Below are 144,179 nucleotides of genomic sequence, written 5' to 3' on the forward strand. Positions count from 1 at the left end.
TGCTTGCCTCGAAGCAAGCATAGAAGGCATTTAGCTCGACTGGTAGGCTTGCGTCACTGGGCAGCTCGCGGCTTGGTTTCCCTTTGTAATCCATGATAGTTTGCAAGCCCTGCCACATCCGATGAGCATCAGAGCCGACGTAGTAGGATTCGATCTTAGTTCTGTAGTGACGCTTTGCCTGTTTGATGGCTCATCGGAGGTCGTAGCGGGATTTCTTATAAGCGTCCGGATTAGTTTCCCACTTCTTGAAAGCGGCAGTTCTAGCTCAGTGCGGATATTGCTTCTGGTTGGGAAATGCACGTACGTCACTGTGTGGACGAAGTTGTCGATGCACTTATTAATGAAGCCGGTGACTGATGTGGTAAACTCCTCAATGCCATCGGATTAATCCCAGAACATATTCCAGTCTGTGCTAGCGAAGTGCCAGCATCGGTTTGTCGTAGGAAAGGAAGGACTGTTTTAGTACTTCAATATGAGATACTGTTCCTGTTGGTTTCTTTCTTTCACCAATTCTAAGGCTTCATTACTGTGAAAGACAGGGAAACCTGACAATCGTGAGAAAGAATCCAGGGTGAGGTGATGCATATGTATGGGTGGGAGCTTTTCTTCACAGGCTTGCACCAAATAAAATAAAATAAAATAAATGACTGAAACGTCAGCCCCACATTGAGTAAGGGCAACAATGCAAGGCTACAGTGAAATGGCAAGAATAAGCATTTTCTGAGAGCACCATAAGTGTTCTGAAAACACAACGAAGGGGCTACTTGTGTGTCGTTTGGACATATATGGCATTGACCACAAGCCCCGAAAGAGTAAAACACACAAATATTTCAGGAACTTCGCAGGTCAGTTCAAATAAAGTATAGTGTTTATACTTTCAGTAGTACTCTATACATAAACATTATTTCTCTAAATAGGAATATGTGCCAGCGGATTACCATCATTACATCTGTTTTCTCTTACTGCGCAATTCTTTATTTTGTAAAATTATGCCTTGGAAAACATGAGCTCCTCACTAATCCTCTCACTTTCCACCTGGTGAATTTGACCCAAATTCACATTTCCCCTGTGCGGCCAAGAGACTGGCTTTTTATTGAAGCCACGTGTAACAGAGCCCACTGACCTGGCAATGTACTTTGGCTTGGGAGAGAAAAAGAGGGTAAATTCATCTTCATTCAGGACAATAACTTTGCTGTTGTGTTTTCTTTTTGCTACATTTTAGTCATTTAGCAGACGCTCTTATCCAGAGCGACTTACAGTTAGTGAGTGCATACCGTTTTCATAATGGCCCCCCGTGGGAAACAAACCCACAACCCTGGCGTTGCAAGCGCCATGCTCTACCAACTGAGCTACAGGGGTAGAGACTCATTGTTTAGGGTAATAATGTATGCTGTGTCTAAATGTACTAGTAAAGGAGTCTGTAGTTATGTTGTTTCATTTCATGTTTTAACCCCCAAAAATTATATAAATAGTGGAAAGTAATGGTCCATAAACTGATATGTACAGTATATTAATAATAGGCAGTGTGATACCATGGTCAAAGGGAAACATGCCTGGGAATTCTGGGAAACTTAAGAAAATTACCATCAATATGCTGAGCTCAATCCAGCTGATGGATATAATTTCCCCTCCAGTGCAACCATTGTTGTCCATAATGACAACAAGACATATACAGTTCACATTTGATGTTCCCACATAACAAGGTCATAAAACAACATGGAATTACAATTTCTTGCCTGTAATCCAAAACGACATGTTGTCATCAGAGGACTTGCTCTGGGGGTTATGCACTGCAGTGACTCTGTGGTCATGTTGATAGTGTATACATACACAGCTGGTAAATCTATATTAACAGGTAGACGAACAGTTCCTATTGGCCTGTGGATTGCTAGAGGGATGCTGTTTGGTTTGTGTTTAAGTTGGATGTATTTAGATGTGATGGCTTCTTGTGCTTGGCTGGCTTGCTTATGAAACAGAGGAAAGAACCTGCTGTAAGATCACTCCACAGCTAGCTTGAAATGTCGCTGATGGAGCTATCCAATTGGTACATTTTGTATAGCTAATTTGGTTTGCACGTTGTCAAGAAGGGCAGTCATGTGTGTTGCAAAGCAGAGGATCACTGGTTCGAGACAGGGAAAGTGGAGGAAGCGAAACTGTTAGCAGCACACTGACGTCGGTTACACTTGTGTTTTTCCATGAGTGGTGGCCCCATACAATCTTATTAAAGGTAGACTCCGTGATATGACGTACATGCAGAAAGTAAACAGCATAGTGGGTCCATTTCTGCAACAACTAAGAGCATTGAAGTGCGAGGCTCAACTTCGCTGTTTTGGTCCCCTGGTTCCACGCTGAAACAATGTGAAGCGAACCCATGCACATGCAACTCCTGTTTTGAGAATGAGTATGAACCTACTGAGTGCCATAATAATAGCCCACTTTGAAATTAATTACATATTTCACAGAGCCATATATGAAACACTGCGTTTAGATTAATCTTTTAAATCTGTAGGCTATTTGACTCTGCCTGTTATCACTATCAATATCCAGCTCCCAGCTCCTGCCTTTAGGGGCCCTATTCCTCCTATAGACAGATCCTATAGAGAACTGCCGAGAGCACCAGACACCAGTCCCTCCCTGCCTTTTGCATGATCCGCGCCAGGTTTTAGGGTGGCCCATTGAAAGCCAGCTGTTGCGGAGCGGGGAGCCTGACCAACGTTTCTCCTCGTCTTTTTTGCTTTAGGAGTCCGACTGGCGCTGGCTGAACAGTGTGTGATTGGAGCAGCGCAGAGATTGCCTGGAGCTCAAACCCGTCGCACAGACACAGGCCCCCGAACTATAGTCGCATTGTAGACTGTATCAGGGTTGTATTGGCGACTTTCAGAAAGGCTTGACATCGTCGTGGAATACGACTGCATGTTTTATTTTTAGGATTCTCATTCGCCTCGTTTAGGCTACTATAACATTGGAGCTGTGCAGTTTTTGAATTCATTGTGTCCACTCGAAGGGAAAATGTGGATGCGTGCGAGGGGGATATGGGAAAAAACTATTGATTAATAGTTCCGAACAGCACCTCGCTATGGAACAGTTCGTCCGGTCCTTGGGGACGCATGGACTTGGAGAGAGAGATACCAGCCACAAGAAACAACACGATCTGTCCCTCGTAAGTGGAGCATGCATCGGAACCATGGACGTCTTTGTGTTGCCCGCTGCGTATTCCGAGCTTGAGGGGGGCCTCTAGCCTGCTGAAGGGGTGACCACTCTCTCCGTGTTCCTTCTGTGCCAAACTGAAATATTCGTCAAACACCATTTAGGACTGTTCACCCCAAATGTAAGTATTCAAACATTGGCCTATCATGCCATCATACCGTCTGTACGCTTGTTAGGCGACTTGCGAGGAAGGTGTCTTGTGAGTTTTTAGAGGCTGAGTTGAGAAAATAGACACTTCATTCCTTACGATATCGGTGCGGTACAAGTCACTAACTGACATTTTACCGAATTTCACTCGATTAAAAAAAAACACTTACAGATTGCTTGGCATTGACATCGCTTGCAAATAAACCAGTCTCTGTGAAAAGAAGGTCTGTAAACTAATGCATTCTATAACATACCAGCCTAAAGATTGTACATTCTGAAAAAACGAAATAATTGCATTTTACCAGACATCAGTGGTTCTCACATTAAGCGACTCCGGGCCTTGGGTTATATTTTTTTAAAAAAAGTTGCATGAGGCTTTTCCAGATGTGGTTTCTTCGACGGCCATCGTTGCTCTGAATTCGGTGAATTGGGTTCAATTCAAACTATTGTGATTTTGAAAAAAAAATCTAGGCTAGTTATACAATGAGATGCAATTAGTGGATTGATAAGTGGTCTACTAACTTAAATATATTATGTGTTTTATTCTGTCTCTGAATGAGGCGTTCTTGTTGTCTCGGTTTTGATAATTAGAATAGATCTCACCTGTGATGCTGAGGTGTTGGGTGAGTCACTGTAAAAGAGAGTAGCATTGTCACCTTGGATTAGAAAGAAAATGTAAATTTATGTGCAGTAGGGTGGTTTGGCTATAATTCTTTTTCTAGGTAACACGCTTTCAATTACAGAAGTGCAGTGATACTGTCAAGTAAATGTAACATCGCCCATTACATTTACTCCTGAGGACACAACGACCTAAGTCAGGTGCTGTCTTCATCGACGTGCTGTAACATGAGATCATTTCACTGAACATGTATAATTCACAGATATCTAAGCCAGCCATGTGTGATGACACACACGCCAGTGCCTTATCTTATTGCCACTGAGAGCGCAGCATCTCAGTCTCATGTGCTGCCATGAATAGAGAGAGGCCTAGGCTACTGAAGGCCTCAAATACAGCATCCATTTAAGGGACAGTTCGAAATGTAGTTGGAGGGGGGGCTGGTCAAACTCAAGGTGTCATAAAAATAAATGCACCCCCCCTCCCCAACATTACAAATAATTTCACATGACCCTCCCCTTGTACTATAAAATAAATTGCACACCCTCCCCTCCTCATAGAATTAACTCAAAATAATGTTTACTACCACAAATAACAATAACTGTAGTGACCCTATGTTTATAAATATAAATATTGACTTTGCCACTTCAGCATGCTTTTGTGGCACATTCGATCCCACGCAGGGCTAGGGGCCAGAAGGTTGAAGGTTCGCGACCACCACGGATGAGCTCACTCTCCCTGCCTGTTTCATCACACTACGATCAGAGCCGGCTGCAGACAATTATCAGCTAGGGGGAATCAGATTTTCAACATTTTGATGCCATATTTATAATTATACAGAATATATGCAACTATTTTTCCACCAAAAGGTTTCTGTGCCAATGCACCACACTACCAATGTACAAAGCATACCAACTTTGGGCACTTCAATATAATGTTTTGCTTTTTCAACACCACAATAAATAGACTATTCCAATCACGACAAACAGAAAATACATATTTCCCTACCTTGTAGGCCTACCCAGTATCGAAGGCTTGGTTTTACAATCTCTGAATATCATTAAACTTTTGGGTGTTTTGTAACAGATGTCTCTTTCCATTCATCAAATGGCCGCTGCACAGTTTGGATTGATTGATAGATTTTATTTGTCCGTTTAAAAAAAAAACATAAGCACAGTATAAATATTTTAAGTGATCTGGATTGCACAATAAAGTCGGAGACTTATTTCCATTGTGGTCAATTTTTTAAAAACATAAATACATATACAATTACATATATACAGACTCATTACAGAAATGCAGACAAAAAAATGCTCAACCTCCAGATAATGAGTATGAGGGGGGATTTTAAGTACAATTCTCACAAGCTTGTTTTGGCTGGTCTGTAGCTTATTCTTTAGATGTTTGGGGCTGCTGGTGAACCATGATGTGCAGGCATAATCAAAGTGACACTGGACTAGCGCACTTGCCAGAGTCTTTAGGGTGTCTATAGCTAGGTTTCCATCCAATTGCAACAGATTTTCATGCGAATATTCTAAAATCTGCATAAAAACAATATATATGCACGAGAAAATAGCCGCTCGGATTGGAGAGGAGGCAGAGCGCACGTTAAGCTTTCTTGAATAACTGGGCCTGCCGGGAGCATATGTGGCCACAAAAGATAAACAGTGCATCATATAACATTATTACACCACTACATATCTACAATGCAAAATGTTTAATACCACCATACAATAATATCACAATGTGTGCGTATGCATGTGTCTGTACCTTTTGTGTGTGTCTCTTCACAGTCCCCGTTTTTCCATAAGGTGTATTTTTAGCTGTTTAAAAAAAAATCTGATTCTACTGCTTACATCAGTTACCTGCTTACATCAGTAGTACTGTGCGCCTCCCATAGTCTGTTCTGGACTTGGGGACTGTGAAGAGACCTCTGGTGGCATGTCTTGTGGGGTATTGATGGGTGTCCGAGTGTGCTAGTATTTTAAACAGACAGCTCGGTACATTCAGCTTGTCAACACCTCTTACAAAAACAAGTATAATGAAGTCAATCTCTCTTCCACCTTGAGCCATGAGAGATTGACATGCATGTCATTAACGTTAGCTCTCTGTGTACTTTTAAGGGCCAGCCGTGCTGCCCTGTTCTGAGCCAACTGCGATTTTCCCAAGTCCCTCTTTGTGACACCTGACCACACTACTGAACAGTAGTCCAGGTGCGACAAAACTAGGGCCTGTAGGACCTGCCTTGTTGATAGTGTTGTTAAGGCAGAGCTGCGCTTTATTATGGACAGACTTCTCCCCATCTTAGCTACTGTTGTATCAATATGTTTTGACCATGACAGTTTACTACAATCCAGGGTTACTCCAAGCAGTTTAGTCACCTCAACTTGCTCAATTTCCACATTATTCATTACGAGATGTAGTTGAGGTTTAGGGTTTAGTGAATGATTTGTCCCAAATACAATGCTTTTAGTTTTGGAAATATTTAGGACTAACTTATTGCTACCCATTCCAAAACTAACTGCAGCTCTTTGTTAAGTGTTTCAGTTGCTGTAGTAGCTGATGCGCGTAGTGTTGAGTCATCCGCATACATAGACCTCAAAGCCAGTGGCATGTTGTTAGTAAAGATGGAAAAAAGTGTTGTAGGATAATTGTATTGTCCCTAAACAAGATCAATAGGGGAGCTTTTTGAGCTGCATGTCCCATGTCTTCACTGTTCTTTCATGCGCAATGATGCACCTGCTCTCTCTGCTGCCTATCAGCTATTCCTATTTGTTCTTGTGGATTCATATTGAAAATTGATGCAGCTTTGAAAGCTTTTATGTTTGGTATGATTGCTAGTTAGCCTTTTGCAGATCTGGACAAATGATCCACATGCCACTATTGTCACTATGAATGGTGGATAGAGGGCAGGATAGACAGTTAGACTGGAAGACTATACTGACCTATGGTATAGTAAAAGTTAGCGCACGGAAAAGCGTAGTGCATAAGGGAAGTACCAAAACACCTTGATATAAGGGAGGCGCATGCAAGCAGATTAGGAAATTTGGCTAGGATGGAATAAATTATATAGTAAAAGAGCAAATGTAAACCAGGGAAAAAATGCACTACCCTCCCCTGTGCCCAATATAAAACCACAAACAACCGTCCCCAAAGAGAAAAAAATATGTGACAACCCTCCCCTATTTTGGACCCCCCCAGTAAATGTAGATATATCCCTAAGTCAGTCCTCACACAGACACAATGTGCTCATTACATATTAGCTCGTTGTTTAGAGCAGAACATGCTCTCGAGTACGAGAAGGGCCAAGAGATAAGTCCTCATTATCTTTCATGTAGGATTTGTCTTATGAGTCAACAAATGCCAAAACAAGCACCCTAACAAGTAGACCTATATTGTGCTCTATAGGAAGCAAATGGCATAGGATTCCAAGCAGAGCAGACATCTGGCAAAGAACTTGACCATTCATGATAATTTCAAGTTTATTAGTGATTAGTCTAGCTCCAGCTAGCCTGTACATAACAGAGGTGATGCAGTAGCTTACCTGTAGACACAACACTCAACTCACTACAGGGAGTAAAGGTTGTTTGTGTTGGCCCATTCCATTTTCTACACTGGTGATGTGTCCTATTTAACTATGTCAAATCAGAATGGGAAATGCACTTGAAAATGTAAACATTTTTAACAAGGTTATTGGATAAAATACTGGTATTGCCTATAAGTGATGGTACAATCGAAATCCTGTCTAATTTGTTTTCAATACCTGTCTAGAAACCGCAGGAGCATCATTTACTCATGTCAGAGTTGGGATGGGGAATTCACTGGGACAAATGGCTCTTTCCCCTACTCCTCCTCCCCCGCCCCAGACGCTATCTCTGTAGGTTGGTCCATTTGTCCAGGTCCGGGGTCTCCAGGGGAAGTGCCATCTCATCTCACATCAGCTCGGGTGCAAATGGCTTCAATTCATGCTAGTGTGATTTCTAGTGTTTTTTTGTAACCGCCGATTTACATATCAAAGTAGCTGCATTTCAATGGCAAGAACTTGAGCTACCAGCCCCCTTCCCCCAACCAGTTTTGTCCTGAGAGGGGATGGGTGGTGTTGGGCTATAGAGTAAGAATGGTGTTGTACATTGCAGACAACTGTACAGCATCAATATTCTGTATGTGCGTGTGTGTGTTCTTGTGTTGGATTGCAAATGCATATTTAGTTAGGATTGACACAGTTCGTAGGCCGCCATAATTCAAACCAAAATCACCAAAGTAAGTAGAGAGTATAGAAAACTACCCATTGCCGTGTTCACTTGGGGATTTTGGTGGGAGCTTATTTAAATATGTTGACTTGTTCTAGTTTTTTACATGTTTTAAAATTAATCACATAATTTATTTAAATTAATTTAAACGTTTACAACTCACTTTTAGTTTGCTATTGCCTCTCACAATAAAAGTATAAAGTAGGGCTATAAATGGGATAACCACCAGAACCCCCCCCCCATGTTATGTAATTTGTTTTGTAAAAATAAAAAAATACTACAATAATAATTCGAGCTAAAAGGTCAATAGTATTATATTTCAGGGCTGCTGTATAACGAAACACAGTTTTTGTTAATTACACGTTTTACTGTAAATCAATACAGATTTCTGGAGGACTCTTCAAGAGCTTTGTGTGAAACACTGTTTTGAGCAACCAATGGCCTCTGATGTTAAAGAGATGTTTATTTTCCATGCAATGCAGCTGTTGCTCTCCTGTGAAAGAATGCCTTGCTGAGTGTAGTCTTGCTGTGTTTATTTTTTTCCTTTAATGTCTTGTGAAACATTACCTAATAGGGATGTCGAACACAATAACATTTGGAAGAATCCACACACACCTCACAAATGGATGACAATTTATGACAGTCAAGAAAGAGGAAAAGCCTCTTCCCATCCCTCATTCTTTCCATTTTCTTTCTATTTCTTCTGGAATTTACATAGCTCAAACCCATTCTTTGAAGCTCAGGTTGCTATAACGCAGGGTTGGCCTATAGAGGAAGGTAGGTCCTAAAAATTGTCTAAGACTCCAGCCACCCAACACATAGACTGTTCTCTCTGCTACTGCATGGCAAGTGGTGCCGATTCACCAGGTCTGGAATCAACAGGACCCTGAACAGCTTCTACCCCCAAGCCATAAGACTGCTAAATAGATAGTTAGTTAAATAGTTAACCAAATAGCTACCCGGACTATGTGCATTGACCGTTTTCTTGCACTAACTTTGATGTCTCATCACATATGCTGCTGCTACTGTTTATTATTCATAGTTATACTGAACATAAATACACTGCTCAAAAAAATAAAGGGAACACTTAAACAACACAATGTAACTCCAAGTCAATCACACTTCTGTGAAATCAAACTGTCCACTTAGGAAGCAACACTGATTGACAATACATTTCACATGCTGTTGTGCAAATGGTATAGACAACAGGTGGAAATTATAGGCAATTAGCAAGACACCCCCAATAAAGGAGTGGTTCTGCAGGTGGTGACCACAGACCACTTCTCAGTTCCTATGCTTCCTGGCTGATGTTTTGGTCACTTTTGAATGCTGGCGGTGCTTTCACTCTAGTGGTAGCATGAGACAGAGTCTACAACCCACACAATTGGCTCAGGTAGTGCAGCTCATCCAGGATGGCACATCAATGCGAGCTGAGAAGGTTTGCTGTGTCTGTCAGCGTAGTGTCCAGAGCATGGAGGCGCTACCAGGAGACAGGCCAGTACATCAGGAGACGTGGAGGAGGGCAACAACCCAGCAGCAGGACCGCTACCTCTGCCTTTGTGCAAGGAGGAGCACTGCCAGAGCCCTGCAAAATGACCTCCAGCAGGCCACAAATGTGCATGTGTCTGCTCAAACGGTCAGAAACAGACTCCATGAGGGTGGTATGAGGGCCCGACGTCCACAGGTGGGGGTTGTGCTTACAGCCCAACACCGTGCAGGACGTTTGGCATTTGCCAGAGAACACCAAGATTGGCAAATTCGCCACTGGCGCCCTGTGCTCTTCACAGATGAAAGCAGGTTCACACTGAGCACATGTGACAGACGTGACAGAGTCTGGAGACGCCGTGGAGAACGTTCTGCTGCCTGCAACATCCTCCAGCATGACCGGTTTGGCGGCGGGTCAGTCATGGTGTGGGGTGGCATTTCTTTGGGGGGCCGCACAGCCCTCCATGTGCTCGCCAGAGGTAGCCTGACTGCCATTAGGTACCGAGATGAGATCCTCAGACCCCTTGTGAGACCATATGCTGGTGCGGTTGGCCCTGGGTTCCTCCTAATGCAAGACAATGCTAGACCTCATGTGGCTGGAGTGTGTCAGCAGTTCCTGCAAGAGGAAGGCATTGATGCTATGGACTGGCCCACCCGTTCCCCAGACCTGAATCCAATTGAGCACATCTGGGACATCATGTCTCGCTCCATCCACCAACGCCACGTTGCACCACAGACTGTCCAGGAGTTGGCGGATGCTTTAGTCCAGGTCTGGGAGGAGATCCCTCAGGAGACCATCCACCACCTCATCAGGAGCATGCCCAGGCGTTGTAGGGAGGTCATACAGGCATGTGGAGGCCACACACACTACTGAGCCTCATTTTGACTCATTTTAAGGACATTACATCAAAGTTGGATCAGCCTGTATTGTGGTTTTCCACTTTACTTTTGAGGGTGACTCCAAATCCAGACCTCCATGGGTTGATACATTTGATTTCCATTTATAATTTTTGTGTGATTTTGTTGTCAGCACATTCAACTATGTAAAGAAAAAAGTATTTAATAAGATTATTTCATTCATTCAGATCTAGGATGTGTTATTTTAGTGTTCCCTTTATTTTTTTGAGCAGTGTATAAACACAACATGCAACAATTTCAAATATTTTACTGAGTTACAGTTCATATAAGGAAATCAGTCAATTGAAAGAAATGTATTAGGCCCTAATCTATGGATTTCACATGACTGGGCAGGGGTGGGGGGCCCACCCACAAAAGGGCTTTATTACACATAGAAATACTCCTCAGCACCAAATACTCCTGAAGAAGCTGGATGTGGAGGTTCTGGGCTGGCGTCGTTACACGTGGACATTCCTGCATTCAGCATGCCACTTGCATGCTCCCTCAAAACTTCAGACATCTGTGGCATTGTGTTGTGTGGCAAAACTGCACATTTTAAAGTTGCCTTTTATTGTCCCCAGCACAAGGTGCACCTGTGTAATGATCATGCTGTTTAATCAGCTTCTTGATATGCCACACCTGTCAGGTGGATGGATTATCTTGGCAAAGGAGAAATGCTCACTAATAGGGATGTAAACAAATTTATTTGTGCACAAAATTTGAGAGAAATAATATTTTTGTGCGTATGGAACATTTCTGGGATTTTTTATTTCAGCTCATGAAACATGGGACCAACACTTTACATGTTGTGTTTATATTTTTGTTCAGTGTATATGTACATATCTACCTCAATTACCTCATACCCCTGCACATCAACTCGGTACTGGTAACCCTTGTTTAAAGCCAAGTTACTCTGTGTGTTTATTATTACTTTTATTATTTGGTGTTTTACTTTTTCTATTATTTCTCTTTCTCTCTCTCTGCATTGTTGGGAAGGGCCTGTAAGTAAGCATTTCACTGTTAGTCTACACCTGTTGTTTACGAAGCATGTGACAAATAAAATTAGATGTGATTTGATTTATAGGACCTCGGGTTATAGGGACAATCTGCAGTTGCTACATCCATTTTTGCACTTTATAATTTATTGATATGTACCCATTGATTCATGAATAATATAATGTATAAATGCCATATTAGCTTAGTTCAACTCTCGTACCCCATCATTACCCAAAATATAAGCTTGTTTTACTCCAATGTTTGTAAACAAGGTAAATGTAAAGTGCTTTTGAAAAGTATTCAGACCCCTTGACGTTTTCCACATTTTGTTAGGTTACAGCTTTATACTAAAAAGGATGACATTATTTTTCCCCCTCATCAGTCTACACACAATACCCCATAATGACAAAGCAAAAACAAGTTGTTAGAAATTTTTGCTAATTTATATATATATATATTTTTAGAAATATCACATTTACATAAGTATTCAGACCCTTTACTCAGTACAACCACAAAGGCCAGGGAGGTGTAGATGGGTAAACACTTTTAAAAAAAAATGCAGACATTAAATATCCCTTTGAGCATGGTGAAGTTATTAATTACACTTTGGATGGTGTATCAATACACCCAGTCACTACAAAGATGCAGGAGATGAAGGAACCGCTCAGGGATTTCACCATGAGGCCAATGGTGACTTTTAAACAGTTACAGAGTTTTATGGCTGTGATAGGAGAAAACTGAGGATGGATCAATAACATTGTACTTAATCCACAATACTAACCTAAATGATAGCGTGAAAAGATGGAAGCCTGTACAGAATCAAAATATGCATCCTTTTTGCAACAAGGCACTAATAATAACTTCATGTCCTTAGTACAAAGTGTTATGTTTGGGGCAAATCCAACACATCACTGAGTACCACTCTTCATATTTTGAAGCATTGTGGTGGCTGCATCATGTTATGGGTGTGCTTGTCATCGGCATGGACTAGGACGTTTTTTGGGATAAAAATAAATGGAATAAAGCTAATCACAGACAAAATCCTAGAGGAAAACCAGGTTGTCTGCTTTCCAACAGACACTGGGAGGCAAATTCACCTTTCAGCAGGATAATAACCTAAAACACAAGGCCAAATATACACTGGAGTTGCATACCAAGATGACATTGAATGTTCCTGAGTGGCCTAGTTTTGACTTGAATCAGCTTGAAAATGTATGGTTGTCTAGCAATGAACAACAATCAACTTGACAGAGCTTGAAGAATAAAAAAAAGTATCTTAGAGACTTACAGAGAGACTCGCAGCTTTTTACAGAAATGGGCGGGGATTACGCCTTGTTATTGTTTCAACTGCTGATTGCTGCTTTAATAGTGAAGCAGCCTGGCTGTCTGTTGCTCTGTGTGCCTGTTGGTGTGGCTGGTCACAGAGACCCTGGCTGAGTCCCAAATGGCATCATATTCCCTATATAGTGAACTACTTTGACCAGGGGCTATAGGGCTCTGGTCAAAAGTGAACTATATAGGGAATAGCAAGCCATTTGGGACGCAACTCCAGAGGCAGTGGATGTAAATGCCAGGGGTAGTGTATAAAGCTGTGCATCAGACGCTGGTCTGCTAAGGGGTCATTGGCCCTGATCATCCTGCCTCCCGGTCATAAAGTGAACGCAGCACTCCTTCGCCCACCATGGCCCTCCACAACGCAGAGAGCGAGAGAGAGAGAGAGATACTCACCTGCCATCTTCAATCACAAGGGGCCGGTTTGACAGCTGTCTTGTTATGTTTCTCTGACACACTCACTGTCAAAAGCTAGGAACAAACAGATGGAGACTGAGCGAATGGGAGGAAAAGAAGGAGAGAGGGATGTGAGGAAGAGGAGTGAGATGGGTTTGTTTGATCAGTATTTAGTCTTAATCGCAAATGCCCATCATAGCTTTTTCATCATCCGTCTTCCCCCTTTTTATATCCACTTATATAAATGGACTGAGACTGGAACAAATTGCATTGTGTTAGGTTAGCTGACCCATTCGATGAGTGTATTCCTTTGGTATTTCTACTGAGAACAGGGCATCGGAAAGGGTAAAAATCTCCCTCACCACCCTCTGTGCTTTAAATGACAGTTAACTTTCCCCCACTGCTTCTCAAATGGATGTTTAATGATCTGTTGAGGCCCTGGAGCTGAGCTATAGAGCAAAGCAACCCTGGATATGTTCTCACCAAACGGCTCCCTCCTTACTTACCCTCCCTAGTCCTTACAATATGGAACGCTTTTCCAACTGTTAAGAAAGCAAACCCCCTTGGTGTAGTTGTAGCCCACATCGTCCAGAGGGGCTGGTAGTTTTTTGAGTGATGGATGATCTCTGGGTCTTTTGGGTCCGTGTTTAACCCTTTGGAGTGTGTAAAGCTGGCCCAGTGGGAGACGTGTCGCTGGGGTGTGATGGATGGCCGGGGGTCCTTAGGCTCCACCTATCAAGAGATTAGCAATGACCTGTGAGTTGCCTGGACTGCCTTCAGAGATGCTCTGTGATTCTCTACCACCACTAGACTGGAGGGAATTAGAATAAGAGGACACTGCTCTGAGACTAGTCTCAGGGGAATAAACAGATGATGTGCTTTATTTGGTGGTCTGATATACCTTCAGGTCACAGGAAGTGTGGAGTTTATAGAGGTCAGGTGGTATACTTTTGTCTTGGTAGGGTGGATTAGGCTGAGGCAGATCTGAGGCCTGCTACGAATTAAGATTTTTGTTATCCATGATTTCTAGAAATGGCAAGTTTAGAATATACAGGTCCCACACTATTGGAGTCATGTTTCCCTTTTCTCTCATCACATCAAGGTTTGTTATTTTAATATTTGCATACAAGTAAAACAAAGAACTTGCTTATCTGAGATAGCCATTCACACTCCATCAAACAATGTTATTCTATTGAATACATCTCTGGGGCCTGTTCTCGTGATAGACACATTGAATTTGTCTGTAAAATTGTTTCAGAGGAGGATTTGAGCAAATATTTTTTTTACAACTGCCATGGGCTTTCTGGTCACTGACGACACACCACCATAATCCAAATTCAGCTATAATGATATTTTGAGTTGAGATTCTTTTTTTTTTAATGCTATTTTAATTGTTGTGCTTCACTCATACATTGCATAATATAAGCAGAGAGAAGAAAACAATTGTTTTATTCCCTGTAGGTTGAGTGGAGGCTTATTTACTTTGTGTGTGCATTGTCCAAGTCCCAAACATAAATGTCAAGATATTGCTGGCATTTGACGTGAGGAGTTTTTTCATCAGAAGACTGTTATTGGCAATTTCAAATATATTTTTTTGGGGTGGAAAACAATGCTTCCATAGACACAGCATCACTATCACCTGTGGTCTTCAGAAACCCCCCTGTCCTCCCCCCACCATATCTAATGTCCATTTTGCTGTCTGTTTGTGCCACACATGGAACCATGATGTACTTGATGGAACCATTATGTTTCCAATGTGAGGAAGCCATTGTAAAAGACCTTGAACGTTTGATTGGCAGCCCCCTGTCTGTCACCCAATCTGAGATACTATGAGAGAACCAAGGAATGATGGGGAAGGCAACAAATGGAACAAATGGAACCGATTATCCATCTGGCGAGTTCACACTTTCATTCAGCTCTGTCCATCTCCTGTCTTTCACACAGCTCTGTCCATCTTTCTGACTTTCACACGGCTCTGTCCATCTTGGTCCATGATAGTGGTTGTTAGCCTGTACTGCACTGAACTAGAATGGCCTGATAGACAGCACTCTCACTGGATATTTATTGGTTGAATGTTGTTCACTGCCCAGGTTTTCTGTGTTTGTGTTAATCCAAGGACACTCTTTTTCAGAGAGATTTTTGCAACCATTACCGCCAACAATCAGATGATATCATCGATCTTATTTTGCACTGATTATTTCCTGTGGGTTGTTGTGGCCTGACTGGCCTCATAACAAAGAACTCGCTGTTAATTCTATGTACTTGTCTCTGCATCTGCATGATGTTTGGAAAGAATAACATCCCAACCCAAATGGCATACTGAACAAACCGAACAAACCAAAGCAATTCTCCCATTCAGAGTCAGAGCCAAACTCCTTCATTCCCCCCTTTTCCCTTCCTTGAGTTGTGATGATTGGTTCCATTTCAAAAGCGTCCTGAAGACCGAGAGGCTGCAGGATGAGAGACAGAGCGAGAGAGAGATGAGAGAGAAAATGAAAGAGAGGTGGTAGAGAAAGAAAGAGAGAAAGAAAGAAAGAAAGAAAGAGCTAGAGAGAGCAGGGCTCTGTTGTTGATCAGCCAAGCAAATCAGATCTTGATGATATTTGGAGAGCAGAGTTGTGATTGCTGATTGCTCTGGCAGTTTTAATTAGAGAGTCATAAGCAGCCCGTCTTCTCCCTGCTGAACACAGTTAACTATCAAACATACTTAAAGGGAACAAATAATTACTTTGTTGATGGTTAGAGTAACAGAAAAAAGTGGAAATGGTTTTTGGCAATAGGCCTAATTAAATATTTAATTTCATGTGATTGTCAACAGGTTTTCATGTGATTGCAAACAGGATTTTGTAAAAGGTTTTGAGTAGATGATGTACTTGATGTACAGTGTATGCTATTTGCCTCATGGGCATGCTGCATATGATGTGCTGTATCTAACCCTACCCTACCCATCATCTTAATGAGGAAAATCATGTCATATCAAGAAGAAAAAAACGATGTGAAGAAACATGAAAAGATGTCTTTGAAGTTTAGCATACCATGCACCATGCCTATAGGAAACCTGAGCTGAATCGTAAACCCTTTCCAACCAATCCTTGCTTGCGGATAGTGCTATAGATTGAACAAGTCTTATTTTCAGCATGCAGGTTTGTGTCATGCGCTCCAGGACCTTTGTTAGGACATTTTAATTACAGCCGAGCCTGGGTGTAATTGATCTATGCTTAGAGGGATTTCTCTTTTCACTGAGAAAGGCCTAGTTGTTAATACAGGTCAGTGAATGCTTCCACCTCCACTTACATAGAGCCTATACTTCAACTGTTATGGTGCAAACAAAAAGAGACGCACCGCAATAGGCTGATCATTCATTCACTTCCAGTGCCTTTATTTAGTTTAATTTATTTACGCCTCAAATGGGTAGCTAGCTTAGCGGTTAAACCAGACTGAATGCTGCACAGCGTATAGCTGGCTAGCACATCAGAGTACATTCACTGTACCTTTGTTTAGCAAGGCAGATTCTGTACTTGAGGTGTAATGAGTAAATTGGCCTCAGAGGAGTAGGTAACCCATCAGAGTACCGTTCTTCTCCCAGTTCATCTTTAACTGCAGCAGTGTCACATCGTTAAGATGCAGTGTCCTCCTCTTACGTCCTTCTCTTACGGAGCACTTCTTCATGGTTTCCGTGTTGTCACCCACCATTTTAAATGTTTTATCAGGCTGTTAGATAATGCTTCCAGATGACGGTGAATTATTGATGGCCTTGTTCTTATGAGTGGGACAGGGCAGGCTTTTAACTCTCTGAGCTGTCTGCCTGCCGCTGTCGACATGCCGAGTGTCTTCAGAGGTAACTAAGGGACACTACACAAACACCCAAAGGAATGATGGAGGAGAAAAAAGAAAACCCAGTATTGAGCTAGGGCTAAGCTACAGAATAAGAGAAACTTTGCAGTGGAGGAAAAGCTTTGAATCCACTGCAGGTCTCTTGCTTTGTTTGAAGCATTGAGAAGGACTATAGCTGTTTGTTTGTTTCTTATTTCACGATTTTGTCTGTTGTCTGAATGGGAGACACAATCTTTTGGGGGGTCAGAAGATTTACATGTAAAAGAATGTGTGTGTGTGGGTGAGAACCTCAACCTACAGTAAAAAATATCCATAAGAAAAAGGGATGGTTTAAGTATGACCCAGCCCTCTCTTGTAGGAATCTCTGTAAAAGCGAGAAGGAAATTATTAGCCAACAGACAACAGGGTAAACAGGTCAAAGCAGTTTCTTATTTCCTCTAGGAAATGCATATGTTTTATAGAGGAGGGTTCAGGATTGGCAATGAAATACAGTAGTTCTAACCGTTCCCTCCCCCAGCTAACTAGCTAGCTCCAGTGTAACTTGTTGGTATTCAATAGATGTATTTGCAGGTACTTGGATTTACATACTCCTTTTGTCACACACTACATTCTACCTCACTGAGAGTGTAGATCAGGGATTTTTTTCTTGAGCGGAACATAATTACAAATATTTTGTAGACTGCAAATTGACCGCAAGAAGCCCAAACAGATATGTTTGACTAAAACATAATAATTTAAAACCTTGCTTATTACATTTGTATACGATCACGTGTCTCTCTAGTATGTGTGGGAACAGATTTCTTAAATTTAAATTACTTGGAGCTGATTTCCTGGTGTTTTTACAGTCTTTTATGTCCAACAATGACAATTCTAAATAAACAAAACATTATTTTCTTGGGCTCAGAAAACCGGGGGGGTTAAACCACCTGCGGGCCACCAGTTGGGGAACCCTGGTATAGATAGGTAGAGGCCCAGGTGTGTTGCTGCAGAGCATGTCTACAGCAGCGTGCAATACAGGGCCTTCAGAAAGTATTCACACCCCTTGACTTATTCCACATTTTGTTGTGTTACAGCCTAAATTGAAAATGGATGAAATATATATTTTTTCTCACCTTCTACACACAATACCCCATAATGACAAAGTGAAAGTGAAATATTTTTTATTCTGTACAGGCTTCTTTCTTTTCACTCTGTCATTTAGGTTAGTATTGTGGAGTAACTACAATGTTGTTGATCCATCCTCCTATCACAGCAATTAAACTCTGTAACTGTTTTAAAGTCACCATTGGCCTCATGGTGAAATCCCTGAGCGGTTTCATTCCTCTCTGGCAACTGAGTTAGGAAGGACGCCTGCATCTTTGTAGTGACTGGGTGTATTGATACACCATCCAAAGTGTAATTAAAAGCTTCACCATGCTCAAAGGGATATTCAATAGGTGCCCTTCTTTGCGATGCATTGAAAACCCTCCCTGGTCTTTGTGGTTGAATCTGTGTTTGAAATTCACTGCTCAACTGGGGTATTGTGTGTAGGCCAGTGACACAAAATCTCAATTTAATCCATATTAAATTCAGGCTGTAACACAATAAAATGTGGAAAAAGTAAAGGGGTGTGAATACTTTCTGATGGTACTGTATATTTAACCTTGGTAGGTGTGAAATTCCTACCATGTTACCTGTAGGGGAATCTATCTGTTCATGTCCTGCAGCCAATGTTCTCACCGTGTTTTCACATTTAGCAAATGATTGTGTGTGTGTGTGTGTGTGTGCATGTGCGTTAATGCCTGCATCCGTGCATATGTGGAGGAGTGAGCGAGAGAACGAGAACGTGGAGGAGGAGGAGGGTGTATTTTAGTGTGAAGATCTGAAGAACTGACTGATTGAAAAGAGGAGCTCTGTGTGACATGTCAGGGGTTGAGATGCTGCTCCTCTAACTGACCTTCACTGTTTAACTCACTGTGGGAAGGTCAGCCTATTAATTTCACTACCAAGCTGCAGTGTTACTGAGCCCGGAGGAGTGGGAGAGAGAAAGAGAAAGAGAGAGAGGAGTCTAGTATTGGTTAATGAAACTGACATTTTAAAGGCTTTTTCCCCTTTTGATTCTTTTGGTTCTGATTCTTCTGATTCTGATTCTTCATGGGACAGAGAGAGGGGTGTAGTATTGGTTAATGAAACCATAGAATTATGATGATCCAAAGGTCAACCATGGTTTGCCAGTGCTGTGATAAGATATTGTGTAAAACAATGAATGTGAAGAATTGATCTGCACTGTATGCGTGTTAGCTAGCTACCCAGACAGTTTTAGAAGAATGATTCCATACATTTTTCTAATTAAGTGCCAATATGCCAACATTCCATTCAAACAATGCAGTCAATCCACAGCCATACACTGGCTCACATCAGTTGATGATAGGACTTAGACAAGTCGTAAATGCAAATATTGTATCCTATAATAGCACTCACAGCTTTCCAAGAAAACAACATCTGAGACATTTATGGTCTGTTTAAATATATTTTAGAGGCTATTTTTTACAGAAAATTTGTATATAACCCGTATAAACTGTATTTATAATTCTATGATATTTTAGGTTGACTATAATTTTATTACACAATTTCTGATACATCACATGCCATACTTTTATTTTCCTTCATACGTAAAATCAGGAAATGCATCACCTATCCCTCTACTGCCATTCATTCCAATTAGACTAGTTTTGGATTTCTCCCTGGCCAAGATGGCTGCCATTTTCGGCCCATAATGGAACTTTGAGGGTTAATGACCCTTGGGCTCCCGAGTGGCGCAGTGGTCTAAGGCACTGCATCTCAGTGCTTAAGCCGTCACTATATTTATATTTAGTCATTTAACTACAGACCCCCTGGTTCGATTCCAGGCTGTATCACAACCGACCGTGATTGGGAGTTCCATAGGGCGGCGCACAATTGGCCCAGCGTCGTCCGGGTTTGGCCGGTGTAGGCCGTCATTGTAAATAAGAATTTGTTCTTAACTGACTTGCCTAGTTAAATAAAGGTAAAATAAAATACAAATGACATAGGCCCCTCTAGTAATTTAATAGAATCTCTATGAATGAAACTGACATTTAAAGGCTTTCCCCCTCTTCTTCTTTTTCTTCTTCAAATTCACAGATTACTCAGAATACATTTGGGCTCATTAAGCCACTGTAACCTTTTATAAATTGGTCTGGATGAGAAGCTAAAGGCTAAAAGTGAGGAGGAATATTTTTAACAGGACCTTTTAAATGTAACAAGTCGATGTAATGTCAAGACAGGTTCAGAACTTAGTAATTAGGCAATGATAATTCTGATGGGTAAATATTGTAGTAGTGATGGTGGAAATTATGATGATGAGGATAGTGTTGACTGACTTTTTACTTGTTAACCCTTCCCACACTTGTTTCTGCTCATTCAGTACAATACAATACAATACAATATAATATAATTCATACTCCTCTCTGCCTTTCTTACATAAATTTCCCACTCCTATTTCTGCCTATTCATTTCAATTTGTCCTCTTTCTGCTAACCACAATGACTGACTTTGCTGTTTTCTCTCTTCTAGTCGTTTTTCTAAAGGCTACCTCTCTCCTCCCTCTCAATTTTGCCATCCTTCTCTCAATTTCGCCATCCTTCTCACCAATATCTCTCTCTCTCGCTCTCTCTTTCTCTCTCTGTGCCCGTTGGCACTCTTTATCTATCATTTCAATCTGTTGGCAGAGAGCCTTGAAATGCACCAACCAACCTTTGTCGACCCTATGAAAACCATGCAGCTACCTGTTCCTGTTTCCCCCGCTCCCTCCTTCCTGCCCCTGTCCCAAAATATCTTATCAGCTCCACAGTGCTGAACCCTCCTCCCACCTGACTGTCATGCCTGACGAGCGCCTATCTCCATCACTGGCAGTCATGACAAGTGCTCTGTCTGCACCACTGACAGAGCCAAGGAAGTGACATAATTTCCCTTAGGAGAGGAGGAGGGGTGAGGGTAGCAGGGACTGTTATTGCGAAGTGTTCCTGAGTAGCATTGGGTGTTGGGGTGCATAGAGGACAAATAATTATCTGGGGGCCTTATTTTATCAGTCAGTTCCTGTAGATCCCAACTAGAACACACCCTAACCTAGTGTTGTCACGATACCAGAATTTTGACTTCTATACCGTTATTAGGTTTAGTATCATGATACCAAAATGATACCACGGCATAAAAGATGGCGTATTAGCCAAAGTCACAGAATGGCAGTTGATCCAGATAGATGTTTTGAGTTCAATATCATACATTTGCATTCATTAAGCAAATGAGTTCAATATCATACGTATGCATTCATTAAGCAAATTATGTCATGGCTTTAGAAGCTTATGATAGGCTAGTTGACATAATTTGAGTCAATTGGAGGTGTACCTGTGGATGTATTTCAAGGCCTACCTTCAAACTCAGTGCCTCTTTCCTTGACATCATGGCAAGTATAAACACCATGGGACCACGCAGCCGTCATACCGCTCAGGAAGGAGACTTTTTTTGTTGTTGTCATTTAGCAGACGAGCTACCTACAGAGCGACTTACAGGAGCAATTAGGGTTAAGTGCCTTGCTCAAGGGCATATCGACAGATTTTTCACCTAGTCGGCTTAGAACCAGCGACCTTTCTGTTACTGGCACAATGCTCTTAACCACTAAGCTACCTGCCGCCCCATCTCCTAGAGATGAACGTACTTTGGTGTGAAAAGTGCAAATCAATCCCAGAACAACAGCAAAGGACCTTGTGAAGATGCTGGAGGAAACGGGTACAAAAGTATCTATATCCACAGTAAAACGAGTCCTAAATCGACATAACCTGAAAGGCCACTCAGCAAGGAAGAAGCCACTGCTTCAAAACCGCCATAAAAAAGCCAGACTACGGTTTGCAACTGCACATGGGGACAAAGATCGTACTTATTCTGGGTAGCTTGTGGAAGGCTACCCGAAACGTTTGACCCAAGTTAAACAATTTAAAGGCAATGCTACCAAATACTAATTGAGTGTATGTAAACTTCTGACCCACTGGGAATGTGATGAAATAAATAAAATCTGAAATCATTCTCTCTACTATTATTCTGACATTTCACATTCTTATAATAAAGTGGTGATCCTAACTGACCTAAGACAGGGAATTTTTACTAGGAATAAATGTCAGGAATTGTGAAAAACTGAGTTTAAGGTGTATGTAAACTTCCGACTTCAACTGTACACTCACTTTGACTTAGTTGTCTAGCAATCTAACTACATAACATAATGGTAATTATTTATTTGAATGGTAAATCTCTTGATAAATTGGGTAAATCAAGATGTAGCCTATAGGCCTATTCAGAATACAGGTGAGTGCATATTCAATAGGTGTGTGTATGTGTTGAGTTATTGAGATTATTTTGGCTGATTTCATGGGGCTACAGATGAAAAACAATCTGTTTTCCTAACATTTGGGACCGATTCTGCGTTTGGTTAATGATGTTTGTCCCCCATGAGACACTGTAGCCGCGGAAGCCTATTTCACTTCCTCAAAACCCCCAGAATGAATCTAAGATAACTCAAGACATTTTGAAGTTTTTTGCCGAGAATGTTTTAGTTGCACAATTTTATATCGAACAAAGGTGTTTGGTGCAGTATTTCTCAAGTAAAATGTCTTTGTCACATGTTTTCTTATGTAAACAGTCGGAGTTGCTGGGACAGGTCTGTCTCACTGTCTATGCTATTGGATAGAGAGCAATCACCGCAGCTGTTCACCCCATGTTAGTGGGCAAATGGATATCGTCTAATCAAAACCCAACCCTAATTTTCCCTGGTGTGACGCACGGATGTTCCAAACTCAGTTTTAGACGAAACTGACTTTATGACCCAAATGATCCTATTTACACTTTGTAGTACATTTTGACACTAGAATACATGTTTTTGACTCATATCGATGCCCCATAGTCCATTTTCAAAGGGATTTGTGGCTTTTTAAAGGTAGTCGCTCTTTAACCCTCCTGTTATGTTGTGGGTCAATTTGACCCGTTTCCACTTTTGCGTTGTCTAAAATACTAGTTAACCACTCTTTTTCGCCATGAAATTACATGACTTTTCCTCATTTAGGGTCATGAACCTAACTGCAAAATGTGGACACACTGATGTGTTGTGGAATGTCTGTGTACATTTTGTATACAAACATGATGTTGTGGGTCATTTTGACCCGGAGGCTTTCATGTGTATATATATTTGCACAGGTGCAAAACAAAAAAGTGTCTTTGATGTATTTTGTTTTGACTGGTCCTGGTTGCACTTTTAGAATTGTGTTTGGGTTAAAAAGGGCTTTCCCAAGCTTCTCCTCAGTGTGAGAGCAGCAGGTCCCTGACACAGACACTCAAAAATGAGCTCCAAAAGAGTTTCAATCAATGAAGTCTTATCACAAATTCTGGACTGTGACAGTGAAAAAGAAGAAGAGGTTTCAGAGACAGAGGATATTTCAGAGATAGAGGACAATGCTGTTGATGATCCAGATTTTGTCTTCATTGAAGAGGATTCAGAGGAGGAGTCTGCCGTACCATCCCCTACATCAGATGAGAGACAGAGCATGCAACAAGCATCATCAAGAGAAGAGAAGACATGGAAGTCTAAAGATGGTCATATTGAATGGTCACCGTCACCACAACGAGGTCAAGGTAGACTCTCAGCTTCCAATGTAATAAAAATGGTTCCAGGACCTACACGATTTGCTGTCACTCGAGTCCATGACATACAATCAGCTTTTGAGCTCTTTTTACCCCAAGCAATAGAGAAGATTGTTCTGGACATGACCAACTTGGAGGGGGAGCCGTGTGTTTCAAGAGAACTGGAAGCCACTGGATCGGATTGACTTGCATGCATACATTGGATTGCTCATATTAGCTGGAGTCTACCGGTCAAACGGAGAAGCAACGGCCAGCCTGTGGAATGAAGAGAATGGAAGGCCAATATTTCGGGCAACAATGTCTCTACAAGAATTCCACATAATTTCTCGGGTGATTCGCTTTGATAACCGTGATACCAGACCGGGTCGACGTGAAAGAGACAAACTAGCTGCAATCAGAGATGTATGGGATAAATGGGTGGAAATTCTACCGTTACTGTACAATCCCAGTCCTCATGTTACAGTTGATGAACGCCTTGTTCCATTCAGAGGACGTTGTCCCTTCAGACAGTATATGCCAAACAAGCCTGCAAAATATGGCATCAAAATATGGGCAGCATGTGATGCCACATCAAGCTATGCATGGAATATGCAAGTTTACACTGGGAAGCCACCCGGCGGAGTGCCTGAGAAAAACCAGGGGATGCGGGTGGTGCTGGACATGAGTGAAGGGCTGCAAGGTCATAACATCACGTGTGACAACTTCTTCACATCCTACCGCCTTGGTGTTGAACTACAGAAGAGAAAGCTGACCATGGTTGGAACAATCAGAAAAAACAAACCTGAACTTCCCAGTGAGCTTCTGAAAATGCAGGGCAGAACTGTGCATTCCTCTAAATTTGCTTTCTCTGAAAATGCAACTGTTGTTTCATACTGCCCAAAGAAGAACAAGAATGTTCTTGTAATGAGCACAATGCACAAAGATGCATCGCTGAGTGCAAGAGAGGACATCAAGCCACAAATAATACTGGACTACAATTCCACCAAAGGAGGAGTTGACAATTTGGATAAAGTCACAGCAACATATAGTTGTCAGCGCATGACTGCCCGCTGGCCTTTGGTGATTTTCTACAACATTGTGGATGTGTCTGCTTACAATGCCTATGTCCTGTGGACTGAAATCAACCAGCAATGGAATGGTGGCAAATTGTACCGACGCCGGCTTTTCCTAGAGGAGCTCGGCAAAGCTCTCATCACTCCCAAGATCCAGAGGAGAGTCCGGCCTCCTCGGTCGACAGCAGCTGCATCTGCCGTCCAGAAAATTCAAGCTGGACCATCAACACATGCCTCCAATCAACCAGAAATGGATCCAGTGGATACAGGCAGTGGCAAGAAACGGAAAAGATGCCAGCTCTGCCCCCTCGACAAGACAGTAAAACAAGCACCACTTGTGTAGAATGCAATAATTACATCTGCAGAAAGCACACACACACATTGTGTTCAACATGTAGAGAGAAAGACTGAAGGGATAATATGGACCAATAGGGGGGAAAAAACCTACTTGGGGAAACTGAAAAATCTTGTTTGTGAGAAAGGAAATATGTTTAACAAATAGTTCTTAAATATTGTTTAAAAAAAATAAAAAGTATTGTATTTCTTCTTTCTGAAATGTCTGATAAGACAAAATAAAGTTGTTTCTGTTTTTACTTAATTCTTTGACTGTCTTGAGTGTGTTTAAACTGTGCGGGTCAATTTGACCCGTAACATAATGGATGTCATTTTTTTCCAGCAAAGCACAAGGGTTAAGACAGCAGTATACCACCCTGCATCCCACTGCAGGCTTGCCTCAGAAGCTAAGCAGGGTTGGTCCTGGTCGGTCCCTGGATGAGAGACCAGATGCTGCTCGAAGTGGTGTTGGAGAGCCAGTAGGAGGCACTCTTTCCTCTGGTCTAAAAAAATATATCCCGATTGGGGACATTGCCCTGTGTAGGGTGCCGTCTTTCGAATGGGATGTTAAACTGGTGTCTCTCTGTGGTCACTAAAGATCCCATGGCACTTATCATAAGAGTAGGGGTGTTAACCCTGGTGTCCTACGCTAAATTCCCAATCTGGCCCTCGTACCATCATGGCCACCTAATCATCCCCAGCTTCCAATTGTCTCATTCATCCCCCTTCTGCTCCCCTGTAACTATTCCCCAGGTCGTTGCTGTAAATGAGAATGTGTTCTCAGTCAACTTACCTGGTAAAAAATAAAAGACCCATGACTTCACTCACAGAGTCAGTTCGAGGCTCGACCAAAGATGATCTTGACTGGGAGAGATGTGAGGCGGGGGAGACGAAGTGAATGAATAAAGTTTTTGGTGATAATCAGCTTTGAAATCAGCAATATTTTGCATTATCACAAAAAAAAGTACTGGGTAGTAAATTGATGTTAACTTCAGCTGTAAGCTAGCAAGCAAAGTTAGCCTACAAAGCTGGAATATACCGATATCTTCTTGCATTGTAAAGTGTTCTAGCCTGTAATGGACTTTGTTTTGCAAACAGTAATTAACAGTTTCAACATTTCTACATGCTGTGTTGCATTATTCAAGTGTGTTAACTTCTGTGCAGCGTAAGTGGTGATGCAGCCCAGACTCCCAGTGAGACTTGATCCTCTCTCAATCAATAGACGACGTGAGACACATTTGAAGTACTGAAAGTAACAAAAATTCTAGTACCACACCATTTGTCATGTTCTTGTTTAGAAAAAGTACCAACGTTTTGGTATGTAGGCTGTTGTTGGGGGGTGGGGTGGACAGTTCCCCAAATTAGTTAGTCAGAGAGGGCTAAAGGACTGAAGAATTGTGCCTGTGAGGTCCAGACTGGAACACAGACAGAACACACAGGCCCACATCTTTATTTCAACTTGTAGCTTTAAGCTTACACCAGTCCAGGACTACTTACTTGCTCTAGCTGTGTCCCAGTCTCACTTGATATGTATATATGCACAACTTTATTTCTCTCCCCTTCCCTGGCACTAACAATTGAAAATAAATTAACATTCCTGCGGCTTTATTTTGTCCTTCTCTAAGCCTGTTGAGAATACTGGGGGGCGAACCCAGCAGGTCAAGCCATACTCACAAGCTGTCAATCCTTCCCAGTGACCCTCCCGCCCCTTTCTTTTTCCTCCCTTCCCATTATTCTCTCCCTCTCTCTCTCTCCCATCTATTCAGTTACTACCTTCTTAGAAAACCCTGGACTCCCACTCTCTCTCTCTCTCTAGTCTCCCCCTCCTCTCTCTCTCTCTCTCTCTCTCTCTCTCTCTGGTCTATTCTTTCGCCGGTCGCCTCCAGCTTGAGACAGCCACAAGCTTTGTCAAAGAAGCTTCACATTCATTCAGCCTGCTGCTGCCCCAAACAGCCTCGTATTTCATGCTAGGACATGTGGCCTGTCTCTTTCCATCCATTTATTCTAATTACATTTTAATTGCTTGCCTTCCCCTTTGAAATGCGTGCTTATTTTTTCTATCATTCCTCTGATAACATGAAGAATGAGTTTGCTCTGTGGTGTTTTTTTCTCGATCCTCCAGACTGATGATACATTTGTCTCCTCGCTTGTCTTGCTGTCTATGGGTGGGGAGAGAAAGAAAAACAGATGTTATAGATGTTTGCATGTAATTTTTCATCCCCTGTGATGGATTTTGGGTGTCTGGGATGATATACTGTTAATAGATAGAGAAAATACAGGAAGAGGGGAGATTCATTCCTATAGTTCCTTATGGGGGAACATTGAGCAAAAAGTACAGATGATGACTTAATGACTTTTAATGATTCTAGAAGACTTCAGGATTATTAAACTGTCAAGCCATAAATCGGTTAAGGTTAATGTAGCTGGTGACAGTAAGTCATAACTGGGTTTGGTATACAATTATTACTATAGCTGCTGCCACGGCGACGATGGTATTGGAACGAGATGTGATTATTCCTTCCTGGTAGAGTAACAAGTAACCTCAATAATTCCCTTGCTGCTTGGAGGAGCTGTGCTGTAGATAATTTGTCCACATAAACACACTATCTCCGAGGGGTTAACTACGCCTCACTTACCTCTTTAAGTCATTTTCTGCTTGAGGAGCCCACCCCCCTCCCCACACCACAATCTCCCCTTCCTCCATTTCCTTCCTTCCCCTATGTACAATTATGATACGTCTGTCAGCACTCGCGAAAAGCATCTTAATGTTAATCGGCTAATCCTTTTATCTCAAGTCTGACCAAATCCAGTCCAGAAACCCCGCCAAACAAAACGGCTGGTTGGGGAGGGGGGTATGAGCGGATGAGATGAGCGCGGCGGCCAGCTCCTCCGCTAGCTTAAGGGAGAAAGGGAACATGTTACTCAGCGGGGCGACGGTCCGGGTGGGTCTGAGTAGTACTGAGCAGGAGGAGAAAGGGGCCCCGGGGCAGGCTGTGCGGGAGGTGGGGAGGGAACCCCAGGCCCTGCAGGCCCCTCTCCCCCTAGTGTCTAGTTGGGATCAGCGGCTGAGCCAGCCCAGCAGGACAGAGGGGTTAGTGGGTAGGGGGTATTGGGGAGGGGGGTATTCTCTACCCCCTAAACCCCCTGTCTCTCCAGTCTCCACCGGTCAACCACCATGCATCCTCCATTACAGCCCCCCTTCCTTCTGCCCCCAGGACTCATATTTGGGGATGATAAATGTCTAAAGCGCAAGGGGAGGGCGGCAACGTCACGTGTGGCCTTGGGGGGATTTGAATGGAAAAAATAATGTCTGGTCTCCTGCCTAAAATGCATTTGCAGGGTGACCGGACAGCCCTCACACGTCATTCAGACACCAGAGTACCAGCGATTATTAGCAAGGCTCATGTTGTTTTGGGCCGCTCTGAGAAGGAGTAGCGTTTCCACCGCCGCTCCACTATGTTTTTATCTGATCTGGTGGCCTACTGTGGCTAGATAAGTAATTTCCGGACAAATAATCACATCTCACTCTCTCTAGCTCTCTCTCTCTGTGTCTGAAAGCACCACCTAACTTCTAACTGATAAATCATTATAGCCTCGTGTGTGTTAGCTTGGCGCCGCACAGCACAACATTTTGTGGCAAATTTGACCTCAAAGCAAGATAAATTACCCTTGGGCCTGTAGGCTATGTGCACTCTGTTTAGATAGCCTGTTCAAAACAGGACTCTCCAGCCACCCATAGAGCCATTTTAAAGAATGAATCCATAATAGAGATTTAAATTATGACTCTGTATGCTAATGCAGATAGAAGTTTCCAACACAATGTTTTGTGTGTGTGTGTGTGCTGCCATAAATATATCTTAGCGGCACTTTAGTGGAGCCCAGAGAGCGATCAGAACTAAGTGCTGCGCTGCTCAAATTTAGGTTCATTATAAAATAATCAGGGTAGTTGATGAGCGTCTCTGGAGAGGAGAACACAGAAACGCAAATTATCCTCTTTTGGTGTCCTCCACACATCAAAGTGTAAAATACTGTGTTCATGATGACATTATGTCTATATGGACACGGTCACATTCTGGAAGTTAAATATAGATAGCACATCATGAACTTGGTTAAGTCATGTGTACCGGATAGTAGTCTCCTTGGTGTTTTTGTGCAGGTCAAGGTGTATATTTGCTTGCGTGTGTGTGTTCTTGTGTACTAACATGTATATGTGACAAGTCCTCCATCCGGAGTATTTGACTTGTGTTCTAACAAGTCTCTCTCTCTGGTGTGTTGAGGGTGTCTTCTGGGAGTTGAACCTTAGCCGAGGCAGACAAAGCTAACTGGGCTGTTTGTGGTTCCCCTCAAGATAAGGAAGAAGCAGACAAAAGTACCTCACAAAGAAGCTGCGTCTCTAAAGGTGTCCTGTCTGAGTCTGTGTGAGTGCGTTGCCTGAGCAACAGGGTCCTCTCTTGTGGGGATAAGGCAGCAGAACTCTGGGGAGGAGATAGAGGGAGGCAGGAGGTGGTGCGTAGAGGGAGGCAGGAGGTGGTGAGTAGAGGGGGGCAGGAGGTGGTGAGTAGAGGGGGGCAGGAGGTGGTGAGTAGGGGGAGGCAGGAGGTGGTGAGTAGAGGGAGGCAGGAGGTGGTGAGTAGAGGGAGGCAGGAGGTGGTGAGTAGAGGGAGGCAGGAGGTGGTGAGTAGAGGGAGGCAGGAGGTGGTGCGTAGAGGGAGGCAGGAGGTGGTGCGTAGAGGGAGGCAGGAGGTGGTGCGTAGAGGGAGGCAGGAGGTGGTGCGTAGAGGGAGGCAGGAGGTGGTGCGTAGAGGGAGGCAGGAGGTGGTGCGTAGAGGGAGGCAGGAGGTGGTGCGTAGAGGGAGGCAGGAGGTGGTGAGTAGAGGGAGGCAGGAGGTGGTGAGTAGAGGGAGGCAGGAGGTGGTGCGTAGAGGGAGGTAGTGTGTGGAGGGATAAACAGGGTGAAGGTAGTCAGTGTAAACACTAATTCGCTACATGGAAAAGAAGAGCCTGTAGCCCAGGGATGAGTGCTCTGTCATCCTCGCTTCTACCCAAGAGTATTTCCTGTCAGAAGCGAAAAATAAACACTAACGGTAGACTTGATAGACTGAATAGCTCCAGTATTTTGTCAAACCTATCCATTTGCCTGTCTGCATGGACTGAGTACTGAATATCTCACTATCTGATTGGTTTGACTGATGTATGTTTGTGGACATTTTGGCAGATGCATATATCTGAAGTGACTTACAGTTGTCACACATTTTCAGTAACATTTGTCTCGCCATGAATATTCACCATTTGTACTGTTATGTTTAATATTTATGGTAATGCATCTCTCAAACCCATCTTGAAAGATGGCGGAAGTGATGACAGCCTTTGTGATGATGATGTCTCGATTTGCAGCAGTACCCGTTTTTTCCTCCTTCTCACCCCGTTATTCCTCTGTATTTTCAGATGAGAAGATGACTGGTGAGGCTTCTCCTAAAACCACAGATCGCTGACTACTCCAAGACTCCTCTACTTTTTCAATTCAATATCCTAAAACCACAGTTGTTAGCTAGCGGGCATCTGGAGACCTCTCCACACCCAGCAACAATGGCTCCTGCAGCGTGGAGGTGTTTAGTTCTCCATTCTCTACTGTTAACTCTAATTAATCTCCATTGTTCAGAAGGTAAGTCCTTACATGTCTCGATTTGAGTCAGGTACATGATGTGTGTGTTGGCGTGTGTGTGTGTGTGTGTGTGTGTGTGTGTGTGTGTGTGTGTGTGTGTGTGTGTGTGTGTGTGTGTGTGTGTGTGTGTGTGTGTGTGTGTGTGTGTGTGTGTGTGTATTCGCTGAATGCGATTGTGTTCCATGAAAGTATGTTTGCAGTCTTCTAATGGGAGTGAAGAGTTGTGTTGTTATATAGTGAATTCACTTCAATATATTTTATCATTGAAGGTTCACAATAGCACGAGGACTGAGTTGTAGACCTGAATATCTGAGTGCAGTGCACCCAGGCTTTTATGATTCAGAAAACTCTATGCGTTTTTATATGCAACTTGATTTGGATGATTCTGTTCAGTTCTTGCACCTGGAGCCTTCAAGCGAAGGAGATGGCATATTGCCTAACAGAAGAGTTTTGGAATGAACTACTAGGGTTTTTTGGTTGTGTTCTTTTAAGCTACCCAAAGGTATCTCGTGATTTTTTTTGTTGTTTCATTTCCATGCCTTACTTTAGATGAGTATGTTTGGCTGTAATTATAAGTTTGTCTAACTATTCTCTCTGATATGTACCCATCGGAGGCATTGATATCGGTTGGTTGGTATTTCTGCTTAATGACAATCATTACATGTCTATTCGGTTTTACTCTCATTGTACTCAAATCACATGCTAGCGTGCCAAACATTGATTACAGCCAAACGTCAAAGCATATCAACTCCGGAGGTTTCTTTTTAATTAAATATCTCTTTGTCATTTTTGTATTACACACTCTCATAGATTTCACTTGTGTTTTGGTTTTATAATTAAATCTGACTGCGACTGATTTGTTAACTAAAGAGAGATGGGTATGGAACAGTCGAAGCAGGCACAAACATTCAGAAGGAGAGACTCACTTTGTAGATTTAAAGCAATTGTAGACGATACTAAATAACTCAAGGTATTTTTCCCAGGAAAGAATAACGACCTCAGAAACGTTTGAAGAATGGGGCTCTGATTTGAGCTGCGAGATGGTCTGGGCTGAACGGTCCCGGTGATTTTCTTTTTGGGGGAGTTCCTGCTTTGGTATGCAGAAAGTCAAGGTTTTGGGTTTCACTTGTCGAAGCCGAGGGCTCTCAGGCCTATGAATGCATATTTGCCCATCCATCAAAGAAGGAATGTGTGTGGGTTTTCGCATTGAAAACAATGTCCGATCCATCCACACGCCACTCACCTTCACCCTGTGTGTGTGTGTGTGACGTTGTTTTAAGCATAAACCACATTTCCATGGATGTCCAACCCACGAAAAGGCCCCCTCTTAAAAACTACTTAGTATCATGATTTGACCATGTACACCCAAAAACATTCCTTGTGCTTTGAAAATCTTTATTGACATACTTGAGCAGATTTTCTTTTGGGGGGGGGGGTGTTTTTGTAACAAGAGGAATGGAGTCGGAACAAATACTCGTGACTGTCCCCTCATTCCATCGAGTTAATGAACGTTTATGAAAAATGCCATTTGGTGGGTTTTCTTATTAGCATAATAGGGACATCATTGGATGCACATCATTGGAAACCATGGTTCAACGCATGTGATTTTTATATTCAAATATATCTCTGTTTCGCTCTCTTTATTTATGCGCAATAATTTAAAAAAATTATAGTAATGACTTCCGTTCTGTATTTACCCTATTTTTTTCTGCTGCTTTTTCAAATAATTATCTAACTTGTCTGGCTATATATTGACTAAGTATATCATTCATGGAGCAGCAAACTGGGTCAGGGTGGGTATCATGTTACTCAAGGGTGGTTTTAGGCCGCCCAGCCTGTAGATTTGAAGATAGAAGTTGACAACCAGATTCAGAGCAAGCCAAGCAGCCAACCCTACAAAGGTAGGGCCAAGTTCCTCTCACAATGGCCGTTATTATGAACTTCAAAAGAAAAGAAGCCAAGATTTGGGTGGGATTATGTTCTGCGGTTTATTTTGTGTAGACATTGTGTAGACTTTGTTCTGTTGTTAATGCCAGGAGTAGAATAGGCCCCTCAACCGAAACATCCAAACATGTAGAAAACATGAAGAAGAAGATAAATTACTTCATCTTTATCTGTGTCATCTCTTTGTGTAGACGGGGATTAAGTATAAGTTAGGAAACGCTGTTTGTTTTCTTCCCAACAAGTGTTTGGATTGCAGGCGATATACAGTATTTCCGTTGTGGTTTCTACACCAGGTTATGTATATTTGCCAAACATATTAAACTGAGGTGTCAAAGTTTTGTCTATTCAAATACCAGCCTTTGCGAAAAGTGCCTAAGGGGGCTAAAGCAGACAGTTGTGTAATTATTTTTGAGTCTATTCACATGACCCTTGTACATAATGAGAATTATAGACTAACTTTTTCAGTCAGGGAAAATTGCCAAAATGTAGGCACTCTTATTCACTCTTAGTAGACACGAAGGGCTGCCATTTTTACTTAAAGTATTTGCACATCATTTGAAATGTCACATGCATTAGACTGCATTGCTTTCAATAGCAGATCTTGCCTAAAAGTTATTATATTATTCTATCAACTCCCATACTTGAGTGATTTTATTCTATCAAGATGGTTATAAGGGTCAACTATAAGTCCCAACTCATCAAAATGATTGGACTCAAGCCATAGGTAAGCCATGGCTGTGTATTGATGGAATGGTCTCCCATGTGCCACACTGGTATTTCCCACTTGTCAGAGTGGAATGAATGGAAAGAAAGCATCGAGCCTCGATTCTCCACACTGGCCTCCAGCCATAAATGTCCAGTCTGTCTCTGACTGATATGCTTGGTTTGGTGTTTTTATAATTCATATCTGAACGGTACGGGTCTATGGCAGGGCTATCATGAATTATCAGTCGAGCCCTGGGAGATTCACAGATGACTGGCGAGACTGCGTGTTGTGAACATGTACACAGAACGCCCTCTGATTTATCCCTTTCCCATGGCACGTTCTGGCCCAAATGGAAGTCTTCCGTGAAACAAGACGGATTTTATCGTTTGGACTGTCATCTAGCCGTGACCGACACATGGGGGTGTCGCTGAGAGACGGATCTTAACCATCACATTCACATTCTTAATATGTTTATTATACTGCAGTCATCATTATAATTCAGTCAATATTGGCTACAGCATATATAGCAATGCTTTCACAAATAATCCTTTCCCTCAAAATGCTTTCTCACTATGTTCATCTTTAAGATGAAATGTAGCTTTTTGAACGTAACCTTGCAGAATTTCCCATGAATAGGAGAAACCGGTAAACGTAGGTATAATTCGACTAAAACATGGAATTAAAATGAGAAAAAGCTACATCAAATAGCACATGATTCAGCATTTCATTCTGCAAAAACTAAACGCAATATCACCCTTGATGGGGTCACCCTAGATTTACACTACCAGTCAAAAGTTTGGAGACACCTACTAATTCAAGGGTTTTTCTTTATTTTTACATTGTAGAATGATAGTGAAGACATCAAAACTATGAAATAAAACATATGGAATCATGTAGTAACTAAAAAAGTGTTAAACACATCCAAATATATTTTATATTTGAGATTCTTCAAACTTCAAATAGCCACCCTTTGCCTTGACAGCTTTGCACACTCTTGGCATTCTCTCAACTTTCCTTCTTAATTCATTTGAGCCAATCAGTTGTGTTGTGACAAGGTAGGTGGGGATATACAGAAGATAGCCCTATTTGGTAAAATACCAAGTCCATATTATGGCAAGAACAGCTCAAATAAGCAAAGAGAAACGACAGACCATCATGACTTTAAGACATGAAGGTCAGTCAATATGGAAAATGTCAAGAACTTTGAAAGTTTCTTCAAGTGCAGTCGCAAAAACCATCAAGCGCTATAATGAAACTGGCTCTCATAAGGACCGCCACAGGAATGGAAGACCCAGAGTTACCTCTGCTGCAGAGGATAAGTTCATTAGAGTTACCAGCCTCAGAAATTGCAGCCCACATAAATGCTTCACAGAGTTCAAGTAACAGACACATCTCAACATGAACTGTTCAGAGGGGGCTGTGTGAATCAGGCCTTCATGGTCGAATTGCTGCATAGAAACCACTACTAAAGGACACCAATAAGAAGAAAATACTTGCTTGGGTCAAGAAACACGAGCAATGGACATTAGACCGGTGGAAATTTGTCCTTTGGTCTGGAGTCCAAATGTGAGATATTTGATTCCAACCGCCGTGTCTTTGTGAGACGCGTGTGGGTGAACGGATGATCTCCGCATATGTAGTTCCCACCGTAAAGCATGGAGATGTTATGGTGTGGGGGTGCTTTGCTGGTGACACTGTGACACTGTGATTTATTTAGAATTCAAGGCATACTTAACCAGCATGGCTACCACAGCATTCTGCAGCGATACGCCATCCCATCTGGTTTGGGCTTAGTGGGACTATCATTTGTTTTTCAACAGGACAATGACCCAACACACCTCCAGGCTGTGTAAGGGCTATTTGACCAAGAAGGAGAGTGATGGAGTGCTGCATCAGATGACTTGGCCTCCACAATCCCCCGACCTCAACCCAATTGAGATGGTTTGAGATGAGTCGGAAAGGCAGAGTGAAGGAAAAGCAGCCAAAAAGTGCTTAGCATATGTGGGAACACCTTCAAGACTGTTGGAAAAGCATTCCAGGTGAAGCTGGTTGAAAGAATGCCAAGAGTGTGCAAAGCTGTCATCAAGTCAAAGGGTGTTTATTTGAAGAATCTCAAATATAAAATATATTTACATTTGTTTAACACTTTTTTGGTTACTTCATGATTCCATATGTGTTATTTCATAGTTTTGATGTCTTCACTATTATTTTACAATGTAGAAAATAGTAAAAATAAAGAAAAACCCTTGAATGAGCAGGTGTGTCCACAATTTTGACTGGTACTGTAGATTAGCAGTGATTTCCTGAGTGGGTCTTGATAAACCAGAAGCAGCAACAAGAATGTTCCCGTCTGTCCGTAGGTGCAGCTAGGATTTAAGAGCGCAGGCCTTTGGGAGAGGCCTAGCTTGCTTTTATTGTGTATTTAGATGTGATTGTAAAACTCCTTGTTATATGGCCGATGATGAATAGACACTCAATCTAATAGGGTGGGAGCTAAGGCTCCTGACAGGTTGATTTCATTTGCTTAGCATGCCCCTAAATCTTGTTTGCTGGCAGCGACACAACCCAGCTCAATTCACACCCTCAAAGTCTCAGGTGGATACAAACTCCCTGCCTCACTTTTTCCACTCAGACGCGAGATCTACAGTTAAAGTAAATGGAAGTTCCTCAGACTCAAACAACCCAACTCAAATAATGGTGGTGACAAACTAATATTGTTCCCTGTGGCCCAATACAGTAGAGAGGAGTTTCAGTTTAATTGAACACCCCTGCCTGAGTGTAAATTCTTGGAGTCGGTTTTCACGAGTCACTTCTTCCCAAAGTAATGCATTTAATCAAACGATCATGCCTGCAACAACACGTAGGCTGTCTTTTATATATTCAGCATTAATCATGTATGAGACTTTAGAATAAGGAAGACGATTGAAGTTAATAGCAATATGTCCGATATTATTACGCAATTATTTCTTGTTCATATGGTAATATTTACATAGAGATGAATTCAAACCAAGAGTATGTCACATTGTTTCAACAATATACACAAAATAACAAATAAGAACAAAGGAGTATTATTACAGGTGAGACCAAAGACAAGAATAGCTATGATCAGTACAAACAATGCGATCTGTCCTATTGCGGCATGACTATTTCTATCTGTGCTATTGAATATTTTAACTCGGCATCGTCAGCCATTTTCTCCTTCATCGTGACATATACATTTTAATATGTCCTGGACAGAGGGTAGTGCGTACGGCCCAGTACATCACTGGGGCCAGGCTTCCTGCCATCCAGGACCTATATACTAGGCGGTGTCAGAGGAAGGCCCAAACAGTTGTCAGACTCCAGTCACGCAAGTCATAGACTGTTCTCTCTGTTACCGCACGGCAAGCGGGACCCCCCCTCCTCCTTTTGTTTTTACACTGCTGCTACTCGCTGTTTATTATCTATGCATAGTCACTTTACCCCTACCTACAGTTGAAGTCGGAAGTTTACATACACCTTAGCCAAATACATTTAAACTAAGTTTTTCACAATTCCTGACATTTAATCCTAGTAAAAATGTCCTTAGGTCAGTTAGGATCACCTCTTTATTTTAAGAATGTGAAATGTCAGAATAATAGTAGAGAGAAGGATTTATTTCAGCTTTTATTTCTTTCATCACATTCCCAGTGGGTCAGAAGTTTACATACACTCAATTAGTATTTGGTAGCATAGCCTTTAAATTGTTTAACTTGGGTCAAACGTTTCGGGTAGTCTTCCACAAGCTTCCCACAATAAGTTGGGTGCATTTTGGCCCATTCCTCCTGACAGAGCTGGTGTAACTGAGTCAGGTTTGTAGGCCTCCTTGCTTGCACACGGTTTTTCAGTTCTGCCCACACATTTTCTATAGGATTGAGGTCAGGGCTTTGTGATGGCCACTCCAATACCTTGACGTTGTTGTCCTTACGCCATTTTGCCACAACTTCGGAAGTATGCTTGGGGTCATTGTCCATTTGGAAGACCCATTTGCGACCAAGCTTTAACTTCCTGACTGATGTCTTGAGATGTTGCTTCAATATATCCACCTAATTTTCCTTCCTCATGATACCATCTATTTTGTGAAGTGCACCAGACCCTCCTGCAGCAAAGCACCCCCACAGCATGTTGCTGCCACCCCCGTGCTTCACGGTTGGGATGGTGTTCTTCGGCTTGCAAGCTTCCCCTTTTTCCTCCAAACAAAACGATGGTCATTATGGCCAAACAGTTCTGTTTTTGTTTCATCAGACCAGAGGACATTTCTCCAAAAAGTACGATCTTTGTCCCCATGTGCAGTTGCAAACCGTAGTCTGGCTTTCTTATGGCGGTTTTGGAGCAGTGGCTTCTTCCTTGCTTAGTGGCCTTTCAGGTTATGTCGATATAGGACTTGTTTTACTGTGGATATAGATACTTTTGTACCTGTTTCCTCCAGCATCTTCACAAGGTCCTTTGCTGTTGTTCTGGGATTGATTTGCACTTTTCGCACCAAAGTAAGTTCATCTCTAGGAGACAGAACGTGTCTCCTTCCTGAGCGGTATGGCGGCTGCGTGGTCCTATGGTGTTTATACTTGCATACTATTGTTTGTACAGATGAACGTGGTACCTTCAGGCGTTTGGAAATTGCTCTCAAGGATGAACCAGACTTGTGGAGGTCTACACATTTTTTTCTGAGGTCTTGGCTGATTGAAATACATCCACAGGTACACCTCCTATTGACTCAATTAGCCTATCATAAGGTTTTAAAGCCATTACATAATTTTCTGGAATTTTCCAAGCTGTTTAAAGGTACAGTCAACTTAGTGTATGTGAACTTCTGACCCACTGGAATTGTGATACAGTGAATTATAAGTGAAATAATCTGTCTGTAAACAATTGTTGGAAAAATTACTTGTGTCATGCACAAAGTAGATGTCCTAACCGACTTGCCAAAACTATAGTTTGTTAACAAGAAATTTGTGGAGTGGTTGAAAAACTTCTGACTTCAACTGTACATGTACAAATTACCTCGACTAACCTGTACTCCCGCTCATTGACTCGGTACCAGTACCCCCTGTATATAGCCTCGTTATTGTTATTTTATTGTGTTACATTTTATTTTATTTTTGACTTTAATTAATTTAGTAAATATTTTCTTAACTCTTTTTCTTGAACTGCGTTGTTGGTTAAGGGCTTGTAAGTAAGCATTTCACGGTAAGGTCTACACCTGTTGTATTTGGCGCATGTGACAAATCAAATTTGATTTGAGTTTAGTTCAGAAAACATCCTGTTTGTAAAAGAACATTCTCTTAAGGCACTTGTTCGAGGCAAGATCTTCTTTCTTCCTATATCAAAGGGAAAGTAGGCTATCATTAAATTGCATCCGTAGTGTGAAGAAAATTATCCCTATTTAGAGAAGAATTTGTCACTGACGTATACTTTTTACACTCAGCTGTCGATTTTGCAGGAGTTTATCTTTCAGTTTTTGGCAGCGTTGAATATGATATACACCCCAGATGTTAATTATTGTTTTTTAAACGATATCGGCGAAGGAAAAATAAAAAGGAGTGCAGTCATTCAAATTAATTATGATAGGGTGAGTGTGTGTGTGTGTGTGTGTGTGTGTGTGTGTGTGTGTGTGTGTGTGTGCGTGTTTGCTTGCATGCTTCTATGGGAAGTATTTCTATCAGTGGTGTATTTGTGTGATAACCTGTGCAGGATAGGTTAGTCTACATACTGATTACTGTTTGTGTGTATTTGTGTCTCAGTGGGCTGAGTTTATTTCCATTTATGTTTTATAAGCAGCAACACTTTTGCTTGTGTGCCTCTGTCTGTCTGCTAGGTCCGTCTACTCTAGATGGTGAATGAACACCACTCTGTAGCAGCACTGTAATAGTAAATCCCCCAAGGCTAGGGAGGCTGTGCCATGGAGCATGACCACATTTTCTGTCCAGGAATTAAATGTCACCTCGGGGTGGGTCACCTGCAAACAAAAGGGCTGCTGGGCGATTTGCAGGTATAAACAGCCCAAGATAAGAAACCCTTCTCCTGCTGTGCAGGAAATTGAATAAGTGTGGTTAGTGATGGAAAAAAGTCCCCCAAAACAGGGGACTGATAAACAGAGAGACCGAGAGAGAGGCACAAAGAGCGTTTTTGTTTGTCTGGTACGTTATCAGCATATTCCTCCGTTGAGTACGCAGGGCTGCCAGCCCGCAATGGCTCCTCATCGAAGAGAAGGAGGGGGTAGGGAACCAGGAAGCTGTCTGTCATCAAGGTCTCCCCATCTGGCCAATCTCTTATCAGTGGCCAGGCTGCTTGTTGCTAGTATTGACCGGTGGAGGAGTGGAGGGGGCAAGGTCATCACAGTCATCACACTCTAGTCAATCAGTGGTCGGTCAGACAGTGTTCTAGAGATAGTCAGCCTGTCGGGTTAGGCTACTGCATTGGAATGTGTCTGGATTCTGTTTGTCATTCACTTCCTTGACCAAGCTCTAAAAGGGTCACCTACAACGACCGTAAATGGGATCTTGATATGTGATTTCTATAACATGATTGTACTCTGTCAGGAGTTGAATGTAACATGATTGTACTGTATGTCAGGAGTTGAATTGAACCTTCACTGTAATGATATCGTAACACATTAGTATTTGTTATCATTAATATATTGCGTACGGCTTTCACGGCTGTGTTTTTGCGTGTGTGTGTATGTGCATGTGGCGTATTTGTGTGAGCGTGTGCTTGCGGCGTGTGTGTGAGTGTTCCCCTATCAACTGTGTCTTTTCCTTATCCAGCGAGAGACTCACAGAAGTGGGTTAGGTGCCTTGCTCAAGGGCACATCGACAGATTTTTCACCTAGTTGGCTCTGGGATTCGTACCAGCGACCTTTCGGTTACTGGCCCAGCGCTCTTAACCGCTTGTAGTCCCCTGGTGCTGGTTAGTCCCCAGTCAGCCCTACTGTTTCAGCCTCATTATTAAGAACCGATTTAATCCCTGTTCCAGTCACAGTTCCTCCTGACATACTCTGTCAATGTGCCGTACTGAGGGAGCCTCCTGGGCCGGGCTCAGAACACACGCACACGCACACGTACGCACACACACGCATGCATGGCCATGTGATGAGGAGGGGACCCCCCTTAGGGAAGCTCCTGACTGGTTCCGGGACTTGAAGCATAAAAGCCCAGCTGGGGTTTAAATGTGAGGGGTTAGGAACGGGGCTTTGGCTTTGAGGACGTTTAAGGATGCAGCACAATCATTCAGGAGAGTTGAAGAAACTACGCCCTTGCTATACACTGGGGAGATTTTCCTTCTATATTCTCCTCTTTCTGTGTGTTTCATCAACTCCTGTGGAACAAAAGTGCAATAATATGCTAGGCAATCTTGCAGCAGTGAACAAATTCTTGATTCTCTCCCATGTGTATATAGGCTTTTCATAAACTCTCAACGAAAGCATTTTGTGATTTTAATGTTTAACGCCTGTGACCATATTTGTGTCTTTGGACGCTGAGATGTGGAATTTTGCCCATTTGCAAAGGAAGCCATTTCTATTTACTTTACAAAAAAAAGTTGTTTGATTTGCCAAGCTCTAATAATCCAACAGGCGTTTGGTTTGAATAAAGATGGACAAAAATCGAAATTTTTCTATGACATGTTTTTAACATGGTGTCATCCCTGTCATGAAGAGCTAAATAAATGGTTAAACCTGCGTTGGCCTCAGAGGATTAAATGCATTAGCCATGTAATGATGTTGCTCCCCGTTCTTAAATGGCTTCCTTTTGATATGTGTCTTAAAGGTCAGAGGTCAGGACAGTTCAATTGACAGAGAAGATGACCTCAGTTCAAACGGCATGTTAGATAGTTAGGTATAAACATAGTAATATAATTTCACCCATCACAGACCCATTGGCTTGATTGGGAATACCCATTCTAGTCATTCTAGTTCTATGGTTATACTCTATCGCTTATGGGCTGTCCCTCAGAGCTTGATCGCCCAACTCACTACCATGGAAAATCGGATGTCATCTAGGGATGTCTTTAGCTTGAGTTGAGCCTGCTGCTGTCTTTGAAGAACCAAAACAGTCTTTCACCTAGATGCTACATTGAATTTATAAACAGGTTTTGCCATTGCTGACCTTGAAGACAACAACTAAAGGTTATGCACTAAAGGGCGCTTGGTGTAAAAATAAGGACAATGGGAACATCACTCCCCCTTGCGTCACTTTTGAAGTGGATTTGAGGTTTAGGTTGTGTTTTAAAGGAGGCTTGCACGTTAGCATGCCAGGAGCACCTGGGTTTATGAGCAGGAGAGAGAAAATAGGGGTGAGGGGAAAAGAGGAGAAATGGGGATGAGAAATGCCACCTGAGTGTCTGCCGTGACAGGGTCTCAGTCACACACATGTGTACGCACGCCCACACAATATCTCCAATATCTCCAAGCGCTTAAGAGATGCCTCCGGGGGGGCCTGACTCTATCATGCTTTAGTCCCAGTGATATGACAAATCCTTCCCCTTTAGTTCTCCAGAAGGAGACACGCATCAACATGCCATGCATGTAATGCTCTCCTGCTTTCCTGCAATGCCCACCCACTGTTTTTAGATGGAAAAAATACAGAAAACACAGTCTAGGAGATGAACGGCCACGGTCATGAATACCAAGAGTGATTTTTGGAACCTGAAGCACCACCATTGTATTTCAGCCATATTAAAGAGAGAAAAAATGTATTACTGAGAGCATGGCTTTCACCACAAATGGACTGAGTGACTTATCCGGTTCTATTTTAGAATGCTTATGGTATATCGGAACCTGGAGGTGTTTGATAGCGGTTGTTTGTCTCGGAAAGTAGCGTCTTTAGAAACGATTCCCAGCAAGCTAGAACAGAGACGGAAAGAGAGAGAGGGGGTGAGTGTCATGGGTGCCGTATGTCCTTGTCGATTGTATTATTGCAGTTTTGGTGGTTGTAATGAAATACGGGCCTGTTGTAGTGTGGTCAAGCCTGTACAGAGTATCGCCTGTGTTTTTCAAGCAGATGTTATTTTGCATCTCCCCAAATCTCCTTCCTCATCTCTCAACTCACTCCCATGTGTTTTAATGTGTGTCTTCACTTTGGATAGCATTTGTGAGATTGTATCACAGATAGCAAATGGCAGACACCAGCAGCTATGCTATTTATTGAATGCTACCAGACACCAGCAGCTATATAATTTATTGTATGCTACTGAGAGATATGAAAAGAGACTTGTATGAAATATTTATACAAAATATAATACTTTTCTGGCAGCTTAAGAATGCTGTGTGTACAATTTGAGACTAGTATTATTTAATAAAGAAGGGGTTAATTGCAAGTACCCTTTAGAAGCCACTGTGATTTTCTGCATAAAAGTAAATTATTTTCAAAATGAATCCAGCCTATTGTTTTTTAATTACTTCCTTGGCCTGCAATTAACAACTTCCATTGAACAGATTAGAAATACTGCAGAGAAGTACAAAGAGAGCAGAAAAAAAATTGAAAAACCTTGTTGCCACTTTGTTCTCAATTGTTAGGTATTCAAATATGCTTTAGATTTTTTTTCCCGTTTTCTTAATTCCCTTTGGAAAATCTTGACTTCATCTTTCGAAAACATACTGTATGCTCGCTTGCTCTATCCTCTCGCTCCGGATATTAGATTATGGAGGCATCCAGCGCAGTTGGGGAGGAATGCTTGACTATGGAAGATTTGCTCTTTCTTCCCGAGACGTAGGCTACCAGTAATATTGAAGAATAAAACGACAAAAAAAGACAAACAATATTGAAGGACTCACGCTGTGTCAACGGTGGGGCCACTCTTATTCTTATAAAGGGCTACACCCTCCTTTATCCTGTGGAGAAAGCGTCCCTGTCAAGCCTTGGCCCAGAACAATGGGGGCCAGCTTGCGGGAACAGGCCCATTTGCATGCAGCTGTTTGACGTTTCCACGACCACAAAGACCAATCAAAGAGGCCTTAATGGAGGATGACAAGCGTCAACCAACGCCTAGCTGTGCTCTCTGTCTGTCTGTCTGAAGGCTCTTGCGGCCCTCGCCACTCTGTCTGTATCCCCCCACCCCTCCAAAACTGGCCCACTTTTTGCCAGACTGATCAAACATTCCGGTACTCTTGCGGCTCCTCCGTCTGAGTCTGAAGTCCTCATGGAGAGCAGAGGAGGGGAGTTTTGGGGGTTAAAGGTTGTATAGGATAGGCCTCTTAAAGGACAAAACAATCCTGGGAAAATGAGGGGTTAGGATGAGGGACTAAACATAACTGCGACTGTGTGTCATGGTCTGGTGCTCTGGCCAAAGCCAATAGCTTTATATCAAACCTCAATTGTCTTTTCTTTTTTTCTCTCTCTTTTTTTTTCTCAGGGGTTTAAAAGCATCAGACGATGGCAGAGAGCCACCAGCTGGGCCTGTATTTTTCAGATGCACCCATCTGAGCTGCGGTGCCACTTCCAATTGCAAGGGTGTTGATAGAAAACAAAATATGTATTATGGAAAGGATTGTTGCCAGTGAATTATAGGCTGCGTACCGAAAAGAGAAGAGACTCCACACTTCCATAATACAACACATTGTGAGCCCGTATTGCCCCCCGTCTGCCTACTCTGTGCTCATTTGAGCTCAAATAGCAGGCTTACCGTTGGCTGGTCAGGGGGAGGAATCTGAAAAGCCTATTTTCTTTCCCCCAGTCAGTCACTGACCAGAATGCCTGATAAGGCGTCGCCGTGTCAACAGGGCCAGGAATAGGGGATCACAGCCAATTATGGCACAGAGAAGATGTGCACAGCGGTTTCCATGGCGATTCAATTGAGCATTCTAATTTAGTATATTATTTACTGACCTACTGGATGCAGCCGTAGGATTAGGACTGTGACGTTTATAGAATTTGTGGTAACGATAAATTGTCATGTAAATGACCACAGTTACAGTCATAATTGTATTTTTTTAAACTTTTTGAGCTTGTAATGTATCATAATGCATCTTTGAAAAATAGCTACGACCTACCTAATGAATACAACACAGCGTTGGTGTCATCCTCATCTAAAAAATGAATTGGTTTGGCTGCTTGGAACTTTTGGAAATTAAGCTTCTTCCGACCATGCTCGTAAAATGATTGCACTTTACCCTTTTCATGTAAAAATGAAAAATGGATATCGGGTAAACTATATCTACTTGAAAATAAAGTTGAATCCCTCCCCACTCTTAAAATCAACATATTAAGGTGATGATAAATATTTTTGGTTCACAGTTTTTGTTAATAGTTTGTGACCTTGGGACTAGCAGGTTCTATCTGACATTTTGGTCACATGTGTCACTAACATAGAGTTGCTCTTTAGGTGGTCCTTTACATGCGAGATATGTCAGATAAAAATAAATAAATAAAGTTAATTTACAAAAAAATGTAATAGTAATCTGAACGTTCTATCTGCACAAACACCTTTTAACTTGGTGCTATAAGGTTCTATCTGCAATCCAATCACACAATGATGGGTTGTCAATTAAACATAATTGGATGGAAGGTGATATACTTATTGAGTCAAGAGGAAGGCATCACAAAAACTGTTCTAAGATCTGGGACTTTTTGCAGATAGCACCTTGTAGTCCCAAGTCCTTGATTATTCATATCATATTATATCAAATTACTTACAATTATTACAATTACTAGATTTTAATAAATAAATGCAGGTGCCCTTAGAGAGGCATTGCTGTTTTTGACTAGTTCTATATCAATACGAAAACTCCATGGAAGGGTTATTTTACAAAAATTACAAACTTTTTATTGATGACTAGCAAGTAGTTTACATACTTTGGGTGTCAGAGACCAGAAAAATATATCTGTTTACTCATTCAGAGCTAAGTTTTAGCAATGTTGCTAGTTATCCATAGGATATAGTGTATTTGTCATTTGCGCTTTAACAAATGTGTGATGAGCATGAATTCATATATTTGATGATGTGATTAGAAAGAAGAAAGGGTATTCTCTTTATTTAATCATTACATTTCTGTACTTTTCTATTGAAATTTAAATAATTTTAACATTCTGTGCCAGACAGAACCTTATGGCTGAACCCAGATTGACATTTCAGAGCCACAAGGTCTGTGATTGCACCCCTTAAAAAACGGATTTACAAAGGTCTTAGGATTTTGGTACTCTGCTCTTTAGTTACATTTAAGGTGAGGACCTAAATGGGTTATCAGAAGAAGAATTCACTACAAAACAGTTCTGAGATGTGAAAACTTTAATGCTCAATATCTCAGAACTATGCTTTGGGCAGATAATTGTTGGTTACGCGATTATGCGTTTATTGTGCCAGCCGTACGTAGGATGATTTAATGTTAGTCTGAAAGAGCGATAAAGAGAGAGGTAGCCTTGCTCCATTCTTTTCATTTTTTTACACACACACACACACACACACACACACACACACACACACACACACACACACACACACACACACAGAATGTGCTATAGATTTTCCCTCCTGTTTTCTGAACTGTTCTGAACTGCAGCTGGCTGCCCGACATGCTTGTGTCCTGTGGCAGTTATTTTCCTACCACTGCAAAGTTGGAACAGAGAAGTCAAACAAAGTTACACGGAGCCATGAGATGAAAAGCTTTTCACACTTCCTCAAGACATTGACACTCATGCACACAAAAAAATGTTTCTCCACCCGCGCAAACTTCTCTGCCCCATTTAACTTTTTATAAAAGTCTCCAAGATTCACAGTGATATTCCAAAAAAAATCAAAGTGGATACATTGTAAAGTACCAGTGTTTTCCATTCTGTTCACTTCATTGGCTGCATTTACACAGGCAGCCCAATACTGATAAATTTTTTTCACTAATTGGTCTTTTGACAAATCAGATCAGCTCTGAAAAATATCTGATGTTAAAAGAGCTGATGTGATTGGTCAAAAGACCAATTAGTGGAAAAATTTTCAGAATTGGGCTACCTGTGTAAATGCAGCCAAAGAGTTAAGAATGCTTCTAACTAATGGTGATTGAAAGAACATAATGTGCAGTCTTCAAACAGAAATAAATTACTTTTTTATTCCATTATTTCCCCCCAAAGGAAACTATATTTTCTCAAAACATTACAACTTTGTTTTAAATAGATTTTTCATGAAATGTGTCCAATTACCGAGAGGTAAGAGAGTCATTAATGAGATCCATGCTATCTGAAGGGAGCGAAGAGACCAGGCAATTTGTCCTTGTGTGTGCCCAGTACAGTCAAGATACTCCCCCTTAATTGATATACTGTTGCCCTATGGCCAGATGGATCTATACTGTACTGGGGAAGAGGAGGCAGGCGAGCCCCAGGCTTAATCAATTGCTAGGCCTCAGTTGACAGCAGCTGTGTGTGATCAGACCATACAGTAAACTGTAGTTCCCTGATAGATGACCCATGGCTAACTGTTGGACAGAAGGGAAAGGAGGGAGGGGAAGTTACAGTGAGCTACAGTCCACTCTAAAGGAGGGTTTTTCCATTGAGAAACTTTAAAACCCCATGAAACGCATTCTTTCGGTCTGCTTTCTGTAGCCTCTGCCTGTGTGATAAAGCTGTCACTCCCTCCATGAGGAATGGCCATGAAACCCGTTCATTAGTTTTTGTGGTGAAGTTGAAACTGCACTGGGTAGTTACAGTAGTTATAGCAGTTAGTTGGACTACGGCACGTACATCTCAACTAAGCAGAATCCACAGACCAATTAGCATGCATGTTTATCAAGCTGTTAAGTATATTCATGAATGCACATATATTGTAATCTGAAGTGGTCTCATAGCATTATGTTGTAAAATGGTTAATGCATTAAAAAAGCATTTCCTATTGAGAGCTTGTTTGGTGCCTCATGCTTCTAGTCGATTCTCAGAAATTCTCATCTCTTGGCTTACAGGTGCTTTATATCCAAGTTTGTATGCAAACCTTTCTCGACACTCGTCAGTGTTTGTCTGCGACATTTGTGGAACCTACACAGAATTCCATTATAATAGAGCAAGGCATGGTACCACTACAGGCTAGAATGACAAGCAGTTAGACAGACGTGTGAGCCGAGGTCACGGTCTCAGGGTAGTAGGAGTTTCAAGCCAAAATCACTTCAACTTTGAGCCATTCATTCAAACAATTGCTAATTGCGTCATGCCCTAGCTGTCAAATTGTGTGTGGGTGCAATTAGCAGGCGGGTGCAAAGCAAACCTGGGGTGGTTAGTGTTATTACTTGACAATGCAGAGGAGCCAATAGGAGTGCTAAGAAGGTAACAGGCTGAAAAGAGAGACTAATTAGCAGAGTAGTGCAGTGGCAGAAAACACAAATGGCAGCTGAGCTGGCCCCTCAGAATGGCAGACTGTTGCCGCGGACAACAGTGGTTATTGACAGCTCATGCAGTGCTACTGCCTTGCACTTAGTCCTTTAACGGAACACTTCCGGCACTTGAGGCGTTTTCTTAGGGATTGGTCTCGAAATAAACTGCATACCTGTTACAGTTTCTTTGCTTCAACATTTGAATCCACGATGACTGGATTACATTGTTAATGTATTTCTTTCTTTTTTTCTTTCCTTCTATTTTCTTTCTTTCATTTTTATCTGTTTCTTCTTTCTTTCTCTCTCCTCTTTGCTTTCTTTTAATATCTATATCTGTATTTCCAATGTATTTATGGCTTGACGTTTTATTGCTTTTAGAGAAAAAAGAGAGTAAAAAAAACAACCTTTCCAATATAATTTGTTGATGGGAGGAACAAAAACTGATCGAAAGAGTTAATTTTCCCCAAAGCACAGCTATTTGGCTGGTGTTCACATCTGCTGAGCTCCACATATAGATTTCTCCTCTTCTGTGGACTCCAGACAGTCCCCTTTTCTATCATCGACACTGAAAATGGATTAAATTACATTCCATGCTGCTGCTGGGAGATTCAGGCTCTTTTCTGCCTCTTGCTCTACTGATAGAAAAGCAAAACAAGTAAAACAAAACACAAATGAGGGAGCTTGTACCCCATTGTCGAAACTAACCATTCAAACTTAATCAAACCATGGTCCTGAAGGAGGAATTGAGAGAGAGATTGTGTGTTCTATAGTATTGTGTTTACTTGTATTTGAATTTGTTTCTTGGGTTGTTACATGGACTTTTATACAATGACTCTACAACTTCGATGTCTTTGCCCTAAACAAAGAGACCATAGAGAAATTGGTAATTCAATTTAACTGTCTTTTTCCTCATCGTTGTTGTACTGTATGTTATTCGTCTTCTGTTTTTAAACCGTTGTAAACATTGGACGAGTGGTCTGCAGTTACTAATTAAATGGATTGTCTTTTGATGCTCTGCAGTCTGTACTACCTCCTAAGATATCAAATGACTCCATGTTATTGTGTACTTTTGGCTCCTCTTGGCTCCCCTTCCTATGAATGCAGGATGTTATTACAGTTTTGTACAGCACTTTACCTAATATCTCTCTTTTGTCCCCCCCCATATCTCTATCCCTCCCTCCCAGGGTTCAGTCGTGCAGCCCTGCCGTTTGGCCTGGTCAGAAGAGAGCTCTCCTGCGAGGGATATGCCATCGATCTCCGCTGCCCCGGTGCTGATGTCATCATGATCGAGACAGCGAACTACGGCCGCACCGACGACAAGATCTGCGATGCAGACCCGGTCCAGATGGAGAACGTCAACTGCTACCTCCCCGACGCCTACAAGATCATATCACAAAGGTAAGAGTCAACTGCTACCTCACCCAAGGCCTACAAGATTGTATCTCAAAGGTAATAGAGCAGAGAGGTCTCATTACACAAATATAACCTGGAGTTAGTTAGGGTTGTGTGGTATGTGATTATAGAGTCCAGTCTAGTGATTCTGGATCCACAACTTTTATATCAAAACAAGTGGTTTGGTTTGGGTGGTAACCCTAATATTACTAGACTGGCATTCGTGTTACCTTTTCAACTGACCAAAAACAGACAATTTACCCACACTTCCTTGTCTTTTTAATGATCAGATGTTTTTTGGGGTATTGTTGTGGAACTCTAGACAAGTAAAAACTGGACAGTGTGTCATTAGTAGCAACCCTAGACCATATGCTCTATGCATCCCTGCACCAGTACCACTCCAGCTGCACAATCAGCCAGCCAGCCAGCCAGCCTGTCCGGCTCAAAAGAGTCACATGAACCTCCTCCTTAATCCCTCTGTTTCCAACATTAGTTTTTTGCACTGCATTGACACAGCCCTGCACCCAGCCCTGTGCAATGCCTCTGCCCCCCTCATAATACCTTTTATATTAGTAACACTCTCCCAGGACATTTAGCTGCAGTACTGCCGCTAGGCTGCACGCATCACATTAAATCGGCTGCTATGCCGGCCCCAGCCCGGCAGTGTGTATTTAAAGGACCCCAGATTAACATTTCATAAGTCAGCAAGAACCCCGGCTCACCTACCAAAACACACCACTACCCTGCCCTGCCCTGTGTACTACTGAGTGTATGTAGTCATCCACCTCAAGAAGCTGCCTTATCCATCCGCATCCACTAAAATTCCCATGAGCTCTTGAATAGATAATAAAGACGTCCCATATTTAGCTTGTCACGCTACATTTACTGCAGTGTTTGTCTCAGCAGTTGCACACAGACCAGACAGAGACAGAGAATGCTCACCGTGTCCCTTGATTTGTCTGTTAGTGGTCACGTGCTGGTTTAGCCGACCTGGGTTCAAATACTATGTGAAATCTTTCAAATACTTTGAGCATTTTCTCTGGCCTGCTTTGAGTTCCAGGTGGGTGGTTTTGCAACAATTCTATTGGTTCTGTTTCATTAGACAAGCTCAATCAAGCCCAGATCAAGTGTTTGAAATGATATCAAATAGTATTTTATCCCATGTCTGCATTGTTGCCTAGGCTAGAACCCACTGAACTCCACTTCAAACTCATGTGGTAAGAAAGACTTTAGGAGAGTCAGTGGAGGTGTTAAAGAGCCCAGAGCCCGATCCTGCTCTACACCACTAAACCTACTGTAGCTTGTGTGCGTTATTCTAATGTAGTAGATCAGAGGAAATGAGACATGACAATAATTAGTATTGATATAATAACCTGGGGTGGTTCAGGCAGCAGCAGGCCTAAGCCAGCCTGATGATGCGGTAGTCTGAAGCCTGGTTATAATGGATGCTAAGAATATGGTCATTGGACTATATTATACTACATGACTACTACATACTACAGTATGAAAAATGTATGCACTCACTAACTGTAAGTCGCTCTGGATAAGAGTGTCTGCTAAATGACAAAAATGTAATGTAACGTAAACAATGGAGATAAATACACTGCATAAAATGAGAAAGATGGGGTGGTGGATTTGTCTGTGACCATGGATGTCACTATGGGTTTACATGTTTTCTTTGTATTTTTTTGTTTGTAATGTAGCAGACAATCTTATCCAGAGCGACTTACAGTAGTGAGTGCATACATTTTCGTACTGGTCCCCTGTGGGAATCGAACCCACAACCCTGGTGTTGCAAGCGCCATGCTCTACTGAGCCAAACGGGATAACTGAGCTACATGGGATTACTAAGTATTTAAATAATTTAAAAGATGCCATCAACCAATTGGTCATAAACAGAAAAACATACAAATATGATTAACACAAAATTATGATTGGTGAAATTATCACTGTTTCAGTGGACAGAAATTAGTGTTAACACATATGGAGGCAATGAGTCATTTTTCTATAAATGAACTTCTTTGGTTTCATAATTTCTGGTGTCATTGGAGTAAAAATCATAAGACTGTAGCTAGCTAACAGATTCATTGCAAGGATTTGGAACGAAGGGGAAGTTCTGGAGAGTTTTTCACCCCCTTTCCCCATGCAGCGCTAATCTCTCGCCTCAGAGTAGGACAGGGTCATTTTTCTTAATTATTATTTTCTGATGAAGGGAAGTGGATGAGTGTAGCTCACATAAGACACCACTGTCTGCCTCCCAGACAACCTCCTGTAAAGTAATTGTAATAGTAATAGTGGTGATGATGATGGTGATGATCTGCCGGCTAATATTGTACATTAGATGATGCAAGGGACAAGCAATGGGAAGAAATAGAAGAAAGAATATGATTAGCCTACCGACCATACATTAGTTGGAAGTAATTGTCCAATATTTAAATGCAGATCACAAACTTATAAGCAGGTTGTAATAGGCAGCAAGTGACTGGTTAATGAACACTGCATTTTACGCATGTGTGTCTTATCTGCACGTAATTGTATTACACATGGATTTCCTACAAGGTTACTGGTTCACGGCAAAGTTTTGTAGCAGGTCTGATAACAACCTAATTTGTACTTGGCTGTCACACTGAAAGCTGTCCTCGTCGGCTTTTGAGGGACAGCTAGGCTTACTGCTTCGGCTGTGATTCTGTGAGAGATCTGTCCAACTTGCAAGACTTTGCATTTGACCTTCTAAAATATTTGTCACTAAACCGGCCTGCAAATTGTTAAGTCGCTATTTTTTATTGATTTTTTAACTTGTCATGGATAACTGTTTGCTTCTGCTGCTGCTGCTGCTGCCTTCTCAATCCTTCAGTCTCAAGAGAGCTTGATTGAAGTGGGGACAATTTCATCCTATATTTATACAAAATCAGTTATTCTATTCCCCCCTCTTTCCCACTCCATCACGCTCTCTCACTCCGTTGCACTCGCAAAACACAAACACACACAATTGTAACAGTTTTAATTTGAGGATAGCACATTCAACTTCAGAGCCAAGGTCAACACAAGTTATGAGGCAAATAACTAACTCCCATAGCAAAGGCTTGGGAGTCTCCCATAGCAAATAATGGTGAGAATTCTGTGTTTCTGTTGACCCACTTGAAACAGCCAATTACCCCTTGCAACTGCCTGTTGTGTACATTTTAAATTGTTCTCTGTGTGGGTGAATGGTCTCAGTGGGTACATGGCTCTGATAAGGTGACATTCTCATCAACATCGCATAATATACTCCCGACCTGTCTTCAGGTCTTCACAAAGTTCTTCCACTCTTTATTTTATATCTGTGTGTGTGCACGTGCGTGTTTCTCTTTATATCTATTTACTGTTTCTCTCTTATTTATTTCCCCCAAATCATTCTTCTCTTCCTCCCTCAGCTTGTTAAGGTGGCGTCTACAGTACAGCATATTGAATCAAGGCCCTACTCTGATGAATATGATTTTCATATCCTTCACCACAGCAATGCTGCAAACTTGATTTGAATAAGTGTGTGGATGGAAGAGGGAAGTGGCTATGTATTATTCACGTGTTTCTCTCAGCCTAATACCACTCCTGGGATGTTAAAGTAGTTTGTGTCATTGCTGAATTGTTTGTGATCCATATTTCCCCAGGTGCAATAACCGTACCCAGTGTGTGGTTGTGACTGGCTCTGATGTGTTCCCTGACCCCTGCCCTGGTACCTACAAGTATCTAGAGGTTCAGTATGAGTGTGTCCCATATAGTAAGTATTCCCTCTTTAATTATGCAGTGCTACTATATGATGTTTATTCAAAGTATTGTTAGGTTTATTAGAACCATTGCTTATTTAGTGGGGTCCTGTTGGGGGGCTATGTGTTATGTTGTGTGTAAAGGTTGTTTGTAGCCTATTATTAAATAATATGAAGTTGATACCAAAACATATATCATATTTACTTATTTTTCTTTAAAAATCGGACTCTTGTAACAGGCTGTTTGCTGTTATGTAATTCACTGGAGATTTATTTTCTGAAATAATCTTTTTGCTTTACCTCTTCTTCATTTCTCATCTAACTTTCCTTTCTCTCTTGTATCTTTTCCAGATTAACCTCTATGCTTTCTCTCCTTCTAAGTTTCAGTCATTCTTGTTCCTCAGTTGTCTCACTAGGATCTTTCCGTCTTCCGTTTCTTGCTTCACTGCTTTAATGAAGGAACTCAATATTGGGTTGCTGATCATCAGCCATTGTTCACTTGCAATTGTATTTTTTGGCTCATTAGGGACGTTTTGCCTGTAACATTAGCAACAAGTAATGTTCTGTGTGTGTGGGCAAAGCAGACTTTGGAATTGAGTTTAGATTTGTGTCTATAAAGTTTTTGTGTTAATACTGCTCCATTCAATACTGCCAAAAATAACCCTTTTGCTGTTTCTCTAAGAATGTTATCTGATTTTAAACTGAATAGCGATTTCAGAAACGGTACAATGTTTCTTTATGTCAAACAATTCATTTGAAAAGTACTGTGGCCTGTTTGTTACTGATGCGGTCAGTGACTAGGCTAAAACATATTATTTTGATGGCAAGAAAAGCATGGAATCGTGATCGGTTAAACAGTGTTTGACTCCAGCCCTAACCTGCGTGCTTTTCATATTATAGGGCCTGATAAAGTTTATATTTTTTCAGTCTTTTTCTTGTTCCCCCAAAACAGGCATCTCATGGTCCTCTATCACTCATATCCTCTAACCTTCTCTACTCGTGTACCTGGTAGTTGACTCACGATAACCTTTCTCTCCCTCTTGCACTCTTTCTTTTTTGCTTTCTTTCTTTTCCAATGCCTAAAATAGAAGTGGAACAAAAAGGTAAATGAGTGGTCCAGTCCTACCCCCCCGTCCCCCCAGCCCCACCCGTCCCTCCAGCCCCCTGTTATGTGGTGTTCAATACAACCCTCCCTCTTGTCTCCTCTCTTCTGATTGCCTCTCTAGTCAAACACCCGCCCCAAACCCCGATAGGGTGTTGATTGCGAATCTGGGAGACAATTAGAATTTCAAAGCCAATTTTTTAGAGGGTTGGTTTCAAAGCCAAAGTCTAGAGGTTTGAAATATATTTCTGGTCCAGACATGAATACATACCATCTTATCAGAGCGATCATCACTGACTCATGAAGTGAATTACATTAGGGATGATACCCCTAGTTACCTACTTATATGAGGGAAATTATTCGTTTTTAAAATAAAGTTTAGTATTTTCTTCTGGCTTAGTCTTGTTCTGCTTGGCATATACCCTTTGTCCGCACCCATAGCACGTGATGGTCACCTGCCTTTCTCATCTAAAACCAATCCATGGGATTCCAATGGGACACTTGCCATTGGCTCCCTCACCCATCAAAGGTTTCTTTGTCTGTTATGACGTAGAGTTCCAGCCTCTACTGTTGTTGTCCTGTCTTCTCCCAAAGCTCCACCCTCATAATTTTATCCCAGCTTTGCTGCCACCTCCATCCAGAATATGTTGTTTGGTCTCTCCACAAGATGTGAAGTCTTATCCCTTATCATTTTGTCTTCTGTGTGCTTTTTCAGTAAGCATGTGCAGTTCCACCATTTACACAGTCAGTGTCACAGTGTTTGATGCCAGGTAGGAGTTGGAATTAAAACAAGTTCCAGTATACACTTCAGCCTTAGCTACCTCTCCCATCCCTTACATGTCTTGCATTTACAGGTTTTTTCCTCCTTTTGTTTAACTTTTAGGATTTTTTTTGTCACACACAGACAGACTCTATAACGAAGCAAGTCCTTTACTCACTTCTGCTCTTATTCTCTTGGCTTCACCTTTTATTTTTCCCTTTATTCACAAGCAATAGCACTCAGCGCTAGTTAAATGACATTGCCTCACATCTTTGTCCCACACTCTACTCAGACAGCAGCGAAAACGATACACTATTACACTACATACCTTGAAGAAATATTTGTGTTGATACTCTGCTTATTTTTTACTTAAACCCATCTTTCTGTCTCCCTCTCCCGCACTAGTTTTCATTTGTCCCGGGACCCTGATGGAGGTGGGGGAGCCCACGTTTGTGTTTGAGGCGGAGCAACAGGCGGGGTCGTGGTGTAAAGACCCCTTGCAGGCCGGAGACAAGGTGTTCTTCATGCCCTGGACACCGTACCGCACCGATACTCTCATTGAGTACACCTCCCTGGAGGACTTAAAAAATGGCCGCCAGACTACCACCTATAAACTCCCACATCGAGTCGACGGCACCGGCTTCGTGGCCTACGACGGAGCAATCTTCTTCAACAAGGAGCGCACGCGCAACATCGTGAAATTTGATCTCCGCACACGCATCAAGAGCGGTGAGGCCATCGTGGCCAACGCCAACTATCACGACACTTCGCCGTACCGCTGGGGCGGCAAGACGGACATAGACCTCGCTGTCGATGAGCGGGGATTGTGGGTAATCTACGCCACGGAGCAGAACAACGGGCGCATCGTGGTCTCACAGCTCAACCCGTACACTCTCCGCTTCGAGGCCACCTGGGAGACGGCGTACGACAAGAGATCGGCCTCCAATGCCTTCATGGTGTGCGGCGTGCTGCACGTGGTGCGGTCCACCTACGAGGAGAACGAGAGCGAGGCGGCCAAGAGCCACATCGACTACATCTACAACACCAAGCTGAGCCAGGGAAAGTACACAGACATCCTGTTCCCCAACCAGTACCAGTACATCGCTGCTGTGGATTACAACCCCAGAGATAACCAGCTGTACGTGTGGAATAACTTTTACATCCTGCGCTACGACCTGGAGTTTGACGCGGAGAAAGACCCTGCTGAAGGTATGCCTCAGTTACAGTATGGCCTCTTTCAGATGAATCCTGACTTGAGATCTGTATGTGTACATTGAATTTTCACACAAACCTCCCATTAATATCAATAGATGATTTCTGTAAAGTTACAAACACATATTTCAGGTTAGTATTCAGCCCTTTGTGTTGTGTTTGTGTCAGGGGCTGAACATATTCCTTTGTGGGGGGGGGGTAAGTCTCATGATGACAGATTTTTTTTTTGTTTTAACACAATACAGGTGTGATTCAGAGAATAGTGGGTTTTGTTAGTCTTGGGGAAAGGCCTCATTAGTAAACAGAAAATTACAGATTCACCTTGGAATGAGGTATAACTCCCTCAGGGGCCTTTGCCGTCTGGCACAAGGCATCAGCTGGAAAGCCTTGCTTCCTTTATTACCATAAGGCAAGCTCAAGCACTCCCTCTCCACTTGGACCCTATCAAATTCTCTAATCTCAGGTCTTATCCCAATCCATTATGAGCAGTGGCCTTGTGAACTTCCCTTTAATGCCCCGGAATGGGATTCTGAAATATTGCACACGGTATGACAGAAGGTTATCCTATCCCCACTTTCCTTTCCTTGCCTTTGGATCCGATTCAGATATCTGTTGCCATGGCTACCCTATCAACTGTTCGTTGACGGCCCCTCATTTACCCTAGATTGAGACAATCTCCATAATTTTGTGCCGTGGCGGTCGGTGTTAAAACCCAGAGTCAAAGTACCGTGTGGCGGTAACGGCGGTGAATCATGGCCAGATGACAAGGTTAGAAGAATGACTTGAGCGCTGTTGAAGATTTTTTTTTAAATAGAAAGATTTCAATTATGGTGGATGGACCTATCAGACGGTGTAGGGTTTTAAATTAATCTGTGAAGTGTCTGAGGAGAGACAGACGTGCGTGTCATCAGACAGGGCTCTTACATCACGTTGTATGATAATGGGCATAATTACCTGCATGTAGCCTCCTTATCCCTAAAAACTAGGCTAAGTCCCCACTAACGCACTGCACTTGACAAGGAACTATCAACTCTATACCATGCTGCCGTGACGTTGGGGTGCAGCCTCCTCCTTATCCCTGAGAGCTAGGCTAAGTCCCCGCTAACGCACTGTGTAAGTCACTGTGGGGGAACATGCTACCACGCTGACATTGGGGGTTCAAGTTAGAGTAAAACGATATTGAAAACGAAGTGATATTCAGTTAGTGAGGGTCCAGGCTAGCTTAACGTTAAGGTTGTGAAATCTGATCCCTGACCTGTGTCTCCAAGGGCAACATACCCATGGACACCATATGTTCCTGCATTCTGACCACTTGTCAACATGTCTGTTTGTTTTCCCTTGCTCCCTCTACATGTATATCTGCCCAGCAGACAGACAAGACAGACAGACAGAGGCCTTGAGCTCTTAAATAATAAATAAATTAGTCATTTAGCAGACGCTCTTATCCAGAGCGACTTACAGGAGCAATTAGGGTTAAGTGCCTTGCTCAAGGGCACATCAACAGATTTTTCACCTAGTCGGCTCTGGGATTAGAACCAGCGACCTTTCGGTTACTGGCACAACGCTCTTAACCACTAAGCTACCTGCCGCTCTTGACATGAAGGTCTCAGAGGTTGAGTCTCTCTGTGTGCCCAACCCAACCAAAGCACTCAATTAAGTAGACCATGTAGAATAGAATAGATAGACACTAGATACTAGAATTTGAATGAGTTTGTTCTCCATTGCCGAACGGGCATGTATGTACATGCAAACGGCCTGTTCTGGATGCTTTAGGGTAAGATGTATGTCAAATTTAATTAACAAGTGAGTTATCATAACTACCCTCAATGTCTTACAGCCACATGGAAAAGAGAGGAGAGGAGTTGGCATGGTAGTGCATTTCCAATCAAGGGGCTTTACAGTGTTCTGCTACTTCAGCTAATACTTTAGCAAACGCAAAGACCGGAGAGCCAGACACACAAACAAACTCACTGGCTCAGCTGCATGCGATAGACGTAATGATGAGAACAACCACACAGTTGTTGATTATTTTACCCTTTAGTTTAAGAACCCTTGTTCGAGCTATAGTTCTGCTACTGGATTTGAAACTGCGTACAGTTGCAATGTATTTGCATTCATAACTGGCCTCTGCATATCATTGTGTCATTTTATGAAAACATTTAACTGCTCATAGAGGGAGGCAAAAAGAGAAGCAAGGCTATGCCAGCTGCAAGATTCCACTGGTATTTTGTGAATGGCACAGGCAGGCACATGAAAGTAAATGGTTCATGTTTAGTGGAGAGGAATTAAACAACCTGTTCTGCAGGGTGATCTAATGGTGCTAAAAGAACGACTCTCACTCTCACTGATACCGAAAAACACTTTAGGTGCAGAGAGAGAACATTCATTGTGTCCATTTAAAGAAAAATCCACAAATTACTATAATTTACAGTGTTAAATAACACTATGTGAACAAGTGTTTCATTTTGTCGTTATAATAAGGTTGGTAGCAACATGTGGTTGTTATGGAAATCAGTTGCAGCTCAAGTCAACTACAAAACCCACAATGCAATGCTCTTTCTATTGGCTGGCCTGCTAGCTAGGGGATACCTTACACAACTGAATGCATTCAACCGAAATGTGTCCTCCACATTTAACCCAACCCCTCTAAATCGGAGAGGTGGGGGAGGCATGCCTTAATCGATGTCATTGGCGCCCGGGGAGCAGTTGTTGGGGGTTAACTGCCTTGCTCGAGGGCAGAACGGCAGATTGTTCCACCCTGGCTTGGGTATTCGAACCAGTGACCTTTCGGTTATTGGCCTATTGTGCTTAACCACTAGGCTACCTGCTGCCCTAGCAAAAGTAGCTTCACACAATAATACCAAAGTCAATATCAGCATGTGAAGTAGCTAGTTCGCTGTAAAATCGCCTAAACAAACTGCACTATCAATTTAGGAGTCTACAATCTCACCATATTCAACCTGCAGATCGATGTGCCTCGCTGAGTGAAGTCTGACATTCGCAACGGCCATGCAATACACCCTGGACTGAAGAGGGAGACTAATAGGAGAAATGTGGTGGACCCTCTGTTAAATTACACATTTCTCAAGGTAGGAATATCATAAAAATATGATCAATGGCTCATTCAAGAGAAGACAACCTCACACGTAATGACATCACCAGTATGATAGACGTTTTCGCGATTTAAAAGTCGTATTCCTATTAACTTCCAGTGTAGTAAGAGCAGCTTTATTGTAATGGTGCGTCAAACCAGCTGCATTTTTGCCTGTTTGAACGGCAATAGCTCAGATACACATGAAAACATGAAATGACCCTGGGAATTGACATAACATCACCCAGAGATGCACAAAACAAAATTACATTCACAATGGGTGTGTTTTTCCATATATAGACACACCCTATGTGTTTTAATAAAATCAACTATATGCATTGAGCTTGTTTGATGAAATAAGACACAAATGACTCAAGAGGGAGCCAGAAATCAAGATAACCAAAGGGAAAAAAACTTCACCTGACCCGACCATTCTCCTCCCGCTCCTGCAGATTCTGCCGTTACTCTCCTGAAGTTGCCGGTAATAGGCTACACAAGGAGTTGGCAACCTTTCTCATGTGGAATGCCAGTTTATCATTTTAGTCATTTAGCAGACGCTCTTATCCAGGGCGACTTACAGTTAGTGAGTGTACACATTATTTTTTTATTTTTTCATACTGTTCCCCCGTGGGAATCGAACCCACAACCCTGGCGTTGCAAACGCCATGCTCTACCAACTGAGCTACATCCCTGCCGGCCATTCCCTCCCCTACCCTGGACGACGCTGGGCCAATTGTGCGCCGCCTCATCTGCATGCCAGTTATGGTTTTCTTATGCACATTTCAGTGGAAAAGTTTCATTTCATTTATAAGAATGTTTTTGTATCTCAAAATCATTGTCATGTGGTTAATCAAAATATAGATCCAAATCTAAATGAAAATGATACAAACCTAAAAGTAACTTCTATTGCCATTGCCAACTATGTAAGAAATGGCCTACATAAAACCAACAAATAAAAACATTGCAGCCTGCAGGGCTAAATATCCTATAAATCACATTGGCTACGCATGGCCTGTCTCAAATAAAATCAAAATAAAATCAAATTGTATTTGTCACATGCGCCGAATACAACAGGTGTAGACCTTACAGTGAAATGCTAACTTACAAGCCCTTAACCAACAATGTAGTTTTAAGAAAAATAAGTGTTAAGTAAAAAACAGATAAGTAAAAATAGAAAAAGAAAAAAAGAAGTCAAATTGAAAAATAACAAATAATTAAAGAGCAGCAGTAAAATAACAATAGCGAGACAATATACAGGGGGTACCGGTACTGCAATGAACTTGAAACATTGTATCAACTATTAACTTGGCTTTGGCCTGAAGCTTGCTCTAGCAAACTTGCAACATTGTATAACATATTCTGGGCCCTCAGTTTACATCGCAAATTAAATCTGGACAGACACAGCTGTAGGTTATTTGCGCAAGGGATAAGTAGTAATCAGGTAGGCCTATTTTATGACGTTTCCACTGGATCAGAGCATGACATTTTTCCCTTTCACGCTGAGTGGTTATGGAAAGGGAGAGAGCTGGAAAGAGTTATAAAATACATTGAGGAACTATTGTCATTCTCAATGGATGTAATAACAAACTTTGTTTGCTTGCTGTTTGAGGTGAAAACTTTACTTTGAGAAGCTCCACAGCTCATTAGTGGTGGTGCGTTATTTAAATTTTTTATTCAACCCTTATTTAACTAGGCAAGTCAGTTAAGAACAAATTCTTATTTACAATGATGGCATACCCTGGCAAAACCCTCCCCAAACCCGGACGACATTGGGCCTATTGTGCACCGCCCTATGGGACTCCCAATCACGTCCGGTTGTGATACAGGCCGGGATCGAACCCGGGTCTGTAGTGACGCCTCTAGCATGGCGATGCAGTGCCTTAGACTGCTGCACCACTCGGTTCCCAACCGAGCTAATCAGAAATACTATCAGATCCCCAAATAAGCACATGTATATGCCTACATTTGTGCGCAGGACAGGTAGCCTATAGGCCTACTTCTATGTGTAATCAGGTGCCTGTACTTACAAAATTCATAAATTGAATGAAATTAACCAAAACTTTTTTCTCACAAGTGTAGCATAGGTTGTGCGCTCTGCAAACAATGTATCCACTCCGACAATGAGAACGGTAAAGACTGAATGAGAATTATAGGCTATTGAATGCATTAACAGAAATTACCTTAAGAAAACAAATAAATTATAGAAATTAACGGTAAATGTACTACTGGTGATATACACCATATATACAAAAGTATGTGGACACCCCTTCAAATTAGTGGATTTGGCTATTTCAGCCACACCCATTGCTGACAGGTTTATAAAATTGAGCACACCGCCATGCAATCTCCATAGACAAACATTGGCAGTAGAATGGCCTTACTGAAGAGCTCAGTGACTTTCAACGTGGCACTGTCGTAGGATGCCACCTTTCCAACAAGTCATTTCATCAAATTTCTGCCCTGCTAGAGCTGCCCCGGTCAACTGTAAGTGCTGTTATTGTGAAGTGGAAACGTCTAGGAGCAACAACGGCTCAGCCGCGAAGTGGTAGGCCACACAAGCTCACAGAACGGGACCGCGGAGTGCTGAAGCGCGTAAAAATCGGTTCTCGGTTGGCCGAGCAGCCACACACAAGCCTAAGATCACCATGCCAAGCGTAGGCTGGAGTAGTGTAAAGCTTGCCGTCATTGGACTCTGGAGCAGTGAAAACGCGTTCTCTGGAGTGATTAATCACGATTCACCATCAGGCAGTCCGACAGACGAGTCTGGTTTTGGCGGATGCCAGGAGAGTGGAGGCTGTTATAGCAGCAAAGGAGGGACCAACTCCATATTAATTCCCATGATTTTGGAATGAGATGTTCGACGAGCAGGTATCCCCATACTTTTGGTCATGTAGTGTATGTAATGGGGAACTGATAGACACTAACAATCAAACGCAAACAATTCACACAATTAAGTTATGAAACAATGAATTTGCACAAATTGGCAGGAGAGAGCGTATCCTGGAGAGAGATGTGCATTGTGCATCTTAGCCACACTCCCCTTCTTATTGGACTGTGCCATCCCCACGGCCTCCGCAATGGATTAGTTCATTGAGATGGGCGCGAATAAGACAGGTGTCTCGTGTGCCATAAAACATATATATAATATATATATATTTGCTACTGCTCGACTAAAAACCATCTTGGTCGACAGCCTATCGACCAAATAATTGACCAGTCGACTAAATAGGGTCAGCCCTAATTAAGATTCATGGGGCACCACAGTAAAAATGGTCAGTAACCGAATCACTACGATTCTCTGCTTTTTACAGAGATCTGTAGTCAGTACAACACCACCACTGTGTCTTCTCCTACTATACCAACAGCCTTTACATCCACCCTTTTGAAAAGCTCATCCTAGGGGAGCCAGGTAAAGCCGATTTATATGTCTATATTAAGGTGTTTTAGGGGATGAGAAAGAAACCAAAACAAATGGACCTGAATGTTTCCAAATGTATATTTTCTGTGTATATATAACTGTATTTGATACCTGTATAATTCCTCAGATATATTCAAAACTCCAAGGATTCATTTGAATTTACTACAGGAGTATGAGTTTCAAAACACATAAATGTTTTGGAGAGATTGAAACTCCTCTAATGCTTTCTGAACACACAGACACCAGTGATCAAGACTTTGATAGTCCACCTCCTAAGAAGACCCACTATTTAAGAGATCGTACTGCTCCGACGTGACAATAAAATGTGCCCCTAACTGCCACCCATTACAACATTTGTAGGGACACTTACAAGGTATTTTCTGAGATGTCTCAAGGACATCGACTCTGGTCTCTGTCTAATTAATTCAAAAGACTAATCAGGGGAGCCAATAATTGCCAGGAGCATTTCAAAGTAACGAGGGGAGAAGGGAGAAAATGTATTTGCCTTTGAGGTAGCATTGATCTGAGGAGTGAAAAAGAGGAGTGTTAAGTTAATGGCTTCACAGAGAGGAACAGGGCCAATGGAGAACTGTATGGTTTAGCCACATGAAGAGATCCAACAACACAAGGAGAAGGAAGGCACAGCTGAGTCGCCGACCGTGCCGCTGCATACATAGAATAGGCTAGTTAGTGAGATTCTAATGGACTAGATCTTCTTCTGCCTCACAAAGCTTGCTAATGTCATAAAGCGGCTTGCCTTGCCTTGCTCTATCGACGTTCTGCTCATTCAATTTGGCTGCTTATAAAACTCAGTTATGCATATTTATTTGTATGTTTTTTAAACTTTGCATCGATGTGTGGCATGATGAAGAAGCATTTGCTGGGCTCATTTAAAGAATTGTATCGTGACTGACACACAGTGAGGCTTTGGGGATTGGGCTTTATACTCTTTGAAGCAGAGAAACAAAGGGAATATTTACCCGGATCACGTGGGTTGGTCCTTGCCACTTAGAGGATCAGGAGGAATTAACACATCAGCAAGGAGAGTCATGCAGACCAGAGTCAAGGGTGTGTGTGTGTGTTCCTGTGTGTGTGTTTGGGTCAGAGGTCAAAGTGCCAGGCGGATGGTTGGAACAACTCCATTTGTTCCTCTTGTTGCCATGGCACAAGACTTCATGAGTCGGACTTCTTGATTGGTGGATTGGAATATGTGACTTGTTCAAGTGGACATTTAAAGAACTGGAAGAGAGGGTGTTGATAGCTGTACAGTATATTTTGTGCTAGCTACCTTTTCTCTCTCAAAGTGGCTCCATGGTCTGGTGTCCCTACCGTAAGTATGAGGTGGCCCCAGTCTTCAGTTTCAGCTCTCGTAAATCAGATCACATAGATCAAAATCTTGTCTGGCTGGCAGTGGCAGGGCTTTTTCTGTCTCTTGATCTTTAAGAACAACTGTCAATAATGCACACAGCAATGCCACAGCGATGCTTGATGTGGTAATCGCCCTAGTCCAGTAAATACAGGTAATAAGTACACATTAGGAAGAAAACAACCTACACTTTTTCAGTTATTTACTTCATCCACTGTGTGATGGCAGTGGTTTCTGCCTTTTTCTGCCAGAAAGACCCATGAGTTATTCCAAATTGTACTAAAGGCAAAGCCAGGAAACCCCTGTCTTCCCAGGGCAGTATGAAAGGGCTATTTGACCTGAGGGTTCGCTTAGACCCATTACCGGAGCTACTAGCTACACAGAACTGATGTTCACATCAGCGCGTCACATAGGCTCAAGCAGAGCAGGATGAGACTGCAAAAAACAAGCTAATGTAATATTCATGTCTTCTGGGTTTTGTTGTTTCTCTCTATCATTAGCTACTGGTCTGGCGTAGGGATCTTCAAAAAAGCAACACCAAAATTGTGGCTCACAAGTACTGCTGTTTACTCCCTTTAAGTGTGAGATATTCAGAGAGGGAGGGAGACTGTCTGACTGACTGGAAATGGCTAAGCTTAAAACACACGGATGGATGCACACACACACATTTACACTCACACACTCGCACACACACACACTCTCACATACACACACACATTCACACAGACACACACCCACACACACACTCACTCACCCTCACACCATTCGTTATTCATGGCATTGCAGTGTAGGCTGGTGGTGCGTTGGTGTGTCGTGTCCAACAGTTTGGTACAGGCTGTTTTGGCCTCTTATTGCAGTCCTCATAGGTGGCCAAATTCACACTTTGAAAAACACTGTGTGAATTAAGGGAATGTAACACCACCACGAAGTTTGGAGGATTCGGACATTTGGAAGTTCATTGAGACTTTGCTTAATTATTGAATCTATTATTACGGCGACGTAGTGGCACTTAGTATTTGACATTTTCATTCAGTTGGTCGACTATTTAATCAACCCTTTCATTTCAACAATCATTGATTTCAAAACAAACCTTGAATTGTCGTAAAGACTTAAATAGCTTCTTTCTGCAGAGAGAAGTCAGAAGACATCGGATTTTTCCAGATCACAGACACACTGATGGCCCATTATTATGTTGTTACCCTGTCAAACTTTCTTAAATAACCTTCACATCGTTTTCTCAATTCTTCAGAGATAACGGCAAACGTGTCTTCTCCAGAGCCATGAGGGGGGACTAGGCCTTAAACAGAAAGGGCTAGCTTAGACAAACAGCATACTGTAGCTATGTCTCTGATCATCTTATCATGGTTCATTTCATTATTATTTCATTTTTGGAAAGTAAGCAAAGTGCCCTGCAGTGATGTTAAAATATGGAACGCTAACTTTATCTTTGTTTATCATCTTGAATTAGTGGAGAGTATTGCTTTTCCTTAACCCTTTCCTCACTCCCTTGAAGTGTCCCATTACTTGCTGTCGATTGTGTATAGTTCATTCTATTTAGTTTTTACAATTTCCGACATACATTTTTTTGTGGACTGTGTTGCCTAACCTTTATTTGCTTTCTCAGTGGCCCCCATTCCACTGCTCTCGATTCCATTATATCTAGTTCATTCTATTCAGTTTTCAAAAGTTCAGAAATTCAGACACCGTGCATTTTTCCGAGTGCTACTCAACCTCTGAGCACCTCAGGTTATTTATAACAGACATCACTCAACATATGCCACCCAGAGTGTCCTACCCGTCTGCCTCCCCACCAAGAGGGACTTTAACTGGCTCTTGAGTGAAATGACAGCTAATTGAGGTGGCCCCTCTCTGGCCTGAGTGCTAGCAGAGGACACACAGCTTTCAACCACCATCTGTGAAATGACTCATCATAATCAAAAGAAAATTATAGAGTGCGGGAGGGCGGTGGATGCAGACATCAAGAGAAATGTAACGGGAAGATGGTAATCTTTGACAAGTGGTTTAGATTCTGTATATTTATCTGTTTATTTATTTATCTATCTGTCGCTTTAGAGAGGAAGCGGTCGGGAGGTCAAGCTCAGGCACTACTAAACTACAACTAGACCAGAATTCCAGTGCTCATCAATAGCTATGATAGTCTCCTTAGAATAGTGACTCTGTGGTATGAGTGTTTTTCTCAGTATGGTGTTTTGTAGATTCCCTTTAAGTCTTTATTCTCTCACAGCCTCTTGCCTGTTCATAGGGAGAGAGGGAGGGAGGGAGAGAGGGAGAACACCACCACACAACCTGCTGCAGCATGAATGTCAAATATTCATAAGAGACCTCCTCTCAACATCTGTTCACACAACAATAAACTGGACATATGTCAGACACTCATTTGCATCCACGCTCAGTGCACAGAAACATGTGAGCGAGTGAGGGAGTGGCTGACCGACAGATGGACGCACAATGAAGGAATGAGTACGGCCCAAATAAACACTGCTCCTGCCAGGGGAGAAAAGGTCATTTAATTATATGTCATAACACAACAACACTGCAACAAGGCTGGTTGATCCTGGCTGCCATTTTTAAATCCGAAATGTGTCGCTGTCTGGGACATTTTTTCCCCTCCCCTTTTTTTCTGAGAACCGCGGTGTCTGGCTAGATGTAATGCATTGTTGTTTATGCACTTTGAGGTCTTTTTTGAAAAGCCCGTCCTAAACACAGACAAACACAGACACAGACAGGGCTTTGTAATGAACTTCCAGATTTCACTGAAATGGAAACCCAAAACAAAGACGACCAGTCTCCTGATGGTCTGATTAGCTCCAGAGCTCAGACACTAAATGTGGGCATTCTCACCATTCAGGTCGGGAGGAAATGGAGATATGTGTCTGATGATGGGGTGTCAGATAGCATGATATTGCCTTTTCCCTGAAGCACCATCGGCCTCTGAAGACGGCACTGCAGGACTTTCACAGTAGCAGACCTCATTCTGGGAAGCCGCCTCTTATCAGTGCCAGCGATCGTGTGGCCATGGATATAATATAAGATCAGTAAGGCAAGAGGCAACCAGTGTAGTCATGCAAACAGTCACTGTCTCACATACGCGGGCTGCAAGCACACCAAGCATGCACAATAAACTGTTTTCTCTGTACTCTTTTATATCTATTTTCCTATTTGCCTCTTTCATTCAAGCATACATCTACTGTACATTCACATATCTGTGCTCAAACAAATGGGTAGACACTGTAAAAAAGGCCTAGAGACTACACCTTCTTGGTTAACACACACACCTACACAGATTTTCTTTATAGCTGTGCATTGAATACAGCAGCAGAGCATTATCGCTGAGGTATGGTTTTTGCCCAGAGCATTGCAGTTTAGTTTCCTCACGCCGGCTTTATCAAAGAGAGAGATGAAACGGACGAGAAAAAAGTAAAATGCAGGCAGGCTTTGTCTTCCCTGTTGACATTTAATCAGCCGCTCCCAGACAGAGCCAGGCGGATGCTGCTACACTACCTGACCTCTCGTTATTTTGGGGATTGGGTAAAGGTAAAAATAGCTGAGATAGTTTAGTGCAGGGTTTCCAAAACTCGGTCCTGGGGTACCCCCTGGGTGCACGTTTTGGTTTTTGACCTAGCGCTACACTGCTGATTCAAATAACCAAAGCTTGATGACAAGTTTATTTGAATCAGTTGTATAGTGCTAGGGAAAAAAACAAAACGTGCACCCAGGCGGGGCCCCAGGACCGAGTTTGGGAAACCTTGGTGTAGTGTTTGCAGGTTTCCTTCTCCTAACTTTGTGCTTTCTGTGCTGGAGCAGAAACAGAACTGAGAGAGGTGGAGTAATACCTGGGTGCTGCAGTAGACTTAGTCTCCAGGAATTGATGGGCGTCTCCAGTTGATGTGTAGAGTAGAGCAGCCATCCCTTCTAGCAGTGTGGAACTTAAACAGTGAAACTACCTTGAACTTTCCCTGCTGACTGATCTATCTGATGTATATCTGAAATGTATGAAGGGAGTTCAAGGTAAGCCTGGGTTTTATGAAAGCTATAACCACCATTCTTCTCTCTTCTCTTCCTCTCCTAGTGCCAACTACAGAAGATGTCTCCCTCTCATCAGCCCTGCCTGAAACCACCACTCTCATCACCACCACCACGTCCACAGTCAAAGGCTCAGTTAACACCACGATTCCAGCCGACCCCAGGGATGGGAGAGAGAGAGAGGCGGGTAACCCAGCGGATGACTCCCATGGAACGGCTGACCCCACCGCCCCAGAGATCCCCCCAACCCCCAGGCGCTTCTGTGAGGGAACAATGAAGAGAGGCATCTCCTGGCCCCAGACACACACTGGAGTCACCGTGGAGAGACCCTGCCCCAAAGGAACCAGAGGTACTATCAGGAACCAAGAGGGAGGGTGGGGATGGAGGGAAGGTGTGTGTGTGTGTGTGTGTGTGAGGTATGTGCGTGAGGGCATGTGTGTGTGTGAGTATTCCTCTGTGTATGAACGTGTTAGTGCTTATTAGTGTGTTTAGATATTGTCTTTCACCTATTTTACATTAGACAAGGTGCCAAGATGTGATATTCATTACCTACAATATGCTAGTGATGCCAAACAGACAATATAGGAAGATAAAATAAACAGTAAGAGAATGTACATTGTGGTGGCGTAAGGGGATGTACAGTGGGGAAAAAAAGTATTTAGTCAGCCACCAATTGTGCATGTTCTCCCACTTAAAAAGATGAGAGAGGCCTGTACTTTTCATCATAGGTACACGTCAACTATAACAGACAAATTGAGAAAAGAAATTCCAGAAAATCACATTGTAGGATTTTTAATGAATTGATTTGCAAATTATGGTGGAAAATAAGTATTTGGTCAATAACAAAAGTTTCTCAATACTTTGTCATATACCCTTTGTTGGCAATGACACAGGTCAAACGTTTTCTGTAAGTCTTCACAAGGTTTTCACACACTGTTGCTGGTATTTTGGCACATTCCTCCATGCAGATCTCCTCTAGAGCAGTGATGTTTTGGGGCTGTCGCTGGGCAACACGGACTTTCAGCTCCCTCCAAAGATTTTCTATGGGGTTGAGATCTGGAGACTGGCTAGGCCACTCCAGGACCTTGAAATGCTTCCGAAGCCTACCCCTCCGTTGCCGTGTGTGTTTGGGATCATTGTCATGCTGAAAGACCCAGCCACATTTCATCTTCAATGCCCTTGCTGATGGGAGGAGGTTTTCACTCAAAATCTCACGATACATGGCCCCATTCATTCTTTCCTTACACGGATCAGTTGACCTGGTCCCTTTGCAGAAAAACAGCCCCAAAGCATGATGTTTCCCACCCCCATGCTTCACAGTAGGTATGGTGTTCTTTGGATGCAACTCAGCATTCTTTGTCCTCCAAACACGACGAGTTGAGTTTTTACCAAAAAGTTATATTTTGGTTTCATCTGACCATATGACATTCTCCCAATCCTCTTCTGGATCATCCAAATGCACTCTAGCAAACTTCAGACGGGCCTGGCTTAAGCAGGGGGACACGTCTGGCACTGCAGGATTTGGAGTCCCTGGCCTTAGTGTGTTACTGATGGTAGGCTTTGTTACTTTGGTTCCAGCTCTCTGCAGGTCATTCACTAGGTCCCCCCGTGTGGTTCTGGGATTTTTGCTCACCGTTCTTGTGATCATTTTGACCCCACGGGTGAGATCTTGGGTGCCCCAAATCGAGGGAGATTATCAGTGGCCTTGTATGTCTTCTATTTCCTAATAATTGCTCCCACAGTTGATTTCTTCAAACCAAGCTGCTTACCTATTGCAGATTCAGTCTTCCCAGCCTGGTGCAGGTCTACAATTTTGTTTCTGGTGTCCTTTGACAGCTCTTTGGTCTTGGCCGTAGTGGAGTTTGGAGTATGACTGTTTGAGGTTGTGGACAGGTGTCTTTTATACTGATAACAAGTTCAAACAGGTGCCATTAATACAGGTAACGAGTGGAGGACAGAGGAGCCTCTTAAAGAAGAAGTTACAGGTCTGTGAGAGCCAGAAATCTTGCTTGTTTGTAGGTGACCAAATACTTATTTTCCACCATAATTTGCAAATGAATTCATAAAAAATCCTACAATGTCATTTTCTGGAATTTTTTTTCTCATTTTGTCTGTCATAGTTGACGTGTACATATGATGAAAATTACAGGCCTCTCTCATCTTTTTAAGTGGGAGAACTTGCACAGTTGGTGGCTGACTAAATACTTTTTTTCCCCACTGTATATTATCATTGTTATTTCAATAATATGGAAAGCAGACATGTAGGACATCAAGGGTTACAAATAGGTAGCTAACATTATGGCAACACTGTTAATTGACAAGAATTCAGTAAGATATACGGTACAGAGCAGTGGCGGTCAATGCAGTTTAAGATGAGGGAGGACGTTTTTAATTTTTTATGAGCAGTTCAATGTAACAGCGATAGGTTTAGGCTACTACGTGATACTGAATGTTCCCTATACCCATCACACTCTTGCCTGCATCTAGCTGATATAGGGTGTAATCAGTAGCCCAACAGTTGCAAATTAGTGTTTCTATTGGACAAATTCAGGTATGTTTATCCCCATTTTGTTTTTCAACAGAATTGGCAGAATGAATACATCCCTGATCACGCGTAAACACAGTTCACTTTCATAGCAGCCACGTTGTATTCCTTCTCGCACCTTTCCCCTTCGCTTGTGGACTTCAATGCACAACACATGATCAGCTGTATGTGACCAGGCGAAAAAACCTTTCCGAGCCATATCATAACCGCTTCACACAGCCTACATCGTTGTCACCATATTAGCTAAAGTAACGTCATAGTCAACATAGCTAATAGAACTAACGTGTTAGTAAACCCACTACAATTGTGCAGTAACGTTACAAGCAGTTTAGCATTTACACCGGCGGGCCCTGGTGGCAATAAATTAGTAAAACCAAAAGCTTACTTTGACTTGGAAGAGTTCCAGTTTTGTGTTGGATAGTCATAGCCAGCTAGCTAACATAGCATCCCTCTGTTTGAGCAGGGTGTTTGAGTAGGCTAAACTAGCTAGCTGCATTTGCTAGCTAAGTACAGTTGAAGTCGGAAGTTTACATACACTTAGGTTGGAGTCATTAAAACTCATTTTTCAACCACTCCACATATTTCTTGTTAACAAACTATAGTTTTGGCAAGTCGGTTAGGACATCTACTTTGTGCATGACACAAGTAATTTTTCCAACAATTGTTTACAGACAGATTATTTCACATATAATTCACTGTATCACAATTCCAGTGGGTCAGAAGTTGACTGTGCCTTTAAACAGCTTGGAAAATTCCAGAAAATGATGTCATGGCTTTAGAAGCTTCTGATAGGCTAATTGACATCATTTGAGTCAATTGGAGGTGCACCTGTATATTTCAAGGCCTACCTTCAAACTCAGTGCCTCTTTGCTTGACATCATGGGAAAATCAAAATAAATCAGCCAAGACCTCAGAATAAAAATTGTAGACCTCCACAAGTCTGGTTCATCCTTGGGACCAATTTCCAAACGCCTGAAGGTACCACGTTCATCTGTACAAACAATAGTACGCAAGTATAAACACCATGGGACCACGCAGCCGTCATACCACTCAGGAAGGAGACGCGTTCTGTCTCCTAGAGATTAACTTACTTTGGTGCGAAAAGTGCAAATCAATCCCAGAACAACAGCAAAGGACCTTGTGAAGATGCTGGAGGAAACAGGTACAAAAATATCTATATCCACAGTAAAACGAGTCCTATATCGACATAACCTGAAAGGCCACTCAGCAAGGAAGAAGTCACTGCTCCAAAACCGCCATAAAAAAGCCAGACTACGGTTTGCAACTGCACATGGGGACAAAGATCGTACTTTTTGGAGAAATGTCCTCTGGTCTGATAAAACAAAAATAGAACTGTTTGGCTATAATGACCATTGTTATGTTTGGAGAAAAAAGGGGGCGCTTGCAAGCCAAATAACACCATCCCAACCGTGAAGCACGGGCGTGGCAGCATCATGCTGTGGGGGTGCTTTGCTGCAGGAGGGACTGGTGCACTTCACAAAATAGATGGCATCATGAGGAAGGAAAATGATGTGGATATATTGAAGTAACATCTCAAGACATCACTCAGGAAGTTAAAGCTTGGTCGCAAATGGGTCTTCCAAATGGACAATGACCCCAAGCATACTTCCAAAGTTGTGGCAAAATGGCTTAAGGACCACAAAGGCGCAAGGTATTGGAGTGGCTTGTGGAAGGCTACCCGAAACGTTTGACCCACGTTAAACAATTTAAAGGCAATGCTACCAAATACTAATTGAGTGTATGTAAACTTCTGACCCACTAGGAATGTGATGAAAGAAATAAAAGCTGAAATAAATAATTCTCTCTACTATTATTCTGACATTTCACATTCTTAAAATAAAGTGGTGATCCTAAATAGGATTAAATGTCAGGAATTGTGAAAAACTGAGTTTAAATGCATTTGGCTAAGGTGTATGTAAACTTCCGACTTCAACTGTAAGTGAACTGAAAGTGAAAAAAATTACTCTCTCTCTTGCTTCTCCTTCATTTTGGAAGAAAGGAATTTGTTCAAAACTGTTCAAGTATTGTCTTTCTCTCTCTTTGACTCAACTACTCACCACATTTTATGCACTGCAGTGCTAGCTAGCTGTAGCTTATGCTTTCAGTACTAGATTCATTCTCTGATCCTTTGATTGGGTGGACAACATGTCAGTTCATGCTGCAAGAGCTCTGATAGGTTGGAGAACGTCTTCCGGAAGTTGTCATAATTACTGTGTATGTATATGGAAGGGGTTGAGAGCCATGAGCCTCCTAGGATTTGTATTGAAGTCAATGTACCCAGAGGAGGATGGAAGCTAGCTGTCCTCTGGCTACACCATGGTGCTACCCTATAGAGTGCTGTCGAAGCTACTGTAGACCTTCATTGCAGAATAGTGGGTTTTAATACATTATTTGGTGATGTGATTATATTTAGTATCGTTTTATCTAAAAAGTATAACTTTTTTAATGTTTTACTTTTTTTATTTTATAAAATTCACTGAGGAGGATGGTCCTCCCCTTCCTCCTCTGAGGAGCCTCCACTGGTACAGAGGAGCTAATGGCAACTATATTAATTGACAACCAGCAATTAGACCAGTGGTATTCAAACTTTTTCAATGGGGACCCCATTCTTTCCCAATAATTTCTTGCGACCACACCCAACTCCGAATCTAATGACACAACCTTAAAATCTGTGAATGTAGATTTTTACATCAACTAATAAACTTAAATTCTTTGCATTTTCATCTCTTATCAAAATGAAAAGAAAGCCATAAATACATTTACTCAATAAAAATGTGTTTTTTTGTTGTGTTTTTTATTTTGTTGGGGTGACCTCACTGCAGTTCCCCCGTCGCGACCCCGACTTTGAATACCACTGAATTAGACTATAAGAAGACAATGATTCCTACAGTATATAAAGCTGAACTGTATAAGAATATCTCACTGTTCAGTGTCCACTGTTAGACAATACAAAGCTGGCAACCTTCATGGTTCCTACTGGACAGCCACGTTTCGCATCATTGCTTTTTTTGACCATGGCTGACCTCAGTCGTTTGTTTTTCCTGAGAGACTTGTTGAGTGGAGGACAGGAGTGGTAGGAGGGTGAAGAGTTGGCCTAACCTCTGTTAAATACAAATGTATTTAACCTTTATTTAAACAGGCTATACTCATTGTGATGCAATATATTTTGCAAGAGAGACCTGTTCAAGATGGCAGTGGTCAGCAACATTACAAAAATGTACACAAATAAATGCACACATACAATACATACCATTTCACATGAAAAACAGACAATAGGGTTGTGTAACTGTTGTCTTTGTTGTGCGTTTCTCCAGGCATTGCCTCCTACCTCTGCACGGTGGCAGGGGGGACCTGGAACCCAAAGGGACCCGACCTCAGCAACTGTACTTCCCACTGGGTCTCTCAAGTGGCACAAAAGGTTGGTCAACAATGTCCCCCCATGGCTCTGGTGACAGCGAGGGAAGGAACAAAACAACACGTCAACTTTCCTCTACTGCTTTATCTGAAAGGGCACAGTGTATCTGTAATTTTAGGGCATCTTGTTGGTTGCAACACTAAATAAGGGGTTTGCCCATACATACATACATACTGTATTCCACTGAATTACTTATAGATGTAAACAAAATACACATTCAATGCACATTTGTTGACATTTTTCTTGCTCTCTGTGGCCTATAGCTAGCAGCATTAATATTGATTTGAGTTTAAATCAGTATGTGATACATTACCTGTACATTACCTGACACTGTGATGCCGATCTTTCAAAGACGTTGCACCAATGACCCTGAGCCTTTTCCTGCTGTGCTGTTTTCGTCCACATTAAATCAGTAGTATCCGTTGTTAGCACATCGTTAACATACCACATACCAGGTACCGTATTTAGTAGGAAACAAGTAATTAAAAGCTTGAACAGGACCTTTTAATATTGCCGTTTTTCCTCCAACTCCAGATCCGTAGTGGGGAGAATGCAGCTAACCTAGCCAATGAGCTGGCCCGCCACACGCAGGGTCCAGTGTTCGCCGGTGACATCAGCTCATCAGTGCGACTCATGGAGCAGCTGGTGGACATCCTGGACGCTCAGCTCCAGGAGCTACGGCCTAGCGAAAAGGACTCGGCCGGGCACAGCTTCAACAAGGTAATATAAAATAATATATGTCATTTAGCAGACGATTCGAGTGCATAAATCTGAGTATATGTGACCCCAGGTAGGCTAGTAGGAACGAGAGCCATACACTGTATAAACATACGTATATCTCTGGGTGGGTAGTATTTCCTGCACTCCCTGCCCCCCCCCTCTGCTCCACCTTTGACTCTACACAGGTTAAGCCACTCATTAGCCCTCCCCCTCCCCCACACTGTCTCCTTCCAGGTGAGATTAGGGAGGGGGGTGGAGAGGCTGGCCCAGCCTTAAGGGGGAGCTGTGGCTGCGGAGAGGGGGGGAGCTCATTCTTCCAGCCCCACCTAGTCTTAGTAATTAATGGGTTCTGAAACGCAGCCTTCTCACCTGACAGCTCTGACTTAAAGAGCTAACGGATATCAGCCCCCCGTTAGCCAACACAAAGAATAACTCTCCTCTCCACCACTAGCCAGGCAAGTAGGTGGTCCTCTGTAGCTCAATTGGTAGAGCATGGCGCTTACAACGCCAGGGTAGTCGGTTAGGACATCTACTTTGGGCATGACACAAGTAATTTTTCCAACAATTGTTTACAGACAGATTATTTCACTTATAATTCACTGTATCACAATTCCAGTGGGTCAGAGGTTTACATACACTAAGTTGACGGTGCCTTTAAACAGCTTGGTAAATTCCAGAAAATGATGTCATGGCTTTAGAAGCTTCTGATAGGCTAATTGACATCATTTGAGTCAATTGGAGGTGTACCTGTGTATTTCAAGGCCTACCTTCAAACTCAGTGCCACTTTGCTTGACATCATGGGAAAATCAAAAGAAATCAGGCAAGACTTCAGAATAAAAATTGTAGACCTCCACAAGTCTGGTTAATCCTTGGGAGCAATTTCCAAACGCCTGAAGGTACCACATTCATCTGTACAAACAATAGTACGCAAGTATAAACACCATGGGACCACGCAGCCAACATACCGCCCAGGAAGGAGACACGTTCTGTCTCCTAGAGATGAACTTACTTTGGTGCGAAAAGTGCAAATCAATCCCAGAACAACAGCAAAGGACCTTGTGAAGATGCTGTAGGAAACAGGTACAAAAGTATCTTTATCCACAGTAAAATCTATATCGACATAACCTGAAAGGCCGCTCAGCAACTGCTCCAAAACCGCCATAAACAAGCCTATGGTTTGCAACTGCACATGGGGACAAAGATTGTACTTTTTGGAGAAATGTCCTTTGGTTTGATGAAACAAAAATAGAACTGTTTGCCCATAATGACCATCGTTATGTTTGGAGAAAAAAGGGGAATGCTTGCAAGCCGAAGAACACCATCCCAACCGTGAAGCACGGGGGTGACAGCATCATGCTGTGGGGGTGCTTTGCTGCAGGAGGGACTGGTGCACTTAACAAAATAGATGGCATCATGAGGAAGGAAAATGATGTGGATATATTGAAGCAACATCTCAAGATATCAGTCAGGAAGTTAAAGGTTGGTCGCAAATGGGTCTTCCAAATGGACAATGACCCCAAGCATACTTCCAAAGTTGTGGCAAAATGGCTTAAGGACAACAAAGTCAAGGTATTGGAGTGGCCATCACAAAGCCCTGACCTCAATCCTATAGAAAATGTGTGGGCAGAACTGAAAAGGCTTGTGCGAGCAAGGAGGCCTACAAACCTGACTCAGTTACACCAGCTCTGTCAGGAGGAATGGGCCAAAATTCACCCAACTTATTGTGGGAAGCTTGTGGAAGGCTACCCGAAATGTTTGACCCAAGTTAAACAATTTAAAGGCAATGCTACCAAATACTAATTGAGTGTATGTAAACTTCTGACCCACTGGGAATGTGATGAATGATTTATTTCTGCTTTTATTTCTTTCTCTCTACTATTATTCTGACATTTCAAGTTCTTAAAATAAAGTGGTGATCCTAACTGACCTAAAACAATGGATTTTTACTAGGATTAAATGTCAGGAATTGTGAAAAACAGAGTTTAAATGTATTTGGCTAAGGTGTATGTAAACTTCCGACTTCAACTGTATCTCTGAGTGAAGGGCCCAAGGAGGAATGTTAAGGCCACAGTCATATGGATAAATTAATTACAGTATTACAGTACTATTCAGAACGTAAAAGTGAAAGGATTTGGACCAAAAGACACCTGGGTAGTGTTGTCTTTGTTACTTTTGGGTTAGCAAATCCTAGACTGAATCTTTCTGTCTATGTTCTGGCTGTACTCTCTTAAAACTGCACAGTGCTATACTCCTGCAGCCACAATTTAGCTAGCAGTGGGAATAATGAAGCAGTCTCTTTTGACTGAGACGGAGACCAACCAACAAAAGGCTCTACAATAAAACTCAGAGCCGGCATACTGTTATAACCACAGTGCCATAGATTCCAAATGACCATCTCCTGCTTGGTTTATTGTCTCAATGCTTTATAAAGCATCGTTAATGCAAAGAGTAGGAAGTTTACCTCAGCAATTCCCCATCTACAACGCTATGCTGTGCAGCTCTGTCTTGGCCAGCCAAGCCCTTGTAGTTATGTAAGCTAGATACAGCTTCCGAAACACATTTAGAATGTGCTGCATAATATACAGTGAGCTTCTTATTTCATAAGGTTTATATATTATAATTTCCATCCTTATTCAAGTTGGGTAAGTGGTGTATTTTAAGATATCTGTGTTTTCTAAAGACATAGACTAACCTCCTTTTTTTCTTGTTCTTTGTGTTAAAAAGCTTCAAAAGAGAGAGCGGACTTGCAGGGCATATATGAAGGTACTGTATATCTGCTGGTTCCACATAGACACCTTTCCCTCTTAAAGTATCCACAATATGCTCAGTAGCATGAAGCATTGGTGTCTGTCTGTGATTATCTGCTGGCTTGTCTGTATGCACAACGCGTCTGCCTGCCTGCCTGTCTGTATGTCTGTCTGTCTGTCAATATCTCTCCTTCTATCTCTTATCTCTCTCTCTATTCCCCTCTCTCCTGTCTGCTCTTTGTGCGTTGTATGAGTAATTGCCTTCCCACGGCCGTAATTGTAGCTCCCTGTCAGCCAGAAGTTTGATCAAAGTGGCAGTGTACTCAGTTTTTCACTTGCTTGTGTTTTACCATTTCCAGCCTCTCCTTGTTCCTCCTCTCGCTGACAAAAGTGCACAATTTTGTGTTTGTTTGATGGATTCATTTTCAGTCCCATTAATGTGTTTGTGTTCATATAGGATTAGTAGGTTCTTTTCATTCCTTTCTCTCTTAATGTCATTTTCCTTTCCTCTGAGTTTATAATCTGAGAGCAGGTCCTGTTGAAAGAAGCGGTTCTGGCGTAAACTCACAGTGGGCCTGCCTTGCACAAAACAAACCAGCCTTCTCAGACCTCTGTGTCTCTCTCTTCAGTCTCTGTATAACTGGTGGGAGCATTCTTCACCATGAGTTAGGGCTGTTTTTTACTGAGGTCTCATTTACTGTGAGAAATAGGGATACACTGTATTTCTCTGTCAACTTGATATAAGTCTGTCTTCTTTATGCATCACCATTCATCAATAGGCAATGTAAGTGAAGTCAGCAGCACCACCACCACCCAAGCATTTCCTGCTCGCTGTGGGGCATCTTGTGATTGGTGTGTGGTGGGACCTCCACCCAGGCGAGAATTATATTAATTAAAGAGGACTCAATCAGAACAGAGAGGTTTTTTCTTTCTTCTAACGCTGCCACAAATTAAAGACATTGATATTTTGTAAATCTTTTTTTTGTGTTCCTCATTCTTCATGCCTACAAGGAAGCGGGTACTCACCAGGAGGGAGGACCATTGAGTGTTTCTTTGTTTGTCTGGGGTGTAATGGTCCTAGCCCTGAAATCACTACTGTGACGCCTCCCCTCCTCCCCTCTCTTCCTATCCTATCCTCTCCGACACTGACTGGGCTGTACGCCTATCATAGCTCTAGGTAATAATGGTAGCCAGCCGTGTGGTTGGTTTACATGTTTTGGTGATTGGTTAATCATCAGTCTGGTTTGATGGCGAGGGACTACAGTGTTTAATCGTCCCACTGGTTAATCCAGACAACAGGGTAATTGTGCCTATGGTCAATTAGTGTGTGTGGATGATAATCACAGCTTTGCACTAATTGGTACATTGAGTGACTGTTGTTATTGGCTAATTACCACTATAGTGTAGCCTGGGCCTCTGCTGTGGTTAATGTCACCTGTGGTTAAATTGTCACTAGTTTATCGGGTCATGGGTTGATATGGATTTGTGGGGTAATTATGCTGATGGATATGTTTGGTAGCGCTGCTGTGTGGATATGGATATAAGCTACATGGGAGTCATGAGTGGGGCTAGCGTTAACACTGCTGTGTGGTTGTGGATATACAGTGCATTCGGAAAGTAGTCAACCTTTCCCCCCCTAATCAATCTAACCACAATACCCCATAATGACAGAGCAAAAACAGGTTTTTATAATTTTTTGTAAATGTATATAAAAAACAGAAATATCACATTTACATAAGTATTCAGACCTTTTACTCAGTACTTTGTTGAAGCAGCTTTGGTAGCGATTACGGTCTTGAGTCTTCTTGGGTATGACGCTACAAGCTTGGCACACCTGTATTTAGGGAGTTTCTCCCATTCTTCTCTGCAGATCCTTTCAAGCTCTGTCAGGTTGGATGGGGAGCGTCACTGCACAGTTATTTTCAGGTCTCTCCAGAGATGTTCGATCGGGTTCAAGTCCGGGCTCTGGCTGGGCCACTCAAGGACATTCAGACACTTGTCCCAAAGCCACTCCAGCGTTGTTTTGGCTGTGTGCTTAGGGTCGTTGTCCTGTTGGAAGGTGAACCTTTGCCCCAGTCTGAGGTCGAGAGCACTCTGGAGCAGGTTTTCATCAAGGATCTCTCTGTACTTTGCTCCGTTCATCTTTCCCTCAATTCTGACTAGTCTTCGAGTCCCTGCTTCTGAAAAACATCCCCACAGCATGATGCTGCCACCACCATGCTTCACCGTAGGGATGGTGCCAGGTTTCCTCCAGACGTGACGCTTGACATTCAGGCCAAAGAGTTAAATCTTGGTTTCATCAGACCAGAGAATCTTGTTTCTCATGGTCTGAGAGTCATTTAGGTGCCTTTTGGCAAACTCCAAGCGGGCTGTGATGTGCCTTTTACTGAGGAGTGGCTTCCGTCTGGTGGAGTGCTGCAGAGATGGTTGTCCTTCTGGAAGGTTCTCCCATCTCCACAGAGGATCAAGCAATTGAATTTACCACAGGTGGACTCCAATCAAGTTGAAGAACATCTCAAGGATGATCAATGGAAACAGGATGCACCTGAGCTAAATTTCGAGTCTCATAGCAAAGGGTCTGAATACTTACGTAAATAAGGTATTTCTGTTTTTTACCTTTAATAAATGTGCACATTTTTCTAGAAACCTATTTTCGCTTTGTCATTATGGGGTATTGTGTGTAGATTAATGAGAAAAAAATAATATTTAATCCATCTTAGAATAAGGCTGTAACGTAACAAAATGTGGGAAAAGGGAAGGGGTCTGTATACTTTCCGAATGCACTATAGATAAGCTACATGGGAGTCATCAATGGGGCTAGCGTTAGCGCTGCTGTGTGGCTATGGATATAGATAGAAATGCTAAGCTACATGGGAGTTGAACTCTCTTGCACAGGGTCACAGTGACCTCCATTTTGATCAACATTTGATACTTTTTCTTGAGCGTTTGGAATGTTTTGCTTACTTACTGCTTATCAGCCAAGCAGGAAATGAAAGGATTGTCATTGAAAACAAGCAGAATTATACCCTTCTTTACTTAGACTGCTACCCATGAAACAAATTGATTAATTTTCTTTATAACATTTTCCCCTCTAGGAAGGAAAAGCTGCACATTGCAAGGCCATTATGACCAGATTCTGTTATGGAATATATTTTTTGTTAGCGAAGAGGAAGATAATTGTTCTTTGGGAAAAATAAGATGTTAAAGAACAGGAACTGAGAGAGTAGTATTGTGGAAAAACTTCTCCATTCATTTGAAAAACATTTGGTTTGTGTTTGAACTTCCCCTCTGGCACAGTTTTGTTATTCAAAAGAAAAGAAATCGGTCTAAACCAGCGAAGTGGGGAGACAACTTCCTGTAGTTTATATTCTGTGACCACCATGCCATCTTTAAGTGATGTTTTAATTTGAATGTATCTTCATATCATCCTTTAATTCCTGTGACCTTATTTGTTGAATTTCTTGGTTGTTGCTTGTCCTTACTTGCCATCAGCATCATATGCCTTCCTTGCCCCTTTTCCACCTGTATGCTGCAGACATTAGTAGAAGTTATGAGGTATAAATAAAAAGCAACAAAGGTCTGACATTTTACTTGTGTCCACGGATACAGGCCATAGTGGATACGGTTGACAACCTCCTGAGGCCGGAAGCTCTGAAGTCCTGGGAAGACATGAATTCCACGGAGCAAACGCACGCAGCCACCATGTTACTGGATACCCTGGAGGAAGGAGCCTTCGTCCTTGCCGACAACCTGATTGAGCCCGCTGTAGTCAAAGTGCCTGCAGACAACATAAGTACGTATTTTTTTTTCTCTCTACCCACCCTGCCCATCACTCATAAAAATGAAAAACTAGACAGACACGTCTGCCAGTTACAATCCACAGTTTTAATGATTATTTTCATTTGGATTATCTCCCCCCTGTCTTGGAAGAAAATTACTTTAACCTCAGTACTAAAATTGGCTTTTTTTCTACAGTTTGTTATGTTCAAGGAAGTGGAAGTTAACATTCACAACCATTCTGTAGAAACATACTTCTGCTAGGCCCCAGGGCTTCTGTTCCATGGGCTTATTCATTCTAGACAAGAACCTGGACAGCTATTCCTCCAGGAGAGAGGCAAAGTGGTTTTTAGAAAGACCAAATTTAGTTGAAGTCACAGTAGGAGGTTTGATGTCTCGCTCAGCGCCAGGCAAGCTAATATGTTCTCACAGGCAGTTTATTAGCAATGTGATCTCATTCATTTAAGTCAGCTTTGTGCAGTGAACTGTCATTTTCCCTACACAAGCCTCTTTGTTGCCATGGTTATGAGTTCCCCACTGCCTTTTTCTTGCATAGTTAAGTAGGGGCATTGAATTTGTTCTGCAAGATGAACTGTCTGGTCTTCTCATGGAAGATCGAATAAATCAATTGAATCATTTCATACACTACATGACCAAAAGTATGTGGACATCTGCTCATCGAACATCTAATTCCAAAATCATGGACATTAATATGGAGTTGGTCCCCCCTTTGCTGCTATAACAGCCAATAGATGTTGGAACATTGCTGCGGGGACTTGCTTCCAATCAGCCACAAGAGCATTAGCGAGGTCGGGCACTGATGTTGGGCGATTAGGCCTGGCTCGCAGTCGGCATTTCCAATTAATCCCAAAGGTGTTCGATGGGGTTGAGGTCAGGGCTCTGTGCAGGCCAGTCAAGTTCTTCCACACCGATCTCGACAATCCATTTCTGTATGGACCTCGCTTTGTGCACGGGGGCATTGTCATGCTGAAACAGGAAAGGGCCTTTCCCAAACTGTTGCCACAAAGTAGGAAGCACGGAATCATCTAGAATGTCATTGTATACTGTAATGTTAAGATTTCCCTTCACTGGAACTAAGGGGCCTAGCCGTACCATGAAAAACAGCCCCAGACCATTATTCTTCCTCCACCAAACTTTACAGTTGGCACTATGCATTGGGGCAGGTAGCGTTCTCCTGGCATCCACCAAACCCAGATTTGTCCGTCGGACTGTCAAATGGTGAAGCGTGATTAATCACTCCAGAGAACGCGTTTCCACTGCTCCAGAGCCCAATGGCGGCGAGCTGTACACCACTCCAGACGACGCTTGGCATTGCGCATGGTGATCTTAGGCTTGTGTGCGGCAGCTCGGCCATAGAAACCGATTATATTAAGCTCCCGACAAACAGTTATTGTGCTGACGTTGCTTCCAGAGGGAGTTTGGAACTTGGTAGTGAGTGTTGCAACCGAGAACAGATGATTTTTACACGCTACAAGCTTCAGCACTCGCCGGTCCCGTTCTGTGAGCTTGTGTGGCCTACCGCTTCGCGGCTGAGCCATTGTTGCTCCTAGACGTTTCCACTTCACAAAAACAGCAATTACAGTTGACCAGGGCAGCTCTAGCAGGGCAGAAATTTTACAAACTGACTTGCTGGAAAGGTGGCATCCTATGACGTTGAAAGTCAATGAGATCTTCAGTAAGGCCATTCTACTGCCAATGTTTGTCTATGGAGATTGCATGGCTGTGTGCTCGATTTGATAAACCTGTCAGCAACGGGTGTGGCTGAAATAGCCGAATCCACTAATTTGAAGGGGTGTCCACATACTTTTGCATATATAGTATATTCTATACGGTAGCTATATCCTCTAACCCTGCCTTAACCCTTTGTCAGTAAATGGTCATTACAAGCAGATAAGAAAAACCAGATGCACTGCAGCCCGCTAATGCAAAATTAAATTGTTTGCCTATACACGCCATGTATAGTTAATCGTTGCAAACAAATCATATTAAATCAAATAAAATGTTATTTGTCACATGCGCCTAATACAACAGGTGTAGACCATACACAGTCGTGGTCAAAAGTTTTGAGAATGACACAAATACTAATTTTCACAAAGTCTGCTGCCTCAGTTTTGATGATGGCAATTTGCATATACTCCAGAATGTCATGAAGAGTGGTCAGATGAATTGCAATTAATTGTAAAGTCCCTCTTTGCCATGAAAATGAACTTAATCCCCAAAAAACATTTCCACTGCATTTCAGCCCTGCCACAAAAGGACCAGCTGCCATCATGTCAGTGATTCTCTCGTTAACACAGGTGAGAGTGTTGACGAGGACAAGGCTGGAGATCACTCTGTCATGCTGATTGAGTTAGAATAACAGACTGGAAGCTTTAAAAGGAGGGTGGTGCTTGAAATCATTGTTCTTCCTGTTAACCATGGTCACCTGCAAGGAAACACCTGCCATCATCATTGCTTTGCACAAAAAGGGCTTTCCAGGCAAGGATATTGCTGCTAGTAAGATTGCACCTAAATCAACCATTTATCGGATCATCAAGAACTTCAAGGAGAGAGGTTCAATTGTTGTGAAGAAGGCGTCAGGGCGCCCAAGAAAGTCCAGCAAGCGCCAGGACCGTCTCCTAAAGTTGATTGAGCTGCGGGATCGGGGCACCACCAGTGCAGAGCTTGCTCAGGAATGGCAGCAGGCAGGTGTGAGTGCATCTGCACGCACAGTGAGGCGTAGACTTTTGGAGGATGGCCTAGTGTCAAGTAGGGCAGCAAAGAAGCCACTTCTCTCCAAGAAAAACATCAGGGACAGACTGATATTCTGCAAAAGGTACAGGGATTGGTCTGCTGAGGACTGGGGTAAAGTCATTTTCTCTGATGAATCCCCTTTCCGATTGTTTGGAGCATCCGGAAAACCTACCATCAGTCCTGTGTCATGCCAACACTAAAGCATCCTGAGACCATTCATGTGTGGGGTTGCTTCTCAGCCAAGGGAGTGGGCTCACTCACAATTTTGCCTAAGAACACAGCCATGAATAAAGAATGGTACGAACACATCCTCCGAGAGCAACTTCTCCCAACCATCCAAGAACAGTTTGGTGACGACCAATGCCTTTTCCAGCATAATGGAGCACCTTGCCATAAGGCAAAAGTGATAACTAAGTGGCTCTGGGAACAAAACATTGACATTTTGGGTCCATGGCCAGGAAACTCCCCAGACCTTAATCCCATTGAGAACTTGTGGTCGATCCTCAAGAGGCGGGTGGACAAACAAAAACCCACAAATCCTGACAAACTCCAAGCATTGATTATGCAAGAATGCGCTGCCATGAGTCAGGATGTGGCCCAGAAGTTAATTGACAGCATGCCAGGGCGGATTGCAGAGGTCTTGAAAAAGAAGGGTCAACACTGGAAATATTGACTCTTTGCATAAACTTAATGTAATTGTCAATAAAAGCCTTTGACACTTATGGAATGCTTGTAATTATACTTCAGTATACCATAGTAACATCTGACAAAAATATCTAAACACACTGAAGCTACAAACTTTGTCAAGACCAATACTTGTGTCATTCTCAAAACCTTTGACCACGACTGTACAGTGAAATGCTTACTTACAAGCCCTTAACCAACAATGCAGTTTTAAGAAAGAATAGCTAAAAATAAATAAAAGTAACAAATAATTAAAGAGTAGCAGTAAAATAACAATAGCGAGACTGAATACAAGGGGTACCGGTACCGAGTCAATGTGCGGGGGCACCGGTTAGTCAAGGTAATTGAGGTAGTATGTGCAGTGAGGGAAAAAATATTTGATCCCCTGCTGATTTTGTACATTTGCCCACTGACAAAGACATGATCAGTCTATAATTTTAATGGTAGGTTTATTTGAACAGTGAGAGACAGAATAACAACAACAAAAATCCAGACAAATGCATGTCAAAAATGTTATAAATTGATTAGCATTTTAATGAGGGAAATAAGTATTTGACCCCTCTGCAAAACATGACTTAGTACTTGGTGGCAAAACCCTTGTTGGCAATCACAGAGGTCAGACGTTTCTTGTAGTTGGCCACCAGGTTTGCACACATCTCAGGAGGGATTTTGTTCCACTCCTCTTTGCAGATCTTCTCCAAGTCATTAAGGTTTCGAGGCTGACGTTTGGCAACTCGAACCTTCAGCTCCCTCCACAGATTTTCTATGGGATTAAAAGGTCTGGAGACTGGCTAGGCCACTCCAGGACCTTAATGTGCTTCTTCTTGAGCCACTCCTTTGTTGCCTTGGCTGTGTGTTTTGGGTCATTGTCATGCTGGAATACCCATCCACGACCCATTTTCAATGCCCTGGCTGAGGGAAGGAGGTTCTCACCCAAGATTTGACGGAACATGGCCCCGTCCATCGTCCCTTTGATGCGGTGAAGTTGTCCTGTCCCCTTAGCAGAAAAACACCCCCAAAGCATAATGTTTCCACCTTCATGTTTGATGGTGGGGATGGTGTTCTTGGGGTCATAGGCAGCATTCCTCCTCCTCCAAACACGACGAGTTGAGTTGATGCCAAAGAGCTCGATTTTGGTCTCATCTGACCACAACACTTTCACCCAGTTCTCCTCTGAATCATTCAGATGTTCATTGGCAAACTTCAGACGGCCCTGTATATGTGTATGTGCTTTCTTGAGCAGGGGGACCTTGCGGGCGCTGCAGGATTTCAGTCCTTCACGGCGTAGTGTGTTACCAATTGTTTTCTTGGTGACTATGGTCCCAGCTGCCTTGAGATCATTGACAAGATCCTCCCGTGTAGTTCTGGGCTGGTTCCTCACCGTTCTCATGATCATTGCAACTCCATGAGGTGAGATCTTGCATGGAGCCCCAGGCCGAGGGAGATTGACAGTTCTTTTGTGTTTCTTCCATTTGCGAATAATCGCACCAACTGTTGTCACATCTGCTTGGTGATGGTCTTGTAGCCCATTCCAGCCTTGTGTAGGTCTACAATCTTGTCCCTGACATCCTTGGCCATGGTGGAGAGTTTGGAATCTGATTATTGATAGCTTCTGTGGACAGGTGTCTTTTATACAGGTAACAAGCTGAGTTTACGAGCACTCCCTTTAAGAGTGTGCTCCTAATCTCAGCTCGTTACCTGTATAAAAGACACCTGGGAGCCAGAAATCTTTCTGATTGAGAGGGGGTAAAATACTTATTTCCCTCATTAAAATGCAAATAAATTTATAACATTTTTGACATGCGTTTTTCTGGATTTTATTGTTGTTATTCTGTCTCTCACTGTTCAAATAAACCTACCATTAAAATTATAGACTGATCATTTCTTTGTCAGTGGGTAAATGTAGAAAATCAGCAGGGGATCAAATACTTTTTTCCCTCACTGTACATGTAGGTAGAGTTATTAAATGCAATGCAAATAGTCTGGGTAGCCATTTGATTAGATGTTCAGGAGTCTTATGGCTTTGGGGTACAAGCTGTTTGAAGCCTCTTGGACCTAGACAAGGCGATCCCTTACCGCTTGCTGTGCGGTAGCAGAGAGAACAGTCTATGACTAGGGTGGGTGGAGTCTTTGACAGTTTGTAGGGCCTTCCTCTGACAGCGCCTGCTATAGACTGTCTCGTCATTGTCGGTGATCAGGCCTACCACTGTTGTGTCATTGGCAAACTTAATGATGGTGTTGGAGTCGTGCCTAACCATGCAGTCATGGGTGAACAGGGAGTACAGGAGAGGACTGAGCATGCACCCCTGAGGGGCCCCCGTGTTGAGACCTACCCTTACCATCTGGGGGCGGCCCGTCAGGAAGTCCAGGATCCAGTTGCAGAGGGAGGTGTTTAGTCCCAGGGTCCTTAGCTTAGTGATGAGCTTTGAGGGCACTATGGTGTTGAACGCTGAGCTGTAGTCAATGAATAGCATTCTCACATAGGTGTGAAAGGGCAGTGTGGAGCGCAATAGAGATTGCATCATCTGTGGATCTGTAGGGGCATCATGCAAATTGAGTGGGTCTAGAGTTTCTGGGATAATGATGTTGATGTGAGCCATGACCAGCCTTTCAAAGCACTTCATGGCTACAGATGTAAGTGCTATGGGTCGGTAGTCATTTAGGCAGGTTACCTTAGTGTTCTTGGGCAAAGGGACTATGGTGGTCTGCTTGAAACATGTTGGTATTATAGACTCAGACAGGGAGAGGTTGAAAATGTCAGTGAAGACACTTGCCAGTTGGTCAGCGCATGCTTGTAGGACACATCCTGGTAATCCGTCTGGCCTTGTGAATGTTGACCTGTTTAAAGGTCTTACTCACATCGGCTACGGAGAGCGTGATCACACAGTCGTCCGGAACAGCTGATGCTGTCATGCATGTTTTAGTGTTACTTGCCTCGAAGCGAGCATAGAAGTAATTTTGCTCGTCTGGTAGGCTTGTGTCACTGGGCAGCTCACGGCTGTGCTTCCCTTTGTAGTCTGTAATAGTTTGCAAGCCCTGCCACATCCGACGAGTGTCGGAGCCGGTGTAGTACGATTCGATCTTAGTCCTGTATTGACGCTTTGCCTGTTTGATGGTTCGTCGAAGGGCATAGCAGGATTTTTTATAAGCTTCTGAGTTAGAGTCCCGCTCCTTGAAAGCGGCAGCTCTACCCTATAGCTCAGTGCGGATGTTGCCTGTAATCCATGGCTTCTGGTTGGGGTATGTACGTGCGGCCACTGTGGGGACGATGTCATCGATGCACTTATTGATGAAGCCAGTGACTGATGTGGTGTACTCCTCAATGCCATCGGAAGAATCCCGGAACATTTTCCAGTCTGTGCTAGCAAAACAGTCCTGTAGCTTAGCATCTGCTTCATCTGACACTTTTTTATTGACCCAGTCACTGGTGCTTCCTGCTTTAGTTTGTGCTTGTAAGCAGGAATCGGCAGGATAGAATTTTGGTCAGATTTGCCAAATGGAGGGCGAGGGAGAGCTTTGTACGCGTCTCTGTGTGTTGAGTAAAGGTGGTCTATATATTTTTTTCCCTCTGGTTGCACATTTAACATGCTGGTAGAAATGAGGTAAAACGGATTTAAGTTTCCCTGCATTAAAGTCCCGGGCCACTAGGAGCGCCGCCTCTGGATGAGCGTTTTCCTGTTTGCTAATGGCTGTGTACAGCTCATTAAGTGCGGTCTTAGTGCCAGCATCGGTTTATGTTGGTAAATAGACAGCTACGAAGAATATAGATGAAATCTCTCTTGGTAGATAGTGTGGTCTACAGCTTATCATGAGATACTCTACCTCTGGCGAGCAAAACCTCGAGACTTCCTTAGATATCGTGCACCAGCTGTTGTTTACAAATATACATAGACCGCCACCCCTTGTCTTACCAGAGGCTGCTGTTCTATCCTGCCAATACAGTGTATAACCCACCAGTTGTATGTTTTTCATGTCGTCGTTCAGCTATGACTCTGTGAAACATTACAGTTTTTTATGTCCCGTTGGTAGGATATACGTGCTTGTAGTTCGTCCACTTTATTATCAAGTGCTAGCTGTGCCACTAGAGATCCTGGTTTGAATCCAGGCTCTGTCGTAGCCTGCCGCGACCGGGAGACCCATGGGGCGGCGCACAATTGGCCCAGCGTCGTCCAGGGTAGGGGAGGGAATGGCCGGCAGGGATGTAGCTCAGTTGGTAGAGCATGGCGTTTGCAACGGCAGGGTTGTGGGTTCGATTCCCACGGGGGGCCAGTATGAAAAATAAAAAAATTATGTATGCACTCACTAACTGTAAGTCGCTCTGGATAAGAGCGTCTGCTAAATGACTCAAATGTAAATGTAAATGATTATACATTGGCCAATAGTACCGATGGCAAAGGCAGATTAGCACTCGTCGCCGGCTCCTTACCAGGCACCCCGATCTCCTTCCGCGATATCTCCTTTTCTTTCTACTGCGAATGACAGGGATGAGGTCCCTGTCGGGTGTCTGGAGCAAATCCCTCATTAAAGAAAAATTATTCGTCCAGTTCAAGGTGAGTAATCGCTGTTCTGATGTCCAGAAGCTCTTTTCGGTCATAAGAGACGGTAGCAGCAATATTATGTACAAAATAAGTTACAAACAATGCGAAAAAACTAACAAAATAGCACGGTTGGTTAAGAGCCCATAAAACGGCAGCCATCCCCTCCGGCGCAATTGACACACTTTGTTTATGTGCTTTTAGCACACAGGGCCTCAACAACAGATTTCTACTAGTAGTAATATAGCTAGTAGAACTATCCCAATCTCCTCTGACAATGCTATGTGAGGACTGAGGCCCCAGCCAGGCTCAGGGACAGTCTTCTCTGCAGCTCGCCTGATGCGCAGGAGAAGAGAAGCCCAAAATGATCCTCACTAACATAGTTTCCTGATTCAGGCTGAAACACAAATGGCACCTTGAGGCGAACGTCAAGGGCAGGAGGAGAGAAAAGGGAGGGGTAAGGGGGTACGTTTAGGATAGAGGGATAGAGAGAAAGAAGGAAGGAAGCGAAGGAAAGGAGAAAAACGTCAGAGGGAGAACAATGCCTCATCTCTGTGTGTCAAAAGCGATCTGTGGTGAGGAAGTTGAGGCTGGTTCTGACAGGAGGGAGTGTGCTGATACGTGCGTCCTCCTGACCCCTCCGTAATTCCACACATCAAAGAGAGTGAGAGAGAGCCATCCCGCAGCTGGCACAGAGGAGAGGGAGAGGGATAGAGAGAGCGAGAGAGAGGGCAGGAGGTTTGCTGCAGGAATCTAGCAGGCTTTTCAGAGATTTGCTCGCTGGCGAGGCCAGAGTTATCTGAACCCACAGGGGGAAGAAAAGCCCAATGATATTTTTGATCTTATGAATATTTGACATTCATGCTTCAGCAGGTTGTGTGGTGGTGTGTTCTCTCTCTCTCCATGAGGAGCTCTGTAGGCCAGGGTTACAGGGAGCAGCTCAGTTATTTTCTATAGTAAATAGCGCTGGATGGGATATTGACAATGAGATTGGATTCTCTAGCTGGAACACTTGATCTGGTTCCTCCCTTCTTTCACCCTTCACCACCTTTATATCGGAGCTCTATTAAACACTGTGTGTTGCTATTGAAACGTGACCTATCAGTAATGTATACCACTACCATTCCCCTCTTTCCCCTCTCCTCCTCCCCCCTCTCTCTGTCTCCTTCTGCTCCTCCCCCTCTACCTCCCCCTCTCCTTATCCTCTTTTAGTGCTGGATGTGTATGTGCTCAGTACTGATGGCCAGGTGCAGGACTTCAGGTTCCCCCAGACCAGCAAGGGTGGAGCCTCCATTCAACTATCTGCAAACACAGTCAAAGTCAACAGTAAAAACGGTAAAAAAAAAAAATGAATGAATGAATGAATGTGATCATGCTGAAGGAGCATTGCCCTGCACTGAGTGTGGCTGATGGATAGAGATGAGTAGCAATTCTATACGTTCACAATGCCACCATAAATCTTATTCTAATGTGTTTTTTTCCCAGGTGTGGCCAAGCTGGTGTTTGTCCTCTATAAGCACCTGGGCCGGTTCCTCAGTACAGAGAACGCCACGCTCCGGGGAGGAGGAGGCGGCGGAGGACGTAACCTCTCAGACCTGACCGTCAACTCACACATCCTGGCCGCCTCCATCACCAAGGAGTCCAGCCGCGTGTTTGTGTCCGACCCCGTCATCTTCACCCTGGAGCACCTCGACGTGAGTCCCCATTCCCCTGAGAAAACCCGGGAGCTAAAGAACTCTAGAGTCAGGCCGCGGTGTGGTTCAGTGCAGGGGGAAATAGTGTGGAAGAGACATGGCAGTGTGGTCTTTAGTAGTTGGAGGATAAATGCCAATTTCATAGGATACAGCTGCACGGCTACCACGGCTGTAAAATATAAGTACATGTCAGATCTGGAACTCCCACGGTTATACACTTCTGTTAGTTTACATAGAAAAGCTACCATGTTTGTCATGTGATGATGTATGTCAATATACTGTAAATGTTTATAATTGCACTTGACACGACAGACAAGTTGGATCCATCCATAGGCCGAAGCAGGCTAACTTGAGTGCTTTCTTGTGTTTTCCAGTACTTAGCTTGTTGTTACTGTAGTCCCCTGTAGCTCAGTTGGCAGAGCATGGCGCTTGCAACGCCAGGGTTGTGGGTTCATTTCCCACGGGGGGCCAGTATGAAAATGTATGCACTAACTGTAAGTCGCTCTGGATAAGAGCGTCTGCTAAATGACTTAAATGTAAATGTAAATTTGCCATGGCAGGCTTGTCTGCCTGCTGTTATTGACCCTTGATGGAAAATGACATATACATACAGTATATATAGGTAGGAAGCATATGTACTCTAAAGTAATGTGTTAGTTGTTTTAAACAATGCTTATAATGTTGTTGTTTGTGGTATTTGAGGTTTCCTTGTTTTTTTTGCTTATTGAGAACTACTACAACCCTAACTCTTAGCTAGTTGTTTTAAACAATGTTCATGTTTTTGTTATTTTGTTACTTTTCTGCTTTGTAGAAGGAGCACTTCTACAACCCCAACTGCTCCTTCTGGAACTACTCTGAGAGGAGTATGATGGGCTACTGGTCCACTCAGGGCTGTAAGCTCCTGGACACCAACAAGAGCCACACCACCTGTTCCTGTAGTCACCTGACCAACTTCGCCATCCTCATGGCCCATCGAGGAAATGTGGTGAGTGGCCTTCAGTGGGTTTTTCTCATGTTGTGTGGTTGGACTCTACTGGAAGTATGTAATATGTATGTATGTTCCCGTCTAGGGAACATGGTGAGTGGGTGGTTCTCATTTAAACTCTGAATCCCAAATCAACCCCTAGCTAGCCCCTAACCCTCTAGACACTTGTGTAGATTGGAGATGATTGGATATGTTTAAGAAATATGGTAGATTTTCCCCAATTCTTGTCCTCTGTGGAATTGTAACAATGTTGCGGACACTCGTACTGACTGCCCCCATCCCCCCTCATTGTATGTACTTTATGTAGGTAAATATGGCTAGAGTAAGACTGACAACTCCGAGGCTGATTAGATTTGAGGTGGTGGGTTGGAGGGTTGAGGGGATGGGGGTTGAGGAGAGGAATGCTGTTAGTTAATGTATGTGGAGAGAAACGGAAGGAGGCTGTCACTTACTTTGCCGGGAGTAAAACATCAAGAGATTGCAGGTACAAGATAGTAAAAGTTAGCTCTACCATTATTGGAAATAAATTACATTTTACTTATGTTCCGTGACTAATAACCTTCACGCACACGCATATCCTACACGGGGAAATGTACACGGCAGCCCGGTGTCGCGCTTCTTCATTTTCCATTTCCACTTGATGACATGAAGTGGGTGAGATCCATTCGCAAGCAAAATGCAATTACAATCCAATTACATGATAAATATAATGTGCTGTGAGCATCTACCAGTAATAAACGTGGAACATAAGTTTGTGGTGTATATAATAACATGTCCCGACTCATGAAGTCTTCCCACGTCTTCCCCTCGCAAACCCCAAACCTTAAAACTCTTCACCACGAGGAGAAACCAGAGGTTTAAGCCATCCCTCAGTCACACCAACCCTACTACTCACCTCAACTACAACTCCTCCTGGCCTTCCCTTAATAAAATGTGTCATCTCACGGAACGGATTACCTCATGTTCAGACCACTATCCCTGAGTGATATTCTGTATGGTGAAGGCTTCTGTTTTTGCATATGGTCTTATAGCCTACATGTCCATATTGTAATGTGTTCATTTTCCTGGGTTGTGACACACACTATAATCAGCCCTTCACCCAGTGATCCCACACTATATGTTATAACATGTCGCGCCTTGGTGATACAGAGCTTTGTGACAGCTTACTAATGACTTTACATTGGCCCGGCACATGTACAAGGATCTAAAGACATGTCATCTGTTTCCTACAGTAGATGTTGAGTGAAATCCCTTAGTGAGTCAGGACATCATATTATGTCAAGGTTCATTGATGGGGACATGAAGTCTGTCATGTTTTATGTTTTCCGACAGGTTATTGGGTGTAAATCCTCCCTGCTGTATTGCTGTGTGTTTCTCATTGGTTCACTGATGTTGAGTTAAATCTCTGTATAAATCTCTGCTTATGTCATATCAGCTCCAGGTTATTGGGTTTACTTAAGATTATATAACGCATACTGATAATGTTGGGAACGGCATTTGTACAAAGTGGCCTGAGCCAGGAAGTTGTCGGTTGTACTGTACTAGATACTGTTGTCTCTGTCTTCCTACTCATTTTATTCCCTGACCATTTGAATAAAATAATAAGGTGATCACAACAAAAAAGCTGTTTGGGTCTAACCCCCTGTGTTTATGTCATGTTAGGTCCTAGATTCGGCAGGTTCTTGGTTCTAACCCCCTCTGTGTCTCTCTGTCCTGTCCACCAGGTGGAGGGGAGCGTCCATGAGCTGCTGCTGACGGTGATAACGCGGATGGGCATCGCTGTGTCTCTGGTGTGTCTGGCCATCAGCCTGTTCACCTTCTGCTTCTTCAGGGGCCTGCAGAGCGACCGCAACACCATCCACAAGAACCTCTGCCTCAACCTTTTTATCGCCGAGCTCGTTTTCCTCGTGGGCATCAACATGACTGAACCCAAGGTAAGGAGTATGGGCCCCCCTCGAGTATACACACGGATCAGAGTGGGCTTAGATGCACAATTATTTTGTTCCCATGGAATATGTTCCAGTTTTCTATTCCTACTCTTCCATTGACTTCCCCTGTGTTTCAATACAGTTTCAATGCCACTGTCCCTTTACCTCTGTATGTGTAACCTTTAAATGTGTCCCCCTCCCAGCTGGTGTGCTCCATCATCGCGGGCGTTCTTCATTTCTTCTTTCTGGCGGCGTTTGCCTGGATGTGCCTGGAGGGCGTACAGCTCTACCTCATGCTGGTTGAGGTGTTTGAAAGCGAGTTCTCCCGCAGGAAGTACTATTACGTCTCCGGATACCTCTTTCCCGCCGTGGTGGTGGGAATCTCTGTCGCCATCGACTACCGCAGCTACGGGACACAGAAGGCGTAAGTAACACTAGAGCTCATCTTTAGACAGGGCCTTTGTGATCTTGCTTGACTCAGAATGCAGTAGTTTATAATATGTTTACGCTAGGTCTGTCAAACGCTAAAAACATTTTATTGAGTTAATCGCAGGATTTGCTGCGATTAATCGTAAATTCTGAATTTGCTCGAATTACGCTGTAATTTAAGATTTTTTTTATACAAAAGCATTACAAGAATATTGACGTCTTGATTTTGTCCAATGTAATGGTAAGCAAAATCAAGTAAATTGATAAAGCACACTTTCTTTAATCTCAATGTCAACTTGTTTTGACATCGCATTGTTGTGTTTAGCTGTATAAATTATGTATTTTGGATGTTTTCAGTGTATTTTTAATGCTTTCAGACAACACGATTAATAAAATAAATAATTGTGCACTAAAATTACAAAAAGTTATCTTGAGTTAACTGATTTACTCTGACAGCCCTAGTTTACGCACATCCAGTAACCTTCAGGTGCAGGGTACGAAAAGTTACGTCAGAAAAATACCTTGGGATGGAAACGTTGCACAGTAAAACTGCGGGAGCATTCAACAGTATCTATCTTCCTTTCTTGGTGCAGAGAGCATCAGGTCTCCCAGAACAGCCAACTCCATATCAAGACTCCCTTTCTTCCCCACAGTGCTAATGAGAGCTACATCACAGACCCTAGTCTCCCTCTCCCTCTGCCTCCTGGCAAATGTATACCCTGTCAGAGAGGAAAGAGAAAAGCTGTGAGCAAAACCACTACATTAATGAATTCTCTGGCTGGCTGGTTTTGCTGGTCTGGTATTTTCTCTGAGCTTTACGTCTTCAAACTTTTTTATTCTTCAGTGGCCTTTATCCAAGAAACAAGCCTTATGATTTGTCATAAGCCTTCCTTTAAATTGGGTGTTTTAACATTTTGTGGCTGTAGTGCAACGGTCCCTGAATTTGAATGAACATATTCTCTGATAATACATACAGTAGCTTCAGCACAACAAATATTGTTGGAACTATTTGTGACCACGTTTTGACTGTTTAGTCTAAAGTATAGCCAGACTGCTCTCTCAATTGTAGACATTGGTACCCTCTAAAGTCGTGAATCCAATACCAGTGCTGTTGTATGGCTCGCAGCCAGAATGTGTTCAAGGTCAGGTTCTCTCTCTACTTTGGTCAAGAAGGTAAATAAATCACTATTCTATTGCTGTAGAAGCTATATAATCATGTCATCTATCTAGTCTAGAAGCCAGGCTGGTTAGTGATCAGTAGGGAACGATGTAACAACTGCTGCTGTGTTCTTAGAATATAATTGCAGAGATTTTACAGTCACAGTGGGAGAGCCAGAATAGCTCATTTGCTCTTGAGGGATGCCTATCACCTGATCACATGACATGTTCCATTGCAGCTGCTGGCTGAGGGTGGATAACCACTTCATTTGGAGCTTCATAGGACCTGTCACCTTCATTATCATGGTAAGCCACATTATTCTGTGCTGGAATGTAAATCAGGTATGTGTGTATAATACATACAGTATGCTTGTGTGTGCCTATGTCTGTGCCTCTGTGAAGAGGGAAAAAATACATGTATTTTTCTGTTATTTTGTCCTCGTCTGGTCACTTAGCTCTTGCTTTCGCTGATCAATTTGCATGAAAGGAAAGTGGTCCATTATAGCTGACCTGAGGACATCAGCAGTCATTCAGTTGTAAAATCCTATGAAATCAGTCTAGTCAAGTGAGCAGCAGTCAACAGCTTAGCTGTTTTTTTGGTGGAAAGATTTGCGCATTGTGGAAGCATTCCTCCCTTTCACACACTCAGTCGTCTGAGGAGGAGGAGGATAAGAGACAATCTCAGGCATGAAGGTCATTTGCTCAGTTAGACAAAGAGGGGGTTGAGGGAGATGGGGAGAGACGGATGAACATGGAAGTAATGAGTGGGTGGGCCAGACAGCCATTACCCACAACCCCCTGGCCCTGCCGAGGATCATGACGTATCTCCAGCCAATCCCATTGCACAGACATCTCCGTCTTCACCTCTTAATATTTCATGCAGGCTGCATGTAGTACACACACACACACACCCACACACACACACTCATACATAATAATAATTATTATTATTATAATTTGGTGGGTACTTATATTTGTCCTATTTCACAAATGTACAAGTGTGTATTATACGTATGTGTGATTTAGAAATGTTTTTTTGTTGCATATCCTAAGTCCCCCTGAGAGACGCACACACCACACACACACATGCACATACATTTGTATTATTCACACAGAAGACACGCGTGTAAATGTGTACACACTGTGTTTATACAGCACATACTGTGCATAGATACCCAAGAAAAAGGGCATTCTGGTTTCGTTGGTGTGTTTTGAGGAGATGAGAGGGTCCATAGAGAGTGGGGTGCGGGGGGAATCAAGGACATGTACAGTTCGGTGCCTGCCTCTATGCCTGTCTACCTGCCTGCCTGTCTCATCAGATCTGTGTCGACACTGGCGGCTGTGTTCAATGCATCTCCAACCACTCAACTCATGCAGACCTAAATCGGCCCTAGTGGCTAGGAGACAAAACTCCACATCACTCTAATCTCTGATCTAAAACCCCTTATTCGTCTTTTCTCCTCTCCCTCTCTCCAGCTCTGCCCTCTTTCTGTCTTTCTCCCCACGTTATTGGTTTATTCTTTTAAAGGGATGTACATAGCTACGGCTCTACTGGTCTGGTGTATTCATATTTTAGAATGAGATCATATACTGAACAGCATTCATAAAATTCAGCCCACAAATATATTGTATTTAATAATCTTGGGACAGTATCTCTACTTGATCAGTATTGCTTTGTGTTCTCGCAAACCCAGGCAGTTTTTGTCATTTATTTTCTTTCATAAAGATTGGTCAGGTTTCTGAATAAATAGGCTGGGGGGCAGATTATGGTGGAGAAGATTTTAATAACTTAAAATGCAAGATATGTTTTCTTTTATAGAAGTATTAAAAAATATATATAATATTTACTGAATATTTACTGAATAGTTGTTTTTGGTGAGGTTTTAATGTGGTAGTGACTGAGCCAAATTGAAGAATCCCCTCCTTCCCCCCTGTGCTTACAGAAAAACATCCTGAAGTCATGGAAACCTTTCTGAATGTATAGCTTAATATATGGAGCTGTTTTTCCTGGCTCTAGATGTTTGTTTCTAAAATATGGCGCTCTGCTGTGTCTTTTCCACTCACTCTGTTCTGTTCTGGCTGTATGAGATTTACATTCCCTTGCTCTCTCTCTCGATGAGGAATAACACTCTGCGTTTGGCACCAGCCTGCTTGGCTAAGTAAGGCCTGAGGTTGTGCGTTACATCAGCCATAGGAGTGGGAAGGGGCATCCAAGGCACTTTATCATAGCCTGTGTTAGTGGAGCTGGAGACCAAAGCTAAGCTAAGCTACAACCTCTCTATTCTCACTTTTGGGAGACCATTTGCACTGAAGCTTGAAAGTGTCATATCCCTCTTGGTAAGACATACTAATGTTGACGCTTGCGATTGTGCCAAAATCACTACAGGTTAAGCATTATTACCATGTATGATCTCAGAAAGTCACTAAAACATGCAGGTGACATGCTGCTAGTTACATTTAGGAGAGTTTGTCCTGTTTCTGTGTGCAAACCACCCTTTTTGTGGTTTAAGTTGCCACGAAATGTAGGCGACATGCATTGCTGCTCATACCATGAAATGAATGCCATGCTCCAGCGTGATGTGTTAACCTTGCTGTGCCTCTGTTTTGACAGCTCAATCTCATCATCCTGATTGTGACCATGTACAAGATGGTGAAGCACTCCACTTCCATGAAACCCGACTCGACCCGGCTGGGCGGTATCAGGTGAGAGGGGGCTGCTATTACTGGTTTTGTCAGCTCAGTTTTAAGTGAGAAAACAAAGCATTGTGTGCTGTCCTATTCCCTGCCACGGTCTTGCTTGTGCAATATTAAAGGGTGCATTTGGTGTATTTGACCTTAGAATTACATCTCAATAACCCATAACTGGAGTGGACAAATATATTTATTTCAAATTTTATTTCTATCCTCAGGTGTTGCCTTTTTGGTTGGTGTTTATGAGGGCAGTGTTTGCATTATACATGGGTTATTATGCCTCCTTTATTTATTCATAACTGCATCCCTGACCTCTTGTATTAGTTGCTCCTTTGTTGGCATCATTTCCAGGTTCCTCTGGAACCCTAGCTCAAAGATATTAGATTTAAGGGTGGGGTGGAGGAACAGGAGATGTGCACACATCTTTATTCAAACATCCAGTCAATCCAGCAAATTGGATAAAAGAAAAGTCCCTAGCCAGTTTCTGTCCTAAAATACTTGTCAAACAATAACTATAAGACAGAATGACATATGCCATTCCTGTTTTGTAATTGGTCTTTTTGTAATAAAATCTATGTTTTTCGGCTTTTAATACCAGCAAAATCATTTTAATGACTTCTGAACCGTGCTATCCTGGTTAAAAATGTAATTTAAAGAGAGCCTGCTTTCAAAGATAGCGGCCAATTCAAACAAATAATTTATTCAAAAGACCCAAAACTCATTAACCATAATTAATTGGAGTCCACCTCTAATCAACCACTTATTTACTCCTACAAAGTTAGATTTGGTAACTTTCCACAAGACTTTGAAATTATCAGTTAGTTGAGTTTTAACAAGCATAAAGAGCCAGCGTACCCACGCACAAAATATATCAAATAATGAACAATGTACACAATGACACAAAAGCACGACTAATCTGTAGCATCTCTCCCTCTTTAGGTTTGTATTCTCTTCTGTCCTTGGATTTCTCTGAAACTCAGACGTGGTACAATGGTGGCTGGTTTTCACTGGTCTCCTCTTTTCTCATCCAGGGTTGCTCACTCTTTTTTTCCGTCGCCATTGGAACTTACCATTGGTTATATGATTTCCTCTAGGCTTTCCTGAAAACTCCTGTGAGAAACCTGCTGTGTTTGCTGTTTCTGTTTAGCCAGCCAACCCTGAGGAAGACCAAGGAAACATAGTTAGTTAGACTCTGTCAGAGTTGGACTGTATATACTGTATAAACACGTCCAGAAGGAGAAATAGAGAGGGATGGTAACACAGCCTCCTTCTTTCCCCACATAACGAATCCGTAGGAACCGAACAGAGAGCAGTTACTTAGGTTATTATTAATGATTGTGAACAATATTGTGTGTGTGTTTCAGATCCTGGGTGCTTGGAGCATTTGCCCTGCTCTTTCTCCTGGGTCTGACCTGGTCGTTTGGCCTGTTCTTCCTCAACGAATCCTCCGTCGTCATGGCGTACCTCTTCACCATCTTCAACACTCTGCAAGGGATGTTCATCTTTATCTTCCACTGTCTCCTCCAGAAAAAGGTAAGGATTTAATACATACAGTGCCTTTGGGAAAGTATTCAGACCCCTTGACCTTTTCCACATTTTGTTACGTTACAGCCTTATTCTAAAATGTATTAAATTGTTTTTTCCCCTCATCAATCTACACACAATACCCCTTGATGACAAAGTGAAAACAGGTTTTTAGAAATTGTTGCTAATTTATTAAAAATAAAAAACGGAAATATCACATTTACATAAGTATTCAGACCATTTACTCAGTACTTTTTGAAGCACCTTTGGCAGGGATTACAGCATCGAGTCTTCTTGGGTATGACGCTACAAGCTTGGCACAACTGTATTTGGTGAGTTTCTCCCATTGTTCTCTGCAGATCCTCTCTATTTTCAGGTCTCTCCAGAGATGTTTGATCGGGTTCAAGTCCGGGCTCTGGCTTGGCCACTCAAGGACATTCAGAGACTTGTCCCGAAGCCACTCCTGCGTTGTCTTGGCTGTGTGCTTAGGGTTGTTGTCCTGTTGGAAGGTGAACCTTCGCCCCAGTCTGAGGTCCTGAGCGCTCAGGAGCAGGTTTTCATCAAGGATCTCTCTGTACTTTGCTCCGTTCATCTTTGCCTCGATCCTGACTAGTCTCCCAGTCCCTGCCACTGAAAACACCTCCACAGCATGATGCTGCCCCCACCATGCTTCACCGTAGGGATGGTGCCAGGTTTCCTCCAGACGTGACGCTTGGCAAATAGTTCAATCTCGGTTTCATCAGACCAGAGAATCTTGTTTCTCATGGTCTGAGAGGCTTTAGGTGCCTTTTGACAAACTCCAAGTGGGCTGTCATCTGCCTTTTACTGAGGAGTGGCTTCCGTCTGGCCGCTCTACCATAAAGGCCTGATTGGTGGAGTGCTGCAGAAATGGTTGTCCTTCTGGAAGGTTCTCCGATCTCCACAGAGGATTTCTAGAGCTCTGTCAGAGTGACCATCGGGTTCTTGGTCACCTCCCTGACCAAGGCCCTTCTCCCCCGATTGCTCAGTTTGGCCGGGTGGCCAGCTCTAGGAAGAGTCTTGGTGGTTTCAAACTTCTTCCATTTAAGAGGCCACTGTGTTCTTGGGGGACCTTCAGTGCTGCAGAAATGTTTTGGTACCCTTCCCCAGGTCTGTTCCTTGACACAATCCTGTCTCGGAGCTCTACGGACAATTCCTTCGACCTCATGGCTTGGTTTGTGCTCTGACATGCACTGTCGACTGTGGGACCTTAGATAGACAGGTGTGTGCCTTTCCAAATCACCCTCCACAGGTGGACTCCAATCAAGTTGTAGAAACATCTCAAGGATGATCAATGGAAACAGGATGCACCTGAGCTCAATTTCGAGTCTCATAGCAAAGGGTCAGAATACTTATGTAAATAAGGTATTTCAGTTTATTTTAATTTTTTATAAATAAACCTTTCACTTTGTCATTATGGGGTATTGTAATATTTAATCCATTTTAGAATAAGGCTGTAACGTAACAAAATGTGGAAAAAGTCAAGGGGTCTGAATACTTTCTGAAGGCACTGTATGACCTATATGAAGATAATAATAATATAATAATAATATGCCATTTAGCAGACGCTTTTATCCAAAGCGACTTACAGTCATGCGTGCATACATTTTTGTGTATGGGTGGTCCCTGGGATCGAACCCACTACCTTGGCGTTACAAGCGCCGTGCTCTACCAGCTGAGCTACAGAGGACCACATAATGCTACAACATTTTGTACATCAATGTTTGAATATAAGTTTTCCTCACCAGAGTTGGGAAATAACCTTCTTTTTAATGTCTAGTTTCCAAAAGAAGTAAGATAACAAAGTATCTATGTATACTTAAGTCCAATGGAAAATATATAGTTTTCAGTCCACTGTCTGCTGTCTCTTGACATTTAAGACTATCTCTGATATAAGCAACACCTCTGTGTCATATTTGTCCCCCTACAAAATCCCCCTCCTTATGGTATTTTAATGTGTCATCGTGGCAGACGTGATAGGCCTATCTCCAGAGACACGCCATTTGAACTGCTGCTGTCGGCTGGTGGCATTTGATACAGATATTTATTTTGTGGCTTTTTGTTACAGGATGATAGAAGAAGCTTCCTCTCTTTTTCTCTCTGGAGGAGCCTGTCACTGTTGCAGTGTCTCTGAGTTCACTGTGTCTCTGTTGCTCTGCCCTGATCTTGTGCCCGCTGCAGGTCCGTAAAGAGTACAGCAAATGTTTCCATCAGTCCCAGTGCTGCGGAGGTCTGCCTTCTGAAGGGTCCCACAGCTCGGCCAAGACAACCACATCCCGATCCACCGCACGCTACTCCTCCGCCACACAGGTACAGTACATACTAGGTACAGTACAGCAGCGGGAAGTTGGATTATATATACCTTTTTTTCTGTCTTTTCTTTCTTTGGAGAGGGAAAGGAGAGTTCTTTTACTATTTTTCTTTCTCCTGTTGCATGCTAGTACGTCGAGCATTGAGAGCAGTACTGTAGTATACTTCAGTATAGCTTTATAGTCCCAGGGGGAGATTGGATTGCGGCATAGAAAGGAAAGGCGAGTTGTGGTCTTTTTTTTCTGTTGCATGCTAACATAGAGGGAAGAGTGTTAGTGTTGAGTTGAAGGTGGACATTCCAATCTCCTTGTGTGAAATAGCCTTCTTTCTTTCCCCTGAGAGTGAAAGGGAGTGCCTACGCCTTGTTCTTCTGTTGCATGCTAGCATGTAGAGGGAACAGGGAATGACATCAGTGTTGAAGGTTATTCCAATACATTGTGGCTGCGTCTGAAATGGCACTCTATTCCATATATAGTGCACTACTTTTGTAAAAGATCAAGTGAATAGTGTGTGTCGTTTCGGATGCATCCATTTTGTTTCCTGCGTCAATCTTGGAGGTGGTTCTTGTAATCCATTGTTTTTGCTTGCTGCCTCCACAGAGTTATGCTCTTTTTCTTGTGTTCTTTTTCTGTTGCATGTAAAGGGAACTGACATCGGTGTTAAAAGTTATTGTAATACAATGTGTGTGTTGTTTACCTCCTCCACAGAGTCGTATCAGGAGGATGTGGAACGACACGGTGAGGAAGCAGTCCGAATCCTCCTTCATCTCCGGAGACATCAACAGCACCTCCACCCTGAACCAGGGTAAGACACTGTCCCCTCTGTCCACACTGTCTCTATTTACACATGCTGTATTCTCTCTGTTATGGGACCTTGAATAGACAAGTGCCTGAATAAATCTGGCAGATGCAGATTTAATTTTTATGTATTTAACTTTTATTTAACCAGTCAATGATGATGATCTACATTCAAAGAGGCAGCTTTTTGATAAAAGGATAGTTGTTTACTCAATATGGTCTAGTGCTTGTGTCTGTCCTGATTCAAATAAACCATGAAAAACAAATCAAATAAATACACGCATTTTTTTTTTTTTTTATGAGTCAAAGTTCACGTCAACGTGTCTTTTGATGGTCGATCTGCACAGCTGCTACTTGTTGGATGGGAGAAGTATTACATAGCCATTTAGTCTGGTTTCAAGTGTTAGTGATGAGAAGCTGGTGTCTCTGCATGTGTGTTCAACTCTGGGAGACCTTGACTGGCTGGCTACAGGAGCTGTGCTGTCTGTGCACTGACTCATCCTCACCCTGGCCTGATCCTGATGAGGAGAGAGAGAGAGACTGGGAATAAATAGAGAGATATGGAGAGAAAGCGAGAGAGAGGGAGAGAGACGGGGGAGTGCGAGAGAGACGGGGAATGCAAGAGAGACGGGGAGTGCGAGAGAGATGGGGAGTGAGAGAGAGAGAGACGAGAGAGATTTAACACTACTCAGCTCAGAGTTTTTTTCAACTTCTATTCTCCTTATCAGTGTCTGCCCTCAGCATTAAGATAACTCCTAATCGCTCCTGATAAGAGATGAGATATGAGAGATTCGTTTTCAATGACTGGACATTGCTATTTTATATTTTTATACAATGGGTGGGTCTAATCCTGAATGCTGATTGGTTAAAAATACATTCCAGCAGGTGTCTATACTTATGGAATACTTATGTATTATGTATACTACATAAAATGGGAGCACAGTGATGTCAATAGATACCGATGTGTAGTCCCCACATCATCAGTGTGATTGTATTGACTATATTCTGTCTGCTGACTGCAGAGTGGATACTTAAAAGTACTTGTTTTATATGGCTACTGTAATCATACTGAATATTTTGACCATGTATGGCTAATCATACTGAATAATTTGACTCACACTTTATAACCTACTGTTGTGTTTATTTATTAGTCAAATATTTGTTTAACAGAGAAAGTATTTGGCAATGTTGTGAGTATTGTACAGGAGTGCTTGGCACTATCTGGTGGCAAAGCAAGTGGCTTTGTTTACAACAGACGGCCGACGCACTTGTTGCGGACGATATTTATTGCTTGCTGTTCTGTGAAATTAAGTCTGGAGAATGCGGTGTGTAGACATTATTTAAACATCAACTACTCAACTAACCGGCACATCGTATTTACTGAAGAAGCACACTGCTGCAACTCCTATACACATGTCACTTTTTCCTCAGGTCTCTTTTGCTCTTTTCTCCTTCTTCCCTTCTTTACTCTCCTGCCTCATCTTTCTATAATAATAATATGATAATATATAATATAATAGTCTTTCTCTTTTCTCTCTCTCTCTCTCACTGTTTCTTGCAGGATTGACTGACAACTACCTCCTAAGTAACACTCTCCTGCCTTTCTTTCTTTCCTCCCTCACTCTTTCCTTCTCTCTCACAGGCATGACTGGCAACTACCTCCTAACTAACCCTCTGCTCCGAGCTCACGACCCTAACAACCCCTATAACAACCTGCTGGCTGAGACGGTGGTGTGCAACACCCCCTCCCCTCCAGCCTTTCACTCACCAGGTGCATGGTGACCTCTAACCTTTCTATGTAGATCTGTGTTTGTCTGTGTCTGAAATGGCACCATATTCCCTATGTAGTGCATTACCTTGACAAATTTGACTCGACTAGTGCACTATATAGGGAATAGGGTGCCATTTGGACACACGTTTGTTTTGTTTTAGTGTGTGTTTGAAGCTAATTGAGATAGCAGTACTTTGTGGGGTTGTGGCCCCTACACAGCATGAAGTGTTGAGAAGCCTTACTCTACGTTTTAGAGTTGTCCTTTCTCTCTCTCTCTCTCTCTCATTACCACTTCTCTTTATTTAATCTTTATTTAGCTAGTATGAAAGCTGTGCTTTCTAACACAGCATGAGATAAGGTTGTGAATGGTCAGTGCTATCTTATCTAGACTACTCCAACATTCATTCATAGGAAATCAAGATTAATTTATTCTGAGTTTATATATTATATCCTATTATTTACCATTCTCCTCCTTCACCCGTCAATGATACCTTTTAGAGCAGGTTCAATAGCATTTTTTTTTCTTCTTGACTACAAACCTGAATCCCCATTTTATTTGAATGCTGTCATTGTCTGTGTAGCGTGACCCAGATACCCTCTCTGTCAGACTAAAAGGAGAAAGCCAAGCAAAGGAACAAAAAAACACAGGAGCACATGACGCAATGCAGGCAGAATTATACCCCTCAGATATGCAGAGGCATTTGATGATGAAAGAGCAGAGGATGGAAGGAAAGGAAGCAGTGCCAGGATGAATGTGTGGAGGGAGGGAGGGGGGGGAAGAAGGATACAGGAGAACATACAGAAACTGCAGTCGCTCGCTCTGATTTGGCAGGTCTCCAAGTTTGCTCGCTTCACAATGAGAACACTGAGAACACTTTTAAGTCAAATTTTCTGCCTTTTGTTCTGGAAGAGGTTGGAAAGAGTTCGGAACCTAACATAAACCGATTGTCACAGAAATCAAAGACATTTCATGATATCATTCCGATTTAATTACAATCATGATACCAATGAAATACCAGCATGATCAAAACACCACAAATATAAGTACAATCTACAAATACCCCTGCTATATAGCAAGCAAACAATGCTTTCATCATAGGGTAGTTACAGTATAAGCTAACTTATTTTAGTTAAGTGGCGGTGATAAATGAAGGGACAGTCAAATTAACAGGTTATTGTAATGCATCACTGTCATCATCCCTTAACCTGCCGAGACACATCATCAGTCAGTCAGTCCTCCCTACAGGCAGATTAGTCATGTGGAAATACATGAGACACACACAGCCATGAGGGACATACTCCGCATACCTGCATCCTCAAACATTACAGATACTATCGTTAACGACTCACAGTTAAAGAACATGAAAGCACTCAAACATTATTAATAACTAATTGAAGAACATGAAAAGTTGAAGACAACCATGTCTCTGTCACTAACAAATAGTCATGGGTGATAACTCTACAATTAACTCAAAGAAAAGGCACCATGGGAAATATGCAAATGAGGCTTTACACAAGAGATCATCAACAAGATTCACCCGCAGGCTGATATTTTTCTTGAGCGAATGGTCAGGGGACCGGAACATAATTACAAGTAGTTTGTAGAATGCAAATTGACCGCAAGAAGCTCAAACATACACTACCGGTCAAAAGTTTTAGAACACCTACTCATTCAAAGGTTTTTCTTTATTTTTACTATTTTCTACATTTTAGAATGACAGTGAAGACATCAAAACTATGAAATAACACATATGGAATCATGTAGTAACCAAAAAAGTGTTAAACAAATCAAAATATATGTTATATTTGAGGTTCTTCAAATAGCCACCCATTGCCTTGATGACAGCTTTGCACACTCTTGGCATTCTCTCAACCAACTTCACCTGGAATACTTTTCCAACAGTCTTGAAGGAGTTCCCACATGCTGAGCACTTGTTGGCTGCTTTTCCTTCACTTTGCAGTCAGACCCATCCCAAACCATCTCAATTTGGTTGAGGTCTGGGGATTGTGGAGGCCAGGTCATCTGATGCAGCACTCCATCACTCTCCTTCTTGGTAAAATAGCCCTTATACAGCCTGGAGGTGTGTTGGGTGATTATCCTGTTGAAAAACAAATGATAGTCCCACTAAGCCCAAATCAGATGGGATGGTGTATTGCTGCAGAATGCTGTGGTAGCCATGCTGGTTAAGTGTGCCTTGAATTCTAAATAAATCACAGACAGTGTCAACAGCAAAGAACCCCCACACCATAACACCTCCTCCTCCATGCTTTACGGTGGGAAATACACATGCAGAGATCATCCGTTCACCCACACCACGTCTCACAAAGACACGGCGGTTGGAACCAAAAATCTCAATTTTGGACTCCAGACCAAAGGACAAATTTCCACCGGTGTAATGTCCATTGCTCGTGTTTCTTGGCCCAAGCAAGTCTCTTCTTCTTATTGGTGTCCTTTAGTAGTGGTTTCTTTGCAGCAAGTCGACCATGAAGGCCTGATTCACACAGTCTCCTCTGAACAGTTGATGTTGAGATGTGTCTGTTACTTGAACTCTGTGAAGCATTTATTTGGGCTGCAATTTCTGAGGCTGGTAACTCTAATAAACGTATCCTCTGCAGCAGAGGTAACTCTGGGTCTTCCATTCATGTGGCGGTCCTCATGAGAGCCAGTTTCATCATAGCGCTCAATGTTTTTTGCGACTGCACTTGAAGAAACTTGAAATTCTCCGTAATGACTGACCTTCATGTCTTAAAGTAATGATAGACTGTCATTTCTCTTTGCTTATTTGAGCTGTTCTTATCATAATATGGACTTGGTCTTGTACCAAATAGGGCTATCTTCTGTATACCCCCCCTACCTTGTCACAACACAACTGATTGGCTCAAATGCATTAAGGAAAGAAATTCCACAAATTAACTTTTAAGAATGCACACCTGTTAATTGAAATGCATTCCAGGTGACTACCTCATGAAGCTGGTTGAGAGAATGCCAAGAGTGTGCAAAGATGTCATCAATATATTTTGATTTGTTTAACACTTTTTTGGTTACTACATGATTCCATATGTGTTATTTCATAGTTTTGATGTCTTCACTATTATTCTACAATGTAGAAAATAGTAAAAATAAACTGCCAAATTTACAGTGTACCTGTCTGCATTAAAATGACTGCCCATGCATAAACAAATGCAAATCCTGCAATGGGGCTTTTCACGCTATTTCCATATTTTTTCCTTCTCTCTTTCTTTGCCCTCAAACTTCTCCCCCATCCCTCCCTCCGTGTTCCCTCCTTTCGCTCTTTTTCAAAATTCTTTGATGTCTGTTTTTACCAAAGAGGTAAAGAGATCCTTATCTCCACGGCAGTGTGTGTCATAGCCCAGCTTCAATTGTATTCCTCCATCTCCCAGTCAGGTCTATTCAGACTCATTTAACGGAAATCTAAAACTGAAATCTCCCCCTTTTTGTGGGGCTTGAAGCGAAGCAGTAACTAACCAACAAAATACGCCTTTGCCTTTTTTTCATCCTCTTCCTTCGCTCATTTAGGCTCATCCTCCTATTCCCTCTCTTCTTCATCTTCTGCCGACTTTCTTCTAGCCAGTCTTTGGTCTTCACAAGAGGTTATCAGTGTGATCTATTGTGTACAAAGTATTTATTTCCCATCTGGGAGAAGTAGATAGAAACCTGTTAAATCAAATCATCCTTCAATCACATTTTAAGCAGAGAGAGAGAAAGTAATGATATGATAGTGTACCTGCCATTTTACACTTTGTTAAGAGGCTGTGATTGCTTGCTGCTGAAACCCCTCCACCTGCCAAGTCCTGGATTCAGTTGTTCACAGGATTTGTTGTCTATAGCTTTCTCAAACGTTTTCAAATGATTTCAAATTAATCTGTAAATGAGAGTTGTACTCGAATAAATCAGTCACTTTTTGAGGGGACCCAAATCTGAGAAAGACCGACTGAATCCAGGCCTGATTTTTGAAGCCTCCTCCTCCTTCCTCTTTTGTCTTATTTCAGTGATTTTCAATTTTTTTATGCCGCAATAAAAAAGCATATGTTTTACTTTTTTTTGCATATCAGCAGTTCTTAGGCCAGATAGCCTGAGCAGACACACTTGATGTGAGTGGTGGTAAAGTGAGTCGTTGCACCGTGCCTATGTGTCGTGGTGGTGTGGGGGGCTGTGCTTGTGTGGCCCCAGTGGTGAACGAGGTGGCCGTACGTCTTTGTTCGACATTTATTCCTTCTTTCTTTCTTTTAAGAGTGGAATGAATGTTTTATTCATTGTCACTTTTCTACCTCCACCTCCCCCACAGCTTTTTTTCTGTCATAACTTCTGTGTTATGTTGATCTTGCTATGTCGTTGTTACCTGGCTAGCTACATTATCTGTGTGTTGTTGCTGGATGTGGAATGTTTCTTTTTGGTTTTTCCTTTCTCATTTGTGAAATATTGTTCAGGATATCTTCTGTATTGTTTATGATAATGTTCAGACATGATGATGCTAAATGGAGACACATGATAGAAAACTATACAATTAAAGAGGTTCAAATTTGAAGTACAGTAAGCGTCAAAGTATTGGGACAGTGACAATAATGTATGGTAAATAATGTATTGTGTCATTTTGGAGTCACTTTTATTGTAAATAAGAATATAATATTTTTGTATAATCTCGTCTACATTAATGTGGATGCTACCATGATTACGGATAGTCATTTACATTTAAGTCATTTAGCAGATGCTCTTATCCAGAGCGACTTACAGGAGCAATTAGGGTTAAGTGCCTTGCTCAAGGGCACATCGACAGATTTTTCACCTAGTCGACTTGGGGATTAGAACCAGCGACCTTTCGGTTACTGGCACAACGCTCTTAACCACTAAGCTACCTGCCGCCCATGAATTGTGAATAATGGTGAGAAAGTTAGATGCACAAATATCATACCCCCAAGACATGCAAACCTCTCACCATTACAATAACATGGGAGGTTAGCAGTTTTTTAGGGGTATGATATTTATGTCTCTGTAGCTTTCTCACTCATCATTATTCACGATTCATTCAGGACTATCCGTAATCATGGTAGCATCCACATTAATGTAGAAGTGTTTAGAAACATATTCTATTCTTATTTACAATAAAAGTGACTCCAAAATGACACAATACATTATTTACCATACATTTCCATTGGGCACAAAGTAATCTGACACACAACCAAAACAAACAGCAAATGCATCCAACAAGTTTGTAGAGTCACAAGCTTGATGTAGGCATTACGTGCTAGGAATATGGGACCAAATACTAAACCTTTTACTACTTTAATACACTTACACATAATACACATAAGTGAATTTGTCCCAATACTTTTGGTCCCCTAAAATGGGGGGACAATGTACAAGAAGTGCTGTCATTTCTAAACGGTTCACCTGATATTAATGAAAATACCCTTAAATTAAAGCTGACAGTCTGCACTTTAACCTCATAGTCATTGTATAATTTCAAATTCAAAGTCCTGGAGTACAGAGTCAAAACCAATAAAAATGTCACTGTCCCAATACTTTTGGAACTCACTGTACTTAAACCTCTTTAATTGTATATTTTATATAAATATGATATAAATATATCAATGTAAAATATCCAGATAGCAAAGGTTGCAAACACTTAACAGTGAGGTGTCCTGACCAGTATCAAACTGTATTGTCTTGAGTTGTGATTTGATATTGATTCTTAACAGTGATATCTAATCCAGGTATTGTGCTTCTCGTTGCAGGGCAGCATTCTCTGACCCGCAGCAGGGACATCAGTGCCATGGACACCCTCCCCCTCAACGGAAACTTTAACAGCTACTCCCTGCGTGACCATGAAGACGACTATGAGGACATTGTGGGCGTGGTTGGGGGTGTGGTCCACGGCCCGGGGGACCTGGGGGGCCTCAGCCTGGATGACGCCGCCTTCGAGAAGATGATCATCTCTGAGCTGGTCCACAACAACCTGAGGCCCCGCGGGGCCCCCAAGGGCCACAACCCCCATAGCGATAGCAGGGAGAGGGACAAGGACCAGGCCCCTCCCCAGACCAGGGTGATTGTGGACAGGGATAGGGGTTGTGGGGGTGGAAGCGGCAGCGAAGATGATGCCATAGTGGTGGACCACGCTGAGGCTTCGTCCCCCCAGAGAGGTAGTATAGTCGGGGTAGTAGGAGGAGGAGTAGGTGGAGGTCACCCCACCCTGGAGTTGCTGCTGCACCCCCACCATAAGGAGGCATTAGAGGCCCCGCTCCTGCCCCAGAGGACTCATTCCCTGCTCTACAGCGCCCACAAGGCCCCCAGGAGGGCTGTGGAGGGCCCTGGGTGCCACGGCTCAGAGACAGTGGGGGCGACAGGGGACGGGGATTCCCAGTCACCCAACAACAACAGGGACTCCCTGTACACCAGCATGCCCAACCTGAGAGACTCTCCCTCAGCCTCCCCCTCAGCCTCAGCCTCACCCTACCCCCCCGATGAAGATGATGACCTGTCCCCTTCCCCCAGGACCGAGGGGGAGGACCTGTACCATAAAAGCATGCCTGAGCTGGGCGACGGGCCCCAGCCCCTGTCCTACTACCACATAAACCGGGGCACCAGCAATGGGTGCATCGTACCCCCCAGCGCTGAGGACTGTGTACCCGAGGGAGAGGGCCCCCAGGACAGACAGATGCAGCTCATTACTAGCCTCTGAGCAGGTGGATGGAGGAAGGAGAGGAACCACCTCTGGTGTTTTTGCACAGGTTTGAACATATGTATGTGTGTGGGCTTTGGTTGATGTCAAGACTATTGCCAGCCCTCACCGGTCCTCCCAGTCCTCCACCTCTGCACTCCTAATGACCCATCAGAGCAGGAAGTGAAATGTTTGTGGGTGGTAGGGAGGAAGGAGATGGATTACTTTTTCACACATAAACTCGGTCACACACACAAATATCCTCTGAAACCGTCTGTCTGTGGACTTGAACTGCTCTGCTCTGCTGTGGGACTACAGAGAGGTAAATGCACAGACCACTCCAAGTGTCAGAGAGAAGTCTGTCTGGCGCCATTCCTGTCCAGCCTGCATTTGTATTATATTGAAGAAGAAAAAAAACTTGGTTTAAAACTCCAGGTTTAGAACTTTTGGAACCCTGGTGAAGTGTTCCTGGAGGGGATTCCAGAATTAATGAGGATGAGTATCTGTTGGGTCCTGGACTCTAGAACGTTCTAGAGTCATTCCACTACACAGTGAGGACTGTCAAACAAAGAACCACTAATTCAGACTCAGGCCTTATATTTTCTCTATTGCACATTTAACTGTTGTCAGAGTAATAGCTAAAGAAAATATATTTTGCTGTACCACAAGTGTAAAAAAATAAATATGAAAAAATGTTATGGCAACCAATTATACAACATTTCAATGTTGAGAAGATTATTCTCAAAGCAGGTTGCTCAAATGTGTTTTTTCCTCTCACTTGACTCATTGTAGTATGTTTGAACAAAAAAAATAATAATAATCTGAAAATCCCATATGAAACCATACTCACATCTCCGCTTGTGAAGTGCTTTTTGCTTTCATGAATTAAGAGTTTTGCCAGTAATATTTTGTGTTAACACCATGCCAATCACAGATTTGGCGTGAATTTGGTCGTTGTGTAATTTATTTTACTTGAAAAAATTGTCAGGTTTCAAAAATATTTACGTGTCAATGCGATATTTCAAGTTTTACAAGCATATTTCAGCGTTTGACACTAATTAATTTATTAACAGTTATTGAACATTTGACAAAGTAAAATGGTTGGGAAGTGTGTCTTGTTTCAGCACTGTTTAGGTTCATATCATTTATTTTGTAAGATCCCATTGTCAGCTGATATAAAAACTCTTGTTTGGTATCAAATAAATGTGAGATTTTTTCTTGTTTGCAAATGTCTGACTATTCTTAATTTCAACTCCAGACATGGCTCATGATGATAACTGTAAGCTTCTGTTTAGACCTGTAGCCATGGAGAGAAATGGCAAATAGATAGTTATCAGATTTATCCTGCTCAATAACTTTAATTCAAATATTATTGCCTAGTAAGGTCTTACAGCATGTAGGTAGGTCCAGGTTAAAACTGACCACCCAGTTATTGTTAGTAGACGACGTACGTCTGCTCAGTTCAGCAGTTAACTGTGACATACACTTCATTAGACCATGTGAGATGCCAATTCTCTGTCAGACGTTGGAGGGAGCGAGGCCCGAGGCCAAGGCAGAGCAGAGTAGAGCAGAGCTGAGCTGCTAAGTCCACCAGGGCTCCCTGCCGCGGTGTTTGAATGTCAGCCTCTGCATTTACACAGAGCCATCCAGATCCAACAGGCCCGGGGCCGGGAGACACTGAACAGGTCTGTTATATTATATGGAAACTTGGCTTCACGTTCACTTATAAATCAGATGAAATGCAAAGCTGATGACCAGGACCATGCATACAGTAGTACAGTCAGGCAGTTCATTTGGACCATGTCTTGTCTATAAAGGCAGCTTTATCATAAACAGTTAAATCAGAGTGGTTCAAAATCAAATCCCCCTTTCTGACACCAACAACACAACAGGGTACAAGACGTGACGGTGTCATTTTTGTGTCTGAATCCCCCATCTATCTGTGTGTTCCTAGCTCAGGCAAAATAATGATGAATGAAAAATCTGTGCCTCCCTTCTCTCAAAAGGCTTTAGGGGTTGTTTTTTTGCATATATATTGGTTCATTATCTCTAAGTAATCTGTCTGATATATTAGCTTTCTCACCTTATCACCTTCAAGACAAGTGCTTTGTAATATCAACCAATATACTGGTGATCATGTTATTTTCCCATGTTGAGTGGGAGGAGGGCTTTTGAGGGGAGCATGGGTAATGCTGTAATATACACTTATGCACTACCAGGAGGGGGAGAGGTAGGGAGCAGCTCCATTCTCTATTGGGACACAGTGACCCTCAATGATGTCACCATTCACCCTCATAGCCATCAATCTTTCCAGCTTTCCAACCAGGTATTACCTTGGATTAGACTATGATACAGCATATCAGTGATGACACACTATTCGTGAAGCAAATGAGAAGTTGTCGAAGTTTGGTAGAGATGAAAGAACTTTACTAATCAACCCATCTTTAATCTATAATCAGACAATCCTGGAGCTTAGTTTCCACAGGGCCCGGTCGCAAAGGAAGGCGCAATAAGCCAGAGTCCGAACAGACATGGTGTTTTCATTTGGGTCCGTTTGATGTTGCTCCCGCTGGTGATTTGGACATTATTTCATGTCCATCTTCAAAAGACATCAAACAAGATGCTTCATTCAAACTCAGATCACAGACCCTTCATGGTGTGTGTGCATCCTAAACGTGATATAAATGAAATGAACATTCTGTCTATGCCAACATTTTAAAAAAATGATTTTACCATTTCACCTTGGTCTTGCTGGGAGAAAAACACACACACACAAAGAAACGGTCATATTAGAATGAAAAAGGCGTTCTTGCGGACAAATGTTTATGTTAGTGAGGGATAGCAATCTTTAGCCAAAGCGGGAACTATGCATAATTACATTAGTACAGACACAAAGCAGAAGGAGTATTATATTACCTCAGGGCCCCTGTAAATGCACAGCTTACATTCCTCTACATTTCACTCTGCAGCAAAAAGATAAATAACATCTGAATGTGGCTCTCTGCGTCATTCCCTCCCTGCCATCACTCTCCTACTACGCCACTGCGTTCTGCATGTGGTGTCTTCTACATTTATACAACCCAAAATGTAGGCTTCTTTGAATACAAATAATTTATACGTAACACAAACAGTAAAACACATGGACATTTAATTTGTTCTCATTTCTATTGTGGTTATGACTTCTATATGTATTATGGGTATTGCATTGTATTTGTAAGCCTTAATTGTATCTGATTGAACAAAAGAAAAATGCATAGTCTGGAGGAAACCCGCTGCTCCCAAGCTCAGTCTCAATGATTAAAGTAAACGTCATTAAGTAACAATAACCTTATTGAATCAATTCCAGCCTGTTTCTCTGCCTGGTAACCTAATAATAATGTTGAGTTATGTGAATATTATGTTGAGTCTTTGTGTTATTTAATGTTTCGCTAATGCATAGCTTATATCAAGTATCTTTTATTCATTTGAATTGTATTTTGCTGCTTCAAGAATACTGTGACCAAAGCTTGACCCTCTAAAATAGAGAGAGACAGAGGTACAGAGAAACAGAGACAGAGAGAGAAAAACATGAGAGAGAGAGAGAGAGAGACAAGGGTAGATAGAACAGGACTTCCACGCGGAAGCCTATTATAGGAGATTATGGTCATTGTGGCTTAGGTCTTAGGACATAGTACACAAGAGGCCCCCTCAAGTCCACAGATATAATTTTGAGTGAGTGTGTACCCAGCAAACCAAAATTAGTTCTGCGAAAGTTTCCAGAACATTCATTAGGTCGCGGCACATGTTCTCATTACACAAAAACTCTCCAGCCATATTGATGACTATAGAATGTTTGTATAAAGCATTCGCCTAATGTTGCAAGAACGTTCCTATAACACCCTAAAATAAACATTGTAGAATCATCCGCAAAACTGGCACATTTTTGTGTTTTGGGAACATATCTTTTGTGATGATTCTAAAATGTTTATTTTAGGGTGCAAAAAACATTCACCTGATGTTACAAGAACGTTTCCAAAATACATTTTGTCTGTTCTTTAACGTCTACGGGATCCGTGTCCCTTGTACGGGACGGTTGAACTAACGTGCGCTAATGTGATAAACTTTCCAGGACATAGACATGTCTTATATGGGCAGAAAGCTTAATTTCTTGTTAATCTACAGTGGGGAGAACAAGTATTTGATACACTGCCGATTTTGCAGGTTTTCCTACTTACAAAGCATGTAGAGGTCTGTAATTTTTATCATAGGTACACTTCAACTGTGAGAGAAAGAATCTAAAACTAAAATCCAGAAAATCACATTGTATGATTTTTAAGTAATTAATTTGCATTTTATTGCATGACATATGTATTTGATATATCAGCAAAGCAGAACTTAATATTTGGTACAGAAACCTTTGTTTGCAATTACAGAGATCATACGTTTCCTGTAGGTCTTGACCAGGTTTGCACACACTGCAGCAGGGATTTTGGCCCACTCCTCCATACAGACCTTCTCCAGATCCTTCAGGTTTCGGGGCTGTCGCTGGGCAATACAGACTTTCAGCTCCCTCCAAAGATTTTCTATTGGGTTCAGGTCTGGAGACTGGCTAGGCCACTCCAGGACCTTGAGATGCTTCTTACGGAGCCACTCCTTAGTTGCCCTGGCTGTGTGTTTCGGGTCGTTGTCATGCTGGAAGACCCAGCCACGACCCATCTTCAATGCTCTTACTGAGGGAAGGAGGTTGTTGGCCAAGATCTCGCGATACATGGCCCCATCCATCCTCCCCTCAATACGGTGCAGTCGTCCAGTCCCCTTTGCAGAAAAGCATCCCCAAAGAATGATGTTTCCACCTCCATGCTTCACGGATGGGATGGTGTTCTTGGGGTTGTACTCATCCTTCTTCTTCCTCCAAACACGGCGAGTGGAGTTTAGACCAAAAAGCCCATCCCAGCCTTGTGCAGGTCTACAATTTTATCCCTGATGTCCTTATACAGCTCACTGGTCTTGGCCATTGTGGAGAGGTTGGAGTCTGTTTGATTGAGTGTGTGGACAGGTGTCTTTTATACAGGTAACCAGTTCAAACAGGTGCAGTTAATACAGGTAATGAGTGGAGAACAGGAGGGCTTCTTAAAGAAAAACTAACAGGTCTGTGAGAGCCGGAATTCTTACTGGTTGGTAGGTGATCAAATACTTATGTCATGCAATAAAATGCAAATTAATTATTTAAAAATCATACAATGTGATTTTCTGGATTTTTGTTTTAGATTCCGTCTCTCACAGTTGAAGTGTACCTATGATAAAAATTACAGACCTCTACATGCTTTGTAAGTAGGAAAACCTGCAAAATCGGCAGTGTATCAAATACTTGTTCTCCCCATTATATATTTTTACACAATGGTTTATTTTTTACAGTTAGTCTGAATTCTGGATTTCAGACTGGATTTATAAATCTGGACAATAATAAAGACATCCTCTCTTTTAGTAGATTTGATCTGAGCCTCAATTTCACCGGGTTTTTTTCTCTAAAGAAACATGCAGCCAGATCATAAACTGTAAAGGGAGGCCTTCACTGGGTGCCTGCTACCTCTGTCTAGATGGGAGGGCTAAGTATGAGAAAGTGGAAGTATGGATGTGTTGTGTTTATCCTTTCATATACTGGCCAGTGTTATAATCCATATTTCATCAATTTACAGTTATATGCATACTTTCATAATTGCACCCTGATCCGTTATTCTTAAGTAGTTGTGTGAATGTTATGTATTTTGTTATACTATCATGTTGTTCTCTCTTTGTTCCCTCTCTCTCACTTCCCTCTATCTCTGATCACAGGTGATAAGCTGCACCTGTGACAGAGGGGAAGTGTATTTATTTGGGTGCTATGGGGTGGGGCTTCAAGTCTCCTGGGTTCTGGACCTGTGAGAACATGAGAGGGTGTCTCAGTGAGGAGCCCTACTGTACTGCCACCCGGACCATGGTTTGTTTGTTATTTTCAGCCTGAGGGCCATGTAAGAAGCTATATTAAATCTCCCTTTACTTTTCTCATGACACAACGTGGTCCTGAGTTTTATTCAATATGGTCCAGGCAACTGCCACCAGGGGATAGTTGTGGTATTGCAGGGGGTTTTCAGTCTAATTGTGGTCAATCAGGACACAGAACATGATTACAGAGTTATTAAAGGCCCAGTGCAGTCTAAAACATAATTTTCCTGTGTTTTATATACACTCCCGAACAGCCTGAATTCTTCAGGACATTCTACAAGGGGTCGGAAACGTTCCACAGGGATGTTGGTCCATGCTGACGGTACATTCATGCTGCTAGCAGCCCGTTCCATCTCATCCCAAAGATGCTCTATTGGTTTGAGGTCTGGGGACTTCATAGGCCACTCAAGGTTCCGTGCTTGGACCCCTGCTGTCCATAATCTACATGCTTCCCCTGGGCCAGATCATCTGCCGCCATGGTGTCAACTTCCACCGCTATGCGGATGACACCCAGGTTTACATGCACACCAAACCCCTCTCAACTCCCTCCTCCGTCTCTGATCAACTGTCCGTCTCCAGGACATCAAAAACTGGATGACATCCAATCTACTCAAACTCAACAGCAATAAAACTGAGGTCATGCTGGTGGTTCCCAAGGCTCTCCTCAAGATAGTGGGTGACTTTGTGATGTCCATTGACAGCTGCACCATCTGCCCATCATCCAAGGTCAAAAATCTGGGTGTCACCCTGGACCACACTCTTTCCTTCAAGCCCCACATCAAGTCCGTCACCAAATCCGCCTTCTTTCTCCTCCGTAACATCTCCGGACTCGACCATCTCTCACGGACCTGGTAGCGAAGACCCTCATACATGCTTTTGTAACATCATGTATGGACTAGGGCTGTTGCAGTGACCATATTACCGCCACACCGGTAGTCATTAGTCATGACTGCAGTAAAATTCTACGTGACCGTTGAGTCACAGTAATCTCCTCTTATGCACTCTGGACATGCGTTAGTAGCACCCAACTCGATAACGATCATCAGGTCGCTAATGGCCTGGTACTCAGGGCTCTATTGTCCCTTTAACCACTCTGACATCAATGCAAATGCAATCGAAAATCGCATCAAACACTTATCATCAAAACAGTATGTGCTTTTAAAACTCACCTCACTGTGATTGATCAATTTGAAGAAAGTTCAACAACAGGTTGAAACAGTGAAAAACATGGTCTTTGTGGGTATTGTTTCGAAGCCTAACACAACGAAATGGACAGTGCTTTCTAAGGTGAGCATAAGCATAGGCCTATATATGAGCCCAAGCCCAAAATAATTAAAACAATGATTGTGCCATTCTACAATACATAGCCTACACATATCATGCACTGCAGAAAAACATTTAAAACACGATTTTAATATCTTTGATACATAATTGGTAGCCTAAATTAAACCAATTCAGTTAGCCTACAATTATAGTGAATTTGTATTTGATTTTGAATAGCCTAGTAATAGGGCATTTTAATGAAATATGTTTAGCTGTGGAAACATGTTACTATCGATGTTCCCGAACAGATTTCACTTGGTTTCCCAAATTAAGCACTAGGTAGCTGCAGGAACAGGGTTGGAGTTTGGGCGGAATATAACCTGTCGCATGGTGAGAGGCTACATGCTCCTCAAACAGTAGTTGATTCATGGAGTGAAATAACCGGAGTAGCCTATCCAACAGGAGTGAAAAAAAGTGGCATCCATTCGCTATTCCAATGCATATGGATGATATGTATTTTTTCCCCTGCCCTTGTTCCTGCCCATTTGATAATAGGCCATTCTAAATCGAAACTAATTTTACATATTAGTAAAGACAAGATTAAATTGCGAATAGTCTGATGGGTGAAAATATGATCACTTGAAGAGAGAATAGCATGTGCAGCCTGAGGCTACTTTTTTGCGACTTTCTCAAATCATCAATAGCCGATAGTCGCATGATGCAGTCCATATATCTTTTGATTTCTAAGGTATTCTAAGGTTTGTATCATTCACAAGTAAAAATTGCCAAATAACTCTAAATCTAGCGTATATGACCTGTTTCAAATGATCACTTTTACGCTCGACATACCCAGTTCATATGCGCACTCGCATATGGGAAAAATATCCTTTCTATTTTATTCAGCTAAGTTCAATTATACGTCTTCTTACTATAAAATCATCTAATCTAAAATAATGGCACGGGACCTATAAGCATATCTTGTCTGCTAAATGAACAAGCCTACAGCCTATGGCATGGCACATAGCCAGATAACATACAGTGTGTTAATTAATGGTCAATTACCATGAGATCGGCAGTCTTTTGCATGACAAAAGCTAGCTGACAAAATGTTATGACCGCCACAGCCCTAATCTGCACTACTGCAATGGAGTCCTATTCAGGGTGTCCGGCAAAGCCCTGGATAGGCTCCAGTATATCCAGAACGCCGCTGCCAGTGTCTTCAGATGCACCAAATCCTGGGAACACATCACCCCCACTCTGCACCACCTTCACTGTCTCCCAGTCAAATTCCGCATTAACTACAAGATCCTGCTCCTCACCTACAAGGCCCTCCATGGCCTTGCCCTCTCATACCTCTCTGACATCCTCCACACACACACCCCCTCCCGCAGTCTCCGCTCCTCTGACTCTGGACTACTCAGCATCCCCAAAACAAGACTGTGCACCATGGAGGACTGGGCTTTCAGCACCGCTGCCCCCAAACTCTGGAACTCTCTCCCCCTAGCCACCAGAATTCAGACTCCATCACCACCTTCAAAAACAGACTAAACATCGACCTGTTCAGTCTGGCTTTCCCCTTAGCTTAGCTCAGCCCTCATTCAGCTTTAGGTAAGCTAAGTAGCTTTGTTTCTTTTTTAAATTATATTGTTTGTTCTTGTTTGTTTTATTCTCTTTGATGTACAGTGTCCTTGGGTTTTTTGAAAGGCGCTTTAAATCCCGATATTATTATTATTTATTATTAGTGTTTTTTGAAAGGCGCTTTAAATCCCGATATTATTATTATTTATTATTAGTGTAAGAGCTGTTTGAAAAGACTGCCTGAAATGTTTGCCTGTTTTGGTGGGATGGAGTTTTAGCCTGCCTGGTAACATCACCAGGCAGTCAATTAGTTAATAGGCCAATAAGAAAGAGAGTTCCAAATCTCTCTGCCAATATCAGCTAGTTTTCAGTTTTCCTCTCCCCACTCAGACCACTCCCAGACAGTCCTAGCTAAATTCTTGCATGAAAAATTGTTCTTTACTAAGAAGCTATTTTTGTTTCTTTTTGAACATTTTAATTTAAAACAATCCTTAGCTTAGTGATGAGCTTTGAGGACACTATGGTGTTGAACGCTAAGCTGTAGTCAATGAATAGCATTCTCACATTGGTGTTCCTTTTGTCCAGGTGTGAAAGGGCAGTGTAGAGCGCAATAGCGATTGCGTCATCTGTGGATCTGTTGGGCGGTATGCAAATTGGAGTGGGTCTAGGTTTTCTGGGATAATGGTGTTGATGTGAGCCATGACCAGCCTTTCAAAGCACTTCATGGCTACAGACGTGAGTGCTACGGGTAGGTTACCTTAGTGTTCTTGGGCACAGGGACTATGGTGGTCTGCTTGAAACATGTTGGTATTACAGACTCAGACAGGGAGAGGATGAAAATGTCAGTGAAGACACTTGCCAGTTGGTCAGCGCATACTCGGAGTACACGTCCTGGTAATCCGTCTGGCCCTGCGGCCTTGTGAATGTTGACCTGTCTAAAGGTCTTACTCACATCGGCTACGGAGAGTGTGATCACACAGTCGTCCGGAACAGCTAATGCTCTCATGCATGTTTCAGTGTTACTTGCCTCGAAGCGAGCATATAATTAATTTAGCTCGTCTGGTAGGCTCGTGTCACTGCGCAGCTCGCGGCTGTGCTTCCCTTTGTAGTCTGTAATAGTTTGCAAGCGCTGCCACATCCGACGAGCGTCGGAGCCAGTGTAGTACGATTCAATCTTAGTCCTGTATTGACGCTTTGCCTGTTTGATGGTTCGTCGGAGGGCATAGCGGGATTTCTTATTAGCTTCTGAGTTAGAGTCCCGCTCCTTGAAAGCGGCAGCTCTACCCTTTAGATTAGTGCAGATGTAGCCTGTAATCCATGGCTTCTGCTTGGGGTATGTACGTACAGACACTGTGGGGACGACGTCATCAATGCACTTATTGATGAAGCCAGTGACTGATGTGGTGTACTCCTCAATGCCATCGGAAAAATCCCGGAACATATTCCAATCTGTGCTAGCAAAACAGTCTTAGCATCTGCTTCATCTGACCACTTTCTTTATTGACCGAGTCACTGGTGCTTCCTGCTTTAGTTTTTGCTTGTAAGCAGGCATCAGGAGGATATAATTATGATCAGATTTACCAAATGGAGGGCGAGGGAGAGCTTTGTATGCGTCTCTGTCTGTGGAGTAAAGGTGGTCTAGAGTTTTTTTGGTTGCACATTTAACATGCTGGTAAAAATGAGGTAAAACGGATTTCAGTTTCCCTGCATTACAATCCCTGTCCACCAAGAGCGCCGCCTCTGGATGAGCGTTTTCCTGTTTGCTTATGGCCGTATACAGTTCATTGAGTGCGGTCTTAGTGCCAGCATCGGTTTGTGGTGGTAAATAGACAGCTACGAAGAATATAGATGAAAACTCTCTTGGTAGATAGTGTGGTCTACAGCTTATCATGAGATACTCTACCTCTGGCGAGCAAAACCTCGAGACTTCCTTAGATATCGTGCACCAGCTGTTGTTTACAAATATACATAGACCGCCACTCCTTGTCTTACCAGAGGCTGCTGTTCTATCCTGCCGATACAGTGTATAACCCGCCAGCTGTATGTGATTCATGTCTTCGTTCAGCCACGACTCTGTGAAACATAAGATATTACAGTTTTTAATGTCCCGTTGGTAGGATATACACAAGTTTACGCGCTGTATCCCGGGTGGCACCATAACTCTACACAAATGCATTTCATTTCCGCCGGAAGTTGTTTGCACAACGTCTGCCGGTGTAAACACAGCGATGTCGACGCTAGCTTGGGAACACGGTTCTACTACTTTGACTGGAGATGGCCCTACTCTCCTCCACCCGAATTCAGTGCAGAACTGGGAGGATAACATGACGACGTGGCCCAACATAACGTACAGCAAGATTTGCTCCTACTTCGTGCAATCCATGGCAATAGATGGAAAAGCAATGGACAATCTGAAAGCCTCCGAGGCATATCAATATCTGCACAGCAACAAAGTCGGTTGTGTCATGTCATACAAACATTATCGTTTTGTTTATCTGAAAGCAAATGTAGAGCCTAGCCAGTGTTTGAACAATGCATGGCATAATGCTTGGGTGCTGGTAACTGAAGCTGGAGAAGTCAAAACTGCGGGATGTACGTGTGTTGCTGGACCAGGGAGATCTTGTTCCCACTCAGCTGCGATCCTGTGGAAGGTAATTATTTGACCATTGTAGCCTAGGCCTATGTCTTCTTTTCAAAACGCTATAAATCCATCAATTTGTTATTTAAAAAAAAAACTATTTTGTGTTTTAATTTTCGTGTTTGCATTTATGAGGAAAAAACAATGTTAGGCCTACGACAGTTCTCCATTACGGACGTGAGCGCTCTGAAAGCGGCACTAAAGACTTTCAAACTTTCACAGACACCTCAAAACAGAAAAAACAAAGCCTTTAAAGCGAATTTCGTTTTGTATTAATTGTATCTTAATTTTAATAAATGTTTCATTAACCAAATTCCTGGATTTAATAAATAAAAAATTAATATAGCAGACAGACAATAGATAATGACAACATAAGGCTCCGGCCTGAACTGGAGCTTATGCATGAACCGAACACTTGTTTATGAATAAACAATTAAAATGTCTCATTGCAATATTTTACATATTCATAATCATTACTTTTGCTGGTTCTTTGAGACAGCTTTTAGGTGCCGTTTAGATAAGCGCGCTCATAATTGAATTGAATTATGATAATAACGCATTTTCTTCATATTCGTGTTACATCATATGACATGTGTGCAGTGAACCCATTATAATATCTATGCACTGTTTTTACTATATCTCTCTAGGTAGAAAATGCTGTGAGACAGGGGAAAACCGGACGTGCCTGCACAGACGGACAAAACCAGTGGAATGCTGGGTCTAAAAGAAATGCTGGTCAGAGGAAGATGAAGTATGTCCGCTTCAAACGACGCAACAGGAAGGATCTCTACCAGCCGCCACCAACTTCACCGCCATCCTCTACCACTCCAGAACCGGCACAGGAGGTGACACTCTTTAGGACTCATGAAGAGTGGAGGAAGAACGCACTTGCCTCACCAATGGCAGCACTTTTCAATTGCCCTGGGAATAGCCTCCTGCAGCTCTGCTTTAATGCTAATACCTCCTCCATCACCGAGCCAACACCATGTCCACACCTCCATCTCCTAAACCATGATGAGCACTGTTATGCTATAGCAGCATTTATGATGTAGACTAAGGCACACGCAGGCAGGCACACACACACACACACACACACACACACACACACACACACACACAATTAATGATGTAGCTATCATGGGCATTGTTTGTCCCATCTCCAAAACAATCAACTGCCTTAGCAAAATACCGGTAGCAATGTTAATGTATGACAACTTCTTCATAATTAACAGTATTGTCAGCTTCATAGCTAAAGTTGCTGAATTTACCCTCAGATTCAAGTCTGCGTTTCTTTATCTGGGGGGAGGCAGTGGTCCGCTGGGTGAGTTGACGCCTCTTTGGCTGGGGAGGGCGATTGTATCCCAACCACAACTCTGGGAAAGGATTATCCTTGGTAGGTTTTTTGGTCAACAAAGTGATAGGAACATACAAAAACGTTGAGGGGTGGTTTCTTTAGATTCAATGCCTTCAGCCAGGTCCTTGATTCCGAGTCGGTATCAGGCTTGCGAAAAAATTTAAACAATGGAGCGCATAGACATTGCCTCTTCGTAGCTGGTTTGTGGTCGCAGCACTCTCTATCTAACCACTCGTTCAGGTGCTTTCTCGAGTTTTTGCAACCAACTACCGCACACGTCGTTCCCGAACCACTTTTCTTCATGTTGTAATTGTAATTTTTATATCCTCTTTGTCACTGCGATATCAGTGCTTTGTCGGCACAACGGAGCTAGCTAGCAAAACAAACCCAGCCCGGCAGAACGGAAGTGGATTGCATCGACGGGAGGAGTTCAGGAAGTAGAGCGGAAACGGCTCAAAAACTTGTGTATACATGCCTGTAGTTCGTCCACTTTATTATCAAGCGATTGTAAGTTGGCCAATAGTATCGATGGCAAAGGCAGATTAGCCACTCGTTGCCGGCTCCTTACGAGGCACCCCGATCTCCTTCCGCGATATCTCCTTTTCTTTCTACTGCGAATGACAGGGATGAGGGCCCTGTCGGGTGTCTGGAGCAAATCCCTCTCATCCGACTCATTAAAGAAAAATTATTTGTCCAGTTCAAGGTGAGTAATCGCTGTTCTGATGTCCAGAAGCTCTTTTCGGTCATAAGAGACGGTAGCAGCAACATTATGTACAAAATAAGTTACAAACAACGCGAAAAAACACAAAATAGCACGGTTGGTTAAGAGTCCATAAAATGGCAGCCATCCCCTCCGGCGCCATTATCCAAAACACAGAAATTGTGTTCTGTGTTATGATTCAACATTTTAGAATTTTAAAAAACCCTGCAATACCATGGATATTCCCTGGTGGCACAGAGGGTTAATGATCTGCCTGAAGATTGTAGGTTCAATCCCACATAATCTATAACCGTGTTTCTTAAAAATAAAAATAAAACTGTGAAATTGAGTCTCAGATATAATCTACTAAAAGAGAGGATGTGTTTTTTACAGACTAACTGTAAAAAAAATAACATTGTGTACAAATGTATTGTTCCATTATTTATTTAAGCACCCAATATAATTCCTACTTTGAGACGCTCTATATGGTTCCCCCCTGTCTTATTTTTCATGATCTGAAAAGCAAAAGTGATCCTAGATCATCACTCATAGTCTTGGATACCTTGTAAATATGGGCCCAGAAGTACGCATCTGATGGTGAATAACCCAGTTACCAGTATTTCACTGGGTTTGTTATGTTTAAGAAGGATAAAAAGGAAGCATGGAATTCCTGATTGACCATACTGCCATGGCTATTTACAGAAAAAATAAGATATAAGAGAGCTTCCCTAGTGGCTTGGGAACCAAACATTGCAGGTTGTCAACATATAAAGTCTAAAAAATATGGTTGTGTTTGTATGATGAATACTGTTCAAATGTCCTATGAATGAAATTAAAATGCTGTGTGTTTATATCACTTTCTAGTGGGCCTACAATACAGTCCTCAAATGTGAATTGCCAGTAAATCTGGAGATAAACATACTACAATCTTCTTTGTTCAAATCAAATCAAATCAAATCAAATTTTATTGGTCACATGCGCCGAATACAACAGGTGCAGACATTACAGTGAAATGCTTACTTACAGCCCTTAACCAACAGTGCATTTATTTTTAACAAAAAAAGTAAAAATAAAACAACAACAAAAAAAGTGTTGAGAAAAAAAAGAGCAGAAGTAAAATAAAATAACAGTAGGGAGGCTATATATACAGGGGGGTACCGTTGCAGAGTCAATGTGCGGGGGCACCGGCTAGTTGAGGTAGTTGAGGTAAGATGTACAGTGAGGGAAAAAAGTATTTGATCCCCTGCTGATTTTGTACATTTGCCCACTGACAAAGAAATGATCAGTCTATTGTTTTAATGGTAGGTTTATTTGAACAGTGAGAGACAGAATAACAACAACAAAATCCAGAAAAACACATGTCAAAAATGTTATAAATTGATTTGCATTTTAATGAGGGAAATAAGTATTTGACCCCCTCTCAATCAGAAAGATTTCTGGTTCCCATGTGTCTTTTATACAGGTAACAAGCTGAGATTAGGAGCACACTCTTAAAGGGTCCCCCTGCTCAAGAAAGCACATATACAGGGCCGTCTGAAGTTTGCCAATGAACATCTGAATGATTCAGAGGAGAACTGGGTGAAAGTGTTGTGGTCAGATGAGACCAAAATCGAGCTCTTTGGCATCAACTCAACTCGCTGTGTTTGGAGGAGGAGGAATGCTGCCTATGACCCCAAGAACACCATCCCCACCGTCAAACATGGAGGTGGAAACATTATGCTTTGGGGGTGTTTTTCTGCTAAGGGGACAGGACAACTTCACCGCATCAAAGGGACGATGGACGGGGCCATGTACCGTCAAATCTTGGGTGAGAACCTCAGCCAGGGCATTGAAAATGGGTCGTGGATGGGTATTCCAGCATGACAATGACCCAAAACACACGGCCAAGGCAACAAAGGAGTGTCTCAAGAAGAAGCACATTAAGGTCCTGGAGTGACCTAGCCAGTCTCCAGACCTTAATCCCATAGTAAATCTGTGGAGGGAGCTGAAGGTTTGAGTTGCCAAATGTCAGCCTCCAAACCTTAATGACTTGGAGAAGATCTGCAAAGAGGAGTGGAACAAAATCCCTCCTGAGATGTGTGCAAACCTGGTGGCCAACTACAAGAAACATCTGACCTCTGTGATTGCCAACAAGGGTTTGCCACCAAGTACTAAGTCATGTTTTGCAGAGGGGTCAAATACTTATTTCCCTCATTAAAATGCAAATCAATTCATAAATTTTTTGACATGCGTTTTTCTGGATTTTTTTGTTGTTATTCTGTCTCTCACTGTTCAAATAAACCTACCATTAAAATTATAGACTGATCATGTATTTGTCAGTGGGCAAACTTACAAAATCAGCAGGGGATCAAATACTTTTTTCCCTCACTGTACATGTGGGTAGAGTTAAAGTGACTATGCATAAATAATTAACAGAGTAGCAGCAGCGTAAAAAGGATGGGGTGGGGGGGCAGTGCAAATAGTCCGGGTAGCCATGATTAGCTGTTCAGGAGTCTTATGGCTTGGGGGTAGAAGCTGTTGAGAAGTCTTTTGGACCTAGACTTGGCACTCCGGTACCGCTTGCCGTGCGGTAGCAGAGAGAACAGTCTATGACTAGGGTGGCTGGAGTCTTTGACAATTTTGAGGGCCTTCCTCTGACACCGCCTGGTATAGAGGTCCTGGATGGCAGGAAGCTTGGCCCCAGTGATGTACTGGGCCGTACGCACTACCCTCTGCTTTAAGGAGCTACATATTTGCATGCTGAGAAAGTTGTCTTAATATTAGGTCAAACTTAAATATAACATTTTCTAAATGTTCTTGAAATGTTCTGAGGACCTCTAAGACAAGGTAAAATATATATTGCGTAAACATCAATGATATATTATTTTAAACCTAAGACAAATATGCTATGAATGTCATAAAAACATAATTATTTGGATATTTACAATGTGCAACATTGTGGGAATGTTCTGTGCAACCTTTGTGAATATCACAAGAATATTCTTGCAACATCCCAGACAACTCCCATAACTTAATTAAATGTTCTGGGAACCTTTAAAGAACTTAGACCAGATGTTCTGTCAACATTCTTACAACATTAAGGGAATGTCCTGTGCAACCTAACTTAAACATTGTATGAATGTCAACTGAGCATATTTTGTGTTTTGGGACCTTATCTCTTGTAATGTACCGACACTGTTCCTACAACCTAATTTAAATGTTCTGGGAAACTCAAAGGCTGTTACGTCAAGATTCTTGCAACATCAAAGGATTTTTTTGTGCATCCTGTTACAAACATTATCTGAATGTCAGATATGTCAATGTACAACTGGACAGTTTTTGTGTTTTCGGAACCTATCTCCTGTCATATCCCCACAATGTTCCCACCAGACTGTTCCCACAGCCTAATGAAACATTCTGGGAACCTTTAAAGAACAGAAAAATCTGTTCTGGGAACGTTGTTGTAACATCAGGTGAATGTTTTATGCACCCTAAAAGAAACATTGTGTAATCATCTGCACAACTGGAAAGTTTTTTGTGTTTTGGGAGCATATATTTTCTGATGTCCCCCACAATGTTCACACCAAACTGTTCCCACAACCTAATGAGACATTCTGGGAACCTTTAAAGAATAGACAAAATGTGTTCTGGGAACGTTCTTGCATCATCATGCAAATGTTTTATACAAATATTGTTTAATCATCAGCACGACTGGACAGTTTTTGTGTTATGATAACATTTGCCGTAATCTAGCAAATGTTCTGGGATTTTTCTTGGAAAACATTACCTGGAAACCTAATGAGAACTTTTGGGAATGTTCTGTGGTGGTTGTTACAAATGTTGTGCACAATATTTTAGTGAATGTTAGTAGAACATTCAAAGGATATTTCATTTAAAACATTAAAAAATATATATATATATAAATATATTTTGTCATCAAATATTTTGTCATCAAATGTTTTTGGGATGTTATCATCCTAATATTAGATAAAACCCTATCTAGAACTTAATGGGAATCTAAGCTAATGTTCTGGGGATGTTCCCGGTTTGCTGCGTATATACAGTGCCTCCAGAAAGTATTCACACCCCTTGACTTTTTCCACATTTTGTTTTGTTACAGCCTGAATTTAAAATGGATTACATTTAGAGTGTGTGTCACTGGCCTACACACAATACCCCATAATGTCAAAGTAGAATTATGTTTTAGAATTTTTTACAAATTAATTAAAAATGAAAAGCTGGAATGTCTTGAGTCAATAAATATTCAACCCCTTTGTTATGGCAAGCCTAAACAAGTTCAGGAGTAAAAATGTGCTTAACAAGTCACATAATAAGTTGCATGGACTCACTCTGTGTGCAATAATAGTGGTTAACATGATTTTTTTATGACTACCGCATCTCTGTACCCCACACATACAATTTTCTGTAAGGTTCCTCAGTCGAGCAGTGAATTTCATTTCAACCACAAAGTCCAGGGAGGTTTTCCAATGCCTTGCAAAGAAGGGCACCTATTGGTAGATGGGTGAAAATAAAAAAAGCAGACATTGAATATCCCTTTGAGCATGGTGAAGTTATTAATTACACTTTGGATGGTGTATCAATAAACCCAGTCACTACAAAGATGCAGGCGTCCTTCCTAACTCAGTTGCCGGAGAGGAAGGAAACCGCTCAGGGATTTCACCATGAGGCCAATGGTGACTTTAAAACAGTTACAGAGTTTAATGGCTGTGATAGGAGAAAACTGAGGATGGATCAACAACATTGTAGTTACTCCACAATACTAACCTAAATGACAGAGTGAAAAGAAGGAAGCCTGTACAGAATACATGCATCCTGTTTGCAATAAGGCACTAAAGTACAACTTCAAAAAATGTGGCAAAGAAATTAACCTTAAGTTCTGAATACAAAGCATTATGTTTGTATTGTATACAACACCATACATTACTGAGTACCACTCTTCATATTTTCAGGCATGGTGCTTGCTGCATCATGTTATGGGTATGCATGTAATCAGCAAGGACTAGGGAGTTTTTTTAAATACAAAAATAAATGGAATAGAGCTAAGCACAGGCAAAATCCTAGAGGAAAACCTGGTTCAGTCTACTTTCCAACAGACACTGGGAGACAAATTCACCTTTCAGTAGGACAAAAACCTAAAACACAAGGCCAAATATACACTGGAGTTGCTTACCAAGACGACATTCAATGTTCCTGAGTGGCCTAGTAACAGTTTTGACTTAAATCAGCTTGAAAATCTATGGCAAGACTTGAAAATGGCAGTCTAGCAATGGTCAACAACCAACTTGACAGAGCTTGAAGAATTAAAAAATGAATATTGTGCAAATATTGTACAATCCAGGTGTGCAAAGCTCCTAGAGACTTACCCAGAAAGACTTACTTTCATACCCCTTGACTTATTCCAATTTTTTCCGATTTATTGATAATTAAATACAAATATATCTGGATTAAATTTGCAAAGATGTCTAAAAACATTGTGTGTAGATGTGTGAGAAAATAATCCATTTAATCCATTTTGAATTCAGGCTGTAACATAACAAAATGTGGAATAATTCAAGGGGTTTGAATACTTTCTGAAGGCACTGTATGTGTGAGCCTGCTTGTGCATTGTGTCATCTGTCATAAACCATCCCAGTTTGAGCACAATACAATTGTAAAACTGTCAGTCCTCATATGAAACACTTCCACTGACTTAGAAACAGGTCTACAGTTACCTGTCAAACTGATTACTCTGTAAACACTGCACTGGGGTGTGTGTTTTCGTTAGGCTCTCCCCACACTACCTTTGCGTGCGCGCGCGTGTGTGTCCGTGTGTCTGTGTTTTTGTTGGGCTTTCCCCCTGCTGTATGTTGGAGGAAATGCATTCCCCTGAGCCAAGGACGTGACAGCACATTACACCTATTAGACCAAAGCTAATACAGTCAAACCAGCAGCCGTCTTACAGGCAAGGCCAACTGTGAAGTATTTATTTTCTGAAATGTGAGCAATTGGCCTCCAAAATATGCAACCCTGAAAAGGAGAAAATATTTACTCTATTTCTGTTTGAAACTGAGAAGAAAATGTTAACTAAATTGTTGTATTACTAATGAAATATTATCAAGTGCATGGTAAAAAAATTGTGAAGCACAACATGATAAACACACTGGCAAAAATCTCCTGCTTCTGCTGTAATATGTGGAATATTGTAGGAAAATATTTGATAAGAAGAGCCTGGACGATGTGAAGTGACTTCAAACTTATATGAAAAACACATTTGAAGTTTAAATATGACTAATTTTATTCTCAGTTCACAGCACAGCACTAAAAAATGACATCTCGGAAGATGTGTGGTTGTCAAACGTATAACTGAGGAGTAAACGGTTCTTTGACATATGAAGGATGCATTTTACATTTTAGCTTATAACACCTGAGTTGTCCACCAAGATGTCAAGTTGTTTTATATTTGAGTCAATTAAAATTGGTTAGTTCATATTTATGATGGACTTCTTTCTCATGGTTATTTATGGTTGATTTTCAGGGTTAGGATTAGGGCTAACCCTAACCCGGGCTAACTCTAACACTAACTCATGATTCTGATGTACAGTAGTCTACAGTGCATTCGGAAAGTATTCAGACCCCTTCACTCTTTCCACATTTTGTTACGTTACAGACTTATTCTAAAATGGATGAAATTATTTTTTTCCCCTCATCAATCTACACACAATACCCCACGGTTGACAATGCATGTCAGAGCAAAAACCATGCCATGAGGTCGAAGGAATTGTCCGTAGAGCTCCGAGACAGGATTGTGTCCAGGCACAGATTTGGGGAAGGGTGCCAAAAAATGTCTGCAGCATTGAAGGTCCCCAAGAACACAGTGGCCTCCAAAATTCTTAAATTGAAAAAGTTTGGAACCACCAAGACTCTTCCTAGAGCTGGACGCCCAGCCAAACTGACCCGATGGTCACTCAGAGTTCCAGAGTTCCTCTCTGGAGATAGGAGAACCTTCTAGAAGGACAACCGTCTCTGCAGCACTCCACCAATCAGGCCTTTATGGTAGAGTGGCCAGACGGTCAGTGCCCCCTCCGCAAAATACAGCTGACATATCTTTTTATAAATAATTATGATAAAAGGTGGGCTTAAAAATGAAGTTTAGTAATTAATTTAACACCTGAAAAATTCAAAAACAGGACAAATCTGTGTGTGTGTGTGTGTGTGTGTGTGTGTGTGTGTGTGTGTGTGTGTGTGTGTGTGTGTGTGTGTGTGTGTGCGTGTGTGTGTGTGTGTCCAGTCCACACACCTGGTTCAGCCTGTTTCCATTACATTAATAAGCACATTAAAAGGTGCACAGTAATTCTGTTAATCTTTTTTAATCAACAATGACTTTTGCAAAAAGACCCTATCTAATGAAATCAAAATAAATTGTTCAAAATGTGGTATGAAATCAAATGTTATACAGTAGATATTCGGCTTCTGACAGTGCTGTCTTGCCTCTTTTTTTATATTTTCTTAGACTCCACTGTTGGAGAAAATGAAAAGAGTTCACAGCCCCTTAGCAGCGTAATACCTTTGAGTCATTCTCCACTTTTTACAGGGACTTATTCACAACTAATTTACTGAGAGTGTGCGCCGCAACTTTTGACAAATAAAGTACAGTACAGTCAAAACCATGTGGAGATAATCGCCAAGCTTGGGAAATCAATGTTCTGGTGAGGAACTGTTGCTTCCCAAGCCTAGGCCGACTCCCAACAATGTTCCCTTATTGAATCACAGGGGTTTCGAGATCACGGTGGCAGGCTATAAAGGCAGTCACTGTTCAAGCAGTAGGATATGCCACTGTAATTTGACCCTGGACAGTATAGCCAACATCAGCTGTATTTTATTATACTATACTGTAGCACGACAACAAACCTTCATGAGGTTAGGAGGATTGGCTTTTGTATGGTACATTATGCTCTACATGCTTCTATATCTGTTCTATACACTAACAGATTCAGTAGCCTACATTAATGCACAACATACATGTGTGTATACAAACATACATATAGACGTTAAACCTGTGTATGTCAGCCTACACAATCCACTTTGTTTTGAATAGAGCTGCCGGATAGCTAAAGGGTAGGGTTTACTCACCAATGTAACAACACAGCGTGGTCATAGACTTAGTAACTTAGTTAAGTCACGATCTGGTTACCTATAAGTACAAACATAGTTATGTTTTGGGGTTATTACATATTTATTAACTTATTTCGGGATTTCTTCTAAACTACCCAGAATGCACTATTTCTCTACTCTGCTACCGAGTTCGTATGCTAGCACGGTAGCTATCTCAAGCTGGCTAACATTATTCACTAGCCATGCTAGCATTTAATTACATTCCAGACCAAGTGTTGGCGGTGGTGAGCTACAATCCACCAATCACAGGAAGTGTGATGTAAACAAGAAGCAGATGGGGAACGTGCGGCCATGCAGCATGCTCTTCACAGACTTTGTGGCTGTGTTATCTAGAGTGAAACGATTATCACGGCAGGCTCTGGCGCCTTTCCGTGGGCTCAAAACGAAAGAGAAAAGCATACCTGCTTGCTCTAATTTTGTAGTACCCAATAGCGGTGCGACGGTAAAAACACTGGGGAAGCCAAGACAGAAAAAATGCCATATTACAATCTATGTGTTGTGATAATTACGTTGTTTGCTCTATAACCTGTTAGTTCATATGCCTTGTGACCGTGATATATAGGCCTAACGCCGAGAAAATAAGAGGACACAGTGGCAGAATAAATTCAACCACACCTTTGTTTTATCACAAAACCGGAGAGCCACCTCTGTCCGGTGAAGTTCACAAAGCATATTGCATGTAACAAACAGTTACATTACCTAAATTATGATCAATTAACTAAATGTTTCCGACATTTTCGGATGACTAAATAACTATTGATTTAGAACCACGGAGAGTTAACGCAAGTCGCAAAGAAAACAGGAGCTGCCTCCACTATTCCAGCACCATTTCAACTTGAACATTTCAACATCATCAAATCACCTATACTTAGTATAATACAGTGACAACTAAAAGATACCAAAAACAATTTAGTCCATTCAGCGTAAGCTAAATATGATGTCACTGTCCATGCTTCTGATTTGTGTGTGTGTGAGTGTGCTGCTGACTCTCAGCCTAGGGGCACAATGTATGAATTTATGGTTGGATCAGAATCGCCATTATAATCATTGGACAGTATGGAGAATTAAACCTTTGCAGCAGTGGGCTAAATCTGTTTTACACAGAGTGTTTCTTGGTACTCTACTTTGAAACCAGAGTATACACCTCACACACATGGTTATGGCCTTAGAAAAAAGAAGAGACCTGTACTACAATGCATTCGGAAAGTATTCAGACCCCTTGACTTTTTCCACATTTTGTTACGTTACAGCCTCATTCTAAAATTGATTAAATAGTTTTTTCCCCTCATCAATCTACACACAATCTACACACAATACTTAGTGGGCTTAGGGTCATTAAAATTCTGTGATTTAGTTTGAGTAATTTACTTAAAGGCCCAGTGCAGTCAAATGTGATTTTCCTGTGTTTTGTATACACTGAGTATACAAAACATTAAGAACACCTTCGTTCCATGACAGACTGACCAGGTGAATCCAGGTGAAAGCTATGATCGCTTATTGATGTCACTTGTTAAATCCACTTCAATCAGTGTAGATGAAGGGGAGGAGAACAGTTAATGAAGGATTTTCAAACACAGGAGGTTGGTGGCACCTTAATTGGGGAGGACGGGCTCGTGGTAATGGCTGGAGTGGAGTAAGTGGAATGGTAGAAACCATGTTTGATGCCATTCCATTAGCGTCATTCCAGCCATTATGAGATGTCCTCCCCTCAGCAGCCTCCACTGTTTTTAAGCCTTGAGATGATTGAGTATGTGTGCTATTCAGAGGGTGAATAGGAAAGACAAAAGTTTTAAGTCCCTTTGAATGGGGTATGGTAGTAGGTGCCAGGTGCACCGGTTTGTGTGAAGAACTGCAACGCTGCTGGGACTTTCATGCTCAACAGTTTCCCGTGTGTATCAAGAATGGTCCACCACTCAAAGGACATCTAGCCAACTTGACACAACTGTGGGAAGCCTTGGAGTCAACATGAGCCAGCATCCCTGTCGAACGCTTTCGACACCTTGTAGAGTCCATGACCTGATGAATTGAGGCTGTTCTTAGGGCTAAAGGGGGGGGTCGCAACTCTATTTGGAAGGTGCTCCTACTGTTTGGTATACTCAGTGTATATTTCTACACTGAGGTTGGAATAATACTGTGAAACTATGAAAATTATAATGCCCTTTTTAGTGTAAGAGCTGTTTGAAAAGACAGGCTGTTTTGGTGGGATGGAATTTTGGCCTGCCTGGCTAAATTGGTTAATAGACCAATAGATGGGTTGGCTGACATCACGTAAATGATGCACACACATCGACGTGGCTGGAAGGCGTGCGTTGTTATGATTCTGAATGGTCAGATGGCTAGTAACAATGACTCCTGAGTGGCGCAGTGGTCTAAGGTTCGAATCCAGGCTCTGTCGTAGCCGGCCGCGACCGGCAGACCCATGGGGCGGCGCACAATTGGCCCAGCGTCGTCCAGGGTAGGGGAGGGAATGATGTAGCTCAGTTGGTAGAGCATGGCATTTGCAACGCCAGGGTTGTGGGTTCGATTCCCACGGGGGGTATAAAAAAATAATGTATGCACTCACTAACTGTAAGTCGCACTGGATAAGAGCATCTGCTAAATGACGTAAAATGTAAAAAATTAAAAAATGTCATTGTCCTGTTGGAAGGTGAACCTTTGCCCCAGTCTGAGGTCCTGAGTGCTCTGGAGCAGGTTTTCATCAAGGATCTCTCAGTACTTTGCTCTGTTAATCTTTCCCTCGATCCTGACTAGACTCCCAGTCCCTGCCACTGAAAAACATCCCCACAGCATGACGCTGCCACCACCATGCTTCACCGTAGGGATGGTGCCAGGTTTCATCCAGATGTGAAGCTTGGCATTCAGGCCAAAAATTCAATTTTGGTTTCATCAGACCAGAGAATCTTGTTTGTCATGGTCTGAGAGTCTTTAGGTGCCTTTTGGCAAACTCCAAGCGGGCTGTCATGTGCCTTTTACTGAGGAGTGGCTTCCGTCTGGCCACTCTACCATAAACGCCTGATCGGTGGAGTGCTGCAGAGATGGTTGTCCTTCTGGAAGGTTCCCCCATCTCCACAGAGGAACTCTGGAGCTCTGTCAGAGTGAACATCGGGTTCTTGGTCACCTCCCTGACCAAGGCCCCTCTCCCCCGATTGCTCAGTTTGGCCAGGTGGCCAGCTCTAGGAAGAGACTTGGTGGTTCCAAACTTCTTCAATTCATGAATGATGGAGGCCACTGTGTTCTTGGGGACCTTCAATGCTGCAGATATTTTTTGGTACCCTTCCCCAGATCTGTGCCTTGACACAATCCTGTCTCTGAGCTCTACGGACAATTCCTTCGACCTCATGGCATGGTTTTTGCTCTGATATGCACTATCAACTGTGGGACCTTATATAGACAGTTGTGTGCCTTTCCAAATCATGTCTAATCAATTGAATTTACCACAGGTGGACTCCAATCAAGTTGTACAAATATTTAAAGGTGATCAATGGAAACAGGATGCACCTGAGCTCAATTTCGAGTCTCATAGCAAAGAGTCTGAATACTTATGTACATAAGGTATTTCTGTTTTTTATTTGTAATACATTTGCCAAAAAATTGCTACGTTTTCACTTTGTTATTATGGGGTATTGGGTGTAGATTGATGAGGGGGAACATTTTAAAATTCATTTTAGAATAAGGCTGCAATGTAACAAAATGTGGAAAAAGTCAAGGGGTCTGAATACTTTCCGAATGCACTGTATATCAGATAAATTTGAATTATAGAGTTCAATTTTTAGTTCAATTTAGAGTTTGCATCCCAATATTACACTTTATATACAGTGGGGAAAAAAAGTATTTAGTCAGCCACCAATTGTGCAAGTTCTCCCACTAAAAAAGATGAGAGAGGCCTGTAATTTTCATCATAGGTACACGTCAACTATGACAGACAAATTGAGCAATTTTTTTCCTGAAAATCACATTGTAGGATTTTTAATGAATTTATTTGCAAATTATGGTGAAAAATAAGTATTTGGTCACCTACAAACAAGCAAGATTTCTGGCTCTCACAGACCTGTAACTTCTTCTTTAAGAGGCTCCTCTGTCCTCCACTCGTTACCTGTATTAATGGCACCTGTTTGAACTTGTTATCAGCATAAAAGACACCTGTCCACAACCTCAAACAGTCACACTCCAAACTCCACTATGGCCAAGCCCAAAGAGCTGTCAAAGGACACCAGAAACAAAATTGTAGACCTGCACCAGGCTGGGAAGACTGAATCTGCAATAGGTAAGCAGCTTGGTTTGAAGAAATCAACTGTGGGAGCAATTATTAGGAAATGGAAGACATACAAGACCACTGATAATCTCCCTCGATCTGGGGCCCCACGCAAGATCTCACCCCGTGGGGTCAAAATGATCACAAGAACGGTGAGCAAAAATCCCAGAACCACACGGGGGGGACCTAGTGAATGACCTGCAGAGAGCTGGGACCAAAGTAACAAAGCCTACCATCAGTAACACACTACGCCGCCAGGGACTCAAATCCTGCAGTGCCAGACGTGTCCCCCTGCTTAAGCCAGTACATGTCCAGGCCCGTCTGAAGTTTGCTAGAGTGCATTTGGATGATCCAGAAGAGGATTGGGAGAATGTCATATGGTCAGATGAAACCAAAATAGAACTTTTGGTAAAAACTCAACTCGTCGTGTTTGGAGGACAAAGAATGCTGAGTTGCATCCAAAGAACACCATACCTACTGTGAAGCATGGGGGTGGAAACATCATGCTTTGGGGCTGTTTTACTGCAAAGGGACCAGGACGACTGATCCGTGTAAAGGAAAGAATGAATGGGGCCATGTATCGTGAGATTTTGAGTGAAAACCTCCTTCCATCAGCAAGGGCATTGAAGTTGAAACGTGGCTGTGTCTTTCAGCATGACAATGATCCCAAACACACCGCCCGGGCAACGAAGGAGTGGCTTCGTAAGAAGCATTTCAAGGTCCTGGAGTGGCCTAGCCAGTCTCCAGATCTCAATCCCATAGCAAATCTTTGAAGGGAGTTGAAAGTCTGTGTTGCCCAGCGACAGCCCCAAAACATCACTGCTCTAGAGGAGATCTGCATGGAGGAATGGGCCAAAATACCAGCAACAGTGTGTGAAAACCTTGTGAAGACTTACAGAAAACGTTTGACCTGTGTCTTTGCCAACAAAGGGTATGTAACAAAGTATTGAGAAACTTTTGTTATTGACCAAATACTTATTTTCCACCATAATTTGCAAATAAATTCATAAAAAATCCTACAATGTGATTTTCAGGATTTTTTTTTCTCATTTTGTCTGTCATAGTTGACCTGTACCTATGATGAAAATTACAGGCCTCTCTCATCTTTTTAAGTGGGAGAACTTGCACAATTGGTGGCTGACTAAATACTTTTTTTCCCCACTGTACATCACAGATGATAGCCGGGTCCTCCATATTCCATCACCCCCCCCGACTTTGGCATTCTTCGGAATTCTGATCGGTTTTATGTAATAACTTCAACAATAGAAAAGTGAGGTGTAATGCAAATCCATATGTTACATGTGGTTATATTTATGCTACCCTTTAAGAGGTTCAGTTTGTCTCTGAGCCTCTCCCATGAACCAGAGAGCGAGGGAGGGAGGAGGGAGAAAATATGTTGATTGAATGAACAGCGTTAGTTCGTTTCTTGTTACGTTACCTGGCAGCAGGTGACGGCAGACAAACGGTCATGGCAGAGAGTCAGTCAGTGTTATCAAGGCCAATAGTCAATAGTTTCTGTCAAACTGCGACCATGTTGTTTCTTTTAGTTTTATTTACCTGACTCTGTTAGAAAGAAATGGTTCTCCTTTCCCCTGGCCTTTAGGGGGTTATTGTTGAAGTTATGGTCTGTAAGAAGATTGCTGTCGCCCTGTTAACAGTCACAGTTTATAAATCTAGATTCTACAGCAGCCAGTGATGTAGTGTTTTCAGACAGTGTTTACAATGGTAGAAATGTAGGCGTATTTGAGATTATTTCAACTGTGAAATTTAGAATAGCACTGTTGAGAGCTTTAGTGAAAAAACAACACATCAATGACAGTGTTTTGGTACTTCAAAACCTTATGAACAAATTAAATGAATGAATTATTATACTTTTTTTGTCAAATCGCCAGTTAGCAACACCATCCCTTACAGGGATTAATTGACACATATTACAATGATTACCAGTGATAATTCAGTGATAATTCTTCCAGTGTTCTGTACAGTGCGAAAATAAATCAATACATAATAGTAGATGAGGTTATCCAAGCAATAATAATAAACCTAGAGCAGTAAAAATAATAAAAATAAAACCGAAGGCATTTAAACCCTGTCTGGCACAAAGAGGCCTACACACACTATATATATATATATACATATGTGCACTTTGCTATATATATGTAGCTAAATATTTGTATAATTTAATTATGTCACCCTTTTTCTTTTATTCCAGGCTTTATAAAACAATTCAGCAAACGGAAATACACAATGGACAAAACAACATTTCAGTTTCTCCTCATCGCTCAGTCACATAATGCCAGGTTATACAGTATCTGGTGGGCTTTCTGGAAAAAGGACTATCCTATATCGTGTATCCAATGAAACCTTATGAAACCAAGTGTTTAATTGAACATCTATATTTATTTCCCTTATGGACAATATTTATGTGCAATTCATATCTAACATAATGTGGAGAATTATGTAACATTCAAAATGACAGCTGGTACCATGATAATGCCCTGTGTCTCACTGCCTTTGTGCAGGATATTGGTCAAGTCATATTTCCGTGGCAACTACCTGCCATGAAAAAAAAAGAAGGGAAATAAAAATGGAGGCAGGGAACAGCAGGGGAGGTGAAGAGACGTGCTATTTTCATTAAGAGGAGAGTCAGTGTGAACTCCAGTAATCTGTTTTTCTTGTGTAAGAAAAGAAGGAAGAAAAACCATCAGCCTATATCTCCTAATAACCAAGCAAACTACTAGACTATGCTTTGATAAAACTGTTGACTGCACCTCATTTTGTGTATATGAATGCTAAATGCAGTTGAGTGAACCTTTTCCATAATACAGTCACCTTCATTTTACAGAATAAGACATCCTATTTCAATGTTACATTATTATCCCCACAATGTTTTTTTTTTCTCGCATTTTGCTGTTCAGTGTTCTTTTTGTTAGTCAGTGTCTCCTATAGGGCAGAAATGTATTGATTCAAGGCTGTGCGTAGTATTAACATTGCAATATGTATTGAAAAACAGGTCTGAATAGCCCTTTATGATGTTCATTCTCATCTTAAAATGAAAAGCTAAGTGCATCATTCCAAGCTGTAGCCTACATTGAATAGGTAGTCAGGGTTCTTCATACATATAAGAGGGAGCTGTGTTATTGTGGCCGTGACAGTGTAAAGGTAGACTAGCCGTGTTTCAGTGCTCTCAGAGCAATAGGCTTTATCGGTCCAGTATCTGTCATAGGCTTCCAAACACAATATGACCAGATGTAACATCTAGCACTAAAACCACGTCTGCTTGATTAGCCTTATCCGTCTGGTACACAGTGGGTCCTGTAGCAGCTAATCTGTCTGGGGCAGGGGAAATTACAGTACATAAGTTTAGTATAATACATTCATTATATAATACAATATCGCATAGAATTACAATGACTCATCTTCATGATGACTCACATCAACTAATAGCAGAAAACAAACATATTTGAAACATGTTGAATTTACCATTCTGCAGTATGCTATTATGGATTCACATGGAAAATTATAACATGGAGTTTAGTGGCTTCCAATTTATTTAATTAAAGGATCCAATATTTCTATGATGTAACTATTTTGCATAAGTGAATAAAAAAGCATTCTTTTATTTTTATGTGATATATGACTATTTGTGATCTATTAGTATCGATCTATGTACCCCTAAAAAATGACACATACAAAAAAAGAGAATAGAGCAACAGGATTGTCCTTGACCCCACTTGATGCTCAAAGAGCATTTCATGTTTTCCCAGGTGACTTTTAGGGTTTACCAGAGTTTAAAGCGCCATTTAAGAGGTGCAGCTGGAAAAGTGAACAGGAACATGTTTAACAACCTCACAAAAGCCCCTAAAACTGGGGCTGTCTCTGAGTCTCTGACCACCGCACGCAAACACACAAACACACGCACGCACACACACACACACACGCACACATCCATCTTCTTAACCCCCTGAGGATTCCCAGTGCTTGCAGTAGACTAGTCGTTATTTGTTGTAAATTGTGTCTCATTAATTATTGATCGAGGCAACATCTAAAAACGTAAATTAGATCATAATAGAAGGGCTTGAGTCAGGGGACTACTCTGTGAAAAGTTGCGCTCCAGCAACACGGTGTCCAGTAGTTGAGGACAGCAATGGATAGAATGTGTAAGATGTGGCCCCTTTCTACGGTATTGTAGCATCAATGATGACACATAGTGCGGCATTTAAAAAAAGACATCAATTGTCCTACATGTTTTGGGCATAGACCTATATATTTTCCACAGGAAGAACACATCTTAAAGAAGTAGTCATAAGTATTCAGAGAAGATTCATTTTGTCATAAAGGGGACATACAGCTCTCCTCTGCGAGTCTGCTCTCCGCAGATGTGTGCCTGTTTGTAAAATGTGTGTCTTTTGAGGAGGTTGTCATAGTTGTCCTTGAGATAGACGCAGAAATATGCACATGCACACACACACATAGGCTTATGCACACTCACATACTGTACATCCTATACACTATAGATCCTCTCACCCAGACACACTCAGTAAACAGAGACACACGCAGACACAAGCACGGACGCGCACACACACATAAACACACAAACTAACATAGACAAACATATACAAACACAAACACTTTTGGGACTTTGCTGTCTCTCTGTGCGTGTGTCTGTGTGTGTGTCTGTGTGTGTGTGTGTGTGTGTGTGTGTGTGTGTGTATGTGTGCGTGTGTTTTTGCGTGCATGCGTGCGTGCGTCAGTGTTTGTGTATGTGTTAGTCATCAAAGCTGACAGCTGGGTAAGTGACACAACCCGGGGCCCTACCATCCAGATTAGACTGTGGCCCCAGGGGAAGCATATTGTCTAATAAGTTTAGCATTAATTTCTGCCCTTGGGGACGTTTAATCTTGAATTAATGAGTTAGCAGGGAACCTGAACACTGGATTAGCTGGTAGGAGCAGAGGAACATTTTCTGTGACACATAACTCCTGTTCATAGCATGATAGGACTTGTTTCTGACTGTGTAAGCACTGCAGATGCAAACTTAAAATGTAAAAGTGTCAACTTAAAATGTTAAAGTGTAAACTTAAAATGTCAAAGCTTTAAACTTGCCATGAATGCGACAGTAATTTACAGGCAGCAAATTGGAAAGTAATTGTATTGTACTGTATTTCATATTGCAGTACACCTATTGTAATCTTAATATAGAATGAAAGCAAGTACTGTGTAATGACACACAGTACAATACTGTAAAATTGACTGTATTGTACTGTAAAAAAAAAAGTGAACGTTCCCGTAATCGTAATGAATGAATGAATGAATTCATTCATTGGGGGGGGCATTTAACAGTATTTTACCGTAATTACATGGGATTGGTGCAAGCAGGTTAGCTTCTAGTTAATGTGCTTACACATTACAGCATATCAATGAATAGTTTGTGTTTTAGATCACTTGCACTTCTAGAGGCCTTAACAAAGGCTTCCAAACTGGCAGAAACTACAGGGCAAAACAGACCAAATGGACATGGCAAAACACTCAACCATTAAAGGTTAAAGACTTGCTGCACCTATACATTTTAAATTGATGGGGCATTATAACCACATATGAGTGAAATTGCTACAGCACTAACGGGTGCAACAACTATAGCCTTTTAGAAGGAACATCAAAATAAGTTAATGAGCCTGAAACAACAATACCATGCACCCACTAGTGGCCAAAAGCTCCAAAAATGGGGTACGGTACTGTATTCTGAGGGGTGGATTTACAGTACTATTTCAAATACAGCAATTCTTTCCCCGCCCACAACATTTTACCACAATGCTGCACACTGTAAAAAAAATATTTGTTGTTCAACGTATGCACCCACTAGTCATAATGTTGCATGGACTTTTTCAAACTCTATCAACTTAAAATTTCAAGCTATCGTAATTTACACCAAATTTACTTTGACTAATAAAAGAAAGTCAAGTCAACTTTACAGCTTGTCCGTATAACCAACTATTTATAGTTGAATCAATTTAGGTGTTAGTACAGATAACTAGCCTCCATTTAGAAATTACTCCATATTTTCAATTAATCTAACTTACTATCAAGTTAAGTAGACTATATATACACTAAGTGTACAAAACATTAGGAACACCTGCTCTTTCCATGACATAGACTGACCAGGTGAATCCAGTTGAAAGCTTTGATCCCTTATTGATGTCACTTGTTAAATCCACTTAATCAGTGTAGATGTGGTCCTCTGTAGCTCAGCTGGTAGAGCACGGCGCTTGTAACGCCAAGGTAGTGGGTTCGATCCCCGGGACCACCCATACACAAAAAAAATTTATGCACGCATGACTGTAAGTCGCTTTGGATAAAAGCGTCTGCTAAATGGCATATTTTCATTTTTATTTTAGATGAAGCGGAGGAGACAAGTGAAAGAAGGATTTTTAAGCCTTGAGACAATTGAGACATGGATTGTGTATGTATGCCATTCAGAGCGTAAATAGGCAAGACAAAAGATGTAAGTGCCTTTGAACGGGGTATGTTAGTAGGTGCCAGGCGCAACGGTTTGAGTGTGTCAAGAACTGCAACGCTGCTGGGTTTTTCACGCTCAACAGTTTCCCGTGTGTATCAAGAATGTTCCACCACCCAAAGGACATCCAGCCAACTTGACACAACTGTGGAAGGCATTGACGTCAACATGGGCAAGCATTCCTGTGGAACGCTTTGACACCTTGTAGAGTCCATGCCTCGACGAATTGAGGCTGTTCTGAGGGCAAAGGGGGGTGCAACTCAACATTAGGAAGGTGTTCCTAATATTTTGTACACTAAACAAACCTAAACTGTAAAAATAATCATGCTTTTTTTTACGGTAACTTACTGGCAGCTAGTTACCTGTAAGTTACTCTAAAAAATATATATATATATTTACAGTATAACAATGATATAATAGAGATTTCATTAGGGAACTTTATGCTCCCATCTGTCTCTTGCTCATGTGAGCTTTTTCACCAGTTTCAAAACTGGCAGCGCACCAGTGATGTCAACCAACCAACATACCACTTTAACTACAATGACATTCTCAGTACTGTTACAGAAACGTTTTTATTGTAACGTTTTACGCACTGACTAATTGAAGTCGCTCTGGATAAATG

The 144,179-nt window shown here is 42.2% G+C and overlaps 1 protein-coding gene across 10 annotated transcripts; it reads left to right on the forward strand.

Annotated features, from left to right (window-relative positions):
- The first annotated feature begins 2,700 nt into the window (after positions 1 to 2,700).
- LOC121581016 (adhesion G protein-coupled receptor L2) lies at positions 2,701 to 112,369 on the forward strand. 10 transcript variants are annotated; one of them, XM_041896311.1, is made up of 24 exons: positions 2,702 to 3,328; positions 30,675 to 30,891; positions 49,022 to 49,235; positions 52,877 to 52,986; positions 54,061 to 54,075; positions 55,240 to 56,043; positions 68,012 to 68,314; positions 73,846 to 73,949; positions 74,481 to 74,666; positions 77,392 to 77,430; positions 81,024 to 81,207; positions 90,377 to 90,499; positions 90,650 to 90,858; positions 91,670 to 91,843; positions 93,568 to 93,777; positions 93,975 to 94,195; positions 95,598 to 95,664; positions 97,970 to 98,061; positions 99,414 to 99,582; positions 101,773 to 101,901; positions 102,609 to 102,705; positions 104,260 to 104,283; positions 108,544 to 108,582; positions 110,224 to 110,310. In XM_041896311.1, exons 2-23 carry the CDS (start codon positions 30,816 to 30,818, stop codon positions 108,579 to 108,581), a joined length of 3,588 nt encoding a protein of 1,195 aa, XP_041752245.1. In that variant the 5' UTR covers positions 2,702 to 3,328; positions 30,675 to 30,815; the 3' UTR covers position 108,582; positions 110,224 to 110,310. The 10 variants fall into 10 exon arrangements, with proteins under 10 accessions (XP_041752247.1, XP_041752245.1, XP_041752242.1 ...); XM_041896308.1 differs by lacking the exon at positions 104,260 to 104,283 and adding an exon at positions 104,341 to 104,469; XM_041896309.1 differs by lacking the exon at positions 104,260 to 104,283 and adding an exon at positions 104,341 to 104,469 and having other exon boundaries at positions 108,547 to 108,582.
- Positions 112,370 to 144,179: the final 31,810 nt, after the last annotated feature.

Source organism: Coregonus clupeaformis, chromosome 14 (assembly GCF_020615455.1).
Source record: "Coregonus clupeaformis isolate EN_2021a chromosome 14, ASM2061545v1, whole genome shotgun sequence".
Lineage (NCBI taxonomy): Eukaryota > Metazoa > Chordata > Actinopteri > Salmoniformes > Salmonidae > Coregonus > Coregonus clupeaformis.

Bases quoted from the DNA above. Each gene is read 5' to 3' on its own strand.
- LOC121581016 (XM_041896304.1), top strand. From the start codon at position 30,816: ATGGCTCCTGCAGCGTGGAGGTGTTTAGTTCTCCATTCTCTACTGTTA. The intron at 98,062-99,413 runs GTGAGAGGGGGC...TGTGTGTTTCAG, and splicing joins ACCCGGCTGGGCGGTATCAG to ATCCTGGGTGCTTGGAGCAT. The intron at 104,470-110,223 runs GTGCATGGTGAC...TTCTCGTTGCAG, and splicing joins TCCAGCCTTTCACTCACCAG to GGCAGCATTCTCTGACCCGC.